The following is a 144,179-nucleotide window of genomic DNA, read 5'->3' on the forward strand; positions in this document are numbered from 1 at the left end:
TCCGGAACAGCATCGGGGCACCGCCTCGGCAATGGCCTCAGGAACGGCATCGGACAAGGACACCGCCTCGGGAACGACCTCGGCATCGGGCACCGCCTCGGGAACGGTCTCGGGAACGGCCTCAGGAATGGCCTCAGGAAACGGCATTGGACAAGGACACCGCCTCGGGAACGGCCTCGGGCTCGGCCTCGGGCACCGCCTCGGGGGAACGGGGCCTCGGGCTCGGCATCGGGCACCCGCCTCGGAAACGGCCTCGGCATCGGGCACAGCCTCGGCATCGGGCACCGCCCGTCCTCGACCTGCGGAACAGCATCGGTCACTGCCTCGACCTCCGGAACGGCATCGGTCACCGCCTCGGCATCGGGCACAGCCTCGGCATCGGGCACAACATCGGGCACCGCCTCGACCTCCGGAACCGCCTCGGCCTCGTCGGGCATTACATCGGGAACCGTCTCTGGCACCGTCTCTGGAACGGCATCGGGCACCGCCTCGGGCACCGCATCGGCATCGGGCACCCGCCTCGGCATCGGGCACCGCCTCGGCATCGGGCACCGCCTCGGGCACTGCCTCGGCATCGGACATTGCATCGGGAACCGCCTCACGGCCACCGCATCAGGCACCGCCTCGGCATCGAGCACCGCCTCGGCATCGGGCATTGCATCGGGGACCCGCCTCGGGGACCGCCTCGGCATCGGGCACCGCCTCGGCATCGGGCACCCGCCTCGGCATCGGGGGCACCGCCTCAGCATCGGGCACCGCCTCGGCCATTGCATCGGTAACCGCCTCGGCCACCGCATCAGGCACCGCCTCGGCACCGCCTCGGCATCGGGCACCGCCTCGGCATCGGGCATTGCATCGGGAACCACCTCGGCCACCGCATCAGGCACCGCCTCGGCATCGGGCACCGCCTCGGACACACCGCCTCGGCATCGGGCACCGCCTCGGCAACGGGCCCCGCCTCGGCAACGGGCCCCGCCTCGGCATCGGACATTGCATCGGGAACCGCCTCGGCCACCGCATCAGGCACCGCCTCGGGCACCGCCTCGGCATCGGGCCCCGCCTCGGCCTCGGATACAGCCTCGGGCACCGCCTCGGCATCGGGCACAGCCTCGGGCACCGCCTCGGCATCCAGAACCAACCTCGAGCCCCGCCTCGGGAACCCTCGGGCACGTCCACCTGGACGGCAGCGGCCCGCTCGGGAACGCCCTCCTGGACGGCAGCGGCCCACTCGGGAACTTCCCCCTGGACGGTAGCGGCCCGCTCGGGAACGTCCCCCTGGACGGCAGCGGTCCGCTCGGGAACGTCCTCCTGGACGGGAGCGGCCCGCTCGGAAACGTCCTCCTGGACGGCAGCGGCCTGCTCGGGAACGTTCTCCAGGCTTCGAGGAACGGCTGACGCCTGTCTCCTCCTCCTGCGGCCTCTATGATGGCGTGCCGGTGGCTCCTTGACGGAAAACTCAGGCGTTGAGTCAACCATCTTGTGCTGTGGTGCTGGGCCGGCGGCCATCCCGTGCTGTGGTGCTGGGCACGCTGAGCTGGCAGCCATCCTGTGCAATGGCGCTGGGCTGGCGGCCATCTTGTGCTGTGGCGCTGGGTTGGCGGCCATCTTGTGCTGTGGTGCTGGGCACGCTGAGCTGGCGGCCATCTTGTGCTGTGGCGCTGGGTTGGCAACCCTCCTGGACTGTGGTGCTGGCTCAGCAGCCGTGATGTGACTACTCCTGGGAAACTCTGGGATCTGGCACATCCTGGAAAAGTAAACTAAAACAAATGTCTCCGCGGCCATCTTGGGCGGTGGCGCTGGGCTGGCGGCCATCTGGCCTCGTGGCGTGGGGCTGACGACCGCCTTGTGCTGTGGCGCTGATCCATCCCACACAAGCCCCGGGTCGAAGGGCCCCGTGGTTGAGAGCGATGTTTGAACTTCCTCTCGCGCCTTCACTCCTCTGCGACCTCCCCGGGTCCCACGAAAAAACGACCAGGCGGTTTCCCTCAAACCCACTCCTTCTCCTCTCCCCGCTCGATGGCCGGGGGAGAAACCTCAAAAACCACTACTGCTGGATCTAGGATTGACGGAGTCCTTCTGTCACGAAACGCACACAGACAGGTAGATCCAATTGCAGTAAGTCTTTATTAGGGGCAATCCAAACTCATAAATCCAGCCAGGCCAGGCAGGGGTCAAAACCAAACATAAACCGTCCAAAACACGAAACACATACACTCACGAGGGAACCAGGGAAAACACAGGGTGACATTCAACAAGTACGCCGTGACAATGAACAGAACAACCGGGGTATTTATACACAGAGAAATGACAATGCTAACGGGGAATTGGCTGAGTGCAATGATTAGTAACAACGGACAGCTGAGTGCAATGAGCAGTGATGAAACAGACAAGACTATGGGAAATGCAGTTCTAAGGTGGGGTGACGATAAGGGGAAGTGAGACCTCTAGTGGCCACCCAGGGAGACACAGAACAGACACCGTGACACTACCTGTCTTCTCATAAGTGGGAGGGTAAAGAAGTAAATGGCGTTTATGGAGAAGAAAAGAAGGATCTTATTATTGCTAGGAATACATAGGATTTGAATCAGTAAACTAATTAGGCAATAATAACATACTTAAGTTGGCTTGAAAAAGCCAACTTTCTGAAATCCGATTCAAATTTCTTTTTCTTCTGAGACCAAATTTTAAAATGTATCTCCTGCTAGACTCTTAAAGTTACAACCACCAAACTTGGGTCAGACCTTCAGACTGGTCTGACTTTGGTTCCTATATCTTTTCTAACTGATCCGGCTTACGGTTTTCGTAAACCAGACTATCAAAACAACCTAAAATCCCATAGACTTTCATTGAGGGGGTGAAAACTTTTATACAATAAGACTTAAGGTGTATGTAAGCTGTCTACTGCTATAGCAAAGCTTAACAACTCCCTACAGAAAAAAAAAAAAACGGAAAAAAAAAAAAGCTAAAACCAGCCGTAGCTGATTGACTTTTTTGGCTGGTCTCCCAAGCTGGTTTTAAAGTGGGTTGGCAAGGCTGGTCTTAGCTGTTTTTTTTTTTTTGTTTGTTTTTTTCTGATTTTAGCTGGATTGGCATAGAAACATGCTAAAAACATGCGAGCAACTTGCTAATCATGCTAGAAACATGCAAGTAACATGCTAATCATGCTAGAAACATGCTAGTAATGTTAATCATGCTAGAAACATGCAACCAAATTGTTAAACATGCTAGAAACATGTTAGCATCATGCTAGTAACATGCTATTCATGCTAGAATCATGCTAGCAGACATGATAGTAACCTGCTAATCATGTTAACAAGCTAGTAACTTGTTAATCATGCTAGAAACATGCCAACAAAATGCTAGTAACTTGCTAATCATGCTGATAACATGCTAGTAACTTATTAGTCATGTTAGAAACATGCTAACGACATGCTAGTTACTTGTTAATCATGCAGACAACATGCTAATCATGTTAGAAACATGCTTACGACATGCTAGTAACGTGTTAATCAAGTTATCGACATACTAGTAACTTACTAGTCATGTTAGCAAACACGCCAGTCACTAGCTAATCATGTTAACAACATGCTAGTCACTTGTTAGTCATGCTAGCAACATGCTAGTCACTTTGCTAATTATGCTAGCGACATACTAGTTACTTGCTTATCATCACGGTGAGGTCAAGCCATCTCTTAGGGGAAGTTGTGGCCTAGTGGTTAGAGAGTTTGACTCCTAACCCTAAGGTTGAGGGTTCCAGTCTCAGGCCGGCAATACCATGACTGAGGTGCCCTTGAGCAAGGCACCGAACCCCCAACTGCTCCCCGGGAGCCTCAGCATAAAATGGCTGCCCACTGCTCCGGGTGTGTGTTCACGGTGTGTGTGTGTTCACTGCTCTGAGTGTGCACTTCACTTATAATAGCAACATACTAGTAACATGCTAATCATGCTAGAATCATGCTAGTAACATGCTAATCATGTTGGAATAATGCTAGTAACGTGCTAATCATGTTAACAACATGTTAATAACATGATAATTATGTTAGAGACATGCTAGTAACATGCTTATCATGCTAGAATCATGCTAACACCATAGCAGTAACATGGTAATCATGTTAACAACATGCTAGTAACATGCTAATCATGTTTGAACATGCTAGTAACATGCTAATCATGCTAGAATCATGCTAGTAACATGCTAATCATGCTAGAATCATGCTAACAACATGCTAGTAACTTGCTAATCATGTTAACAACATGCTAATAACATGATAATCATGTTAGAAACATGCTAGTAACTTGCTAATAATGTTAACATCATCCTAGTAACATGCTAATCATGCTAGAATCATGTTAGTAACATGCTAATCATGTTAGAAAAATGCTAACAACATGTCAGTAACTTGCTAATCATGTTAACTACATGCTAATAACATGATAATCATGTTAGAAACATGCTAGTAACTTACTAATCATGTTAGAAACATCATGCTAGTAACATGTTAATAATCCTAGAAACATGCTAGCAACTTTCTACTCATGCTAACACCATGCTAGTAACATGTTAATCATGTTAACAACATGTTAATCATGTTAACAAAATGTTAGTAACATGCTAATCATGCTAGAATCATGCTAACACCGTGGTAGTAACATGCTAATCATGTTAACAACATTCTAATAACATGCTAATCATGTTAGAAACATGCTAGTAACTTGTTAATTATGCTAACAAAATGTTAACATCATGCTAGTAACATGCTAATCATGGTAGAATCATGCTAGCAACATGTTAATAACTTGCTAATTATGCTAACAACATGCTAGTAACACGTTAATCATGCTAGAAACAAGCTAACTCTGCTATCAACATGCTAGTAGCATGCTAAAAATATGTTTGCAACATGCTAATTATGATAGAAACAGCCTAGCAACCACCTCAGGTACCCTAGCAATGTGTTTTATATCTTGAAAAAAAAGGCTTGAAAAAACCAACTTACTGAAATCTGACTTAAACTTCTTCTTCTTCTTCTGAGACCAAATTTTTATATTTTCTCCTAGACTTTTAAAGCTACAACAACCAAACTTGGGTCAGACCTTCAGACTGGTCTGACTCGGGTTGCTATATCTTTTCTAACTATAGGACAGGAAGAGCTAAATAAACTTATCACTGCATCTAAACCAACAACCTGTTTATTAGATCCTGTACCCACTAAATTACTGAAAGAGTTGTTACCTGTAGCAGAAAAACCGCTTCTCAATATTATTAACTCGTCGTTATCTTTAGGTCACGTCCCAAAACCATTCAAGCTGGCGGTTATTAAGCCTCTTATTAAGAAACCACAACTAGATCCTAGTGAACTGGCAAATTACAGACCCATTTCAAATCTTCCATTTATGTCTAAAATTTTAGAAAAAGTTGTGTCTGCTCAATTGTGCTCCTACCTGCAAAAAAAAATGATCTCTATGAAGAATTTCAGTCGGGTTTCAGGCCCCATCATAGCACAGAAACTGCACTTGTTAAAATTACAAATGACTTGCTTCTTGCATCAGACCAAGGCTGCATCTCATTGCTAGTTTTTACTTGATCTTAGTGCTGCGTTTGACACCATAGATCACGACATACTCATAGATAGATTACAAAACTATACAGGTATCCAAGGGTATGCTTTAAGATGGTTTAGATCCTACCTGTCCGATCGCTACCACTTTGTTTATCTAAATGGGGAGTCATCTCATTTATCACCAGTAAAATATGTAGTGCCACAAGGATCTGTCCTAGGTCCTCTGCTATTTTCAATATACATGTTGCCCCTTGGTAATATCATTAGAAAATACGGGATTAGTTTCCACTGTTATGCTGATGATACTCAACTATATATCTCAACAAGACCAGGTGAAACTTCTAAATTATCTAAGCTAACAGAGTGTGTTAAAAATGTAAAAGATTGGATGACCAATAATTTTCTCCTATTAAATTCAGATAAGACAGAGATATTACTTATTGGACCAGAAAACATTACACAGAATCTCGTAGATTACAATTTGCAACTAGACGGATGTACTGTTACTTCCTCTACTGTAAAAAATCTGGGTGTTATATTAGACAGTAACTTGTCTTTTGAAAATCTTATTTCCCATGTTACAAAAACAGTTTTCTTCCATCTTAGAAACATTGCCAAGCTACGAAACATGTTACCTGTTCCTGATGCAGAAAAGCTAGTTCATGCATTCATGACCTCTAGACTGGACTATTGTAATGCACTGCTAGGTGGTTGTCCTGCATCCTCAATAAACAAGCTACAGGTAGTCCAAAATGCAGCGGCTAGAGTCCTTACCAGGTCAAGAAAATTATGATCATATTACCCCAATACTACAGTCTCTGCACTGGCTACCTATTAAGTTCCGTATCAGTTACAAAATATTATTACTTACTTATAAGGCCCTTAATGGCTTAGCTCCTGCGTACCTAACTAGTCTTCTACCACGCTACAACCCATCACGCTCCCTAAGGTCACAAAACGCTGGACTTTTGATAGTACCTAGGATAGCAAAGTCCGCTAAAAGAGGTAGAGTTTTTTCGCATTTGGCTCCCAAACTCTGGAATAGTCTTCCTGATAATGTTCGGGTTCAGACACACTCTCTCTGTTTAAATCTAGATTAAAAACACACCTCTTTGGCCAAGCATTCAAATAATGCATCTCATAATTTTGGACTGCAGTTATATCTGATCAAATGTGCATTATTATTCTTTAGCTTGGGTTAAACGAATTAATTTTACTTGGCTGGAACAGCAGCTACGCTAATTATGTCTCTATTTGTTTCTCTGCTTTGCCACGGGATTTACATCCCGTGGTAACTAGGATTTACACAAGCTCCAGTCTGGATCCAGAACACCTGAGAAGAGATGATGCCAGCCCCTCAGAGGACCTCAGATGATGCTAACCCAGAGACAACATACAGAACTACCACATTTTGCTATAAGTTTGATTGCATAATTGCTGTTAATAGTGTTAATCGTCTGTTTTACGTCTTTTTATTGATTTTTCTGAACATTTCTGCTATATGCACATGAACTGACAATCACCACTGATAAGCTACTACTAAATATTGTAGAAACTTAATTTTCTGTAAAGTTGCTTTGTAATGATTTGTATCGTAAAAAGCGCTATACAAATAAACTTGAATTGAATTGAATTGAATATTAACGGGCTAATCATGCAAGCATCATGCTATTAACATGATAAGCATGCTAGTAACATGCTAATCATGCTATAAACATGTTAACCAAATGCTAGTAACTTGTTAATCATGCTAGAATCATGCTATAAACATGCCAGTGACTTGCTGATCATACTCAATACATGCTTGCAATTTGTTAAACATGATAGAAACATGTTAGCATAATGCTAGTAACATAGTAACATGCTATTCATGCTAACAATTACTAAACATGCTAGAAACATGCTAACACCATGCTAGAAACATACTAACAAAATGTTAGTAACTTGTTAACCATGCTAACAACATGCTAATAACATGCTAATCATGCTAGAAACATGTTAACAACTAACATTCTAAACATACTAGAAAAAAGGTAACACCATGCTAGTAACATGTTAATAATGCTAAAAACATGCTAGCAATTTAGTAAACCAGTTAACAAAATTCTAGAAATTTACTAAACATGTTAGAAGCATGCAGCATCGTGCTATTAACATTCTAATCATGCTATAATCATGATAAAATAACATGCCATAAACTTGTTAATCATGCTAACAACATGCTAGCAACAAGCGAATCATGTTAGAATCATGGTATTATTTTTTAATGTTAACAACATGTTAATAACTTACTAATTATGATAACAACATGCTAGTAACATGCTAATCATGCTAGAAACATACTAGTAACTTGTTAATTATGCTAGTAATATGATAGCCATGTTAGAAACATGCTAGAAACATGCAAATCATGCTAGAAACGTGCTAGTAACATGCTAATTGTGTTAGCAACATGCTACCAACATACTAGTACCATGCTAATCATGCTAAAAAAATTTTAACAACATGCTAGTCATACTAGAAACAGCTTAACAACCACCCCATGTACCCTAGGAATATATATTATACTTATCTGTATTTCTGATAGACTGTATTGCCTTGAAAACTTTCAAACTGTAATCTTTAAAACTATTTTAAAACTTTCAAACTACTTCAAACCGAAAACTTTCAGACTGCAAGCTTTTTAAAAAAATGCAAACTTTCTAGCTAGGCTTTTTCAAGCTAACTTAAAGTTTGTCTACAATTGTTTTAATTTAGTTATAACATGATTAATCATTGGGAAAATTAACTATTTAACTTGCATATGTTTTAATTTAACAACGTTTTAATCTAGTTATAACTTAAACATGATTAATCATTGGGAAAAGGAACTACTTAACTTGCATATGTCTTAATTTAACAACAAGACACAACATCAAGGAAATACTGATCACAATAAGAATGTCCACATGATTTCAAACACAAATCATTTAACATCATAACCATAATATTAGGAGGTGTGCATACATCACACACTGCTAAATTAAACCCAGATCAATGTCACCACCTGCTGATGAAGGCTGGTTAAGACATGACCTTTGCCATCTAAAAGACAAATACAACTGAGAAAAAAAAATATTTCAGCCTTGTCTGCAAATCTACCCAAGAGTACCATATCCCCCAGATACTTTAAATATTATGTTGAAACTTCATTTCAAATAAAATGTCTTTCCAAAAGTTCACAGACCTCATTAGTTGTGTTTACCCGTCACACTGCACATTTTCAATCAACACAAGTTTTTGTGTTACAGATTTTTCAGGCTTAAAAGTATGCATTTTGTTAGTGTGTAAAAAAATATGTTTTTTGTTGCAAATTGTTTACACTGAGTCACACAACCCGTTTTAAGGATTCTAGGAATCTGTGCTGTTTATGCAAATCAAGCACAGCAGAGAGGTCTCCACAGACATGTTTTATACTATAAAAAATAGCATGTACTAGCGACTCTTGGTTCTTCTAAACCACAGCACATGTAGAGCTAATTCTCTGCACATCTGCACATTATTTGAAGATGAAGTGATGATAATTTCAGATCATATCACAGAAGGTATTTCTGGTAATGCAGTCACATGTATATTGTTTAACTGATTGAATAATTCATACAGTACTTTATATTCACATGATGTATTATTTAAAACATTGTGGTTATCTAAAGTGTGTATTTGTAAGATACATAAAGATCACATTAACTTTTTCTGGTCTCATCCTCAGGTCAATCCATTCTTTGCTTAATGGAAAATGGAAAATGGAACATATTTTTACTTGATGTTGTTTGAAAATATGGGGTACATAAGATATACTTTCTTCTGTTTGGGGTTTATTCTATATTGTGCTATTGTATTCTTTAATGCCCTTATTATTCTTGCAATTTTTCTGGAAAGGACATTGCACCAGCCCATGTACATTCTGATTTCATGTTTATCCGTCAACTCTGTGTTTGGAACAGCTGCTTTTTTCCCAAGGTTACTGACAGACTTGCTGTCTGATACACACTCAGTCTCCCGTGCAGCATGTATCTTACAGGCTATTGTCATTTATTCATATGCATCAAATGAAAACACAATTTTAATGTTAATGGCATTTGACCGGTATGTAGCAATCAGTAAACCATTACAATACAACAACATAATGACCCCCAGGATTTTATCTGTTTTAATATCTATAAGCTGGATTTATTCGATACTTTGTGTTGGAATTGCTGGTATATTAAATGCCAGACTCACAATGTGTGGTAACAAACTGTGGAAGGTTTACTGTCACAACTGGGAAATTATCAAGCTTTCTTGTTCAAACACTATTGTTAACAATGTTTTTGGCTTTTTCATATTGACCACAACTGTTATCATGCCTTTAAGTTTTATATTATACTCTTATGTTAAAATTCTTATCATTTGTAGAAAAACCTCACTAGATTTCAGGAGAAAAGCATATCAAACTTGTATTCCACACATAGTGATCCTCTTAAATTTCTCAGTAGCTCTTTTTTGTGAGATCACTTTGAGTCGGGTTGCAACATTGGAACTCCCTATAGGGCTGTCAATCATTCTTTCATTAGAGTTTCTCATTGTACCACCCATCCTGGACCCTCTTGTTTATGGTTTGAATTTTCCTGAAATTCGCAAAAAAATTATATGGATTATAAAAGCTGGCAAATAGCTATAACAGATGCTGCACCGAATGTTAACAAAGTTCAATGATTGTATGATTGTATGGTATAAATTATGTAATCATGATGAACATTACATTTTATGAACCTGTGAATTTAAAACTTTGTGTTTTACTGTAAATCTTTGCCACAATTATATATTTACTATACATTTTATTTCTAATTTAGCCTGTTACTGGATTCATAACATGGTTCAGACCCTTGGTCACCTCTCACATACCAAATATATCAGATACCAGACATTGCCTGTAAAATTAATACATGCAATATTAGTGGTGTCATATGAATACTCTTGATTAATCGCATCCAAAATAATAATAAAGGTTTTTGTTTACATACTAAATGAGTGTGTACTGTGTATATTTATAATGTATATATAAATACAAGCACATGCATATATATATAAGAAAAATATTTATATATTATATATTGATTATATATTAAATATATTTATATACAATATAAAATACAATAATATAAATATATAAATGTATATACATATAAATATTTTCAAAATATATACTGTATGTGTGTGTGTGTGTGTGTGTGTGTGTGTGTGTGTGTGTATTTATACACTGAACAAAATTATAAACGCATCACTTTTGTTTTTGCTCCCATTTTTCATGAGCTGAACTCAAAGATCTAAGACTTTTCTATGTACACAAAAGGCCTATTTCTCTCAAATATTGTTCACAAATCTGTCTAAATCTGTGTTAGTGAGCACTTCTCCTTTGTCGAGATAATCCATCCACCTCACAGGTGTGACATATCAAGACGCTGATTAGTCAGCATGATTATTGCACAAGTGAGCCTTAAGCTGGCCACAATAAAAGGCCACTCTAAAATGTGCAGTTTTCAATAGATAAGCAGGTATCCATATTAATTTCAGTATTCGTAGCAGAGGGTGATCCTCTCAAAATGGCGGCGGTGCCCCAGCTTGCAATGCGGCGTAAGCTTCACATTCTCTATATGAAATGATGATAGTTTTTCTCAAAAGAAACTCTCAAAAGAATGCTTATGAAGTGACTCTCAGAGCAGTTCTAGAGTATATGTTTATGTGTTTATGTACTCGTATGTTGAGGCGGCAGAGGCTGAAAATGCTGCAAGCATTTTGTGCGCTTCAGTATGTGTAAACAAAACTGCATGTCTGTGCCATCCATTCACACAAAAACATATATACTGTAATATGCAGGATTCATTTTTTTAAATAGTATTTTTACAGCATAATATTCGCAGACACTATTCCATATCACATTTTGATATGGGTACTTGCGTATATGCGTACTTTCCTACTTTTGATATTTTCATCCAAAATTTCACTTTCTGCGTTTACACTAAATTCCACTTTTATGACTGGATTCCACTCACTTTTCAGCACCGCAGAAAGCATAGTGCCCTGCACACAGCCAGTTTGTAATGGGCTGTCTGAAAAGTCAGTGTAATGGGCTGTCTGAAAACTGACAGCTTTTTATTATGCTCAAAAGAGTATTTTTTATTTTTATTTTATTTTTTTATGTTTTATGTAAGAAATAATTGTTGTCTGCTTGGCATCATGGCCACATTTCTACCTCGGGAACCTTAAGCAACAGCTGCTAATGAAACAGCAATGGTGTTCTGGTTTTCTAATGCACTGGTTCTCAGTTCCAGTCCTGGGGACCCACTGCTCTGCACATTTTGTATGTCTCCCTTATTTAAAACACCAGATTCAGATCATCAGCTTGTTAGGAGAGATCCATGAACTGAACTGAGTGTGTCAGTTCAGTGTGTCACAGAAACATGTTGTCAGCGCTACTCTGGCGATATCAGCAAAACTGTTTAGCAACTTAAAAGCTAAATGACGGGTTGGAAAGGTTACTATTAAACCGCTAGTCTGCAGTGTCTACTGACATGTTGCTTCTGTGACCCGCAGTACCACAGCAAAAGCTGAAGAAGAAACAGCTTGTCGGGGAAGCATCAGCCGTGATGCAGCAAATAAATAAGAAAAAACAGATCGTTTATTTAAAACTACAAATAGAGATGACAATGGAACAAGAGAAGCTCTTCACAATGACTTGTACCATGGCAGAACAACATTGTTTTGTCGCAAATAACAAAGTGATGTATATGCTGTTTTATATAACTGATAAGACACGTTTGCACTGATAAGACACTTCAAAGACACTTCTTTGCTTTGTTTTATGTTAAATAAAAACGTGTAAAATATATTCAAGTGCAAAAAACTCAGACACATACAGAGGGAGGGGTACTGGCAGACCAATCAAAGCACTTGTGGTTCGCGTAGAATTGATGTGCTGTAACATTTTTGGAGAGGTGCATGTCAGGCTAAAGTGGCTTAAGGTGCATTATCGCCACCTGCTGTGTTGGAGTGTGGACCAAAGTATGCCCATTTCATAAGAAAATGAAAAAAACAACATTCTCTTTATCAATCCTGTTCTTTTGAGATAGTAAAATAAGCTCTCAATTCCATTCGTGATTATACTTTGAAGCTTGATTTCTCCCACCTTTCCATGTGATGTTATATTTGATCATTAGTTTGAGTTATCAATCGGTTAAATGAAGTTTGAGTGCTGTTAATGGGTGAATAGTATATTGCGTGAAATGGCGGCCTGGTGTGTGCGTCATGAGCATAGACTGTATAAAAACATTGTCGTAGTGTCCGTGACATCACCCGTAGGCTTCCGAAGAGCGTTTTTGAAGCTCAAAGTGGGCAGAGGCGGCCGTCACCATCTTGGCAGCGCGTCACTCCCAGATAATCGAAAAATGGGCAAAGAGGTGGGAGCTGGTTGCTGAAACGGCAGTGTCAGCAGCGGCAATCTACCTGTCACTTAAGTGGCCACGCCCTTAATTATGCAGAACTTTAAGGCTTAATATAATTTAAACGGATTAATTATTTAAAAAATCATCCCCCTCACAGTTGTCATGAAGAGCAAAATTAGCTATAAAGACCAAAATAATTTTTTGAACCAGACTGTAAACATGTTTTTTCTGCTGTAAAGTTGGGCATTTTAACATGGGGAGTCTATGTGATTGACTCCCTTTTGCAGCCAGCCTCTAGCGGCCAGTTGACGAATTACAGTTTAAGTCACTTCATTGTTGGCTTCACAAGAGAGAGCGGGAGGTTGCCGCTTGGTCATGAGTGAGAGATGTGTTAGCGGCTAACATTTTGATTAAATAATATGTGTGTGTATATATATATATATATATATATATATATATATATATATATATATATATATATATATATATATATATATATACGTATGTATAACACCAGGCCAGCAGAGGGAGCTCTCGCCTGAGTTTTGATTGTGAGCTCTTCTTCTGCAGCTATTTCCTGTTTGGCAGCCATATTAACTTGGCCACCACATTGCATCTTTGTGAAGTATTGCCAGTTTACCCTGCCTTACCAAGCATTTGTTTCACTGTCTAGCTCTACTGTGTATGACCGGTTTTCTGTTTCTCTTGACTACTCTTTTGGATTGCACTTTTGCCTGTTTGCCTGATTGGACTGCCTTCTTCTGTATGACTTCACCGCTTGCCTTTGCTGACACTGAGTTTGGAATTGTGGAACTGTTTAATAAACCCTGCATATGGATTCTACTTCGGCTTCCACCTCAACTCCGTTACAGAATACTTTGCCAACAATGAATCCAGCGAAGGTTTCTCAGCTCCAAGCAGCTTTCGCTTATCAGAGCGAGTTGTTCAAAAATTACCAGGAACAACTCAACAAACTGCAATCCGCAAACGACCATTTAACCCACTACATTCAATCACTTCCCTCACCCTCCACCTCAACGGTAAGACTGGCGGTGCCAGATAAGTTTGATGGTTCAGCAGGACAATGTCTTGGGTTTATTCATCAAGTCCGTATCTATGTGGAAAGCCAAAGAGACCAGTTTTCTTCTGAGGGAAATAAGTACACGTTCTAAATGTCTTTGTTATCTTGCAAGGCGATTGATTGGGCTTCAGCAGTTTGGGAGATGGATTCACAAATTCCATCATCTATTGAGTATCTGTTTCAACAATTTAGTGAAGTATTTGAATATCCTGAGGGGGGCAAGGATATTTCTACATAATTGCTTCACATGTCACAAGGGAACCGCACCGCTGCAGATTTCGCCATTGAATTTAGAACTCTTGCTGCTCAAAGCGGATGGAATGATGTGTCATTGAAGGCTGTGTTCAAACAGAGTTTGAATTTGGAGTTACAGGCTGAGTTAGCCTGCAAGGGTGAGGACTTAACATTTTCTGAATTCATCACCATGGCCATCAAGATTGATAATTTGCTGAGAAACACACCCAAGAGAAAGTCCACTCAACAGCCATTGTTTAACTCACTCACTGCACCCTCTGATCACCAAGAGCCCATGCAAATAAATTATGCTCATTTATCTGATGAGGAGAGAACTCGACACTGTCAACAGAATCTGTGCTGTTATTGTGGTGAAACAGGCCATCGTCCCATCATTGTGGTGAAACAGCCCAGAGGTCCATCTCTGCAACCAGCTGGGTAAGTGTTGATCAATTCTCTCTACCCATCTCAAAGTAATTTCTCATTCCTGTTCGGCTAACTACTAATGATGGTCCCATTACTTTGACAGCGTTGATTGATTCCGGCGCCGCCTTGAATCTGGTCAACAAGGATATTGTCAAGGAATACAGTTTAACCACACTACCTTGTCACCAGGCAAACTGCACCTGCTCAGTTACAGATTGGATTGATCCACAGAGAAAGCATTTCTTTCTATATCATTGATTCACCCCAATATGAAATCATCCTAGGATACCCCTGGCTATCCACTCACGATCCTGTATTATCCTGGAATCATAGAGAACTGACTCACTGGTCTTAATATTGTCGAAACCATTCCATGCCTGTCAATTTGCCTCAACCGCGTCTCGCAATATCAATAGCAAGAGCAAAGCTTCACAGCTACTACCTCACTGTGCCTGGGATTGCACCCTCGATCTTCTGCCCAATGCCATGCCACCTAAGCATAAGGTCTACCCACTATCACGTCATGAATCCAAGGCTATGGAAGATTACATTAAAGAGGCTTTGAACCTTGGGTTTACTATTTACCTCTCCAGCAGCAGCGGGGTTCTTCTTCGTTGAGAAGAAGGATGGAGGTCTACGACCTTGCACTGATGCAATTGCACTGATGCAATGTTACTGTAAAATTCCGCTATCCCCTTCCACTTGTTCCTGCCGCACTAGAACACCTTCGAGAGGCTAAGATCTACACCAAGCTAGATTTGAGGAGTGCTTATAATCTCATTCGCATCAAAGAAGGGGATGAGTGGAAGACAGCTTTTCTCAACACGGGAGGTCACTATGAGTACTTGGTGATGCCATTTGGGCTATAAATAAATAAATGAGGTCACATATCAGCTTGAGCTTCCTGCTAACTACCGTATCTCTCCATCTTTTTATGTTATGCTTCTCAAACCGGTCCACCTGAATGCCAACCCCAACACTGAATCCCAAGAGCCACCACCTCCGCTGGACATTGACGGATCGCCAGCTTATAGGGTGAATCTGCTGCTGGACTCAAGGCGTAGAGGGGGTCGGCTTCAATACTTGGTGGACTGGGAGGGCTACGGACCAGAGGAGAGATCATGGATAGCTGCTTCTGATATTCTGGACCCGTCACTCATAGAGGAATTTCATCAAGCCAGTCCCGACTGTCCAGCGCCACGACCACGGGGACATCCACGTTGAGCACCAGGAGGCACTCCTTCGGGGGGGGGGGCTTCTGTAACACTAGGCCAGCAGGGGAGCTCTCGCCTGAGTTTTGACTGTGAGCTCTTCTTCTGCAACTATTTCCTGTTTGGTGCCATATTAATTTGGCCGCCACATTGCATCTTTGCGAAGTATTGCCAGTTTACCCTACCTTACCAAATGTTTGTTTCACTCTCTAGTTCTCCCGTATATGACCGGTTTTCTGTTTCTCTTGACTACTCTTTTGGATTGCACTTTTGCCTGTTTGCCTGATCGGATTGCCTCCTTGTGTATGACTTCACAGCTTGCCTTTGCTGACACTGAGTTTGGAATTGTGGAACTGTTTAATAAACCCTGCATATGGATTCTACTTTGGCTTCTGCCTCAACTCCATTACAGTGTGTGTGTGTGAAAGTGAAAGTGAAAGTGACGTGACATTCAGCCAAGTATGGTGGCCCATACTCAGAATTCGTGCTCTGCATTTAACCCATCCGAAGTGCACACACACACACACACTGTGAACACACACCCGGAGCAGTGGGCAGCCATTTTATGCTGCGGCGCCCGGGGAGCAGTTGGGGGTTTGATGTCTTGCTCAAGGGCACCTAAGTCATGGTATTGAAGGTGGAGAGAGAACTGTACATGCACTCCCCCCACCCACAATTCCTGCAATTCAACTGGGCATGCTCTCAATCAACTTCTGGGCCAAATCCTGACTGATAGCAACCCATTCTTTCATAATAACTTCTTGGAGTTTGTCAGAATTAGTGGGTTTTTGTTTGTCCACCCACCTCTTGAGGATTGACCACAAGTTCTCAATGGGATTAAGATCTGGGGAGTTTCCAGGCCATGGACCCAAAATTTTAACATTCTGGTCCCCGAGCCACTTAGTTATCACTTTTGCCTTATGGCACGGTGCTCCATCGTTCTGGAAAATGCATTGTTCTTCACCAAACTGTTGTTGGGTTGTTGGAAGAAGTTGCTGTTGGAGGGTGTTTTGGTACCATTCTTTATTCATGGCTGTGTTTTTGGGCAGAATTGTGAGTGAGCCCACTCCCTTGGATGAGAAGCAACCCCACACACGAATGGTGTCAGGATGCTTTACTGTTGGCATGACACAGGACTGATGGTAGCGCTCACCTTTTCTTCTCCGGACAAGCCTTTTTCCAGATGCCCCAAACAATCGGAAAGGGGCTTCATTGGAGAATATGACTTTGCCCCAGTCCTCAGCAGTCCATTCACTATACTTTCTGCAGAAAATCAATATGTCCCTGATGTTTTTTTTTTTTTTTTTTGGAGAGAAGTAGCTTCTTTGCTGCCCTTCTTGACACCAGGTCATCTTCCAAAAGTCTTCGCCTCACTGTGCGTGCAGATGCGCTCACACCTGCCTGCTGCCATTCCTGAGCAAGTTCTGCACTGGTGGCACTCCGATCCCGCAGCTGAACAATGATTTCAAGCATCACCCTCCTTTTAACATGTCAAGTCTGCCATTCTAACCCAATCAGCCTGACATAATGATCTCCAGCCTTGTGCTCGTCAACATTCTCACCTGAGTTAACAAGATGATTACTGAAATGATCTCAGCAGGTCCTTTAATGACAGCAATGAAATGCAGTGGAAAGGTTTTTTTGGGATTAAGTTAATTTTCATGGCAAAGAAGGACTATGCAATTCATCTGATCACTCTTCATAACATTCTGGAGTGTATGCAAATTACTATTATAAAAACTTAAGCAGCAACTTTTCCAATTTCCAATATTTATGTAATACTCAAAACTTTTGGCCACGACTTTATATATGAAGAGCTCTTTTCCAAAACGTGATAAACGCCAAATTTAAAAAAAAATGAGTTCGTCATGCCATTGTGCTGTGTACTGAACCTATTCTCTGCTCCATCAATGTTTCATGCCAAATTGCTATATTTCCTTGTTTAAAATGTACTGCAAGATGCAGTTTCTTTCCAAACCGCTATAAGCGGCAAACCTGTTTTTAGCCTAAATGCGATATATCCTCTCAACCAATCAGAATTCGGCGAGCGTTCGACGCAATCTTGGCGGCGCTCTGAAGCGGGATCTTGTTTGTGTTGCTCAGTCTTCAAAATTAGTGCTAATAACACTTTTGATGGCCTGGATGAGCCAGTGAGACCTACACCTGGCAGTAGAAAACGCCGACTGGACAAAGAAAATAACAAACACACACACACACAAAAAAAGGAGCTTCGCCATTCAGGTGGCACGTTAATACCCGCCGTGGGATGTCAACACAAGGCTGGTGCGACCGGTTTCTGCCAGGCCGAGAAGCTATCACCGGACGACCTGATGATGAATTTTTATGAAAGACCAAACAAGGTTGACCAGGACAGGACCATACTTTCATAAACTTTTCTATACTCCTCTGATTATATAATGGTAAATATTACAATAACACAGCACAACACTAGTGATCAGCAATAATGATAAGCCTAATACTCACAATAAAAATAATAAAGTCATATAGATCATAACACAGTCTCGGAGGTAAGAAGTGTCACCTGATTCTTCACCTGAAATGTTTGCAAGGCAAATGTCGGATCACTTTAATTAGGAACCACAGTTTCCACAAATCTTCACTTGATTGATGTTCTCTTTTATTCTGGAGGGGCAAGGGCAGTGACTGTAACATCAAGCCTATTTTGCAGTATTAAACACATATTTATACCGATCATATCAGGCACAGAATATTCATCAAAAAAGAACACAAAGAATGGCCTTCTAAGACGCCATAGTTGCAGCTCTTGGGTCATCAGAACAGGGTGTTCAACACACCATCGTTTCCGTTTAAAAAACCTTTTGCACCGTTTTTGACGGGGCTGAACACAGCCCAGACGTTTAGTCAATGGTCCGTGGGCGTGACGTCTGAGACTAATATTATCTTAATGCAATGTGAGGAAGATAGTTTGAGTGGCCAAAGTCCACAATCCAAGGATCACAACTGGATAACTGCAGAAAAGAGTTGAGTCTTGGGGTCAGAAGCCCTTATAATGGACCGTGGTTGGATCTTCCAACAGAACAATGATCCAAAGGACCATCACAATCAACACACAAAATGGGTGCATTTTGGATATGAAATTTACTTCTGTGAATGTTGTTTTAGAAATCAAGTGACCCAAGTATTGGGAATCCTATGATTGTATTGTTAATATTCATAATTTTATTCATAATAAAATCATTGGCACCAGAATATTGTACAGATTTTAAAGACTGTTGTTCTTTTCTATATTTATTGAGAGGAGTAACAACACATCACAAATACAATTTATTTGTAGAGGAGTGTATATATAATACACATACATAAGGAATGTTACACTGCAAATAAATATTTCACTTGAAACAATAATGCAGAAAGGAAAAAAAAAAGAAAAAAAAAAAAAAAAAAACTTTCTGTATACACATTACACTTATGAAAATGGTTCTTCCTTCCTATCACTCAAAAAAAAAAAAAAAAAAAAAAAAAAAAAAATACATTAATAATAAAATAAAATAATGGCAAATAAATCAGGTACACTCTATTTGACCCTCTCGACCAGTGAGGTCAACTAAAATATCACTTTATTACTCTTTCAAACACTAAAACATTAGTATGGGGGGGTCATAGAACAACCAAATAAAGTTCTATTATAACATTTGGAAAAGCTGAACTCCATAATAAAACCTAAACCAAGAAACAACTGCCTAAATAATTAATTTCTTTTTGCAAAGGAATAAGTGCTTGAGAACCTTGATAGGAAATAAAATTGTCAAACAGTGCAGCCACCAGCATTTCTATTCTGGGGTCTGTTCTTCATACGCTGCTAACTCTGCTAGCTGGATTTGATTGTTGACGATTTGGTATGATCTTGGATTGGTTGGTTCTTCGAAGCTCATCCTGGCATTGCTGTCATAGCAACGGGTCTGTAAGCTTATACCTGCTCGGGTGCAGGCTTGTTCCATGTAAACAGGATTAGATCGCATCTTTTTAAGTGATACTTAAAATCTGTCCCAGCAACCACTACTTTACTATAAGAGTACCCCACTGATCCAGTGTGAATAATTTAAAATAATATTACTTAAAATCTGAAAATAATACAGTGCTGTGTAGTCTATAATACTATAGACACAGCCAGTTTTACTCACTGAAAGATTTATTCGTCATAAAATAATTACCTTATAACTGGAGTCTTACACACATGCTATACAGTTAGTGTGATTAGTGCATTAATTGGAGTGGTGACAGCTATTATGGGAGTGGCTTGATGGAGTGCAGGAGATGGAGATAACTTGATCTTGACCATTAAGAAACTTTAATTAATGCTGTCAAATAACAAATTTGCTTCAAAGATAAAATTAAATGAATTGTTAATTATAACATTGAGATAATCATTAAAAAACAAAAAACAAACAAACTGTTTTTACAATTTCATTTATCTATTATAAAATTTATTTTGTTCGCTTGGCTGTTTTCTTATAAAGGTCCTTAATTTAGTCAAGCTTTTTGTCAGGTGTCTTTTTTTTAACGATATGCTGTCATTATGTTACTGTCTTGCCGTCAGCCAATTGCTACATTACTGATGGTTTTGAGCAGAGATGTTCACAAGTCTTTAACTTGGAGTCTGCATCATGTCTGAAGTCTTTGTCGCTGGAGTCTGAGTCAAGGCTTCGAGTCTTTGGTCACGAGTCCGAGTCGAGTCTCAAGTCATTTAATGGCTCGCTAAAAATCCCATTCAGAATCCTCATGTATTGAAATCTTTCTAATAACGAAGCTGTTTTGTAGGTTATAGACCAAATATATTATATATTATCTATGATCTGCTTTAAAAAAAACATTTAGATACATGCGAGGCCATGTGACAAAAAAAACAAAACAAAAAACAAATTCTGTTTCTGTTCAGGCTTTTCCTCCTGAAATATATACTATTTTAATATTAAAATAAAAATGTCTTCAATAATGAAAACGTTCTCATCTTGAGCAGAAAAGAAAGTTAACCAGCAGTTTCAAAGTTTAAGTTCTATCCAGGCCATCTAACAACATTTTCCCAATTATAATTACATGATTATTTTGAAATATTCTTAGCCTACAGATTAATAATGCTAAATGTAGATCAGAAATGTCTTGCCACATCTGGTTTGAACAAATTCGTTTGAAGAACCAAATTAGCCAGAGATCAGTTATCACGATTAGAAAAACTGGCATCTTTCAAATCATCTCAGGGCCCATACTCACAAAACATTTTATCTTACCACTAAGAGTTCTCCTAAATAGCAGTAAAAGTTTTTAGCTAAGAGTTTTTTTCTTAAAACCTATTCACAAAGCTGCTGAGACAAACTTTTACTAAGGAACAGACAGAAATCTCTATAAGCTCAGAGTAAGGGTGGGGTTGACCTCGTTGCTATGGATGATGTCAGCATGCTTACTAACTATGCCCACAGTGATTAGCTGATAGTCTCTGTCTGAGATTTATTCATAGACATATTTTAGAGTAAAGATAAAGGTTTAAAAATAAAAATAAATAATGATTCAAATAATGATTTTAAAATGCAGGCTAAGTGTCACTAAACAAACAAGTTTATGTTCAGTTAATTGTCAGCTTCTTACATGTATGCTTCTCATAATTAGTGAATATACATATAAAAAGCCTTTTAATAAACAGAGTGGAATAATCATGGCTGACAGTAAGACATGCAAATGTAAAAGAAAACCAAACTGGACACAAGTACAGCTGTTACTTCTTGCCCAACTGGCTAATGAAAACAAGAACATAATCAAAGGAAATTTTGGAGTTGGGATAAACTTCAAAACCGAATGTGATACATTTATAAAAGCTCATTATTGTCCAATATTTCTAAAATGTTTATGTTCAGAGGCATATTGTGGCTTGGTATTAGTGTCTTAGGAGTCCTCTTCAGTACTCCTATTGTTTCACAAATTTAGGAGCTAGTTTTAGCACTAAAATGCTTTGTGAAATACTTTTAGATCATAATTTTATGAGTTGTAATTTTATGAATTGCACACCCATTATTTTTAAGATTTTCTCCTAAATCAGTGAGTTATGAGCTACTTTTAGTCTTAAGATGTTTTGTGAATACGGGCCCAGATCTATTAAGCAAGGTACGAAGAATAGACCCCTGGTGTTTTTTTTCTTGTGGCTGTTTAAGTAACCAAATGGCTAAAGAGTGAATGATTATCTTCCTTCTCCTTATCTCTATCTATTGGTAGAATGCAATGCCTTGCAAATATGCCCATCAAACACAGCGGAAGTCAAAAGCTTCAAAAATAATACATTGATTCTTCCATTCATTACCCTGTGCGTATTCAGTCTGCCTGCCTACTGATTATCAATGCAAATATATATATATATAGCACTATAAAGGGGGTGAGCATCAACAGAGATAGAGATATAAATACAATATGGACACAGGTTTATGAGAGCACAACAAATACACATGCTCATAGAGCTTTAAAAGGTAGCAGCAGCAGCAGCTCTCAGCAAAACCTCGGAGAAAAAAAGAAACAGACCATGTCTACCATATTGTCTACGTAGAGTGAAATTGAAATCTGGACACCAGCAAACATCGAAAGTGGGCCTAATACAGCAGACGTTATAGAAGTAATGTGACACTCTTGAAAAATGTTACACAAATAAAATCAAAGCCTTGAGGATTTCTTTCTGTGAGCAAGACATTCAAATGCAAAAGAACAAAATGATCATGACAATATTTTTTGTCATATATAAACCACTAAAATAAATAAGCAGTCGTTTACTTTTTTGTTGATTATGCTTCAAATCATTTCACAGTGAATAAAACAACACTAACAGAACGGTTCACTGACAGGCCTCTGGGACTGGTTTTACACAAGATGCCCATGAAGACAATGATCTTACCACTATTTAAATTAAGCTACACTGATCTGCGGAGCAGGTTGTTCTTGTCAGGTTCTAGAAATTCTTCAACTAGAGCAGCGGTCACTTTCCTTAAATCCTCCTCCAGACTTGAGATATCACTGCAAAAAAAAGCAAAAAAAAAAAAAAAAAAAAAAAAAATCAAATTTGCTATTATTTGTCTTCTAAATTCAAAAACAGAGAAAATTGAGTAGTGTGCATAAAAATACAGTGACCTCAATAGCCATTTGGACATTTAAGCCACACATAAATAGCTTTCTCAAAACCAGTGTCAATGTTCTGAGCCATTTTTGTAATGATGTTTAATGAACTGAACACAAAAGTAGTGAATGCATGTTCAACAATATCATTCATCTGAAAACTTTAATTGAAGATACGAACCGTTCTCCTGGTGCTGCACAGAATTCTGTGTAACACTTGATCTTTGGCTCAGTCCCGCTGGTCCTAAGTGTTGCAACAATGCCATTCTGAAATGTGAATGTGACCATTTGGCTATTTCTTGACAATGGAAGGACCTAAAGGAGATATTAAAAGAACATTTATTCCAGTCAAACTGTTTGTCATCAATCAAGAAATAAACAAAAGAACTGCTTTGACATACACATTTTTTGTCAGGCTGACTGCTGTCATAACCAGTGGTCACATCTCTGATGTGTGTGATGCAGTAGTCACCACATGATTCTGGGTAAACACTTGGACCCCCAAAATTGCGCAGACGACTAAATATTTTATGAATAGTTGGTGGGTCATTGCAGATGACATAGCATGTTCTGGAAATGTGATAGCCATATCTGGGGTACGACAGTGAAGAGAAATCAACACACTGTAAAATTAATTGAAAATGTAAACACAATGATACAGTATACACATGAACAATTTGGATTGGATTATCATTAGACACTTATAGAGAGAGAGAAAAAAAAAAAAAAAAAAAAAAAAAAAAAAAAAGAGTAACAGAAGAGATACATTTCATAGATGTTGATTAGTTGTTGCTTCAAGGAAAGGTTTTTGGTGTGTAGATAAGCAGCCATCTCAGCCACAACAGCTGCTGTACTGACTCCATCCTTATCAAGAACCATGTTCCCACACAAAAACCCTGGCACCAAAATAAAGACGAACACACAACGTTAGCATTCTTCTACATAGCTTTGTATTTATCAATTTGAGTGTAAAAGCATATTTAAACTTCAACACAACACAAATTGTGTGACGTTTTCTGTATTTTTTTTTTTATCTAAACTATCCCACTATATTTATAGAACAAATGTTAACATAGTTTGAACTTCAGATGTGTCTGCCGAGAAATGCACTTACCAATGGATTCTTCAAAGGAAAAAATGACCTCCTTTCCTGTTTTTTTTAATTCATGGATTCTATTTCCAATCCATTTGAAGCCAGGTAATGTTTCCTAGGATGTAGGGGAGTGAAGTAAAAATGCTAGAGTTCAGTAAGAAGTTTTATTAAGCAGTGGCAAACAATAGTCTATATGTAAGAATAACAAAGCACTCAATGTATTCTGAGTCTTAGTAATAACTTCAAACTGGGACTCGAACTTACCTCAAAATGAAAGCCTTCTATGCATGCAAAGGCTTTAAGTATTTTGGAAGAAACAGTGGTGGCCAGCATGTATACTCTCTCTGTATCTGCTGGGTCAGGGTGAGCTTCCTTCCAGTTAAACAACATCCACCAGCCGAGCAATGCAGCCAACTCGTTTCCGGTGAACACTTTCCAACCACAACTGCCCATAAAACATAGGACACAAGTTATACGCCACATGATTCACTCAAGAGTTCAGTAGAATTGATACTGCTACATTTAACAGCTGAGGATTATAATGAACATGAGATAACCTACTTGTCATTCTGCTCGGCAACAGCCAAGCGATCAGCATCAGGGTCTGTGGCCACAACAATGCGGGCCTCTTCTCTCTCAGCCAAACGAAGGGACAGCTCCTAAAACGAAGTCAGTGCAACACAAGTCAGTGGTTATATCTGCATGATGACTTAGGCCCGATCCCAATTCTATTTTATACCCCTTCTCCTTGTCTCTTGAAACAGACTGTTAAGGGTTAGGGGTGAAAATATTTCCCTAAGAAACGTGACACCACTACTACACCGTTACACGTCATCATACGTCGTCTAGCTCCTACAATACACACCTATATTAATGCGCTGCTTACTGACACACACACACACACACAGGAGATCGCATAGCTCACACATGCAGGAGCAAAGAAACTTGTCAATGATGCCCCACGACCTTTATTAAAAACAGTTTAAATACTGAATCTCTACATTATATTTTCCAGCAACGAGAGGATAAAATCGCTGTTTTTGAAGTAAAATCACTCACTGTAAAGAGACACAACTTCCATCTCTCTCTCTCTCGATTTGTGAATATTTGAGAAAAAGGTTTAGCGATTTCTAACTACTGGGGGGAATAGCCCCCCTCAAAGTCTTTGGTGGTGGTCATCGCCCTGATCAGACATTAAAATATGTTGTGGCACTATCGTGCAGTCAGTAACGTTAATGATTTAATGTTAGCAACTTTTATTTTTTGCAAATAATTATTTGAATAACATGACCGTAATATGAACACATGATTAAATGCAACATAAAACAAATGATTACTTTTTCATTAAAATCTTTATTAATGCTAAAAATGCTTACATTTATGTGTCTTTTTGTTTACCCGGGCAGCCATGTTGCCGCTGAAGCCGGTGTATGCCGAGATAATTCTCATACCCCTTCGTTTGAAGTGTGGTCCTGAAAAATCTTAGTTAAAAGGGCTATCTGGCCATTCCCCCTACCCCTACGGCTCCAACCAAAACACCTCTACCTCTTCACGTGAATGCACAAAACGGAGGGGTGGGGGTAAATGTAGAGTAAGGGGGAGAAATGGGATTGGGCCTTAGTATAGTATTACTTCTTCCCCCACTGCATCGTAACCAAGGGGGTTATATAGATACACTAACACAATCTAAATATCCAGACACGGTCCTCTGTTTGCAGCTATAACAACTTCCACTCTTCTGAGAAGGCTTTCCACAAGATTTTGGAGTTACTAAGGGAATTTTTGCCCATTCATCCATGGAAATGCAGGGCCAGATATTAATGTTGCACAAGAAGGCCAGGCTCACAATATCGGTTCCAATTCATCCAGCACGAAGGTGTTCGATGCCGCTGAGGTCAGGGCCCTGTGCAGGCCAATCAAGTTTTTCCACACTAAAGCCATCCAACCATGTCTTTATGGACCTTGCTGGAATAGAAAAGGGCCTATTCCAAACTCTTCCCACAAAGTTGGAATCATAGCATTGTCCAAAATGTGTTGGTATGCTGAAGCATTTAGACTTCCCTTCACTGGAATTAAGAGGCTGAGCGCAAAAAACAGCCTCAAGCCATTATCCCTCCTCCACCAAACTTTACAGCTGACAAAATGCAGGTAATCGTCTCCTAGCATTTTCCAAACCCAGACTTGCCAATCAGAATGAACAGGTTTCCACTGCTCCAGTGTCCATAAAAGGCCTGCATTACACCACTCCATCTTGCTTGCATGTAGCTGCTCAGCCATAGAAACTCATTTCATGAAGCTCCCACCACATAGTTTTTGTGCAGATATTAGTGGCAGTGGACATTTGGAATTCTTCAGCTGTGGAATCAGTGTTGGCAACTTTTAAGCACCATGCGCCTCAGCACTCAGTGACCCTGCTCTGTGACTTTGTGTGGTCTAAATGCTTCCACTTTCCAATAATATCTCTTACAGTTGACAGTGTAATATCTAGCAGGGATGAAATTTCAGGAATTTACTTGTTGTAAAGGTGACATCCTATCACAGCACCACGTTTGAATTCACTGAGCTCTATAGGACCTCTTATTTTTCTTTCACAAATGTTTGTAAATGTAGATTGCATTGCTATGTGCAGAAATTATATTATGTGTGTGTGTGTGTATATATATATATATATATATAGGGTACAATGGGGCTAAAGGCACACCTTAAGAAAAAATGTGCTTTTCACTGCACCTAAGATGTATAATTGCAAAAAATATATATATACGTTTGTACTGAACATTAATGGAGCAACAGCTTTTGTGTGAAAATAAATCATACAAGTAGTTTATTTTGTTTAAAAATCTGATTAATTTACGGGGTGGCAAGGGGGCCTTTTACACCACACACGGAGTAAAAGGCACACAGTATTAATACAAATACTTCAGCTAAAATCTTTTTTTTTTTTTTTTTTTTTTTTTATAATGTTCAAGTTAATACTTGTTCAAAACAATCTTTTTAGCAAAGTTTATACTATTGTCTGCTTATTTTGAAAAAATAAAAGAATTACAGAAACAAAATCATTTTAAAAAGTAAAGATTCTGAAAGCATTGAAGGAGATCCCATAATAATTGAATATAGATTTACAGTAGTAACAACAGATTATATATTTTTTTTTAAATATGATGGTTTCACTCTAAACATGATGATTATCTCTAATATGGAAACCCAAGATAATATATTTACCATCTGAATCTAACCGTGTCATGTCAACAAATGGAAAGGCAGCCATCTATTAATTATCACGTTAATCACTGTGCCTTTTAGCTCCAGCAGCAGGGGCGCTTTTTACCCCAAATACCATACTTTTACATATTCTTTCGTTTTTTAAAACACGGTTGCTTTAATTATCTTAAACAAAACTGAAAATCGTTAAGAAGACCCTTGTCTTAAAATATATGCATTAATTTTAGCAATTTTCATTTGATACTTAAATCTACAACATTTAAAAAAAAAAAAACATTAAATATTGGATTAAGTAAGCACAGAATCAACTTTGCGCTGCAGCCCGCGATCGCATCTAGGATCAGCAAAGTATGCATGTCTATCTTGAAAAGTGGATGTTTTGGAAAGTGCTATGCCACGTTTTTGTGCCATCTAGTGGTTAAGATGAAAATAATATCAAAAGGCGCCTTTAGCCCCATTGCACACTATATATATTTATACACAGAAAGAGAGAAAGAATCTTACCAAAACTGATTCTCCTTCCTCTGGGTTAGGACAACGGACAGTGGAAAAATCTGGATCTGGATCTTTCTGTTCTGGAACAGGGATGGGAGGTGGAAAGCCAAACTGCTGAAAGGCTCTCTGGACATAGTTGTGGCCAACCCCATGGAAAGATGAGTGCACAAACTTCAGGGGAGACATTGCGTTAAGCTCTCTGCAATGAGGGGAAAAAAAATTGTGTGATGTTGTATTTATTTTTTATATTTAAAAGTTGTATTATGTACATTTTATTTTATAAATATATATATATATATATATATATATATATATATATATATATATATATATATATATATATATATATAAAATTAATCTATATATATATATATATATATATATATATATATGTATATATATATATACACACACACACACACACACACACAAAAGTGCACCTCTTAAAGAAATTATTTTTAAAAACCCAATATACAGTCTTAAAAATAAAAGTTGTTTCTTTTTTTGGTCAGGATGTATGGTTTCAAAAAGAACATTCACAGTGCACAAAAATTCTTTGTAACAGATAAAAGGTTTTCTAGATTATAAAAAGGCTTTTGACACTCAATGTCCTATAATGTTCTTTATGGCACAGAAATGCTGCTTTTAAGAATACTTCATATTTCAAGATAGGGCTGGGGATTTTTCCAATTTTATAGATTAATTCAAATTTAATGTTTTACCACGATTTTATTTTTTATAAGGACCAGAAGTAGAATATATCACTAGGTGCCATTCACACAGAATGCACTTTTGTGTTGACAAAGATGCGACGCGGGCTTTGGAATAGGAAAAAATACAAGAAGATGTGAGTGAACTTCTTATAACTTGAGCTCCGTTTTTATGTAAACACATCCATGTTTACATAAAAAGAAAAAAAAAAAAAAAAACAATGGAAAAGCAGCACAATTGAATAAAAAAAACTTTAAAGAACTACTACTGTATGTCTGCTATTTCACGTTTGCTTCATGGTGACAGGCTGAAAGTTGCTGTCCATTGTTTTTACAGAACATTTATAGTTAATCATAGTCTACTGGTATTATACCTTCTGTCGCTTTGAATTTTAATTACCTTGACTTTTGAGAATTTTTTAAGCATTTTTCTTGTATTATTTCTGAACATATGTGACCCTGGACCACAAAACCAGTCTTAAGTGTCAATTTTTCGAAATTGAGATGTATACATCATCTGAAAGCTGAATAAATAAGCTTTCCATTGATGTATGGTTTGTTAGGATCGACAATATTTGGGCGAGATTCAACTATTTGAAAATCTAGAATCTGGAATGCAAAAAAATCTTAATACTGAGAAAATCATCTTTAAAGCTGTCCAAATTAATTCTTAGCAATGCATATTACTAATCATTTTTTTTTTTTATATATATTTACGATAGGAAATTTACAAAATATCTTAATGGAACATGATCTTTACTTAATATCCTAATGATTTTTGGCATAAAAGAAAAATCGATTTTTTGACCCATACAATGTTTTTTGGCTATTGCTACAAATAAGACTGGTTTTGTGTTCCAGGGTCACATATAATATGTAGAAGTTTGTACAAGATGCAGTTGTAGTTCATGCATCTTTTCTGCAAAGTTATTTAACAAGTGATTTGTTTAACAATTACATCATTTTGACAACTTCATGTGCGGTGCACTTGGAATAGATTTTTCTTTAAATAGAGGGTTAGTAAAGAAAAAGTTACTTGAATCTTGTTGTAATTACATTTTTAAGTTGACTTGCTTAAAATCGTAAAAATCAAGAAATGGTTAAACGTTCAGGTTTAAAAAAAAAATAAAATTGAGATTTTTTTTTTAACCACATCACCCAGTCCTACTTCAAGATTTTTCTTGGGGGGAAAAATGATTTGTTTACATCATTGTTTCTTCCTGGCCCCTTTATTTTTTTTGTGTACAGTTTATAAAGACTAACAGTACTTTCTTTTAGTACAAGTGAGAGACTGCACCTGTGGAAGCAGATAGTGTTTAGCTCTTCCATGTACCAGCGGCTGACGTCCTCCAGTGGGTCTCTCCTTAAGAGGCTGCTTTCAACTAGGTCCTCATTCCAGGACTCGGGCCAGGGTTCACTACTCTCCTCAATGCAACGCAAGATCTCCTTATCATGTGGAGAGGAGATCTGTGCACCATTGTGCCAGTAAACTTCAGAAAGTTGAAAAAGATAAAACAAACATCTTAGACTCACTGCTCTGAGGTACTGTATATGCACCACATACTTTTATTAAGATATTAAGACAATAATAATAATTAATATCATTATTATATTAGAGTGTGCTTGTGTTACTGTTTTTCTCTTAAAATATCAGTGATATTAACCTTCATGTGTTTACAGCTTACAACTTTTTATCATGTAGAATTATTTATAATTCTATATTATTTATTTATAGTGAGGCAGTTGTACTGCCTTTTCTTTTGCATTTAAATCTTTATTACAAGCAATCCTGTGGTTAATAAAGAATTTTTTTTCCTACCTTCATGAGTGAATCTATTATGTTGCCTTGTTTATCTGAAGTGCACTTTCCTTGTTTTAAAACTTAGCCGCAAACCAATATGTGATGACTTATGAAACACAGTAGACTTTAATTGTATGCATTTAAGGTGTAATTACTACATTTTCGTTTCAATCCAAGTTCATTTTTACTGCAAACAATGTGCTGTCCCTTTAATTCAGTGCGTGCAGCACAGCAAATAAACTCAGTGTGGAAAAGATCGCTGATCGTTTTTTGGGAGTTGAATAATTTTAATTGCAACTGTAGGTTCTCCACAGGGATTCATGTACATGGTGTGCAGGTGTGATCAAAATAAAAAAATGGGGTGGGTAAATAAGTTTAGACCCCTCATTTGAGTACCAACATGGTTGCTAGCTGTTAATGCACAACCACCGTTTTAGATCGACTAACTGTAATACTGTACAAGTCAAGATTTCCATTCAAACTGAAAGCATAAATCTAGACTATGCACTGCTGGTCAGAGAAAATGCGAAACTGTGACATTTTATCCACTGACATGCTTCACTCGGCAGAGCTAAAACCGAAAGCGCATATACTTACTTGCCGACAACCTATTTAAATAAGGGCTTGCTGATTTTATGTTTGAAAATGAAGAAAATTCATATAGAAATAAAAAAAGTAAAAAATAAAAGAAAATTAAATTATTCTAAATATAAACACTGTGTTGTATTTTATTTATTTTTTTGCAAAATATAATAGTATTGGACATTATTATTTTGTTTATTGTTTTATAAAGATAATGTTATTAATACTATTATTAATCATTTAGTTTTTTATAGTTATATTTAATCAGTCACACAATGTGCAAAAATCTCCAGATGCTCTCACGAGAACCAGACCGAAAGACTTGCGTGCATCCCTGGTTATCCATCCAGATAATTTTTAATGAGAAGAAATTATGTAGAAAAACTAATCCTGTCATCATTTACTCACCCTTGTGTCATTTCAAACCTGTATGACTTTCGTTCTTCTGCAGAACACAAAAGAAGATCATTTTTAGGAAAGTGGTTTTATGTCCATACAAACGTGGTTTAGTCAGTGGTTGCGACAAAACCACTTACCATTATTCTTGAAAATATGTTCTTTTGTGTTCGTTTTTGACAACTTCAGGGTGACAAAATTATGACAGTATTTAATAATCTTTAGCCCAAGTGTATTTTCTTACTGTGATGCAGCAGGAATGGCTTTGATAACTGAAAACGGATTATAATTTCTGTTTTGTAAATAAATTCATAATAGGATAAGCAGATGCTCACCTTGTATCCATTGTCCTCTTTTCTGTTATGAGATGCAGTGATCATGACTCCAGCTGCAGCTCCATACTTCATCACAGCATATGGCTGGAAGGCAAAAAGATGGAAAAACGATTCCACAGAAATTCCACTTTCATCATTATTACTGTTCTTTAGTATGCTTCCCAAATAACAACTTTGTTGAGAAAGATGTTTAAGTTCTTTTACTACTGTAAATTAAACACAATAATAATAATAGTAACTATTATGATGATCTATCAATAACATTTTCTTACCACAAATGGAGTGGGCACATATGTAGAGAATAGATAGACAGGGACATCTTTACAAAACATAACAGCGGCAGTCAACCTTGCAAGTCTGCAAAGAGGAGAAAAAAAACAACTGCATTTTCATATTATATATATATATATATATATATACAAGCATTAAAAGTCACATACATACACATATATATATATATATATATATATATATATATATATTTATTTATTAGTGGTGGGCCGTTATAAAAAATATCGCCGTTAATCTATTCTCAAAGTTGGGTTGGGAGCTGGGTCTATACTACGCAAGCTATGATGAGTTTCACCATGATATGTTTAGAGCGTATGCGATGCAGAAAGCAGCACAAACTCATTGTGCTTTCACACAGGACGCGTTTGCAGTCTACTGATCCGCGGCTGTTTAGTCCACAAACACAACATTTGTTCATTATTCTATATTTCAAACCATGTAAATAAAAAAAAAAAAAAAAAAAAAAAAAAGTCACTCTTATCACAGACCAGTAACAATCTTTCATAATCATAGACATTAGTTTAAACTTAATAAATATAAACAACATATTATTCATGCATTTGACTTCTAGGTTTGTATAATAAGCTGCTCAAGCAAGCTGCAAAACATTTAAACACAACAATTAGCCTACTTCTTGTTGGAATATCGCAAATAATTTAAAATTAAAGCACCGCTGACAGAAACAGTCGACTCTCGTGCCTTTTGCATTTAAATATTTATTACAAGCAATCGCACGGTTCTTAATGAACTTTGTTTTTCTGCTTCCATAAAAGTGCATATATCATGTTGCCTCGTTTATCTAAAGGTGCTCTTTTTCTTGTTTTAAACCTAGCCAAAAAACCAATGTGTTGCATGTGAAACACAGTAGGCTTTAATTAGTATACATTTATTGTGAAATTACTGCATTTCCGTGTCAATCCATGTAAATTTTTATCGCGAACAATGCGCTGTCATTTTAATTCAGCACAGCTTTAATTGCAGCACAGCTCTATCAGTACTAACAAGTGCATCTTATCATCTAATTGAACATAATTTGAATGCCTTCGGCAGAATTCAAATGAGCCATTTTAATCTAGATTAATCTAGATTAATTCCAAGATTACAGTGAGATTAATCTAGATTAAAAAAATTAATCTATGCCCACCACTAAAATATATATATGCAGTTAAGTTTATGTTAAAAATCAAAAATTACAGCAGAGTGGGTGAGTGAAAGATTTTAACAGCAACCTCTAACGCTATTGTTCTTATGACTCTAAAAATGTGCTTTCAGTGCATAAAGAATAAAACTGATGAATGGCTCAGCACATGCCTGAATACAGCACTATTGTTCAGTGCAGGAAGTGAGAATGTGTTCTCTAACTTCCTCTTACTGCTCTTGTCCACAACAGGCTGTTTTGCTGGTCCATTTTGCATTTTGCTTATTTCACTTGCAAAATGAGATAGATAGCACTTTATTTTACAGTCCTGTTCCACCTGTATACACTATATACTTATTACAATTATACAATACAATAACTGGGAAACAACTAGGTACTAACCCCGAACCTCCCCCCCCCCCCCCCCCAAACCCCCCCACCCACCACCCACCATGTTCAATTCCAATCAAGTTCTCTTCGTAAAAATCCAAAAATATATTAGGGTACAGGTAAGTTTAAAAGTGTTTGTTTACCCCCAAATTAAAACTTATCAACTGCTTAGCCTCATTTTGTTCAAAACCTGTTTCTCCTTTTGTGATCCACAGGGAAAAACAAAAAAACATACAGGTTTCAGGGTAGGAGAGCAAGACAGATACATGTTTTGCAACTACACCTTTAATTAAAACTGAATAAAATTGTTCACCTATTAAACAGGCTAGGCATGATGGTACATATGCCATTTTCTAGTTCTGAAACTCTTGTAAGTGCAACAAACTTGCATGTACAAATCAAAAGATAAAATACTTGCCTACAATAATAATTAAGAAAGAATCTGCTTTTTTGTTGATGTATGTATGAAATAAGGTGTATTTGGAGTGGAGAGTGTTACCGTTCACTGGTGCAGCCACTACTTGTTTGGGCACGAGTGTCAAACCCGACCACCAGCCCTCTTGTTTTCAGGTCAGGGACATATTTGGCTAAGTACTTGTACATTCCCTACAAAAACAATTAAGAAAAAACAGTGTTATCATTGTTATCAAAAGAGAACGGACAATATGTAACAGTCAAAAAATTCAAGATATAAATCAAACAAAACAACAAAGCAAACAAGTTAAAAGCTTGAGGATCTGACTTACAACTACTACACTTTTGTAATGAAAACATCTTGGGCACGTTTCTGTATTAGCCTGATATTTATCTCATCATTCCTCAAATGCATCTCAATTTGATTATACAGTATACCCTGTTTACTTGTGTTGCACAGGGGCAAGCAGGTAAGGGGGTTGGTGCTTGGATAAAGTCTTCATGAATATAATTATCAAAACAATGTCCTATCTTATTGCACAGCATCAAAGCAGTAAATAATAACTTAAAGGGGTTGTCAACATTTACTAGACTTTGGACTAGCTATTTGAACTCAGTTCACTGCTGATGCTTTCCGTTTTAATTGTCTGTTGATGGCCTTTCATTTTTAACCAGAAATGTACATGCAGCTCTTCTGATGTTCACTGATCCTCTCAGTGGATTTTTTTTTTCTAGTTGCCAAATCCAGTCACTTGAAATGTGTCCATTTTGTACTTTTTGCCACCAAATGCCCGGCGGACACATGAAACAAAAACCCTGATCAATGGCGGGACTATATTCAAGCCAGTCCTAAATCGCATACCATTCCTTCCAGAATTTCTTTAACGTCTATTACTAGAAATAAAATTACTGGTTGATGTGGCCCTATCTGAATAAATTTTGCACACATTTTTGGTCAGTGAACTGGATGATATGGAGAGACACAGAGGAGACTGTTGCCAAAGGATTTGTTGAATAAAGTTGTTATTTTTGTTTTCTTCACTTACAAAAAGTGTTCCCGTCGCTTCTTATAACCCAGATTGCACATCTGATGGCAGATGGAGTACTCTCATACCTTTTCTGGACCTTGACACTGTTATTTACTTGGCAGTCTATGGGACAGTCACAGGCCTCCTGGTTTTCATCCAAAATATCTTAAATTGTGTTCCAAAGACAAATGGAGCTTTTACGGGTTTGGAACGACATGGGGGTAAGTGATTAATGACAAAATTTTCATTTTGGGGTGGAGTATCCCTTTAAGGTCAAATAATGAGATTCCATCTGCACACTGTTAACCTGGACCAACCTGTGTAGACTGGATGACAGTTAGGTCATTGATGCAAGCAAACCCTGCACCCATCTCTGCTCTCAATCCAGCTGTTCCAAACGTCATCCTGGAGCACAACCTCCTCCTCAGCTCCACCACACGCCCCTCTCGCACCAGAGACTCCATCTGCTTCCATGTCTGAGGATTCTAAAGAGACAAAAACTAGCGTTGTCAACTTAAATTTTATTTAGAAAAATGTTTTTAAAAATTTAACATAAATAATAATAAAAACAACACCCTTGAACCCGTGCATAAAATGACCCCTAAGTCTATACTCATTTGGGGTCCCAACATACAGTAGTTCCCAAACGGCTTCATTTGGGGACTTTTCCCAGCAAATACTGATATGCAATCATTTGTCTAATTAATCGCCATTTCTTTCTTTCTTTCTTTCTTTTTCTTTCTTTCTTTCATCCATTCATGCAAATCAACTAACAGCCCTAACAAACCCACACATAACAGAAAAGTACAGAAGTCTAATTTAGAGGGATTTTTAAGGACAAACATGATTCTGGGACACCGCAGACCATTGCAAATGGTACGTTATTGATCCGATAAAAAAAAAAAAAAATCAATAATGCTCTCACATCTAAAAAGTGAAAAAAGAGGGCAGCACCAGACACTCTTCCCAGCATTTGCTTTAGTATGCCAGGTGCAGCAATGAGTCAGCTGTAATCATGCATCTAATCATGGATTTTTTTTTTTAACAGGATGGAAAATTAATAATTCCTTTTTTCCGTTGCTGAAAGCTTATCTCTGCACTTCTGATTAATCCAAACATGTAAGCTAGCTGAGCCACCTAAACACGTGAACACAAGAATGTTTAAATAGCATTAAAAGTACATAATCAGTAAAAGTAGGCCTACCACTTAATCATTCCATGAAGGGAAATGCCACTTTCCATCTATTTTTGCTGAGCTAATGGTTTTTTATTACAACTGCCAGCTGCCAGCTGGTTGCTCTAGTGCACTTCTATATACACCAGTCATCCAGTGCTGGTGGAGTCTGACATTTGCAAGATGAGGTCAGCCAGACATATGACTACTAAATTTGCCTGTGCAATAAAAATTGAAAAAGAGCTACAAACTGTACTAATATGCTTACAATACAATGTGTAAATTCTGAAAATAGCTGTTGCAATGTACCAGACAAACCCCTTTTGACATAGCAAAAACATGGTGATGGCATACCATGGTACGTCATCTTTAGTACTGTAAATCTAATAACATCGCTGTTCTGTGCCATGTCCTGTACTAACTAGAAGAGTGGAAATACCATGGATTTTCTAGTTCTGTACTATGGTAGGACCATCCATTACGAAAGAGTACTGGGGTACAGCAATGGAGACGGATGCATTCTTCCTTTCATATATTTCATGATACTAAAATCCATGGACCATGGTATTTACCTGGGTGCTTCCAGGAATACTGTGGCACAACTATGGTACATATCAAATTATAATGGCATCTGATATCATCCCTGCACCACCACAGCCAAAACTCAAGTGAATGACTCAAGTTGGCACTGCAATGCAGTGAAATGCAATGCCATACTGAATGTTTCAGAGAGTTTATATGCTAAACATCGCACTTTATTGTCATGACAACATAAAAAACGAAACGTATTTAGTTTCTCAACAGATGCTGTATTTAAAAATGCATGAGCACAGTCTGATAAAGACAAACAACTGATATGAACAATATGAAAACACTTTATAAAACCACTGACAGAGGCAAGGGTTGCAAACATGGTCACACACACCCACCAGTCATACCGTCAGTGTGAGAAGGTTTAAACCCGGTTCCACTCTCACCTTATCCCAGGCCATCCACTGATTGACTGCCTTGTCCAGGACCGGGTCCCCAGTGCTGCTGAGACATTGTGAGTTTGCGTTGAGGTCTCCATTAGACCCCATTTTAGCGGTAGAGCCAGATGGGTGAGTTTAGACGGGAACTTCTTCTAATCCAGCTGCTCCCAACCGGCGCGACTGAATATTTTTTTGCGCACAGCAGCGTGCTCGGAAATTAAAGATTAACGGCGTGACGTCACCATTCAAATAGGTCACAGACGAAAGGCGAGACACACCGTCAACTCGTCACTCTAAATGCGCATCAAATTAGGTACTGCTGTACCTTGCGTCACATCCCTGCTCACAGACCAAATGACACCTGGATCGTTTTAAACACTACATTTTCTGACGACGACAAAAACCGATTCAAAATTAAATACCCTGCAGCTGGATTAGTTCACTTTAAAGCGAACAACTCCTCGTCAGCCGGTGAGCCACATGCAGTTAGCATCGATGTCTTTAGCCTAAGTGCGTTTGTTGGTGATCAGAAAGCAGTTCCGTTATTTACGCACGTCACGTCACAAAACACGTGTGCAAATGTTTCTCTATAACTGGAAGAGAGTGTTGCAGTGGCTTTTAGTCGCATATGAACCGCTGTGACCATCAAACTCTTTCGCTAAACTGCTGTCACAACTCAGGGGTGGGTCGGGCTCAGATGGGGGATGCTGGGAAATTGAGTTATTTTTTTTCTCTGTATTTTTTCAACCAGGCAGTAGGCCCTCGGTGGGCTTATAGTTCTGTGGTTTGTTATTCTAGAGATCAGGAATATGAAATTACAAATAAAAATGTAACTAAGTATTTGTAAATGTGAGAAGTTTTCTGCACATTAGGCATAAGACTAAATAAGTGCATTGTTGTGTTCACATACTGCCAACACACATGTATATGTCCAAACACCATGTAAAAGTGGATTTTGCATAATAGGTGCCCTTTAAATAAAACAGCCCACCATGTTTATTGTTATATGACCTGGCATATAATGTACTGTATGTATGTATGCATGCATGCCTACTGTATAAACAACAATCGCTTTAGACCAGTTATAGCCACTTACCTTGCAAACACATGAATTAAAGGGAACAAGCACCACTTTAAATTACAGTCCACAAATTGTGTCTTTACCCTGTAAATACATGGAACAAGGGAGGAACAATTTGCACTTAAACACAGAAACGTGTATATTTGCACAGCCAGTATACATCCACTTAAATATAAGTGTTGTATCGTGTATTTTTTTCTGTGAACGGCTGGAAAGAGGTAAGCTTGTTTGAGGCTGCACTGAACCTTGATGGTATATCATGCAAAGTTTTTTGGTGTTAGTGGTGTTGGGAAGTTGCTGGGGTGATGAATAAGCTTTCATAAGATAAGAAGACTGGTGAATTATAAATCATAGCAGAAACTCATGAACTCATTTCACTCGATGTCCAGTTTTGTTGTTCAGTAATCACCATCATGTATCCTTTAATAATAAAATATAGTTCAAAAATACCTAGGCCTACACCGATTTAAAATTATAAAAAAGTATATTGTCTTTCTAAATCACTCCCAAATATAAGCTAGTTGTTTAGCATAGTAGGTCATATCACGTAATATTAGAATAGCTACCCCTTCAAAATACTTAAAGTACAAATGATTTGACAGGTTGTTACTTGTATACCTACACGGAGGTATTGAATAGGTACACTATAATTACAAAAAAAGTTATGCTGTAAATTCTGTTTACATACGCTGTAAATTGCAGACTGTATGCTAATCTAAAGAGTTAGCGATAATATATCACTTATAGTACTTAATGGATGTGTCATTTGAAAAGTGTGTACCGAAAGCAACATATTTTGCAGAAATGTATCCAGAGTCACATATTTCCAGTGAGTCTGGGTTGAATGCAGTATTCTTGTTTTTAACACTTTTGGACTTGGTTCAGCTTTATTCTACTGCTTCTTTCCCTCAATTAGTTTTTTTGTTGTTGTTGTTGTTGTTGTTTTTTTTTTGTTTTTTTACCCTGATTGTCTAACTTCCTCATTTATCCCTCCTAACTTGCTCTGTTCTGATACATGTTCTTCATCCCTTCATTCTTGTTCATTGTCTTTTTTTTTCTAGTATCCCTAGCATGCATGCTTATAGAAGAGAAGTGAGGTGAAAAGAGTAAAAGAGAGAGGCTAGCTCAAAAAAATAAAAATAAAATAATAATAAATAAAATAAAAAAGTGATGCATTCAGATCCATAAAACCGAGCAGACCATAAAGCAAACATAAGCACTTCAGAAACCATTAATCTTTATTATTATATCTAAAATGTAACAATTTGTGTAGCAGAAACATATCGTAGAAGAACATTTCAGATAAATGAAATCATTTTAAAACATTGATTGTCTACAGAAACCTCTTTCATTTTAATTCTAAATTTCATATTGTAAGTACACGATTCAAAGAAGCAAACTAAATAATAAAAACAATATACAATTAACATATATTTAAAAACAAATAAAATATATGCTCTACATTCTATGCAGAAATACCAAAAGAACAGAGGTTATATATTTAGCAAGATTGCATCGATTTCCACGTCAAGGTCCACAGCAAAGGTTTGGTATGATTATAATGGTCATAACACTTGAGTTAAAGCTCAGCATTCACATTGTGGCCTGCAATGTTTATTGAATAATGCTCTGGGGACCTACATCTCAAAGGTCACTAAACATATGGACATTAATACAAAGAACACAGGTAATAAATAACATTCTTATTCTTATTTATGTCTCCATTTTCACTTTTGCATTGACTTTGCAATTAAAGTTATTTTTTGATTGTCCCATAACCAGAAAGCATGAAATCTGTGCATAAATGTCAACAAAGAATAACGCATTAATCAATGGCCCTTTAATGTGAATAAAAAAAATGTTTGGATGATAAATGCCACATGGAGGTGTGTGAGATCCTCTAAGATTACTTATATGACCTTCGAATCAATCCAGGAAAATCAAAGGCATTTAGAAGAGTAAACGCGAAATTGTAAACCAGAAAGACATTTCTGAATGTAGGAAGAGAAATATGTGACTCTGGAGCACAAAAGCAGTCTTAAGTCGCTGGGGTATATTTTTAGTATCAGCCAAAAAACCATTGTATGGGTCAAAATTATAGATTTTTCTTTTATGCCAAAAATCATTCGGATATTAAGTAAAGATCATGTTCCATGAAGATATTTTGTAAATTTCCTACCGTAAATATATCAAAACTTAATTTTTGATTAGTATTATGCATAGCTAAGAATTCATTTGGACAAATTTAAAGGTGATTTTCTCAATATTTAGATTTTTTTTGCACCCTCAGATTCCAGATTTTCAAATAGTTGTATCTCAGCCAAATATTGTCTGATCCTAATAAACCATAAATCGATGGAAAGCTTATTTATTCAGCTTTCAGATGATGTAAATTTCAACTTCGACACATAAGACTGCTTTTGTGCTCCAGGGTCACATATATGGTTTGCCAACTTTGAGTTTGTTAATAGTGATGAAATCCAATAATTGACATTTCAATGAACATATAAAAGGCATGCATTTTGTAAAAGCTGGCAAAATTCTTATTTGCATATGAAGATGGTTAACTGTGCATAATGTGGCCCCATAAACACAGGCAAAAGTCCTTACGCTCTGCTGACCAATTTTCTATACATGCTGTATTGACCTTTAAAGCTGATGCTATTTACTTTTTAATCCTAAAATCAATTCCCAGATTTTTTTTTTCTTTAAGTACACATTTAAAATGTCAGCATGAATTAAATGTCACCACATGCCACATTACCCAGTAAGCCAGTTCCTTTATACAACATCTGTGAGCTGGAGGCGAGACTGCTCAACCAATGGCAGAAGGGGTTCAAGAAACCTTTTTGAAAACTGTCATTATTTTTGCAGTTGTGTTCGGTGACACTAGTGGCACAAAAATCCCAGTTTGTGCATACTACGGTTCATTATATCAGTTTGTGCATACTACGGTTTTCCTCTGATGAGCTTGAAACCCAGTTACAACTGACACACAGGTTTTTTTCAAGAGCAGCAGCCATTACCGACAGAATGAGAGCTTTTCAGTAATGTAGAAGGAATGTCAGGTAGAATTAATAGGAACAATAAATAAATAGAAACAAAAACAATCTACATCTGTGTGCTCAACCTGGGCACCCTTATGAAAAAGAAGCACATTTTCGCATACTTTTAAAAATAGTAAATATTAAAGAAATAATTCAATTTAAAAATATATACTTGTAAACCAATTGTACTGTTTTTGGACACTTAATCACATTTTAACTGAAATAAAATGAAATGGTATTTGTGTCCATTTATATTAAATGTAATAAGCCCGAAATTAAGAGCACTCTTTTTTTAACCCACTTAAGTACACCATTATATGTGATTACTTCTGTTGTCTATGAAATATGGTTAAAGTTTAACGCTGAATGTACTGAAAAACATTTATGGTAAAACAAAATATACTTTAATGTGGTTTTCGATTAAAACTTTACAATATAGCACATTTAAAATATATTACCCTGAAATGTAATATCAAATAACACACTAGAGTTTAAATTATAATCGAGTACTTCATATTAAACTAAGACTTTTGATTTGACATTATTACAAAGTGCACTTTTTAAAAGTGTACTAAAATGTATTAAGAAACACCCATGACAGTGTACTCTCTTAAGTGGTATTTTATTGCATTAATATTATCTTATCTGCAAGTACTTTTTAATAAATGCACTTTTTAAGATTTGAAGAACACTAAAAGTGCACATTTAATAGAATTGAACACACTTCTTTTTCACAAGGCCCAGATTCCAGCTCTCCAATATGATCACGCAAAACAGCATATTACTTTTTCATTCAAAATCCGAACTTCTCCGGTGAAAGTCTTTTATCAGTTTCTACAAGTTTTCTTCAGTGCGCCCATGTTTCTCTCTCTAGCCGTACAGACATTCGGTTGAGCCCCAAAACTGTTGTGTTCTAAGCTCTTTGTCTTCTTATAAAAGCATGCAAAAGCTGGACATCTACATACTGTGACTTCAAGTTGAGCCCAGGTTTCTGGGAAAACATGGCGATGGTCAGTTAGGAGGGAACAAACCCTCTCTGCTTTGGCTTTCTCAGCCTAGTCCTCCCTGGGCAGGAAAGTCTCGACAGTCCATCAGGTCTCCCACAAGTCTACCTCTCAGCACTGATCTTGTATCGCAGGACGAAGTAAGCGATCAGACGAAGCGATACAAAGAAGATGCCCAGTACAATGAAGTCCAGGTAGAGGTTCGCATCTTCAACATCCAGCTCCTTCAAAATGGCTTCAGACTTCTGGAAGTGGCACGTCTCACCTTTGTCGCAGTGCAGGTCTTCACGGTCAAGTCCGTAGATGGACAGAATGACTCCTTCAAAACCATATCTGAAAGCATTTAGAAGAAGACCACTTAAGATATACTGGTATCCTGTTTTGCTGTATTATACAGGTCTCTGGAATACTTGATTCTGATTGGTCAAACACAGCATTGTGCTGCAACTATTGTCAGATATTTCCTATTTTAACCACTATGTACATCTCTCTTACATGGTTTCTACATAGTTTAGTTTCTTTCATCCTACAGCTTTTTTCGACTCACAAAATAAAATAGTTTAAATTTAGATCAATATCTTGATCATTTATCATCATGATAAACCTTTTCTACACTGTACATTATAACTTACATATTAAAGGACAACATAAATCACATTTGTAGCATATTTAATTTCCGCAACGAGTATAATGCACTTGCAGATTATATCATATTAATAAAATAAAAGGCTACTAAGTCACTTTCATGACTGTTTCTTAACACACTTAAGCACACATTAAGAAGTACATTTCAAATAACTGTATTTTAATATAATTTTGCAATGTTTTTAAGAAGTGAACTTTTTGTGTAGATTGACATGGTAAAGAACATGAAAATTATTTGATTATTATTTTAACTGGAGTGTTTTTTTGTTTGTTTTATATTACTTTTAAAGTTGACACATTTTAAATGTACTAAATTGAAAGTTCATCATTACAAATGTGTAATTATAAATATATTTAAATACAAGTTTTAATACAGATTACATTTTTGGTTACCATAAATGCTTGTCAGTGCATTCTTCAGTAACGTTATACTTTAAAGCAACACTGTGTAACTTTTTTCTGTGTTCAGAATTTGCAAAATGTATTTAATGAGCGAGTACATCATAAATAAACTCAATCATAAATTCATCTACCAAACCGACTTTTTGTCTTATCCCAAATCAATACGGTACATTTATAATAAGTATTGTTATAATTATTTTTGTACTATTGTAGTCTGTTCGGGTCGTCACCTCTGCGGAGTAACACATACCTGCGTGAATCACCACGGACATAAACTTGTTTATTAACCACTAGAGCGCCAAAATGCACATAGTGTTGCTTTAAATATAATTCAAAGAAAATAGAATTATAAAATTACATTTATAAAATGGATAGTTCCGGTCCTTGATTCTGATTGGCTGAACCACATTTGAAGCTTTTGTAAGTTACTCTAAAAACATACACCCTTGTTTACGTTTGCGTGTTGCTTGGCAACCACTGTGCTGCAACCACAACTGATTCTAAGGAACTACACTGTTTGGTGGAAGAATACTGTTTTTATTAATATCATTAAACCTTATTTGCTCTGTTTTATTTTATTTTTGATTTATTTTAATTTCAGATGATACATACTTAAGGTAATTGGTGTTCCTAATTTCAAATAAACCAGCAGAATGAATTCGGCGCATACAGTAGCCTATCTATCACAACTCTATACTGAGTCTTAGCTACAATAAACATTTCCTGATGTTGCTTTAACTTACCTGACATAGGAAATGTATGATATCCATTGGAGGTATTTTGGAATGGTGTCAAAACTGACAAAGAAACCTGAAAACAGCAGCACGGGGATGGCTGTCACAGGACCGACAAAAGTTGCTACCTGTCAAAGAAACACAAAGCTGCATCATTATATCAACATTAGGCAAAACATGCATTTTCTATTAATGGCATCGAAATTTATTGATAATGATTTGAGGTATTTACTTGTAATGAGGTGGATGCTGCTCCTATCAACAGTCCCAGTGACTGTGCAACCAGTGACGTGAGTGTCCCTAAAGCCAGGAAGAGTATGAAACGAACTGCATCTGAAGGTTGAGATGTCATCCAGTACACTATACTGCAGTAAGCCACTGGGAACACGATCTGTGAGGAAGAAACGTTTGCTCAGATTGATCCTTTTCTGAAAGTATTTTGAAGTATCTGTTTTAGAGAGAAGACTGACAATCTGAATATTTGTCCATAGCATTCAAAACAATTGGAGAATTTTACTGATTGGAGGACATTTCTGATTTCTGACCAAAGATACCTGAAAAGCAAATCTGCTTCGAGCTCCAATAACACGTTTATGCCATAACCATCTTAGTGTTCCCCCTTTTCTGATTTTTGTTCTATTTTTAACCTGTAATGTTTCCGTACTATGAAGAAACCCTGCTGTAAATCTTATTTTGTGAATCATCATACTGAGCACAACAACCAAGCATGCAACTTTTCAAACCACACGTTTTCTTTTGTTCCCTGTTACCTGAAATGGGACGTCCGCCATTGTTTTGGCCAAGTAGTATGCCTTTAGGCTGTACCAGTAATTTAGATGTTCTCTCAGAAAGACACCCATCTCAAGAGGAACTATAATAACAATCAGAAAGAACAGATGAGCAAGGATAGCATGTTATTATCAAGTTAGTGAACGTGTGTGTCATAAAGAACAAAATGGACATTTGTACACAAACTGTACAGACTCACATGTGAGGACGGTGGGCATCAAAGCTGCGAACATGAGGAACAACATTGAGAAGAACAGGAACCCGGAATTGCTAAGGACCTTCTTGGCCTCGTTGCCGATGCCCAGGTATAAAAGACCAATTAGAATTCCAATGCCCAGATGAGACATGATGCGCAAATGTGTCAACACCTAAATGAAGAAAAATCATGTTCTAATCAAACCTATGTTCCTTCCGTTTTCCGTTATATACCCACATTCATGTGTCAGTCAGCACTGAATGGCTTCTGAAATGCAGCTTAGTTACTGAATTTGAAAATAATACGAATTTAGGGAGCAAACAGGATGCATTTCTTTTCATTCTAAATTGAATTTGAGTGGGATTAAAATATAATTAAATTCTGCTGTAAAATGGTATATGTGCTAGTGTGTATTTTCTAATATGTCATTTCAGTTAAAGTTTCAATATACCGTAATCATTTATTTAAAAAAAAAATAATAATTATATATATATATATATATATATATATATATATATATATATATATATATATATATATAGATATATATATATATATATATACATATATATATATACAGTTTTTAATATTCATGCACACAATATGAGGTATTTTCAAAAACACTGGATTAAATAATCAATGTATGAAAATGCATTTGTATTCCATTTATGCAAAATTCATTATATTTCATAATATTTTTACTCACCATGGTGGAACACTTGACATATATATATATATGTGTGTGTGTGTGTGTGTGTGTGTGTGTGTTTGTCTGTGTGTGAAGTTTATTTTCAAAAACAGATAACAGTTTTTTTTTTTTAATAAAAAAAAATCATGTTTTTCATTATGTTATCATGTTTTTATTGCGTTTTATTGTGTTAGTTAGCTAGTATTTTTTAGTTATAACCTTTTTTTCCCCCCATTTTTACAAAATAACTGCAGTTTGATTGAGATTAATTGAATGCACATTGAAAAAAACATGATTTTTGAAAATTGTTAAACACTGAGTTATCTGTCTTGGCAAATTAATTCTTTAATATATACTGTATATATATATATATATAGATATATATATATATATATATATATATATATATATATATATATATATATATACACACACACACACACACACACAATATCTTTGTACAACAATTCAGTAATTTTCAGTGAAAAACACAAAATTTTAATCCATGACCTCACTACTAATATTAGTTATTATGATTATTATATTACTATATGATAAGCTTAACGTCTGTTTGTGTTGCATAACATCTGATGATCTTTATGTTGTATTTGGTTTTTGTGTTTGTTTTTCTTATCTTCAGGGTGGGGTTGATGTTTTGCTTATCTCTCATGATGCTGAGAAAAGTTCTCTTGAAAAGGATGCGAAACTGCGTCAGGCAGCTGGCAGAGAAACTATGGCAACCCTCTGAAGATGAAGAGTCCTGAAGAAAACAGGTTAAAATATTTAATTTATTGACTGTTAGGAAAAAAATAACACCGTTGTACCTACTTTACCCCTAAAGGGTGCACATTAGTACCTCAGAGCAGTAATATGTATTCATAATAAGGTAGTAATATGTAATCTTTTGGTACTTTTATGAAATGTTTAGGGGTAAAGAAGGTACAAAATTGTCTCTTTAAAGGTCTTGCTCCAGTGACAAGCTGTTGTACCCCTAAAGGCAATTTTGTTTTTTGTTTTTTTTACAAAAAAGTGTTGTATTGTGGTTATTCTGATGTTATTTTATGTGTTGTTTGATGACTTAGTGTATTTCTACATACCTCATCAGAAGGTCTGTGCCACAGGAAGGGATAATGGACCCCATTACCATTCATTTCACTTTTGTAGTCTTTCTCACACTTGCTCTCCTGAACGGCCTTCACCAGCCGAGCCGTCTGGTCACCGTATTCTCCAGAGGCCACCTCCATTACTGAAGAAATGAAGAAAAACACTCTCAGACTCAAAAAGACACCTGTACTGAGAATACAGATGTGGTTAATTTTTTTCACTCTCTCTATTATTCTCACAGTTATTTTAAAATGTGATAAAATTTCAGAATATTATACTGTTTTTATTGCATTTTCAGTCAAATAAATGCAGCCTTGGTGAACATAAGAGATTTTTATCTTTTCCAAAAACATTTAAAAAAATCTTTTAAAAAAAGTATTTTATAACTTCACAGACTGCAAATATTCAAGGGAACATTAGCAAATAATTCTAATAATAATTTATTTCAGTGATTTCCAATTAGATATTCTTAAACTACTGAAAGAGTGTTTTTTTTTTTTTTTTGCAATTTGTGTGTGTGTGTGTGTTTGTTTTTTTGTGTGAATGTGTTTTATTGTGTTTGTTTAAAGAACTGTGTCTGTGTGTGTGTGTGTTTTTGGTATGCGGGGTTGTGATAGGTGGGGCAGTTGAGTCCCAGTTCTCTGAGATATGGGATTAGGCTCGATACTCTTCCTCTGTAAATACACTGGCCTTGACTGAGGACATACAGCTGGGAAAAAAACACCAAGAATGAGGTGTAAGAGACAGCAATTCACATAACAGCATGTATTTAAAAATATTCAAGTATAAATTTTAAAATCGTGATTACCTTATCGAAGAGTTCAAACACTTTAGCACTGGGCTGATGAATTGTGCATATGACAGTTCGACCCCCCTGAGCAAGAGCCTTCATCAGAGACACCACCTGGAAGCAGGATGAACTGTCCAGTCCTTCAGAGAGAGAGAAAAAAACAGAGAAAATGATAGTTAGCACCTTCCTGTGGCTGGAGTCACAGCAGTAACAAACATGATCAAGCTGCGGTGCTCTGTAGTCCTACATTATGTCCCAATTCCCTTCTCCCATCTCTCTTTCCAAAAAATTACGATCTATCATTCCCATTCAGTCAGTCACGTTCGGCGTCACATCGGAACGAACCGACGAATTGGGACGGGATGTCTCCATTCCCTGAAGAAGGGAACGGAGACGTCACGTCCCAATTCGAAGGTTACATACATAACCAAGATGGTACTTTTCATTCTAATAGAAACAGGGGCAAATATAATGTATTTTTTATTATTAAATTATATTATACTATATTATATTGGGTTATTATAGTTAACTAACCCTAAAATCAAAAACGGTCTCAACTATACAAAAAAAAAAAAACTTTTATGGAAAAAAAGTACAATTATTTAATTCCAGCTAGTTGCCATGGCAACATTTCTCATTTTCATTTAGTTTAACTTAATTTAGCTTATTTTTAGATGTACTAAAACAACTAAAACTAAAACTTAAATAAAATATATATATAGACATAAAATATATAAACATAAAAATATTTTAAAAATGACAACAAAACATAACAAAATTATAAAAACTTTAAACTTTCAAAACTTCAAAATTATTTACATTTAAAATAAAAATAGAAAACAGAATAGCAAAATCTAATACAAAATATTAACTATAACAACACGTTTAATGATATATTATATCACATTTATAAAAGGCTAACTCTGTTTTATTTCAGCTAGTACAAAAAATAAGACTAAAATGAAAACAGAAAATATAAAAACTAAATATTGATAAAACTTTAACTGTATGTTATTAAAATATTAAAATAACACTGATATATTATATTATATTATATTATATTATATTATATTATATTATATTATATTATATTATATATTGGGTTATTATAGTTAACTAACCCTTTAATTAAAAGCTGTCTCATCTATAAACAAACAAACTAATTTTTATGGAAAAAAGTACAGTTATTTTATTTCAGCTAGTTGCCAAGGCAACATTTCTCATTTTCATTTAGTTTAACTTAATTCAGCTTATTTTTAAATGTACTAAAACAACTAAAACTAAAACTGAAATAAAAACTATATATAAAAATAAAAATAATTTTGAAAATGACAAAACATAACAAAATTATAAAAACTTTAACTTTAAAATTATTTACAATAAAAATAGAAAATAATAAAAAAACTAATTCAAAATATTAACTATGACAACACGTCAATATTATATTATATTATATTATATTATATTATATTATATTATATTATATTATATTATATTATATTATATTATATTATATTACTTGTAGTATATAACAATACTGCATTAAAACTATGGTGCTGCTCAAGTGTGTTTATTAGTGGGCCAGACAAGGTTAAAGAGATGAGATTAGATTGTAATCTTCACCTCTCTCTGTCAAGGCATATTAATTATCACAGATGACAGAGACACTGCTGGATAAAGTGGAAGATTAAGTGTCTATCTTAAAGTACAGGACAAGGCTGTAGCCTTCAAAACAGCATAACATCACTGCACATGCTGCACACAAGCTTCTGACAGGATGCTCAGCTAATGCATTCCTTTGAGGCATGAATGTGTCCTATTTAACTCGGTGACATCATATTAACGATAACGGTGCTGCTCTTATGCAACCTATAGAAGCTAGCCAAAGCCACATGGCCTTGACTTCCATGAAGGAGAATCTGTTTATCCTTGTATAAGCATGGTTATTGTATAAATGCGATTTATGAAAGTATCGTTTTATGCCAAAATGAATTTAGTTTGCCGCTCTCCAAAGAATCAGGGAATCGTTTTTGTTCTTAGCAGGCAATCCCAGAGAGGAATGAAGAGCTTAACAGAGCCCGTAGAGACCAGGTCTCAACCATCTAACAGTATCCCAACTGGGCACAGCCTGTAAGTGAATATGCAATACTGCATTCACACGTTACAAGGACGTAACAGAGAAACCTCATGGGTAAGAGATATATTTGGATCAGGAACGTCACATATAGTCCGCCTCATAGCCATGCATTTGTGAAAAATAAATAAAACAAAGATTACAATTGCAAAATGCACTAGCAGTTTCTGAGTAAAAATTGTAAACCCTACACTATTTTTCTTAAGTATGGAGGAGGCTCACCTCGTGGGCTCATCAAAGAACATGACGGGTGGGTTGTTGACAAGCTCCAGAGCGACGGCCAAACGTTTCCTCTGACCCCCAGACAGGTTGGATGTGCGTGTTTTGGCACATTCTGACAAACCAAGAGCGGTCAGGATTTCACGAACCTACAACAACAGCACGTATGCATCATCATGCAACGGAGTAAGGACAGCACATGCACACACACATATCTACACTACAATCAAACGTTTGTGGTTGGACTTAAAAAAAAAAAAAAAAGTCTCATGATAATGAAGGCTGCATTTATTTGATATATAAAAAAACAGAAATACATTTAAAAAATGTGAAATATTTCTGGTATTTCAAATAACTGTTTTCAATTTCAATGCATTTTAAAATGTAATTTATTCCTGTAATGCAAAGCTGAATTTTACTCCAGTCTTCAGAGTCACAAACATCATCGTCAATGCTGAAAAAAGTTGTGCTGCTTAACATTTTTGTGGAAACCATGATAATTCAGAAGAACATCATTTATTTGAAACTGAATTTTGACAATGTATTAGTAGTCCTTATTGTCACTTTAGTATAATGCATAATATATTATGTTCTTAAAAAAAAATAATAATAACATTCTGACCCCAAATGTTTGAGCGGCGGTGTACTTGTTTACTGTGATTTCAATAATTAGGACATGCAGGTCAAGTAATGTTTAAGGCACCCACGGCAGACCTTTACCAAAAGTCCCAAAGATTAAGCCGGTCATACATAACTTCACACGCCTCTCACTTACCATTTCACGTCTGCCTTCATCCTTTTCCTGGAGTTTGAGATTAGCTGATACCTGAGCAGGGAGAGTGAGTGATTTAGATCATGATGAGCATTAGCGGTACAACTAAAGCTAACAGAGGGATTTGCATGAACACAACAACTGCAGTTACATGAGATGTATTCCTGTGAATCTAGCAGTGAGAGCTGATTACATGTTTTCTGTTTGTGTATGTTATATTTACCATGAGGTAATGTGCTTGGTATTAATGTGTTTTTTTGGCTAAATATAAAGCTTATACAAAGGCTATATGCAACAAGGGCTGTAAAGTAAATGATTTTAAGCACTTTGGGTGATTTGTACTTTACTACTGAAAGTGTACACTCATACTTTTACACAATAACATTAGCCCCTTTCACACCAGTAAATTACCGTAAAATTACCAGAACGATTTTACTGGGAAATACAAAAATGTGCTGTTTACACTGGCAATGGTATAAACCGTTTTTTTTTTTTTTTTTCTGATAATGCACCATTTACACATCAGTTTCAAATTACCTGTAAATTCTGTGACATTATTAAACGAAAATGACCTCTTAATGGCTGCACCTCCCGGTGGTGTGTTTGTAAACATAGAGGGTTATATGCTTTTGTCCTAGTGACACTGTATTAGACGACTTCAAACCGAACTACAGCGCGGAGTAAATCTGTCATCTGTCAGAATGCTTTGATAAAGATATAGTTCTAAAAATTGTTCTCAATATTAAAGAATAGCAGAGTCCACATCACAACTATATCTATAAAGACAGAGAAACAATATCATTGGAATCACTTTCAAAACGATTTTTTTTCCAGCTCATGAACGATAAAAAATTGACAGCCAATCAGAATCCATCCTGCTGTAATGAGTTTTGAGCAGCAGACGATCATGCACTTAGAATAAAGAGGTGATATCACTCGCTGGTGTGGATGCTAATATCGTTATCTTTATAGTTATCATTCTTGGTGTGAACAGGGCTTTACAACACTTTGATCTGAATTTGTACGTGCTCACACCGGTAATCTTCATTCTGCACGCACAGAGCATCACTCCAGCTATTTACTGGTAATGTTACAACTTCTCATACTGGTAAATTTCCAGAATGAATTTACCAGATTTTTCATGTTCACGCATGATCTCTTAGTGGTAATTTACCAGTAAAGTTTGTATGTGTGAAATAGGATATTTGCAAGGGAAAAAGTTTATTTACAATTTATTTTTATTTATTTTTTTAACCTAAAGGTCCGAAATTCACATCCAAAATTTTCAGACGTTAAAAAATAAATATGACCTCATGTTTTGTCGATCATGTTTACATATTGCCTCCGAAACTTTCATGCATCATGAAAAAAAAAGTAGCATTGGGTTCAAATTTCTTTTTTTTTGGGGGGGTTGGGGGGGGGGTTAGGACTGCAAAGATCTATAGGCTACAGTACCTCCTCTTGAGAAAAGTAGTGTGCTTATTTGTATTGACTGATACACTGGGAGCTACTGTAACGATCTCTGTCTGTTTCATGAAGTTTTGTTTTTCCATTCCCATTTTGCCTGTGTTCCTGGTGATTAGTGGTTCCTACCTAATTATGCACCTGTTTCAGTTCTAGTTGATTACTTCAGTCTGTGTATTTAAGCCCTTGGTTCTCTTGGTTCAGTGTCTGTTCTTGTTAGATTTATATGTGGTCGTGTTTTTTTGTATTTATGTATTAAAAGACTGTTTCCTGGATACTGTTTCCTGGATAGTGTCACTAATGCAGCTCAGTGATATAATTTCAGCAGACACGCACCATCATGGCTTCCTGTACGGTGAGATGTGGCAGTAACATGTCATCCTGCATGATGTAGCAGGACACTTTCCTGAAAGATCGCAGATCTCTGGGCTGCCCGTTAATCAGGATCTCCCCCTTCATGCCTGTTTCCCTGCGTGACAAACACATGTTCAGATATACTGTCTTTTGAAACATTATCAAATCTATGACCACTGTTTCCTGATAAATGATCATGATATCCCAAACATTTCAAGTAATTTCAATAACATTCAACTCTATATCCTCAATGAAAAATACATATACTAAAATGCATTTATTTTATACTAAGTATCCTATAAATATATTTACACATTTATGTACAGTTACTCTTTATTTTAAGGTGTCCTTGTTACAATGTAATTATAGATTAAGGTACTGATTAATACTAATTAACTACATTAAGGTTTGGCTTAGGGTTACTTGGATGTAATTCTGCATAATTTATTGTTATAACAATAGCACATACATATAACATGTGTAACAGCGACACCTTCAAATAAAGTGTTACCTTATGTGCATAATAAATATACCCTGCAATTGTACTTTTGGTATACTAAACTGTTAGTCCGCTAAATTGGAACAACTAATTTTGTGCTTAATGCAATTAAATAGTGCAGAAGTAGTGCTGAAGTCCAAATAAAGATAGAAGATATGATTGTGCAAGTGGAACTATTGCATGAATACTTTACAAATCTTACATTTAAAGATCTTTATTATTCAAAGATCATACAATCCTCATTAATAGTGACATTAAAACACATTTTAGCCTTAATATTAAGAAATGTGCATTGTGCACAAGTAGTACTCCAAATAAAGTTTAATTATAATTTTTATATCAGTAAGTCTCGAGCGATATGTCAGTAAATATGCTAATAGATTTGAATCATACTTCGTAGATAGCAGGCACTACTAGAAGCTTCATATTAAAATCTTCCAGATTGCATTTGTAAACTGATTTGCATAAAAGTGCCCACAAAAAGAATACATTTAAATAAATAATGAAAAGCTTCCAGGAGATGAGACAGATGGAAGCTAAATGTACAATGGCTGTGCTGGATAAGTTGAGCACATAACTGTTAGTGATTGGTGGCAAATTCGGTGCCCCACTGACAGTTGTGATTACAGATGGATCTTCATACAAATTTCACACCGAAATGTAAGATAGTTAGTGTCACATGATTCATGCTTGATGCAGTATGGTATGCTCATACTAACCTATAACCTGCTAGAATGTTCATCAAGGTAGACTTCCCGGCCCCTGAGGGTCCCATGATGGCCACCAAAGCACCGCTGGTGAAGTTCCCAGAGATCCCTTTCAGAAGGGTCTTGTAACCTGACACAAGGTGGAACAGAAAAAGAGGTGGCCCTGTGAGAAACCTTCCACAGTCTGGACAATAAGCACAATGAACAACCTGAGCCGTCCCGCACAATTGTATAATGCCCCTCATTCAGATTCTCCTGATTACATAATGGTCGGTCTGTAATTGGAGGCGAAAAGGGGTATTTATTTGTTCACCATTGGGTTTCTGAAATTTTCCAGGTGAGTGAGATCTTTAGATAAACCCTGTTCTTACCTCTAACTGAACCTTTTGTTTCTAACTTTCAAAGAATAAAGAGCTAATGCTATAACGCGTTCTCCAGTATCCATCAATTTTCTTTTGTCAAGATGTATAATGCATTCTTTACCATCTTACAGCAGCTTTGTGTGCAGATTTGTAAGCAACTGAACATTTTTATCTTCCTGATTCCATGCTTATTGTACACTAGACTGACACTTAAGGTCTACTTAAAATATATGAATTTTATTAGCCCATTGATTCAATTTTGTTGCATTAGACTACAAGATGACTGAATATCAAGATATGTTGTCACATTATATGGCTTTGTCACAATGGGGAAAAAAAAAATTACCTTTAAAACAAATATAATACAGAAAATCATTAATGAAACTGAAATGTGGTAACCCCCCCCCCCCCCCCCCCCCCCCCCCCCAAAAAAAAAATAAATAATAATAATTGTGACAACGTGAGATGTTTCAAACCTGTATAGGAAAATACCTCAATCTAAAAAATAAAAAAAAGAATCTGCTTGCCAAACTCACATTTTAATAAACTATTTGAAATCAGCAATAAAGCTTAACAATGTAGAGTGAATGCTGAGTGCAACTTTTAACAGCAGATGCACTGACGCTGAGAGCAAGAGCAAGAACTGTTGTAAAGATCAGGAATTGACTTTGCCGATTGGTGGCTGGATTTTTAATTTGGAAGTCAAATACTGCAACTGCCATATTGAGTGTTCCAATTTTCCACTTAATTACAGGTAACTTTAAAGCACATTTTCAATGTTTGAATAATCTTCTGTCATGCTTTAAAGAAGTACACTTATTTTGATGTGGTGTCTAACATACATCTAAAGTTAATCTATTTCAAACACTGTACAGAAATTGCAACTTTAAATTTTTTTTTTTTTTTAGCAAGAGCATAATAAAAATTATATTTAAATACATGATACACAAGTTTTAACAGAATAGACACTTGAGTTAATTTTAGTTTACTGTAAATGCTTGTCATCACATTTAGCAGCACACTCATATTTAAAAACACAATAACAGTAATTATGCAAATACATATAAAGATGCACTTAAGTCCTACTTAAGTGGGTCCAATTAGCATGTAAATTATAATACATTTTCAAATTAAAATGCAATTAAGTGTCCAAAAACATTAAGTATATTATTTTAAAGTACTCTTAAGTAATAAGTATATACTTAAGTATATTCTTTTAAAAGTATATGCTAAAATAGCTATTTTTTCCACAGGGTTATATGGCCTCTCTCGTTCAGTACATAAGGTTACAATTTGGAAATGATAACAGTAGCACTATTAACTTAAGAGTTTGCCCTCAATAAACTCCTAATTTGCTGCTTATTGATAGTAGGCAAGATACTGTAGGTAAGCAATTAGTTAATGGTGAATAGTGTTCCCTAATCTAAAAAGCTACCATGATAACTCATGCTATTATGCAGCAAAAACAGGACATCTACAGGATGACCGATTATAACCTGTTATTTATCCAGTAGCTGAAGCTGAGATGTTAATCCATTTGATTGCAGTAGCTGCCAGCTTAATTGGATTGTGCTTAGAATCCGTCAGAGTAATACACAAATACATCTGACCTTCCCTGTCCTCTTTTAGTGCAGGATCCCAGGGCTTCTCTCTCTGATTGTGCACTATAGTAACCCCAAAAATACAGAAAGGTGCATCACATGGTTTCTGAAGTGGTACAAATAACGGCAGGATGATTTTGCCTAGTGCACCTGATGTGCAGCATGTGACAGAAGAGAGAGCTATTCCTGGCCATGAGGGATGCCGAGGTTACTTTGAGGCATGATCAAGTGTGCAAGAAATCGAAATAATATAGAACAATATGCTGTGGCACTGCATTTTGGTTTCTTTTGCACCACCACAGTAGGGGAAAAAAAAAAACAATTCTCTGTTACTCTTATACTCATGTTGCACTGGGTTTAATCAGACGAGGCATATGTTATGCCCCATAACAACATTCAAATCGCTCTGCAAACACAAATTTGTGCCCTGGGGTTAAATGTAAGTTTGGCTAGTAGTCAAATGAAGTGCCTAAACACTTTCACATACTACTCAATCAAATCACCAGCAATGTAATTAATATTCATGTTGATTTTACATAGAGCATGAGAAACAGTTGACCTTCATTATGATTTCAGCTGCTAGAAGCACCTCCTCACAGGCTGGGCTCATATCTTTACTTTTTGTAATGTAGAGCCTGTATTTTATCTAATGACAACTATCCCACAGTAACTTTTAGCTTATATGACTTTGTCTTTTCCAATTATCTATTTTTAACATAACAGCAAGAACATCCTTTTTAACTTGAAAGTGCAAAGCTTCTTCTTTCTTGCATTGCCGCAAAAAAAACAACAACAACAAAACAATCTGTTATGCTGCTTGATGTTGCAAACTGGTATTTGTTTTCATACTATTTTCATTTATTATCATAGTAATAAACACACTGTTAAAGAATGCGACACACACGTCGCGCGGAAATCCTTTAGAATTCAACCAATCTGATGACTTCGACACGCCTGAAGTGTTTCCACTTTTGTGTCCCATATGCATCAGACGTTTAGCTAACGGTCCGTGGGTGTGACCTCTGAGGCTGATACTAGGACCAGAGCCGATGCTCCCTATATGCAAAATATGCAAGCTGCGTAGGGCCCCCAAAACACCAGGGGGCCCCCTTGCTCTCAAAGATGATTTAATTTTAGTTTAGTTTTTGAATTTGTCCAGCGGTTATGGAAACATGAATGATAATTTATTTTAATGCGCTGCGCTGTTGCCCTTGCTCTTGCTTGAGACTAAAAAAATAGTTGAAAGTGTCGTGAAAGAGAAACTGTTTCTCAAGCGCTTTCCGCAAGCACAATTAAAGACGGAGTAAAACACAGACAAATGCGTTTCATTCATTCATTCAAAACCACTCATACCCCACTCATTGGGCCCCCAGAAGTCTAGGATCGGGACTGGCTGGGACTGGGCACACATCACTAACAGCAAAGTAAAAAATGTCAAAATAAAACACCAATGCCACAGAACCAGATTGCATCATGATCGTTCCATGGTATTGCTAGATTTTGCTATGGTTAATTTTAGACATATTTGTGTACACATTTCCCATAATAAAGTCCTATTTGTGGTACTATGCTACGGTAATGTTATCAGATTTTAATTCTATAATATTAAAAAAAAAAATTCTGGGATTGTAAAGGATTTCTACTGTCATAGTCATAGGTACAAGTCTTTGATTGCCTAGTGCGATATGCTTACTGACAGCAAATTAATCGTCTGACTCTGAGTTAAAAGTTCTGACTCTGCCAAATTTGGGTCGCACTCCTACAGTCTGAAACCTTGTCTTGCGTCCACTGAAGAAACAATATGACTGACCAATTTCCTGTGTTGCGCCACGGACCACCGCTCATAGTTTTCCACTAAATCACAATCATACCAATCATGTTAGTCCTTAATAGTTGCTACTGTAAATATTGACTTCACCCCAGGCTACAAGATTGGGTATTGTACATTTTCCAGTAATACATTTATCTTTTTATGCCTTGAATAAAGTCTATGCTTCATATGAATGCCTTAAACTTGAAAAAGCTAGCACAGAATCAAGTGTTTTGTGTGTGGGTTGCTTCTCATGCAACCCGCTTGTCAATGCTGAATCGTGTCTAGATTTCTTGGCTACAATTTATTGTATAGTTATTTACAGTAACTCATTATTTATTTGTTACAGCTCGGTGAGGAAAGCTTCAGTTGGGGTTTGGTGGGAAATAGCTTGGGTACCTCATTCACTGCTTCATTACTATACTGATCAAATGTGCAATTCAAAACAACACTGCTTCCATGCCAATGTTACAGGCAGCTATTTTGGTCTTCCTGACCTATGAAGGAGATCTCATTGGGTAATTGAGCCATCAAGCTATTAGTCCTCCCTGGCACATGCCTCACTTTCTCCCATGCAGCTACTACAACACGAGGGATCAGTCGAGGTAAAAATACCAGAGGAGGAGGAGAGGGACCACAGAGTTCACTTTGCTCTTTTACATGCTTCAGTAGGCTGGGCATAGACATTATTTTCTGTGACATTTTCACCCATACAGGAGGTTACTCAAGGCTTTGCAAGGTTCTTTAAGGGCTTTTAAATGCTATTGAAAGCTCGACCCACATAAACATCGTGGAAAATGTTGTTTTTGGGCATGGCAAAGTACACGCCATAAGAGTTTTAGACTTCAAAATACTGTATATATATGTGACCCTGGAGCACAAAACTTGAGTCTTAAAAAAAAAAGTCTTAAGTCGCTGGGGTATATTTTTAGCAATAGCCAAAAAAAAACATTGTATGGGTCACAATTATCGAATTTTCTTTTATGCCAAAAATCATAAGGATATTAAGTAAAGATCATGTTCCATGAAGATATTTTGTAAATTTCCTACCGTAAATATATCAAAACTTAATTTTTGTTTAGTAATATGCATTGCTAAGAATTCATTTTAAAGTTTTAAGGCAATTTTCTCAGTTTTTTTTTAAAAAATTTTGCACCCTCAGACTCCAGATTTTCAAATAGTTGTATCTCGGCCAAATATAGTCAGATCCTAATAAACCATACATCAATGGAAAGCTTATTTATTCAGATGATGTATAAATCTCAATTTCGATTTCGAAATTGACACTTGAGACTGGTTTAGTGGTCCAGTGTCACTTATATATGAAATTTATATTATAAATTATAGATAATATATTTCGAAAGAAAATATTTAGATGTAAAATGAACGTGTCTTTAAACACTAAATTGCATGTTAATCGCAATTAAATGAAAATGTATTATAACTTAAATCTACATTAAATGCAATTAGCTAAACCTGGACCGAAGTTTTTGATAAATGGCTAAACTTTACTATGAATGTACTGAATGAATGATGATGTAACTCTCATTACTTGTGATGCATTACCCCCAACACTGTACAGTAAATGATGATTGCAATTTAATACATTTAAAATACACAAAATGTAATAATTTAACACATTTAAAATACACATTAAACAAACTTTAAATGCAATACTGAATACATACTAAAGTTAAAATTAAAATCAATGACCTACTTTATATACTTCTAAGTTATAATATTTAAAGTACACTATAAGTGAAGACTCAATAAGTGCTTCAATAACTTCTTTTTTCACAAGGGTATATAGGACACTTTATGTTTGAGTAATGAAGAAAAAATTTAACTGACCCAAATGCCTGTCAAATATGAACTTGACACAAGACTTTGACAGAAGGGTTGTGAGAACTTTTTCAGGTCAGAGAAACAACACCTGAAACAGATTGATCACTCCTGCAGATTGCACTATTAAATTTTCATGACACAATCATCGGCAATAAATCCATAATGTGAGTTCTCAAATTATAACAACACTTTCAAGGAGACCCAAAATTTGGAAGAAATTAGGTCTTCGAAATTTAATGGCAACATCTAGATATAGCGATCAAGATATTTAAACCATAAAATACTCACGGTTATGCCTGATTTAAACTTTGATATTCGGGATCACGCATCTAAACGTGGAAAATAGCAACATACGTCATGTTGCAGAACAGGTACAATAAAGTAAATAATAAATGAGCTCAACTGAATGTTCACTGCAGGTCGACCCTTCCCGGGTATTGTGCACTGGCCTCCAGAGGTATATTATCATTACAATGCAATATATACGGGCAAAGTTCACTAATAATTCATTCTTATACAAAACTAAAATAAAACTTACAAATAAAATGAAAATTATTAAAAAAAAAAATTGGAGTATGAATAAAAATAAAGAAAAAAAATAAAGAGAATAGAATAGAATAGTTCTTAATAAAGCGCCAATTTTTCACTTTAGAAGTTAGTGCATATAGAACCTAGGGTCATGTGATGAAGACAGGAAAATGCACTGTGTAACAGGGATAATTCACTAATGATGGAAAAATGAAGTCATTCTTAAAGTGAACAATCTACATCCAAGATATTCTGACAAGTTACCTAGTGACAGAGCAACATGCCTCCTCCACAAGCATTGCTCATTAGCAGCCTTATCTTCAACGTGCACAGCTGATGGTTTCATCCTGTTCCAGCGCGCCCTCAGCTCTCAGCAGAGGTTACTGGAGTTTATTGACCAATAGTAACCGGCTGTGAGAGCGGAGCTCTAAGCTCAGGCCCGGTTTCTATTGCAGTCAAGTGATAATGAACAAGCTGAAGTTGCCCATCACTCTCTGTACCTTTTTGGTGAAACAAAGCTGTTGATAGCAAGTCAGATAGACTTTCTTAAAGTCATCATGAAAACAAAATTGGTCCTATATATGTATTTTCCTAACGCATTTCCTACGAATGATGCCTCGGTGAACATTATTCCACAGATAAGGTATTAGAACAGCATATTACTAATAATATTATTTCTGCAGTATGGAGTATGTCATGTATATGTGTGAATTTCCTGTATGCATTAAATACCTGATTGTGGCACTATATTTGCCATAATGTGCAGTGCACAGCAAAGCACACTGCATGGGATATTTGTTTACGGCAATGAATGCACTCGACCCAACCTTTCATCTCCAGTGTCTCAGATGATGTCTTTTGTCTAAAATGTCTTTTTCTGAACTCATTCTAAAATTTAAAATGCAAATTAGTATTCATTTCCGAGATGAGAACTGAATGCCATTTGTGTAATTATACATGAACATGAAGTCATGTGACAAACATATTAAGTCAAGGTATAAAAACAATGTAGAAAACAACTGTGAAATGTTAACTGTTGCACAGTTCTTATTTTATAGTATGTAGGACACAGTCTATTGTTTAGTAGGCTACTACTCAATTCCAGGTCTATGGCTTTCTCAAAATATTTCACCAAAAGGTAACTTACTTTTATTTTCTTAAAGACAAGTTTACTACAGAATGTACTATTAAGCATTTATGCTAAATTAAAATATACTACACTCTAAAGATGCTGGGCTGCTTCAACCCAAATTTGGATTAAATATGGACTAACTCAGCTGTTTGAATTTTTGAACTGGGTTTTTTAACCCAAAAGTTGGGTGAGCGCATATTTGACCCCAAGTTGGGTTGAAACAGTGTATATATAGTATTGTGTGTCATATATTACATGCATTTAAATAGATTTGCAATTACACATTTGAAATTATAAACTTGAACTTTTTTGCACATTTAAAATATATTAATTTGAAATGTATTACAATCGAGTACTTTACCAGCCAGTCACTTTGCATGTTAGTACAGTTATCCTATTTTGATGTGATTATTTTGACATTAATAACAAATCTATCTTTTTTCTAAGATAAAACTTTCTTATTTTTTAACCACTCCCCTCAGATAATCTACTACTTCCATCTCAAATGATTCTCAGTGAATAAAATAATGTTCCAGCCTGAACACTTATAGAAGTTTGATGGTTGATGCATGCAGTTTCATGCAACTCGAGGTTAGCTGCATGAACATTTAAACTTCCAGTTGGCTGTGACGCCCTTATAGCATTTGGATTATTTACCATATAAAAAAGCTTATGTTTAATATTCATAATTCTATTTCAATGCATACATTTAATGCATTTCAATCACATATTCATATTCAATAATGAAGTTTTTGTTAACCTAGTTAACTGCATCAAATGACATAGCATAGCACATCAGCTGACAATAACACATCAGCTGCATAAATGCTTCAGTCTCGTTGGTCAGCCTCAGGCTCTGAAAGCTTTGATCGCTGCTCTAGTCAACAGGATCAAATCAGCCCTGTTCTCATCTGCTCCATACTTCCACTATGTGACATCATCATGGTTCTATCCCTGATCATTTCATGACAAGATGATTTTATCCATGCCCGGCTGTTTGCCAGTCCAGAGCATTTGCTGGCTGTTTCCGATGCTATATGCATGATATGAAGGCAGGGCTGTGTGTTGAGCACGCTGTTCTTTTTGGAGAAAGACAAAAAAGCTGATGGCAATATAAGAGGATTGAACCAAAGTCGATGAGTGAGCCATCAGAACGATGAGCCTGTTGACTATGGGAGCTGGACTTATGTATATTTCATGACACGAAGCGACACTGGAGTGTGGCACTGAAGTTTCACTGAAACCTGCTTCTGTACTTCAGGCAAAAGTTTCAAACTGTAATTATTCACAATGCAGTACAATTTGAATGACAAGTTCAAACTGACTTCGAGAGGAATAACTGAACCAGAAATGAAAGATTTTCTTTCATGTCATACACAACCTGCACACTATTATGTATAAGGATTTTTCCAAGGAAAATTATCATTTATGGAGGCCACTATAAAAGCGCCATATGAAAGTAATCCATATGATGATACTTTTTATTAATTATATTTATTACATTTATTAGGAACAAATCTAAAAATAATAATAATCATAACAATAAAAGGTGTTCACATAAAAAACTCTACTCTACTGAAAAAAGAGCTCTAAAAATATATTTACCAAACAGTGCAACATTTCAAGCAGCCAGGTATTCATGTGGCACAATGATGAAGTTACATTTATTAAACATTTGTTTTATTTTGGTTTCTAAAGACTAGTCAGAAATCATTAGATTTATCTGAAAGTTCACATTCATTCATTCAGTTAGTTAGTTATTATTAATTAATTATTTTTATATGTTTATGTTATATTTATTTATTTATTTATGCATGCATGCATGCTTATCAGGATAAACACCTTTCTATGTGTGATAAGAATAAACAAACTAAGTGCCAAACACTAACAGCTATTCATTGTTTTTATTAGAAGGCCTAGGTCACACTGAGCAGTGAATAAACACATCCAAAATAGCTTTAGGGGAAAGATGACAAAATGTGGTAAAAACAACAGATTGCGCATCTTGAAGGATGAAGACAGCCCATCTCTGGAGCTGAACTCTGCCCTCTGCTCAGGCTTGGCAGCTCAGGATTTACTGCCAGCGACAAAGCTGCTGCTGCTGAACATTCGCCTTGTCCAAAAAACTTAAAATCAAATCACAATCCAGATGGTGAGCCTAATGAAGACATCACCGCCCGTCAGTAAAACCCTGCTCCTTAAGGTAAAAGTAAGAAGAGCAAAGCCAAGGCAAAGCGGACAGCTGGGCTGTTATGTCAGCCTTAGTGCTTAACTTATGAATTCCCTTCTGAGTTATGCATGGAGGCTTTCGAAAAGGACTCTTCTGGAGCCAAAGACTAAACACTCTTGGTGAAATGCATACTCTCTATATCACTGGACAATTCATGTGCCCTCGCTTTCTATTCCCACTCAAATCAATCCAATTCCCAGAATTTGTACAACAGAAAACCAACAAATCCCCTAGAAATGAATTAAATTAAAAAGTTTAGCAAGATGATTTTTTTTGTTAGTGCAGATATTTCCTTTAAAATCCATTTGTAGTGTGCTTTTAAAATACATTTTCTAGACATAAATTTGCAGTATGCATATTTGTTTAAAGAAAGCACAATAAATAACTGTTAATTTTGGAAATACAATTCTTAAACACATTATTTACTTGGGTGTGAACAGAATGTGATGTTTTTGGACGTTTTCAGTTTAATTCATATGCTACTACTTGAACTTTAGGGTAGCACTTTATTTTACAGTCCTGTTCCTCATGTGCATACTATGTACTTATTATAGTAATTACAATAACTATGTAATAACTAGGTACTTACCATGAACCTACCCCTAAACCTAACCCTACCCCATGTAGTTACCTTGTATTACCAGTACTTTCTTAGATAAATACACTGTAAGTACACTATAAGTACATGTAAGTACACGTACTGTAAAATAAAGTGCAACCAACTTTAGAGTGCTTTTTTTTACCTAATTACATTTATATGTATTTTAGCTTACTCTTTATTTTAAGGTGTCTTGTTACAGTGTAATTATACATTTATGTACTGAGTAATATTAATTAACTACATGTACTTACTATATGGTTAGGGTTTGGCTCAGGGTTACTTGCATGTAATTATGCATAATTTATAGCTTTTATTATAATAGTAAGTTCATGTAACGTGTAACAAGGACACCTTAAATAAAGTGCTATGGTATGTTTTTTTAAAAATATATGTAGTTAAAAGTGTACTGCTGAATATACTGACAATTATTTATAGTAAACTAAAAAATACTTTAATGTCATTCTATTGAAACTTGTATGTATGTAACATGATAAAGTTTTAATTTATTTAATATTAACTTAAATATTGAATAACACTGCTGGTAAAAACACAATCAAGTACTTACATTTACTTTTTAGTATGCTAGTCAACAAATCAAAATAAGTGTACCTTTTTAAAGCACTCATTTTAACCATGTTTTAAAGTAAAACTTTTAATTTGACATTACTACAAGGTGCAACTTAATTGTGCTTATAGTGTACATAAGTGTGTTAAGAAACAGTCATGAAAGTGTGCTCTTGTAAAGTACACTTAAGTGGCCTTTTATTTCATTAATATTATGTGCAGTATGTTTTTTAAATTTTTTTCAGCACTATTAAGTGCACTACTTATTCACAAGGGTCTCTCTGAACTCATTAGAATTCTGAAGTAAAACCTGAATAGTAATTCTTTACTTTCATGATACATCTGCAGTGCTTCAATGATTGGAGGTCACACCGTACCTTTTTTTCTCCACCACGGTCCTTCAGGAACTGAGTACGAGAGATCTTTGAATTGGATGTTTACTGCAGGTCTGCGGGGGAGATAGGAAAAGCGCTGGGCCTCGGTCAGATTGTTCTCTACTTTCTTCAGGTGTCCGTGTAACAGCGGCGTCTGCTGACTGGACATCAGTTCATCAATGGACACGCACACAGTTCTGGGGTCTAGCATGAGATCGGGAGGTCCATTTGTATTCTGAGGGAGGACAGACAGAGCGCTTATGTAACACACTGCAGCCCAGAGGGAAAAGACCTGAGGAGTTTGTACTGAGGACAACAAACGCTCTGCTGAAAAACTTGAGATGGTCAGAAGACATCAAAGGTTTTTTTTTATTTATTTTTTTCAATCAAAAGTCACACTGAAAAGTGTACAATAAAGAAAGAGATGACACCACAAAAAGATGACTACTGAATACTGAGATAAATAATTGCAGATATCATAAAATGGCATGCTATTACATATACTACTGTGATAATAATAGTAATATTTTAATAAAATATAATTCATTCCTGTAATCAAAGCTGAATTTTCAGCATCATTACTCCAATTTTCAGTGTCACATGATCCTTCAGAAATCATTCTAATATGCTGATTTATTATCAGCACTGGAAACAGTTGTGCTGCTTATTTAATTATTGATTGATTGATTGATTGATTGATTGAACCTGTGATACTTTTTTCATGATTCTTTGAAAAAAATAAAAGTAAAAAATTACAGCATTTATACAAAATATCTTTACTAAAACTATTTACTATCACAAAACAAAAAGAAGAAGAAGAAAATGGTTGATGAAAATACAACAGGAATAAATTATATTTATATTAAAGTATATTAAAATAGAAAACCATTACTTAAAATAGTTATATTTCACAATATTAGTGTTTTTTGATTAAATAAATGAGACTTCTGTATTAAAAAAAAAGGAAAAAAATTCACTGATCCCAAACTTTTAAACAGCAGTGTGTATAATAACATACTATTTTACATCTATAAACTATAAATTATTCATCTTATTATATCACTGTAAGCACAGTGGTTTAACCACGGTATTTCATACCATATCTGTGGTGTTCAACAATATTTCCATGGTATATTTTGAAGTACCATCAAATGACCATGTTATTGCTCTCTAATAACATCACTGTAACATGATGGTACAACTCCATGCAGCAGTTTAACCTGTAAATGCACTTGATTGTTTATTAAAATGCACATTAGGGTTGCAAATTTGAGAAAGGTACAGTAGCCTTTATTAATAGTTCATCAGTGAAACGCATGCTAAATTTAAAGAGAGACGACCTAATCCGTCTCAGGCAGATGAGGTTACTATCGGGCAAAGCTTATTCTAAGCTCTGGGAAAACTGTACTGCCCAAATGTCACTTTAATGCAGTAATGTGTTTTTCATATTAAAACTGGATGATGTAATATAAAAGATATTAAAATCCGCATCATCCTCATCCTCATCATCACGTATGAAATTTTAATCATGTATTCCTTTTGAGCAAATTTAGTCCCGACATTTCATTTTGAAGGGAAATATTTATTTTGCAAACTAAGGATTGTGCATTTGCAATAAGCCTCGCAGTCTATGACAACAGGAAAGTACATTGATATATAAAGTCGTCAGTGCGTGAGGGTTACTCTAGTTCATTTGAAATGCACACATCACTGAAGCATGTTTTAAACATTGAACATTTGAATGCAGCTTATTAAGAATATGTTTAACAAATATTAAATCTGATCATTACATAATAATAAAAAAAAGTGTTTAAAAACAAGATAAAACATAATCTTACCATTATGATGGAGTTGGTCACTGTAGTATTGTTGACTGAAAAGGCTGCCATAAGACATGCCATTCCTGTAGAATGTGCTGCGACAGACTCCGCTTGTGGGCAGTGCAGTGACATGTAGCATCAGTTTGGCGCTGAGCTCCTCTCGCCTCTGTTATTGTTTACACGCGAGCTACCTGCGCTCCGTGTTTAGAGGGTGACGTCACAGCAGCGGAGGGCGAGTTCGATACACACACGGCGCGTTTTTGCGATGAAACCAAACGGAACGCGCCGGAGATGTCTATCAGGCGCGTTGTTTTTTTGTTTTTTTTTTTTAAAACTGAACTGTTTTGATAAAACGTGACGCGAGACGCCACGCACAGAACAAGTGACTAGGCTATAACGCAAATGTCACGTGCAACTATATTTGGTCTATAAACTAGAATTAAAAATGTAGTAACTAGTAGCCTACTCTATGTGCATACATGCATTAAATCAAAATGTTTACCAAAATGAATCCTACATTATTTAGTGCTATAATGTATAATGTAGTGCTGATATATGATATTGTAAATATATTGTAAATTACCCAGAACCTTTAAACAGAAATATAGCTAATACACTGCTCAACTTTTTATTCTATGATGCAGAATGCACAGATAACTGTTTTAATGCACCCACTCCCTCTGGTGGCTGATTACTCAAAATTACATTTTACTGGCAGAGAAGTGAACAGCCATCATCATACTCATATAAATGTACACCCATTTTATTGTCAGAATAAATAAATAAATAAACTGTTACTATTGCTACTACTACTACTACTACTACTACTAATAATAATAATAATAATAATTATTATTATTATTATTTTAAATTAACAAACAAATAAATAAATACATGCATGCATACATAACATGGAAGAATGTTCAGTTAGGTTCTTTACCCAACACTTTTTCTGACTGTGGATGGGTTGGGTTGTGTGTGTGTGTGTGTGTGTGTGTGTGTGTGTCCTGGTCACAAGGTATCGCATGTGAGCTGCTGTTACCGCTGCAGTGGGTCCTGAATAGTGCATTTTTGCTGACAACGTTCCTGGCTGTAAGCAGTTGCACAACTACCTGTTTATCAATGAGTTTCCACTGCAGAAACACACACATATGAGTGTGAAACGAGGTCAGTCTAAACATAATTGTGCAGCCTACTTTTTTTGATTAACAATGATATTCCTATCTGCAGTGATTCTGATCAGGTCTTAGCATAAAATGTCTCATAACTTGTACAAAACAATGGAATATATTAAGTGATATACTGCATTGTTTTGTATAATGTAATACATATTAAGAAGAAATAATGGAATCCTGTTACAAATCTGTTACAAAACCAATTAATCCACATCCATCAGTTATAGTAAAAAATATCTAAAAATATATTAATTTTACCATTTGTACTTTTGTGTAATATTGTGATTGAGACAGGTATAAAATACTTCCTAAAACAATATTTACCATCTAGATTAACAGCTCATGTGTATATAGTACTAAAAAACATGCACAATGCAGCATTACATCACTAAACTGACATGCATGACATAGCAGCCTATAATACTTTTAAAGGCTAAAGTTTTTCAAATTTCAGTTTTTATCAATTTCACACTTATTATCAGATTATTATAAACCAATAAAAGCAGTTTTTATATTTAATACAAATACTATTTCTTTCTTTGCATGCATATTCAACGGGCATAACAAGTTAGGAGACAGCAGACAAGCTTTGCATTATGGTTAAATCAGGTTCTTTTCAAAACATGCTGTGATTAGACAGAAAATACAGACACATATTCATCAGTGGAATGAAAAGTATGTTAAATTGACTGGGCCCACAGCCACCTTCCCTCCCCTCCTCCAGAGCTGCTGTACAATATAAATGTGAGAGCCGTCAGCCGTCTGGCCAGAGATGCTATGAGCTACAACATGAGGGCACTGGGACTGATTATTATAACTCTGCTGCTGCTGACAGCGGGTGAAGGTACAGCTGCATGTAAACAATACAAGTCTTGATCTATGCTGATGTGCATTTGTTGATTAATGACATTATTTACTACTTGCTGGCACACACAACAGTTATGACTGCTGGACAATATTGTGGCTTTGCTTATATATTGAATTTTTCCTGAAAGCTGATGACACAGATGCGCAGGGCTGGACTTGTGGATATCGAGGGCTGTGCAGGAAGCACTGCTATGCGCAGGAGTACATGATTGGCTACCATGGCTGCCCTCGAAGATACAGGTACTCAAATGTTCTTCAGTGGACGTCATTGCTTAGATTGTTTTGTTTTGATGGTTATTGCATGCTGCACATTACATTATACAATGATTTGTACTAGATATTAGCGTAAATTCACTTACAAATAGTGCTGTCAAATGATTAATCGCGATTAATCACATCCATAATAAAAGTTTTAGTTAACATAATATGTGTGTGTGTACTGTGTATAATATGTATATAAAAAGCACACACGTACAGTATATAATTTGAAGATATTTACATGCATATATTTATATTCATATAATTAATATTAAATATAAATATATTTTTTATATAAACAACATTATTTTACATGCATGTGTTTGTATTTATATATACATAATAACTATACACAGTACACACACATATATTATGTGAACAAAAACTTTTACTGTGGATGTGATTAATCGTGATTAATCGTTTGACAGCACTACTTACAATGGAAGACTGCGTCATCAGAAATAAATAATTCAATAATTTATTAAAATGTAAAAGCAAATCTCCCTGCATAAAACAAAATATTTTTCTTAATTTAATGTCATTCAAAACTTTATATTTCTCAATATATTTATTCTTTTTTAGGTGCTGTGCTTTGCGATTTTAACCTTTATGAAGAAGCTCCTGTTTACCAAGATGGCGTGCAGAACCTCTTCTTTCACAGAACATTAGAAATGCTGTGTTGATTTACGAATGTTAGCATAAAGGTGCAGTCATCAGCCAAATTTTGCGTGCAAAATGATCTATTGTCAATAATGTAGATATATATGAAGCCACTTTCAAACTTAGAAGTTTTCTGTTGGTAACTATCAGAAATTGCGTTCATTCACAAGAGTGGAATCTGCTTCGCAAACTTTTTCGCTCTCATGCACAACATTTTGTCCGCAAAATTTTTCCGAGCAACTGTAAATGTGACCGCGCCTCAAGAATGATTCCAGCTGTAAAATGTCACAAAAAGTTTGCACTCTTCTGTCACAGCCTCAGTTAAACCATCACCTGATTTAAGACAAACACAGCAAAAGTTACAGCTAATAAGATATACATTTTGATTGTCAAAAGCATCAGCTAATATGTACTCAAAATAGATTGACCTTCAGTCTATTATTAGACTGGGCACTGTATACATGCAGTTGAGTGTTTGGCATTTGCTCTAATTGGATTAATGGAGAAAGTAGCTCAGCCTTGGTTTTCAGGGTATGACCTGCATTGAGCAACAAGAGTTCACTGACCTACATAGGCCTATCTATTAACAGCAAACAATCCCATCCAACACATAGAGAGCAAATGTAAGTTTAATGTCTTTTAACAGTTCGGTCATGAAGCAGCTGGATTGCTGAATGCTTTGTGTTGTATTTATTTATTTATTTTTTTGTTTGTTTGTTTTGGTATTTCAATTAAATAAAATTAACTGTTAAAGAAGCATATACCGTTTTTTCTTCAGAATGTCAGTTGTGTAATAAAATAAATGTGCAACTTTTTTCTCAGAATTGCAAGTTGTCAGAAGTGTGAGATATGAACTTGGAATTATGAATTAATATGTTGCAATTAAATATCTCGCAACTCTGACTTCTTTACTCAGAATTGTGAGACAAAGGCTTGCAATTGCGAGTTAGAATTGCAAGTCCAATTCTGATGAAAAATAGCTTACAATTATGATATGTTCTTTCTTTTTTTTTTTAACTGCGTGCATGAAGTCTGAATTGCGATACATAATCTCTAAATTCTGAGGAAAAATAATCAGACCTGTTAGTTAATATCTTGCAATTCTGACTTTGTAACTCACAATTACGAGCTTATATCGCACAATTCTGTCAGAACTGCAAGATGTAAACGCTCAGTTGCAAGATAAAAAGTTGCAATTATCTTTTTTTTTTTTTTCATTTGCAGAAATGGACTTCCATAAGCCCTCATGTTATGTTAAGGCATTTAAAAATTATGACCAGCTGAAAAAAATTCTCAAAAGGTAACCTGTTTGCCTGAATATTTCATTTCCAAAATTGCATCATCAAAGTTATTGTAAAAAAAACAAAAAGTTGCGGAGCAGTAAACTAGACATATATGGTATCATTTTAAAGCTTAGAACCTCAGCTTTCATGTCCATCCCATTACTTTTGCATTTATGTTACGTAAAATAACATAAAAGGTCTGAATTCGCCATCCCCCACCGCCCACAAACACGCCCCCCCCCCCCCCCCCCCCCTTGTGAAAATCGACCTAATAATATTCATATCGCTCAAACTCGCCAAAAATAGATGAGTCATATATCAAATGAAAGCTCTCATTCCCCAGAATGTGATTATTTTTTTTATTTCATTGATCTAATACATTACAGAGAATAATTATCAAAAGAATCACAACGATGGAAATTACTTCTGTAAACAAACAAAACCATTCCTGCTCCGATTCCGTCATCGTGTTAGGTGTCATGTGTCTGAAAAGCCCCCAATCAGATCTGTCCAAAGAGACATCTATCAAACTCTTAAGCCAATTCGGTGTCGATTTATGCCTTTCCAAACACGAGGGAGAAGGGCGCGCTGATCGTGAAATGAGCACCGCCCGCTGGAACACTAGCAGCTAGCTCGATGCAGAGTACGGATACTTTGGATTGTAAACAAATACAATAATTATGAATTATTGCACTCATTTATTAAAATTAAAAGTATTTTGTGAAAAAATAGACCATTTTTATCCATTTAGCCCAATGTATGTGGGTTTGGGACGCTTTTAAATTCAGGTATGCCTGATCTCACAGAATGGAGACCCCTAGTGGACATAATGCCTCACTTCAATTAAATATCTATAACGTCAAAAAAAAAAAAAAAAAGATAAAGAGAATCAAAAGAAACTTTATGCAGGGAGATGGACCTAACAGATCTTATTTAACAGACCCTCAGATAAACACTTAAATCACACAAAAAAAAACCACAATTTGATTTTTTATTTGTGTTTATCATAAAATCATGATTTTTTTTTTATTCCACCCATGCGTTAAAATTTTGGATGTTTTCTATTAAATTAGACCATTTTTATCAATTTACTCCAATGTATGTGAGTATGGAGCTCTTTTAAGTCCAGGTATGCCAAAATCAGTAAAAAATTCAAAATATGATATTGAAGTTATGCGTGGGACTTTGAAATCGAAAATGTGGTGTATTGTTTGCAGTGTTTTAGAGGCACGTGCAGGATCACACTCACAGATCCACTTTTTTTGGATGGGGCCAAATGTGAGTCATTCCATCTGTTCATATGCTATTCGGTCAGCGTGTTAGAAGCACAATGGAACAAACCCCCACAGATCTGTTTACACAGCCTCTGCTGTCACAATAATGTCTAGGCTGACTGTGGCAACTTTAACATTTAAAGGATACTATGGCAAAGTTATCACTTTCCTTATTCAAACTGAGATTTTTTTTTTTTCATGAATATATGGTTGACCTGAAGAATGAAAGCTATATCATACACTTGGAAAATTATAAGCTATATCACCACTTATCGACTCTAGGGGTGTAACAATACACTTAGCTCATGAAATGAGACAAAATACAGATACTTGGTTCACTAGAATGAGACAATATTTTAATACTATTTTTAAGAATAGCCGGAGAGCTTTAAGTCATGGTAAATGCATTCATTTCACCTCCGAGCAGCATGAAATACTGTGTAAACACACCCAAAATGCCACTTCAAAAGTGCTCCTGTGACACCTCTGCAGTGTAACTTTACTGTAATTTGTATCCAACTTAAAAAAAAAAAAAAAAAAAAAAAAAAGAAGAAATACCCCGAAAGAAAGAACAGTGGCTTAAACGAAAAGCTGAAACCATTTAAATGATTTACATGGTGCATTCCTATTTCTTTTATAATTATTACTAATATAGCAAAAATCTTTTCATGTAAATATTCAACCTGAATATTAATTTTTGACTGGAAAATGAGTGGCCAAATAAATAAATAAATAAATAAATAAAGATCTGGAAAAGTCATTAACAAAATATTGACATCAGAACAGAAATGTAAAAATGCCTTATCACTTTATTTTGTAATTTTTTCTTGTTTGATAACAGGCACATACAATATTGGTAGCTAAAGCTGAATATCATTAGACAAAAATGCTAGGAATCGTTTGTTGAATTCAGCAAGCCTAATATTTCACAATACAGAGAAACAAACTGCATCCAGATGTACTGTTCTTTCAAAATAAATTATAGATAATCTACTTGAAATTTTTTGTTGACAGAACACAGAAAACCAGGAAATTAAGGTCCATTCACTCCTGAGTGTGAAAACAGGTCAAAACTGATCCAATGCTCAAAAAAAGAAACAAAACGATTATCCCTGGTTTAAGCTTAAATGGCCGAACACAAAAGTATTAAAGCGGCAAGGGACACAACAGATGGACAAAGTCCCTTTTTCTGCTTGTCACTGTCACTCAAAGCCTAAACAATTAAAATTCTGAACAGAAAAAAAAAAAAAAAAAGTGCAGATTGAAGAGACATTTAATAAGGCGCGGGACAAAATATACATATACTCATCTTCACAAGGCGTCATGAAATGTGGGAGAACTAATGTAGGTCACCTCCAAAAACACTCCTAAAGTAAGGAGTGACTTATTCTGCTTTATGAAAATATAAATATCCTCCAAACACCTAAAAACTTTATGGGAAGTGTTCTTAATTATGAGGAAAAACAAACATATAAACCAAATATTCATTTTTGGGTGAACTATTTCTTTAAAGTGATCCTTTAAATTTAACTAAAATCTAATGATATTGTAGACCATTGTTTTTTTTAATCTATTCTTGTTGTAGAAATGTCTGTATTTTTAATAAGAGCATTAAATTGAAACACCAAACTGAAGTTGCATTATAAAAAAAAAAAAAAAAAAACCTGGACCATTTTTTTAACAGAAGCAATAAAAAAACACTTTTGACCTTCTGTGATGTTCCAGCTGTGAGCTGAACTCTGATAACACTCACTAGCCTGAATAACATCTGTTTTGTCCCACTAAAGCCACCGTTACTGCGTGTGCTGCTTCGCTGAAGGCCGGTGCCGTCAGTTTCGACTAAACACTACTTCTTCTTCTTGTCCGTGGCCAGTGTGTCATGAAGTTTTGAGACACATTTCTCATATTGGTCCATCACCAGCGTCCCGTTCTCATCAAAGAACACCCCGACTGACTTCGTAATCTCCATCTCCCTCGACTGCTTGGTTTTCCCATCAGTGAAACAAATTTTAAACGTATACTGGTCATCAAACCTAATGGAAACAAGTCCGTTAGTTGCAACCAATTTAGATTTAGAAAATTTACACTTCAGTATGTTTTTTTCTCTCTCTCTGAAGAATGGCATTGCTATGCAGCAACTTAGGTGCTTTGTACAGTACAGAAGTTAAACATTTATGCTTGGGGTTTGTTCTACCACCAAGTGCTGTGCAATACTGGAAAAAAAAAAAAAAAAAAAAAAAAAAAAAAAAAATTCTTGATATTTTTTATAATTTTAGGCAATATCATGAGTGTGTGTTTTAATGTTGGTACCATGGCTTAGGCCTGCCAGTAGGTGGCAGCACAACCCTGTCTTAAATACTGACTCATTGAATCATTTATTCAAACAATTTGTTCAAAATGTATGATTCATTTAGAAACAAAGGAAAATAATTTTTATGAACGGTTCATTGACTTATTGAGTCAAATTTGCTTAGAAAAAAAAATTATTCAAGTACGATACGTAACAGTTTTGCTCCTTCGTTTTTGGAACTATTTTTATATGAAATTTAGGGCTGCAAAGATTCCTCGATTTTTTTCGAGCATTTGATTTAAAGAAGAAGAAGAAGAAAAAAAAATATATATCAGCTCGATTTAATTTTGCCCATGCCGAGTAAGCGGCAAAATACCAGAAGTGGCCACATTCCAAGGTGGCTGTAGCTTTCCTGTCATAAAGAATTGGCCAAATATTAAGGATTAAGTGGGCATTTGAATTAAATGATCTTTGGCCATTATTAAACAATAAGATTGTGCAGTAAAGTGTAAAAACAGTTCTCAGGCCATTGGCGCCCTCTGCAGGCATTTGTTATAATGCATAATGTACGTTAACTCTATTGTTTATAATACATTATGTATTTTAACAGTTTTGTTGTCATTATATACGCATTATAAGTAAATTCAAGGCCATTTTTCACTTGGGTCTATTTTTATCACTACTTACATATACATACATACATACATACACATATATATATATATATACATATATATATATATATATATATATATATATAGATATATATATATATATATATATATATATATATATATATAATTATAGTAATCATCCTAATTATCGGCCGAGTATTTGATTATCAAAATAATCTTTAGTGACAGCCCTAATGGAATTACTTTTACATTTGTTTTTATTGAATCAAATAAAACTGTGGAGAAGAAGTGTTGTTGAATAAAGTTATTCTTCTTTTCTTTGCACAGAAAAAAAAAGTATTCTCGTAGGTTTGTAAAATTGGGGTTGAACCACCGATGTCCTTGCTATGTTTCTGAGTCTGGGAACATTGCGGCTGTATTGCTGTCTATGGAGGGTCAGAGTGCTCTCGGATTCATCAAAAATAACTTAATTTGTGTTCCAAAGCTGAACGAAGGTCTTACGGGTGTGGAAAGACATTAGGGGGAGTAATAAGTGACAGAATTATCATTTTTGTGTGAACTATCCCTTTAATAAATTAAAGGAGAAAAACCATTAGGGGAAAAAAAAAATCACCTTTTTAGGCTAGAGGAGAGCTGCCAGATGTGATCTGGGTCCATGCCAGCTGGGTCCTTCTGCATGGCCACAAGGAAGATGTTCTTCTCTTTGTAAGAGGTGTAGAGGGTCAAAATCCCCATCATGATGAAGTATGTGTGGATCTGTTAAGGATAAGAACTGAAGCAGTGCTAAGTCTATATTCATTTACAGTGTCAAACCTCCAATGCAAACTGTCATCTCTATTCTGTTTGGAGTTTGCTCAGTGAAGGATATGAAACGACACAGCAGGCCAGCACAGGCTTGGACTCTGGGAATGGGTGCAGGTAATCCCAGATTAAAGCTACAATGGCGAAAAGGCAGGAGATCGTGCAAATGAACAGACGTCCATCGACTAAGTTGAAGTTTTCAACGTAGCCGTATTTTTCAATCAGAACCTACGGTTGAAACAGAAAGGTGATCAATTTAAAACTCATCTAATGCAGTTTGCTACAAAAAATATGCAAATAAACCACATGATAAATATATCCACCCACATACTGTTGAGATCAGAATTAGGGATGCATCAAATTTATATATAATAATATAATATAATATAATTTAATATACAATATAATATATCTCTGAAGGATCATGTGACTGAAGATTGGAGTAAACAGTTTTTTATGATTTCACAATATTATTGTTTTTATTTTTTGATCAAAATAAATGCATTATAATTATTTATTCTACCATAATTTAATATACAGAAAAAACCTCACCTTCTTAGCTGCATCATCTAGAGAGTTCTTCACCGCTGCACCATCCCATTTGTCAATCTTGACTGGCTTTTCATCAATCCTCCACTGAAATCAAGGAATTAATTGAGATACACACGATTGTAGACATCACTGTCAAAATAAATGACTTTTTAAAATTGTCATATTTGCAGGAAATATAGAGATCCAAACTAAACATAGTTTGAGCTGCTGCTAAATTCACATGCATGAAGCAAATTACAGTTATCAGAGTTGTCAGTTTGAATAAAAAAATGCTTGGACAATAACGTTACATCTTTCTATTGCGGTGTCTTCACTGGCTGGTCTCCGAAACACACGGTTCTTTTAATGAATCCCTCAAAAAGACTTTTGTTGTGTTATTAACAAGTTATCAGTTCAGTGAAACCTTCACCAAGTGAGTCAGAGCGGTTTAGTGAACTGACATCAGCCCTCTAACACCAGCAAGTCATTACTTTCAGCCACGTCAGACTCCAAAAGCTACTGTTTTGGGTTTTTGTGAAACTAAAGCCAGTATTACTGACTGGATATTGGAACATATTCACAACTAGTTTAGTTAGAAACCATTTGCAACAAGTGACAGAAAACAAACGAGGGGGAAAACACCTTAAAATAATTACTTTTAAAAACGCAAAGGTATTTTTAATTCATAAAGCATGCATACAAGTGCGTGCAATATAGATTTCCTCTTAAATTATATGATTGGTAACTGTCAGATGGGTTACTGAATTGTTTCCCTTTGCATTATATCCTAAAACGGGTTTCTTTTAAAAGCTTGTGCATTTAAACACACTTCGTGTTTTATTTAAAACACGATAAACCCGCTTCTGACAGAGCGCGAGCTTCAAATCACATAAAAATATACACTAGTAACAGTGCGCATTTTAATATACATTCTGAGTAATGGAAATGAAAGACAAATGGAAATATGTAGATGTCTCAACTGCAAACAAAGCCAGATTTGACATCAGCTTCCTAGTTTCTGACCATATGCTCGCGTCTTCACGCTGAAGATGATACTAATGATGAGCACGACTCAAAATTAACGTGCAATGTTGTGCAATCCTCTGTATCTACACATGTAGACCACATCAAATGGTTTTAATATACATGCTCATTTAATAATATACAAATGCACAATGAATAAAGTGCATCCATTTGTACAAGTTTACGCTTTGGCCCAGAGCGACGGTCGCATCAACAATCCGAGTAACGAGCGCAAAAGATGAAATGTATAACTTCTATAAAATAATGCATGTCCGCTGAGCTCTAAGGATGGCTTCGCACATATAAACGTATCTCTAAAAATGCGGCATACAATAAAGATTTCTTACTTTTTCCAGTAGACCATTCTTTCCGTTCCTCGCCGCCATCTTTTCTTCCTGTTCATTTGCTGTGACCTGGGTGAGTGTGATTGGTTAAAATCGCACAAAAAACGTCCAATAGAAATCGATCAGAAACAGGGCGCTCTGCTGGATACAGTGGCAAGGACGAGCTCTTTGATTGGCTAGACGCGATGACGTTTACCCGATTCCAATCTTTTGAAGAAAAAGCCCATTGCTGCAAGACAGTGATGAACTAAATAGTCCACTAAGAAAATATACATATAGAGAGTTATTTCATTCAGGTAGCCTACATTTAGCACCTTTGTTTGCAGTGTTATATATGCAGAGGTATATTTGCTGAGCTATGAAATAAAGGCCAAGACCTCTAGTTAACATTTGACTTTTATCTTCCTTTATTAATTTTATTATTATTATTATTATTTTATCTTGATTTTATTCAATGAATTCCTTCAAGGTAAACATGACAAACTATGAAAAGAATGATTGGCAAAAGTATCAAGTGGAAAAAGATATATAAACCCTCATGAGCATCTAATTAGTTGTGTAATAAATAAATAAATATATATATCTTTAAATAGTTTTAAAACACAAAAGGCAAAGTTCTGAATGGATGCTACATTATTTCAATTCAGTTACAACGATTGTTGTGTTTTGATGACTGAAAGAAGAAAATCTTTTCTTTTAAATGCAATATTTAAAAAGATGACATTATTACAAAGAACTGTTCAAATAAATATAATGTGTGCTTTACATCTCCACAGAATCCAAACATACACAACATTCTCTTTTCAAATCCAACAATAACTTTAAACAATGGAAGACAATTCAAGTGCTTTGAAAGCCCATCAGAAACAGTTCCTATTCACATCTTTGCATCAGTATCAAGGCAAGTCATATTTCCAAAATAGTACAGTAATACGTAAAAATCTATTTTATCTTCTCCAATAGTACATCTGGTAGCCTACAGAATTGTATATAACTTAAATTACCTACAAACCCAAAAGGAAAGATTGCTGATTTGCAGAAATCAGACATGTTGGCAGATTACAGAGAAGTATACAGTATAGAAATGAATCGGTTTGTAATAATAATAATAGTAAAAAGGTCAAGATCAAAGGTAGACAGGATTAAACGTATGTGCATTTACATGTGGGTCCAACTGAATGTGTCCTTTTTCAGCAAAAGTAACATTAAAGCTTTGTTGGCAGACACAAGCCACAAAATAGATCTCTCTAGTAATCAAAGCTTAATAGATAAAGTTCTGAAATGAAAGTAGCCCTTAAGAGTAGTGTGAACATCAAGCTAAAAGTGAAATATGGATAAAATATCCTGAAGAATATATATATATATATACACATATATATATATATACACATATACATATATATATACATATATATATATACATATACATATATACATATATATATATACATATACATATATTTATATACACATATAAATATATACATATACATATACATATATATACATATACATATATATACATATACATATATACATATATATAAACACACACAACAACAGAAAATCAATGTCTTAAAGCTAATTCTCATACTTGTTTTGCTTGTGTGAGCATGCTAGATTTTTTGTTGCTGTTGATGTTGTGGTGTTATATCTTTTAAGGAAGTGTCCAAATGCAGATTACAGTTTGGAGAGTGTCAAAACACTTAAGTTAGAAAACAAAAAAGTAGGTTTTAAATAATAAAAAAGACAAATAAAACAATCAGATTTCTTAGGAAATATTAACGTGTCAACACTGTTACACAGTGCCTTTTAGCGTTTTTAAAAACATTTTATAGATAGTTCATTTAATAGTGTAAAACATTAGTCAGCCTTAAAACATACTCTACACAAATATGCAAATGCAAACTCTTGCTACTCAAGTTGGATTTTACACGAAGTGTGTAACAAAATTTGTACTGCCTGCGACACAAGTATGTATTGCATTCTTAGCACTGCCACAAGGGGTGCTAGCAAGCACAGGAATAAACCGTTATCTATGATCTTCAATGGATTTTATATGGTGAACTACTTGCCACCTTCTTTGATGTAGGGCTGTGCAATTAATCGCATTCGACTGTTATGCGCATCTCGTCAGTAAAGCCGGTCCCGTGATTAGTAGTAAATCACCATCACCTGCTTTCAGATTGAGTGGCATTTACTACACAGAGTTGTAGTTCACTGACAAAATGCGATTAATCTGCGATTATGAACGCGATTTTGCCTAACTGTCAGTGAACTACGGCTCTGTGTAGTAAATGCCACTCAATCTGAAAGCAGGTGATGGTGATTTACTACTAATCACAGAACCGGCTTAACTGACGAGATGCGCATAACAATCGAATGCGATTAACTGCACAGCCCTACTTTGATGTTTATTTTCCTTTGACTCTTTTGTAAATAGCCTACATCAACGCACACTCCTTAACCATAGATCTTACTGTACAGGGCGAAACCAATCTTCACGGCCAAAAAAATAAGCATAATGGTCAACTTGGATCATGGTGTGCCTCATAAACCAATCAAATTATTGCCTTGATGTAACTAAATGGCTATTGGAGTTAAGTACAATAGTCAATCACTGTTTTCAGATGCCATATAAATACTCAGATAACCAAATGAATGAGAAGAATCTGCCTTAAGTCTAAAGTATACTTTGTTTTTGTACGCATACGCCTTTCAAAGTATACTCCATTTGATAGCATGCACTTCATCTTTGTCCAGCGTCTGCTCCATTTTTCTCCAGAAGTCATGTTAGATAAAAATACTGTACTCTAAATTTGTACTCTTTTAAACTCAAGTTGCTGCTATCTCATATAACCCTCTCACACAGGGAGAGCTAAAAATTCAGGTAAAAAAAAAAAAACACATTTTGGTTAATGGCAGAAACATTTGAAGGTAATTCTATCACTGTCTGGAGTACTGAGGTTTGTTTCCATCCCAGTAAAACAAAAACAAAGTTACAGGTTACGTGCAACAAGACTGCAGTCTTGTGAATTGTTGAGCATGTATTTGCATCTATGTACTTGTGTCGAGTAGTTTTCTGGCCTAAGGCTACAATTTTTACTTGTTTCCAGGTAAATTGTTAACAAAAGAGTTGTCTGATAGTTGGATGTGTCAAGAGAAATCTTTCAAAGACACTGGAAACAGGTAATGCAAAATAAAATGTGCAATGTGACAATTTGGTACAAAACACCTTCAGGTTCAACAAATTTCCTATGATAACCTTAAAACATGCAAACAAACTTCTTGAAGAGCAATTGTGATTGTGATGAGCACAAAGAGATTGTAAGGAGTACTGTCATCATCACTGGATTGAAGTACTAAAAGGTCTTATAAAAAATTCTGTACGTTTTTCTTCCCCCGAACAACATATACATAGTTTTCCTCTCTTTTTGAGTAGTAGAAGCCAGTTAAACAGTAACAGACCTTGAAACAAAACATTGCAGCTTCAAATCCAAATCTCTATAAATGGGAAAGTTACTGAGAGTCCAAACTTGTCCTACCACCATTTTACCCCAAGCTAAGGTACTTAACCCCAGCTTGCTCTAGGTCAGGGGTGCCCAATCCCGTTCCTGGAGATCAACCTGCAGAGTTCAGATCCAACACAACTGTCTGTAATTACCAAGCACTCCTGAAGATCTTAATAAGCTGGTTCAGTTGTGTTTAATCAGGGTTTAAGCTGAACTTTTTAAGATCTCCAGGAACAGGATTGGCCACCTCTGATAAAGGTGGACTCGATTAATGCAAGTTGCTTTGGATGAAAAATCAAAAAAAAGTAAATACCTTATCTTGCAATACTAATCCAGATGTTAGAAAGCCCCTGTAGTGCCTCAACAAAGAAAATGTTTGTGAATGCAACAAATCATTACAATAAAACACTACCATAACCGGAGGTCACTTTAACAGCTGTAGTTAAAGTGCTCATTTCGTTTGGAGATTCTTCCTGATCTGCGTGTATTGTGTCCTACCATCCCATCATTTGTAGCCCAGGACCGGAGTTCGTATTTGTTACGACTCGTTTTGTGCCTGTCCACTTTTTGGCATTCTCTGTCAAACTGTCTTTGTAGCTTTAGTGCCAGTTCTCGGTCCTCCTTTTCCCGATTAATTCGCTGGACAATCATATGATCAAGCCTGTCATAGGCACCTTTCCGGGACATTTTTGTCTGTAGGGTGTCTTCCAAATGTTTGGTTTTGTGGCTTCTCTTCTTGCCCCTTCTTGAGGTAGGTCTGTTATGTACACAGCTCCTGGTGGTAGGCTCATTTACGAAGTTCTCCGGGTCTTTCGTACCCTGATTACAGTGTCCACTGAGTTTATCAAGCATTGCTTTACTAATTTCTGTGGGTTTACAGAGTTGTTCACACCTGCTACGCCTTTTTGCGGATGAAGCATCTGAAATGATTTGAGTTGCCGAACTGATGTGAGCGCTAGCTTCCTCTTGGGTACACTGATCAAATACAAGCCGTCGTTTATTACAGACTACAGGTTTATCCTTCCGATCCTTAGCACTTGAATCACAAATGCACTGATGGTCTTGCGAGCTGTCCTTGGCTACAGCACAGCTGCAGATTTGGCTGTCCTGTTCTTCAACGGAACTCAGTTTAAGGCTTAGATCCTCTGCGATCGGACTCGTGACTGTACCTTTTGAGGTCACCTTGATGCAGTGACGATCAACTTCAATCTGCTTCCACTTCTGCAAGATAGTCGGACTGGCCTCGTAGCTTGTGGACTTGTGCAGAGAGCGTGTCAAGTTCCTTGGGGTTGACTTCACGATAGTAGGCTCCAAAAGTCGCCCATCGGGCAGCCTTTTGGGTGGAGTGCACGGCGAACAGACAATAGGCTTGAAATGGTTGAGTTCTTCCGATATGCTATCGTTGCTCTCGGGGCTAATGGACCTCTCTGGTTTTGTTTGAAGTATGAGTGAAGCGGATGAGGTGTGGATGCCCCGCCAGTGGTGTCTCTTATCTAGGCTCAGCACCGGGGCTGAGAAAGAGCGACTGTTTTCCGAGGAAAGAAGGATTCCAGCGTTGTAACTATGAGTGATGATAGCCTAGAGTGGGGAAAGAGTGGTAGACTATAAAAATGACTAATTAGCCTACTGCCAATCCTGCCACAACATTTGCCATTTCCTACTATAGAGGAATACAGTCCTACTCCTAAAGGGTCAACATCCTGCAGAGTTTTACGCCAACTTGCCCCAACACACTTGCCTGGAAGTTTCCAGTGATCCTGAAGATTTTGATTAGCTGGTTCAGTGGTGTTTAGCCAGGATTGGAGCTAAACTTCAGAAGCAGGATATAGGTGTTTTGGCCTAGTGGGTAATGTTTAAGGGTGATTATACACTAAAGCTCTGGCTGTGCATTTGAGAAATAGGAATGCACAAGATCCATTGGAGTGGAACAAATAAAGTCGGTTGTAAAACCAAATGTGAATATCACAGATTTCACTTCTGAAGGCACAACTTGACCTTCCTGAAATTTTCATTTTGGCGTGGTGCAGATGTTAAAATTTGGTTGAATGACAAAGTGTCACTTTTCAAAATGAAATGTGTTAGCCAGTTTTTGTGTATATTAAACAAAGTAAGGCTGGCCTGAAGAATCATCACTGTGTACCATTCCATACGTGTGATTTGAACATACCTGGACCTATAGTTTAGGTTTCTTTAGGGCAGTGTTTTTGTTTCTGTACTATGATAAGCCTTATTGATATACTGTTCTGACCACTACACCAGATTCAGATCATCAGCTCATTAGTAGAGACTCCAGGATCTGAAATAGGTGTTTCATACAAAGAAAATACTCCAGGGACAGGGTTAAAAAACACTTCTCTGGGTCAGGGTTCTTCAAATCTGACCCTGGAGGTTTTTCAAACTCCTTGGAAAACACTGATTAGTTTTTTGTTTTGTTTTGTTTTTTTTTACTTAGAGTTGGAGGTAAACTCTGCAGAACAGTGGACCTCTAGTGTCGTATATGAAGAACCTGCTCTAGCAAAAAGTATGAAAACTTGCTTTGGATAAATACGTCTTCTATATAGTTTTACTTACTACAAAATTTTATATTCAGCATCTAAAGATGAGAGAAAAATAAATTTTTTGAGCCATACATTTTTTTTTTCAACAAATCACCCTAAATAACAAATAAAACTGCTAATTATATTAACATATTCATCATTAAAAGCATTAACTATAATTTTATACCTTGTCAGGAACGACGTGATGTGTGTGACCTCTGGTTTTTCCTCTTCCATCCTCAGAATCTGTACAGCTCCTGCTCCTCTGAACAGCACTGCTATGAAGACAACTGTAACACAGCACAATGACAGTATGGATGTGTATCTCTTTTTAACACAATCAGAACACTATTTATTAAGAGAAGCATCAAAATTTAAGTCACAATTTCCTTCTTACTGCTATTAGTATTTATTTTTTATTTTTTTTACTAGTTGTGGTAGTTCCTGTTTGTGGCAGTTATAACACTATAAAGGCATTTAATTTTAAAATAACTGCCTTGTTTTTTTGTGAATTGTGAGTGAATATTGTTAATATGTTTAATAAGTGCATGGCTGCGGTTTAGAGAAATGGCATCTCTGAATAACTTCTAACATATTATAATTTTGATTTGCTTGACACTTTACATAATTTCTATTCCTCTATGTGTAATAGTTTTGATGACTGTGACCCTAAAATGCCATAATAAACAAGATGTGTGTGTTTTTTTTTTTTGCATAGTAGTGTATCCCATTATTTCAGGCCCTCCACTCTAGAGACAATAAAAAGTATAATATTAATATAATACTAATATTAAGTATATTTAAAAATAAATCAGAATATGATCATGTCAAATTATGAAGTAAATATAAATTCAATACCCTCTACTGAAAGCAGGGGAGCATCTTGTTTTTCGCACAAATGCCGAGACATGTCTGGTCCTCTTTCCCACCGGCTTTTCATTCTCCGAGTCTGACACCCCACAGAACTGAAACACAGTAAACTAGCACGTGAAATTGATGATCATACATAATTGAGCAGAAACTAAATAGTTAAAGGGATAGTTCACCCCAAAAATGAGCATTCTGTCATCATTAACTTTATCCTCATGTCGTTACTTCCGTATGTTGAACATAAAAGATATTTAGAAGAATGCTAGTATTCAAACATTGATGCTTCCCGTCAACTTCCACAATATGTCTTTCCCTACTATAGAAGTCAATGGGGACCAACAACTGTTTGGTTCTTGAAATATCTTTTTTTGTGTTCAACGTAAGAAAGAAACTTGGGAGGTTTGGAATGACACGAGGGTGAGTAAACGACGACAAACGTGTCATTTTTGGGTAAACTACTCCTTTAATAAAAGAAATATCCCAAATGATGAAGTATGTGAATTAACTGAATGTGTGCGTGTTTAAACCCTGCTTAGAGCTTAAGTGGGTAACAACGATAGAAAGAAGAGTTTTGAACGTACGGGGTATTGACAAAGTTTCAGCATCCCACACTCTTCTTTTCTGTGGATTTTTTTCTTCCTCTCTTCGGTTTCTTCACTGCTTCCACCCTAAAGAGAGAACACTGAGCTTTATATATGACTATTACTGTATTTCAGGCTATAACGAGAAAATATAAAAACACAAGCTTATTAGAAATCAGAAGTGCTTTGCATTTTACCAAATGTCAAATAAGTGCAGGCTAAACTTTACAGATGGTACAAAAGAGATTTGTGTTGGAATAGTTCAGGAATTGTATTAAATGTTAATATCACAGCACATAGTACCAATAAGATCGTAAAACTGTATGTTTATTTGTTTGTAAGTTTTTAAATAAGTTAATGTGAGGAAGAGTGTACTGACTACTCGGTAGCTTACCTTCATCTTTTGTTTCTCGTACTCTTGACGCATTTCTCCAGATTTATGAATTGGTACAGGTGCACGAAAAATTTCTAAGAAATGAAAGCATAAACAGCTATATCAGCAAAACCAGCCAGCCGGCTCACTAGATGGACCAGACCACAAACACACTGGATTCTCTCTACAGTCTGAGTTCTGTCACTAGCTCCACCCACTGGACACACACATGCCTGGACAAGACACCACAGCTGATCGAGTTTACAAACATCCAGGATACCACACTACTATATACAAAAAATAATAATAATACTGACAAATGTCTTGTAAGTCTTTAAAGTATAGCAAGTCAGATGTGAGCAGGAAACTTACAGAAAACTTATAGAAGTCAAAAAAACACGAACGCTGAACAAATTGACAACACTTATTTTAATTTAAGTTTTTTTTTTTTTTTTTTGCAAAATAAGCCTTTACATTTTTCAACATTTTCAAAATTGTGTTTAGTAGCCAGTGAAATACAACAGAGTACTCAAGACATGGCATTTGCGCACTATCCATCCTAAATTCTATGTGATATTAGTAATTTTCAATACTATTTAGGGCAGAAAGGGTGGATAGTATGCATATTGGGACGCAGGGATGTTTTTGAAGTTTTGAAGACGCACCTGGGCGTTTATACCGGTACAGACCAAACATAAAAACAGCGCGGACGGAACGCGTGTGAACGCCCCCCAACAAAACAGCGCTGCTTTCCTTCCAGAGTCCGGTTTAAAAATAAATAAAACCTACTTACTTGTTTTTTAACCTTTACGTTGTTACGTTGTCCAGTGCAAAATATTCCATTTATAAAATAAATAAAATGTTTTGGTTTTATTTCTAACAATTCAATTATCAACTGAACCGAAATCAGTGAAGCTGCAAAACTGTCGTGCCGCGATTCGTCGAAGCGTCACTAACGACTTCGAACTCATGATTATGTTCTCTGTCGAGCCCCACGAACCTCCGTCGGCGGTCTGTCCGTCCCTCTGCTCCATCCTCCGCTTGCATCTCTCCGGGTGGCTGAGGCGGATCAGCTCCCAGAGCTCGGCGTTCACCAGGCTCTTCTCCCGGGACTGTTTCCGGGCCCAGCTGGACACCCGCAGCCGGCACAGCGGACAGCACAGGCTGGTCAGCTTCACCGTGCGCTGGAAGCAGTGCAGGCACACCGAGTGTCCACAGGGCATCGTCACCGGCTCCAGCAGGATCTCGGAGCACACCGGGCACCGCGCCTCCTCCAGACTCAGAGGAGCGCTTCTCTGTCCCAGTCCAGCGGATTTGGCGGACCCCAGCGCCGCCATCTTCATTGCTGTGAGCCTGCGTCTGGGTTTGAAAACAAGCCCCGCCCAGCCATGGCGTCACATGCAGCGGTGGAACGTCAAATTTACAGTATTTACAATAACTACTTCTTCTGTTATTATTATTGTTATTTTATACAGTGGCCACAAAGTATTGGGGCATTTAAATAACTTCTAAAAAATCATTTTAAACAAATAAATATTATAACAAACTAAAATTAACATTCTGAATATTCTGCAATTTCTAGGTGACCAATGAAATGTAAACAAATTGTGACAATGAAAATGCTCATGAGAAAACTACCATTCAAAAGTTTAGGGTATATATATTTAATATCACAATATATATATATATATATATGTGTGTGTGTGTGTGTGTGTGTGTGTGTGTGTGTGTGTGTGTATATATATATATATATATATATATATATAATTGTATTCAAAAATATGTGTAAAATTGAGCAAAAGTTACTGTACAGGCCTTTATATTGTTATATTGCATATATATAAAACTTATTATTTATATTTTTTATTCTTGTTTGTTTGTTTATTTATTTAAAACATCCTGAAACACAGCAGGGCTTCAACAAATATATAAACATTGATATTAAGAGATATTTTGTCAGCACCAAATCAGCATATAGAGTGATTTGTGAAGAAATATTTTTGTGACACTGAACTACATTTTACAATTTATTAAGATAGAAAGAAAGTTATACTGTGTTTTTTTAATCAAATAAATGCAGTTTTGGTGAGCCTTGGTAAAATTTTCATAATAATAATAATAATAATAATAATAATAATATAATAATATACTTAGATACTAATAAACATATACATTGGAGTTATTTTAAATAACTGCTTTGAAACTATCTATTGTATAAAGCACTATATAAATAAATTTGAATAAAAAAATCTAATAGTTCAAATATTGTATTTCATGAAATGCTACAGTGGCAAAAAAAACAATTTATTTATTTATTTATGTTTTTTCTTTTTTAAGAAATTAATCCACTTAAAAGAATATGTCTTTTATTAGTTGTGATAGAAATGTTTTACATTACTTTTGTAAACAAATATAAAAATAATTCCACACCTGTATTTTATTTGATACTATTATTCAAAATGGGCAAATTATTAATAATAAATAACACACAGAGGTGTCCAAACTTTCAACCAGTAGTCAGGTTTCAACAAAACGTAAGAGCTTCATTTCTTATTTTCATTTCATACAGTGGTCACAAAGTACACTTAAATTCCTCTTTTATATTTTATATATTGCAATTCAAAATACCAAAGTAAGTGACACTTCATTGAAAAAGATATATATTCCATTGCATACATGACAGAGAGAAATGCTAGTGAAGGAAGTTAGTTCTAGGATCTTTTGTTTGTGTGATGTTTGGCATTTTATTAATAATCCCAATTTAGTAACCCCAAAACTATACATGTGCAAGGCTGAACATATATCAGAAGTTCTCAGGTTTAAAAATGCTATCTATTAATATTTATTTGTTTATTTTATTTTATTTTTTATTTTTTGTAATGATGACGTGCATTTTTTGTAAACTGTCTTTTTAAAAGTAGGTAGCACAAAAAAAAAAAAAAAAAAAAGTAGGTAGCGCATCAAGCCAGTAGATGGCAGTGAGATCTGCACTGGCAGTATGGCAGCGTACAGTAAGAAATGACTCTCCTGTGCATCAGTTTATGGCTGTACTTGTTGTTATCGTTCGGTGGATCTGGTATTAAAGCTGCTGGGAAATGAGGACATTACAGTTAGTGTTGGATTCCTCTTGAAATGTTGTAGGTCAGTTGCAGTTTTTGTTGTTGTTTTTTGTCTACTGATTTTTCTTGATATTTTTATATTTTTGTGTTTTTGTGTTTTTGCAGGGTTTTTGTTTTTGTGTAGTTTTTGTGATATAATTAATTAGTTAGTTTGTTTGCAGCACTTTCTTTTTCTTCACTACACCTTTTCAAACTGTTATTTGTATTGTAACCTGGGCATAATGTAGCCTACACATAACATGATTCCATAAAACTGCGTTCCTCTTTATAAAATAATAATAATAAATAGATTTTTTAAAACTAATGATTATATTTAATTTTATTTCAGTCTTATTTTTATCAACAAAAATGTTTTAATAGTTTTAGATGCAGTATATCTATTAGTGACTCACATTGTGATTCCAGCATCTAATGGATGAATACAAATAGAATACAGGAAGTAATCGTGACCTTGTTTTCTGTCTCTTTAGCTGAAGCACAAGCCCAAGAGAGGACACGATGCCAGTCGCTAGGGCAGCTGCAACTTCGTCCATACCAGCCGAGGAGGTCTAATAACGTTTCACGGTCCTGGTCAGCTGGTGTGTTATCCCGTCCTCAACCTGGGCTGCTTTAGGAAGAGTGTGAGATGGTATGTGTGTGAACTGGAAAGGACGGTGATCAAGACCTGCGGTCAGTTTGGGATCGAAGCCTCCACTTCTCCGGATACAGGAGTCTGGGCGGGCGACAACAAAATTTGTGCAATTGGTAAGTACATTTTTAATTAGTTTTTTGTTTTTCCTTCATATGCGTTGATTACTGGTCAAGTGTTTGGACACCTCTGTTATTTATTACTATTATTAATTTGCCCACTTAGAATAATAATCTGAAATCTGGGGGAAAATACATGTATTGGAATTATTTTATATTGGTTTACAAAAGTTTTTTAAAACATATCACAACTAAAATAAGAAATTTTGGATGAATTTCTTTCCAAAAAAAAAAAAAAGAGTTGTAATTTTTGAGTAGTTGTTCACCGCTGTAGCATTTCATGAAGTACAATATTTGAACTGTTTGTTGTTGTTTTTAATTCACATTTATTTATTAAGTGCTTTATAAAGTGGAGATAGTTTCAAAGCAGTTATTTTAAAATTTCTTCAAAGTATATGTAAATGTTGTTATTATTATTATTATCATTATTGTTGTTGTTGTATTATGTTTTTGAAAGAAGTTTTACCAAGGCACACCAAGACTGCATTCATACGATTTCATAAAAAATACAGTACATCTTTCTTTTTATGACTTTTCTTTGTTGTTGTTGTTGCTGTGTTTTTGTTTGTTTGTTTGTTTGTTTGTTTGTTTGTTTGATTTTGTTGTTGTTGTTGTTTACAATTTACCTTTACTTCTTAATTCTTAATTTTAATAAACTGCAAAATGTAGTTCAGTGTCACATATTTCTTCAGAAATCAATCAATATACTGATTTAGTGCTCACAAAACATTTCTTATTATTAACAATGTTTATATATTTGTGGGAGCCATGATTTTTTTAGGATTTGTTCAGGATTTTTTAATGAATATAATGTTCAAAACAACGTTGTTTATTTATTTATTTTTTTAATATATTTTTTTGTAACAATGTAAAAGCCTTTACAGTCATTTTGATCAATTTAATGCATCCTTGTTGAATAAAATATTAATTTCTCCAAAAAAAAAAAGAAAAGAAAATCCTACTTTGACCTTAAACTTTTGAATGAATTCAGAATATTAACTTTAATTTGTTATAACATTTATTTGTTTAAAATGATAAAACAGGTTTATTTTCAATTTCCAAAAAAAAAACAAAAAAACAATATAAAGTTCAAGAGAAGACTGAGATAAAGTATTATTATTTTGTTTTGCAGGTATTCATTGTGGAAGATACATCACCTCCCATGGACTGGCTCTTAACTGCAACACAGACATGAGTTGGTTTGATAACATTGTGCCATGTGGGATTATGGGTAAAGGTGTGACGTCACTGAGCTGAGAGCTGGGACGGGACGTCCCAACTGAGGAAGCCGTACCAAAACTGCTGGAAGCCTTTACTGAACAGTTTAACTGCACTTTAATATATAATTAATACATAAATGATATAAATAAAGTGTTTGAATTTCAAGTGTTTGAAATGATTTGCTATGTATGTGCAACATCGTTTTACCTCTCTGAGAAAATACTGCGATGGTACCATGTCATATAATAATATATCTTAATAATTATTTTTTGTGGTTGGTTGAACGGATTTACTTTTTGTTCATTTTGTTTTGTTGATTTTTTTTGATTGAGTGAGTGATTTGTATGGTGAGTGAAGGGAGTGGGGTTTCAAAGGCAGAAGTGATACGATACAGCAATACGTTTTAGGATCTAGCCCCAAACTAATGTAAAATATGAAAACACTAATAATAAATATAGGCATATGCAAAATTAATTGGATAAAACACTAAGATCCTAACTGATCATGAAAGAAAATAATTATTGTGTTCCACAGAATAAAAGTAGTTATTAATAGCAGTATCGTTGATTATCTTTCAACACACTTATGTTGATTTCTAAGCAATATGTCTGCAAAGAGGATGCATTTTCTTTTTATTTTATTATTAGACTGTATGTACAATACATGGGTAAGACATTTATATATAATTCAATTCATTCAAGAATCCTGGACAATAATAATAATAATAATAATAATAACAGCAACTATTATTATAATAATTATTAGTGTCCAAGAAAGAAATGGAGCCGCACAACTCTTTTTAACATTGATAATAATTAGAAATGTTTCTTGAGCCTCATATCATCAAATAAGAATGATTTCTGAAGAGTCCTGTGACACTGAAGACTGGAGTAATGATGATGAAAATTCAGTTTTACATTAGAGGTTTATTATCAAAAAATATTTTCAATATTTTCAAAAAATATTTAAAACAAACAAACAAATGAAAAAACTTCGCACACACACACACACAAGATTTATGACTTCTGAAGAAAAAAAGTGAAGCAAAGTGAGACTTCTGCATGAATCTATCAGTCTCTCATCTTCCAAAATTCTTGGTTCCAATTTTTCTGCCCAGCCTTTGGTTGATGTGAAAACAGTGGCAAATTTTACAAGCTGTAATTATGTTTTGGAGCAGCTCACTGTAAAGACATGATTTATGTTCTGTCAGGCTTGTGGTGGAGCAGCGGTGATTTATAGGTGTTTTTCCTCTGATCATTGCAGTGAACAGACGCTAGATTCAATTACACGTCCTGTCCTCTACAGATGTGTGTCCTTGAGGCCAAAATCTTGTGAACACATTTGTCACTGCTGAAATGTCACCTTTTGAAGCAGAGAATGATTTTATAGCGGATATAGGATATGGCATTTCTGCATTTGCTTGATAACAAAAATACTGTGTGTATAGTGTGTTTGGAAGAATCACACCATTTCAAGCTCCGACAATGAAAAAAAAAGAAAAAAAAAAAACTTGTTCATGTAGTCAATACTTGTGTTTATTTCAAATCATGTTATCACTTGCTTCATAGGTGTCATATTTGATATTTAAGGGCTGTGGTGGAGTTTTCCAGTGAATTTCGGTCTGTTTAGTGTGAATTCATGAGACCTGCATATATTGGTGCTTTCTGGAGATTGACAGATTGAAATACCTTTTTCTTTTCTTATCTTTTTTTTTTTCACAAGGATGCATTTATCTGACCAAAAGTGTCAGTAAAGATATTTCTGAAAGAAACACTATATGGTTTTCATGTTTTCTTAGGCAGCACAGACATGTTTAACTGTGAAATTTTTCTTGAGCACCAGGATATTAGAATGATTTCTGAAGGATCATGTGACACTGAAGACTGGAGTAATGATGCAGAAAATTCAAATGTGCATAACAGGAAAAAAATCAATCAAAATAGAAAGTTTTTAATTTGTTATTAAAATTGTTAATAACAAATTTAACAATATAGTGGTTTACTGTATTTTGAACACGGAAAAGTTGCATTTACGCCAGAATTGTAATTGGTAGTGTACATTTATTTTACAGTACGTTTAAGTTTCCTTTTGGCACACTGTTCCTTTAAAAGAGAGGTACTTACAAACTTCACCCAACAGATGGCAGCGCTTCAATGCGTATCTGCTTTTGAAAAAGGACTTTGTGAGGATAGATTTGCAGTGAATAGTTCTGTTGCATTTGTAGGGGCCGGTGCTAGCCATTTGGGTGCCCTAAGCACAAATGCTTGGCGGTGCCCCCCCCCCCTTGGGTGCCCCAACCAACCACCCACCCACCCACCAACCAACCAAAGAAATAACTACCATTCAGAATTTCTTAGTTAGGTTCTCTTTACTTCCAAAATAACTGCTGCAAATGAATAATTGGAACTGAACAATGTAAACACAGAAAGTTAAAAGTTCAAAAAAAGTTTAGTGCAAATAACAGTATAAGTGTATGAATTTTATGAAGTATGAATTTTTAAAGTGCACATTTTTAAACTGCAAATAATCATGCATAACTGCACAGTAGAAAATTACTCAACAGAGGGAATACATCTCTATAAAGAGACCATTCTGCTATTCTATAGAACTATATTAAACATTTTCACTACCATCAGTTGTCAGAGGCCCTACAGAGGCACACGCCTACATTTCCTAGCTGCAAAATCAGCTATCAGGTCATCATATGACAGTTTCTGAGCCACGTCCCCATTGATGCTGATGACAGCCAGACCACTTAAACGTTCCTGCCCCACTGATGAACGCAGGTACGTTTTGATGAGTTTGAGCTTTGAAATATATATAATTTATATATACAAAATAATTATACACAGTACACACACATACTTATTGTAGGTACAAACTTTTATTTTGGATGTGATTTGTGTATATTTGTCTTTTACCAGCCCTAATAATTTGACAACTCTGTGAATATGAAAATATACAAACACTGAGATTGTGGGGTTTTTTTTTCTAATTGCATTTTCACCAACAGATGTCGCCCTTGGCCGAACCTCTTGAAAATGACCGCATGCCATAGTACAACAACGAAAAATCTTTATCTAAGCGGTCTAATTTGGCAAAATCACATCACGTTCAGTTGCAGGGTTTTTCTAAAGTTCAGACTGAGGCAGATAGACATTGTATTGAAGCGAAGAAATTACAATAGAAAAATTTATTTTTCTGCACTAATAGCTATATGCACACGTGACACATCTGTAACGTACGGGGAAAATTAGCTTTATTTGTCATTCAAATATGACGATGAGGACCCCAACAATTGGCCTTCCTTTCCTGCTCAAACAAACTGCATCTTTAACAGCCCAAGTTTCACAATTTCCCCGGACCCCCGTTAAAATAAAAGACACAGTTGGGGGTTTTTTAGATCTTAAAAAAGCATTCGACACTGTTAACCATGATATCCTACTAGAGGAACTGAAAAAAAAAATATGGTGTAAGAGGTAGTAGCTCATTCTTGGATAAGTAGTTACTTAGAAAAAAGGTATCAATATGTCCAAATAGATAATTGCAAGTCACAATTGTTGCAAGTGACATGTGGGGTTCCCCAAGGCTCTGTGCTGGGCCCATTGCTTTTTTCTGTTGTACATCAACGACATATGTGAGGCTTCCAAAGGTATTAAAACTGATATTATTTGCGGATGATACAAACTTATTTTGTTCTGGTGACAATCTGAAACAACTTTTGGATACAATGGGAAAATGAAATGGTACTGCTAAAAAATTGGTTTGATTTGAATAAACTAACATTAAATATAAGTAAAACAAAATTTATTGTGTTTGGTAATCGTTTTACCGAACACAATAGGTAAATTAATGATTAATGAAATTGAAATAGAAAGGGTGTCGGCAATTAAATTTCTTGGGGTGATAATTGACAATGACTTAAATTGGAAGCCCCATATATCCTATACTAAGAACAAGATTTCAAAGTCAATTGCAATATTATATAAAGTTTAAAGACTTATTAAATGAAAAATCATTATATACCTTGTATTGCTCCCTAGTGCTTCCATACATTACTTATTGTGTGGAAGTATGGGGAAATACATATAAAACAAATACCAATTCAATATTTATGCTACAAAAGAGAGCCATACGAATAGTAAAGAAAACCAACTATAGGGAGCCAACAAACTCCCTATTTATTGAACTAAAGGCCCTAAAGTTTAAAGAATTAGTAGAACTAAAAACATTACAAATTATGTACAAAGCAAACAATCATCAATTGCCAGAAAGTATCCAAGGGTTGTTTACAGAAAGAGAATGTCAACATGATTTAAGGGGAACTTGTATGTTTAAAAAGAACCAAGTGAGGACCAATGCAAAATACTATTGTATTTCAGTTAAAGGTGTAATTCTATGGAACAGCTGTCAAGAGGAATTAAAAATATGTGGGTCACTTAGCAAATTAAAGAAGCTATTTAAGAATAAAACACTGAAACTATATGAAAACTATTTAAAGAGTGATAAATGAAAGCGGCTTTTTGTTGTATTTTGGATTGTGGAACTGTATTGATTGGCAAAAAATAATGTTATTGTAGTCTAGTTATACTAGTTTGTCAACAGTATATTGATGTAAAATAACAGTTTTTTTTTTTTTTGTTTTTATTTGTTTATTTATTAAAAGATGAGATGTTTTAAAAAGGGGTAGGCATTATAAGCAAGAGCTTCAGCCTACACCTGTTCAGACTAATGTAAATATGTTGTTTGTACATTAGCTCAGTTGTGTTGAACCTAAGTTGTCCGTCTGAAATAAACTAAAACTAAACATTCAAACTCAACACAACATGCAGGGCTAAAAGCCCCGGATCTTTTGCACTACTAGCGACGCGGACGCGCCGACGCCCCTGGACATGCATACTACACGCAAGGGCTACAAAACTAACATTTTTATTTAAAACATTGTCTTACCTGCAAGCGACGCGCGAGCATCATCCCGCTGTCTCTTCTTTTTTCTTTTTTCCGCCCCCGACTCTTGGTTCCTTTTCGAGGCCATGTCTGAGGTCGGTGTCTGCCAAATTTGACGTTGTTTGTGGAGTAGTAGGAAAGTCCACTGGGAGGTGGGGAAGGGGGGGCACCAGAGGGAGACTGGCACAGAGATTCACCTTTTTCTCGACTAATTTGGTCTAGGCCTATATTACTTTTGTATTGCTTTTGTATATTAACATGCTTTTAGAAATATTTTATTTGTTATTTATACTAGTAGCCTATTGTGGTGATTTTTTTCACGACCCAGATTTTTTGGTGCCCCCTCCAAGCACTTGGTGCCCTACGCGCAGTGCGTGATGTGCGTGTGCGGAGCGCCGGCCCTGTGCATTTGTAATGTGGAGCCAAAGCCTTGAAATATCTGCATGCTTTGGATTAGAGGCAACCTTTTGTGACACTTCATGTTTATGAATCAAGTGAGCTTCAACACATACATACATACAGTGAAATGGAATCCTATTAGGAAAAGGTATTCATTGTTCCATTTATTGATTGTGGCAATTGATCACTAATAACAAAGTCATATGCAAGTCAGAACAGTCCACTGAAGTGGAATCAGACAGAGCAATAAATCTATTGTCACCCCAGGAACGTGTGTAAAAAGAAACCATCCATTGATCACAATAATAAGGATTGAAAAAAAAAAAAAAAAAAAAGTAGCCTGAAAGCATGACACTATTACAGCCCAACAAAACTGACCAGCTGGAATACGTACAGTATTTATAGGCCAATAAAGATGAAAGTTTGACATTAAAAACAGACACAAAAGAAATGCAACCCTAATAGAGTCTGTCCTCAGGATTTTAATGGCTCTCTAGAGGATTTCAACACAGCAGTCAACAAACAAGAACACTGCTATCCTTCACAGTGTGCGATGGTCACACGGTTCCCTCTGCTCAAACGCTCTCATTGATGGCCAGTTGTTACAAGGCGAGCACGGAGTTTGGATCACACAGCAGCGGCGCAAGGATGCCCTTTTCCTCCTGGAGAGCGCTAAAGGAAGCTTGAGTGAGAAACAGACAAAGAGTATGTTCTGCCACCCCAGCTCTCTGGATTAGACCATGTGGATGACAATTGTTCAGTGATTTGCTGTAATTGAAGAAAAACTTAACCATATATATATATATATATATATATATATATATATATATATATATATATATTTTTTTTTTTTTTTTTTTTTTTAGATTATGGTTCATTTTAACTAACGCACAACAAAATCTTTCAGAGCCCATTAATACTTTTACCAAAGCTGCAGCTCCACTCAAAGTCAGAAACGGAATATTCCTCGGCAATCCACTGCTTGACAATCAGAAACTGTGTGTAAGGAAACACAATGGCTATCGTTAGGATTTGATAATTAAAGGTGCCATTGACTGCATTGATAAACTATTTTAAATTGTTCTCTGATATCTTCATAGAAGGTATGTGGCTTAGGTAAGAGCAAAAAATCTCCAGAAATGGTTTTACATGTCCATTTACAACCCTAGGATTTGTCCCTAGAATTAAATGGTCTGTTTTTACCTTATTTGTAAGGGTCATGAATAATGTTGAGTTCTGCTCTGATTGGCTGATTCACAGTGCGGCTCTTTTCAGTTGCTCACACAGCATGAAGGAAACACAGAGAAATTATATATTTCAGTACTGTCTCTTGCAGTTATATCATTGGGTAAATATAATTTATTTAAAATGCGGGCATCAGGGAGCCGCTATTAAAATATTCGAATGCACGATCGCGTTTTACTTTCATTTTTGAGATTTGCGATCGCACGTGCTCTAGGTAAACTACAGTGGCAGTACTTACCACATTGTGTTACCTTCTGGTGGACCAACTAATTAGTGTGTAGAAACACTTTATAAAAATAAGTGTAATTTTAACTGTAAAATTTTGTAAAAATGCTAGAAAAAAAACCTGTTAATAGGTTAACAGTAAGTTCCTGTACTATAAACAGGGAAAAACTGTAAAAGATCTAACCAGGCATTTCATGTAATTTTACAGTAAAATGCTGTTAATTGTACAGTTTTCAGAAGTAAAAAACAACAAATCAATGTATTATTTACAGTCAAAAACTGTAAACTGATATTCCCAGAATTCCCTGCGTGACACTCCACATTTGAAAGTATTTTGTTTAAATAATCATGTTTTTTAAATAGTTTTTGTTATCAGTTATGTGCATTTGGGCTTTATGTCCCATCTTCTGTTGTTTAATGAAAGTTTATTGCATTATTTAAGCATCGTGTGTTACCATGATGGTGTTTTGTGTTTGCATGAATGTGCACCTTTTATATATTATTATACTTCTGCTTGTGGCAAAGCTACTTGTGATGAGCTTTGATTTTTCATGTGGCTTACTCTTTTACAAGCTGCATTATTATGGTGGTTGTCAATATGTTAAAGGCACAAAATAAATTTTAATAGCAGTGTGTGTTGTTGAATTTACTGGTTTACATTCAAATGTTCTTGTTTGCAAATTAAAGTTTTATACTGTAACATTTACAGGTTTTTTGGCCGTAAATGTGTTTACAGTTTTTCTGTATTTTAAAAAAAATCATTCTGGCAACCACAGCTGTTCAAATTATTTTGTAAAAACTACAGCATTTAGTATTCTCGTTTAGAAAAACCTAACTGCACGCATACTATGCTGACATCATTTATGCATACTGTACACATACCCTAGCATATACACAAAAGTATGCTTTGGCTTTTACACAAATGCTAGGATGTATTGCATCATCAGTATTGTATTTGCATAATGTACAGCCTGACATTTCTTGCACAGGCACCTTGAGTTTTTTTTTTTTTTTTTTTTTTTTTGCTGGAATTAATTATTCCAGAAGATGGCAATACTAGACCGGTTTCACAACTGAAAAAGAAAGAGAACATTCTGAAATTACAAACTGTAGATACAAGTTCTGAGAACATGAATGATTTCTTGTGACTACATTTTGCATATGGTAATTCTGCAATTGACGGGAATGCATGGAATCCTTGACCTACCAATGCATTTTACAATTTAAGTTTGACTTAAAATGTCATTCAGTTGCATTTTTCCAAGTAGGAAGTTCAAACCTTCTGAGTTTAATGTAACACATTGTATGTCTACCGATCACTCACTGTAATAGTAGAAGTTGCTGTGAGTCACATCACTGGTGTATGTGTGAAAACTCTCTTCAAATCAGCCATCATGAGAAGCAGGAGGATGTGATAAAGATGCTGCTGCCACAGCTGCAGGCATAAGCTGTAGTGTGGAAACACTGTTATCCTTATTCTACTCTGGGATCTCGAGCAGCAGGGTTTGAGATGATGCCCGGGGGGAAGAAGTTAGTGTCAGGAGAGTTTAATAAAGAAGAAGCTGGAAAGTGGTGCTTGTCATCGATCTTTACACATGTGTTATGCCAAAATAGACCCCAGCTAGCCCACTTACAGTCAAAACCCCAGACTCTGTTGCAGGCAAACATAGCATAAATGTGATGTTGCAAAGTATGACATGTTCCTGGATCAGCATCATTTGCTGAGGATTGGTATTACCATTCTGGCAGGCTGGCTTTAGAGGGGTTTGACCACTTCTTTAACTGGTCGTGGGAGACAAGCTGAACATCCAGCTACAACCAGCTAAACACCAGTTTGTGGTGTTTGAAATGAAAACGTTTTTCAGGAGTTGCGCCAGTAGAGGCAGTGCAACTATAACGACATGAATAATCCCGGCCACTCTAAAGCGATACTTAACTGCAGTGGAAAAGCAAAACGTGCCAGGCCGTGTCGTACTGAGCCATACCGAGCTGAGTCGTACCACGCAGTGGAAAAGTGACATTAGGGCTGCCAGCTCAGGGCCCCTGAGAATTTGCTCATTGGCAAAACGTTGGCCCCTTAGCACTGGCCCTGAATGGGCAGCCCTCACTTAGCCTCCAGGAAGCCTTAGCGCTATTTTATTGAAAATAATACAGTTGGTCCATTATGTCAAAAGTCACCATTATGGAAGTAAGTGCTTGCTTTAGTTGGGTTCCTGACCCTTGACTTTTTAACTTAGGTTTTTCTCTGGCTGCTGTAACTGTGTGTTTCTGAAGCACATTTGTTATAGCAAAAGTTGCAAGAAGACAAACTGATCAGAAGATGATGGTTACTTATTAACTACTACTTTACTCATGTCTGGCAGGTCAGGATGCTCAAAAAAGAAAAAGAAAAAAAGGTACTATTATGGTAGTAAAAAGAGTACTATTATGGTAGTGTACAGACTTAACTTGAGTCATCCAACAATTGAACTAAATGGAAAGATTCTGCCAGTTCTAAAACCCAAAGAATACATGAGTTTTGATGTGAATGTTTAGCATGTGTATAGCCACCATATTAATATACTCTATTTAATAGCATGTACAAACACAGGTGGTTGACACATGCGTGCTTCAAAGTTTCATCTAGCACATACCCCAAAATATACTCTGGTATATTGCATGTTGCAAATGTAGTCAGCAGCATAGTACATAGTACAGTCTGACTTTTTTTCATGCAGTTTGTTTGTTTGTTTATGTATTCATTCATTCATTCATACAATAATTAGTTAATCCACAAGGTGCCAATGGAAGAGATGGAACAACAAGAACAAAATATTACAAACCACAACAAAATAGTGCCGCCAGCAAAATAGTGTGAGGCAGTTAAGCAGTACCCATAAATCTAGTTATAAAAAGTACAAATACATTTTTATTGGCCATAACTTTTGAAAACTAGCACAGATGGAGAAAGATGAATATTTTTAGTGTGCATATGTTGACCACCTGTGTTTGTGCATGCTTTAAAATGAAAGATGAAGGCATTCTTTTTTTTTTAAATTCTTCGCATAGATAACTTTACATAAATAATTTTATAATACTGTTTTTTTTTTTCAATGCGGAAGTAAGGTGTTTTCTGTGGATGTGCGAGACTTCTGGTACATTAGCTGCTATAGGGAAATATGGTAAAACTGTTCGTGCTACAAACCAGTATGTCCATAATTAAAGTGTCCCTATTATGGATTTTTGAAAATTACCTTTTTATGCAGTGTGTAACAAAGCTCTAAGTGAATGAAAACATCATGCAAAGTTTTAAATCTGAATGTGCACCGTGTGTAAAGTTGTTGTCTCTCAAAAGAAAGAGTTGAATCTGAATCATTGAAACAAGCCTTTTTTAAAACAAATCCCATCCATTTCATGTTGATGTCAACATGAAACATTAGCATATTGCCTGCCCAATGGTTGGTCTTTTCACATTGGTCATGATGAAAATGCAAATTAATTTTTTGCCACTAGGTGCCACTGTTGTAGCGGTAAAAATAACGGTTTCCCCGGTAACGCTGTACACAAAGCAGCACTGCCCTAACAAACCCTGTTTTATCAGGCATTACAGGCATGATGAAATGGAAATGAGACCATTTGGACCAATCACCGCAGATTAGCGTCACACATAGGAGGGGTTAGGAAAAATAAATAGTTGAGCAAGGTAAAAATAAATGCACAGTGAAAGTGTTTTTTGACCTTTCATGCCACATAACCTATTGTTGGGCACTCCCAAAACCAAAATATGAACCTTTTATTACCCATAATAGGGGCACTTTAAGATAATACATTTAAATAATATGGTAAGACACAGCAATTTGTAATATCAAGCAGCAAAACGAGCTGTTTTGTACAGCTAAAAAAATAGCTGAATGCAAATGACAACAGAAGCCAGACCAATAAAATTTACAAATGGCGGGTGCCCATTCTTACAGGTAAACAAGGTTCATTTGGAGTTTATTTGGGGATTTTGAAACAGCTTGCCATAGCAAACAATCCGGAATCTATCCAGAAAGTTTGCTCTGCCAGTTAAACACCTTTAAACTACCATTGGAGTTTGAAGGTGTTTAACTGGTGGAGCAAACTTTTCCAGATAGTTTGCTATGGCAAGCTGTTTCAAAATCCCAAGCAGATGACACCAGAAGCCAGACACATTAAATTTACAAATGGCCGTGCCCTTATGTGAAAAATACTGTGGATATAGGGGTCTTAATGCCCGAGGTATACTTCAGCCCTCCGCATCCCCAGATGGTCCACTAACTGTCCTTGTGATGCAAATTTCATCATCATATTTGTCTGTGGACATCCATGCATACCGTCCACATGCAGCCCAATATTTTGTGAATGTTGTCCATGTACGACAGGCATGAGGTGAATGTTGAGGCTGTGCACCAGATGGAACAGAACAAAGAAAGTGAAGTATACCCAGGCCTTTATCCTTACCCTAAAATCTGATTGGTCCACAGGAATGTTGCTCCAGGACCAACAAGGCTGTTGATCCAGGAACACACTACTTGGTGAAATTACAGTCGTCTGAGGGGGAAATGATTTTAAAAGACAACCCCCCCCCCCCCCACACCCACAAACTCCCTCCTTTCAAAATAATAGCAGATGAATGGTGAAAATTGAGGCCAGTTCCAAACAGGGTTGACCACTCTGTGTGGCTTATAGCATAGAGACACAGAGGAATACAAAGAGTGGCTGAAGGAGAGATTTTATTTTTCCCAACTGCTGTGGCGATGCAGCAGTGCATGCAACATGCTGTTAGAACAGGAGTGCTACTATTTTGGGCTGTTGAGCTGTCGCTGGCTAGTTTGACGGGAAAGCTGAAGGGGTGGAGTGGATGAGGGAGTGAGGGCAAATGTGAAAGTGAGCAGTGTTTTGAATGTACTTGTACTTGTATACTCTCTCCTGGAGGCCCATTAGCCATAGCGGAGGAGCTGTTATTGATCTGTGCACCTCCAGACTCCTTGTTGTCTGAGTACAACATTACTGCAGTGAATTATTGACATTGTAAACCATGAATTCTGTTATGTTTCACAGTGAATCAAACATGCTGTCCTTATGGCCAGTTACGCCCTCATCTGCATTACAGCTTACTCAGGAAATTAAATGTATGTAAAGAAATAAATATAAACCTAAAGCCATTTGGAACATGTTCACTTAGAAATGATGTGTTTATGAAAGATAAACAGCCTTTGATTAATGTCTGGAAAACAATCTAAATGAAATGTGAAGTTTTATTTGTTTTATGTTGTAAAATGGAAATGTAAAAATGTAAAAATTGTTGTTCTTTGAAATTAGTTTGAGCCAAGAAGGTCAGTATAGGATAATACATGGAGAAAGCTAACTGTTAGCATTCCCATGCATCAAGTGGCTTGGCTGGTGCAAGGCTGAATAATTTAATTTAAATTCAGCCATTTTTGCTCATGGTTAGCATTCAGTTCTAGACACATAAAAGGGCAACACTGTAATTATCATGATGTGACCAATCACTCTGGAGCCACTCCACTTTGCTGACCTTTTAAATTTGTTGCAAATTTTAGGTTAATTCAAAAGGAAATGGACTTTGCAAGCTATTCCAGATTTTAAAGTAATGCATTTGCCTGCATTCTACATAGACCCACATGGAATCTGCATTCACACAACAACACAGTTTAAATCCAAATCTGAGTTCCAAAGATTTTCCTCCAAAATCAGTAAAGAGAGAGAGAGAGAGAGAGAGAGAGAGAAGATTATTTAAAAGATAATGTATTTTGTGATTTATTTGCAAGTTGCAAGCTCATTTGTAAGAGAACCAAGTTACTCTGCAGCTTGGCTTAGAGCAAATTTTATTTTATTTTTTTGCTGTAGCATGCAATTAATTCTCCTCTTGATGTTAATTTCACTGCCTGATACCTTATTTGCATTTACCAAGGGATCCTGCTTAATTTTATTTGCCACACCAATTGATTGCATTACGCATACCTTAATGCTATGGTGATCATAACAGCGTCAGCAATATTAATAGTAATTGGACACACCATGTACTAACTGATCATGTAATGTTTTTGACTAACCTCACATTATGTTCCTTTCTCTTCCTTGCATTTCTTTTGTTTTCCCATAGAAAAAGTAAATACTATCAACATGTCAATGCTGAAAAGAAAAGGAAATGCATCTATTCAAAGTTCAGTTGCAATTTTGCTTAAAAAAATTATTTAGTGATTAGGTAAATGACATGACATGATGGTTATTTTTCTATTATCTGTTAATTAATAAATTAATTTAAAAATACATTACAAATGATATTTATCTTACAGTGACTAAACCATAAACACCTTCTATGATGAGCATGTTTTTAATTTCTTAATTAAATTAAGTTTTAAACATTTTTAGGGGACATAAACTAAAACTCATAGATAGATAGATAGATAGATAGATAGATAGATAGATAGAGGACTATTTTAATTTATATAAATTCTGTCATGTGGGTCATGTGCAGATATCACAACAAAACAAAACAAAACAAAACCAACAAGTGCTTACAGATTTGTGTTCATTCTTCATTGTCTTTCAAGGACAGTGCTTCAAGACTTTCCACATCATTCCACATTTATCCGCAGTCCGTAGAGGTGTCCCTCCATCCTGACACACCCACTCAAAGGAAGTGCTATTTCTGCTTGGTTTTCTCCATGTCTTCAGGTGATCGCAGTGCTGTATAGAAGAAGCCCTTCCTGCCATGGAGTGCTGTTATTCAGCATGTCAGTACAAAGGCAGCCAACCATGGGATTGGGGGTTCTGGTCGGGCTGGATCCTGTAATTGGACTGGTGCATACCGGCCCATCACTGATGGTCAGGGTCGAACGGCCTGTCAGTCAAAGTGTTGGCCTGCTGCGTTAGTATTCAAGCGCAGTGCTCGTGGGTGAATGAAAAGGAGGAAAGGGGGCAGGACTTGGACTGCAGTGGCAAAATGGAAGACACCTCAGCATGCAGTGTGAAATGAAGGTTTAAATGAGGCCGAATGGAGGACGACGAGTCCTGATGAGAAATAACTCTCCCAAGCTGCTGCTTTTGTCAGATGAAAATGAAATGCAATGTTCCCTAACCTACAAAACATTCCCAGCCTCCATAAACAACACTACAATCGGCCATATTGATTAGAGGCACCCATACTCAAAAGTGTCACATGGAGAGAGACTCATATAAAACCCTTCAGCCTGTCAAATTAAAGCGAGATATGACTCTCCGGCGAGGGTGCAAAAGTGCACCAGAATGAACGCTTTTCTGCAGAGAGCTTCTTGCCCCTCTTTTGTGTCTGTGAATCAGGATGGGCTTATTATCTCTGCAGGGCAATCAGTTATCGATCTGGTCTTAAACAGGCATTAAGGGGGTGGGAGAACGCTTGGGCTGGTGCTTTTGCCCCTTGAGACTTCAGGGTGTACAGGAGTTCCAGAGGAATGATTTCTGCCATTAAGAGTTTCCTGTGAGTGCGGCTCTCATAGTCAAAAAAACAGACTTTTGACTATCGGCATAATATCTGGTCTACTTTGCAACAGAACCGCTCATTTAGACAGAAGAGTCATATGAATGTGAGCACACACACAATTTATTTTACTATTATGTGCCATTTAGGGGCAGATACTTTACATCTGAAATTGATGATAGAACACTGATAGATTAAATTCATTCAAATAATGGAATGGCAGTCTCGATTCAGAAAAATGAGAAACAAAATGAACTGGTCTAAAACATTGCAGAATAAATAACTCATTCATAATCTTTCTTAAGCTGATAAATTAATAATTACTTAATGTACATAATTAACTATCACATCTCCCTCATATCACACACTTTTGTGGGACATAAAATGATCCAATTTATCAAACAACAAAAATATGTGGTGGTCACTGCCCGTCAAGGTCAGTAAATTTATTTTATTTTATTTTGTTTTAGCTAAGCATTGGAAAAACAAGAGCACTTAATTGTAATTGTAAATGTGCACTTGTACTGTCCTACCCTAGAAGAAAAAGAAACTTGTTAAAATACTGTACTTGCAGCTAAAACAATATTAATGAAATCAAACACCACTTAAGTGTATTGGAAGAGAGTTCACTTTCACGACTGTTTCTAAAGACACTTAAGTACAATTACAAATGGGCAGTTTGTAATAATGTCAAATGACATTACATATAAAGATGTACTTAATTCCTATTTAAGTAGGTCATAAGTTTAAATCATAAGTTTAAATTACTGCATTTAATAACATTTTAATTTAATTGCAATTAACATGCAATGAAGTGTCTGAAAACATTTCATTCAGTCACACTTAAGTATAGTCTTTTAACATATTAATGTCTTAAGTATTTTTTTAAGTATTTTAATGTGTATTTCTTTTTCACAAAGGGTTGATTGGTAGACAAAAATAATGTTGTTGTCAAGAGTTTTTTTTTTTTTTTTTTTTTTTTTTTTTTTTTTTTTTTTTATTATTCATTGGTCATGCTTTATTTAAGACATCAAATGAGCCAGAAGAGACCTTCAGAAAAAAAAAAGAAAAAAAGTGTAGTATTTTTTTCCAATTTCTGTAATTTTATAAGACAGGATGGAATAAGGAAGACAAACCGTCTAGTACCACAAAACATCACATAATCAAATCCATTACTGTTTGTGCTGTTGATTTCCCATCAAAATGATGTCACTTCCTGGATAATGACATCAAGAAACCGGCCTATGTTAACTTTTTCTGTCATAGCAGCCCAGTATCTATCTGGTAGTAGACCAGCAAAAACCTCCAGGAAACTTCAGGGGAAAAAAAGAAAATTGCATAAAGCCACCCAATAAGATTAAACCTTGCCATTATGAGAAAGCTATAGGCTTTCTCAAAAATAATCCGAATGGACTGTGGGCTGTGTGACAACCTTCTCTGATGTTGTAAAGAGGCTGAAAAGAGTTATTGCTGTGAATTAACGAGGTGACCCCTATTTTTTACCATCTTTCTTTAATCTATCTTGGATGCTCAGTTCCCACTTTTATGTGATTGCATTTAGTAGGATCTATTATTAGTATACAGTTTAGCTGCAGAGGCGCTTAGCTTTAGCACTTGCTCTGCCATCAAACAGACTCAAGGTTTGATTAAATGGGCAACAGTGGAGAAAGGGGAGTGAAAGTAAATACACTGAGACTGAATGGACTTGAAATGGCTTGCTGTCATTGTTTGAAGTGCGTGACACAGTGATGCACAACACCAGCCTTCCTCCTTCAGGCAGCAGTTTTTCATTTCCCATCTCCCAAACCAAACAGACTTGACTGGGTTTTTTGTGTCAGAGCATCTTTAAAAGCATTCTTTTTTATATATAATCCAAGCAAATAGATTTTTCCTCCCCTTTGTACCCTTTATGGCACCAGTAAAGGCCATTTGTGGCTGATTTTGAAGCTTTTGAGAGGAAATGTTCCACCTCCCCAGAGGACATTTACATATATCATCTGTAAATAACTCATCAAACCTTCATCTGTACATAGGACACATGCACATTCACAGTTCTCTCTATGGATATTTTCTTTTCTGTATATTTTTATTACTATTGTTAGTTATAATGTATTGTCTATTTTCTTTACTATTAGTGTTTTTATTACCTTAATGATATGTTTGTCTGCACTATGTTTGTACTTTCTGTACTGGAAGCTCCTAACACCAAGACAAATTCCTTGTGTGTGTAAATACACTTGGCAATAAAGCTCTTTCTGATTCTGATATACTGTGCAAAAACACTTTCTTATTACCTTTATATTCAACATAAAACAGCATTAAAAAAGCCATTGTACCTTATTAATGTGACACATTACCAAGAAAAACAGGAATTTCAAAGAGACATTACAACCCTATATATAATCATACACTAACATGTAAATGTGTACTGTATATGCGTTTATGCAGTGTGAATCTATTTTCAGACTACGTTTGCGTATTTGAAGTGTTATGTGTGTCCGAACAGTCCAGCATTTTCTTCACCAATTACACTATAGTTGTTATGGATACCAGTAGAAAAAAAAAACAAAAAAACAAGCTGTGAACTGAAATAAAGCTCATGGCAATGCTGAGGCTTGTGTTGGTAGCGGCAAAGTGATGCATTTCCCTCATCAGTCTAATTAAGCTAAGTGGCAGTCCTTTGAATACGGCTGTCTAGTGACATTGCTATGAAGGTCTTTGCTTTCTGGTGGGGATTGATAGAGCGGATTCCAGTAAAAGGTTGTGTGGAAGCCAGTCAAGAGAGCAGCAGAGGACATGGTGCACCTGGGAGACATTTCTGTGACATGGTGTCCTCTATATGGAGTTTGCTATAAAATCACCCAGACTGCAGCTGCTCTCTATTGAATTATTATGGGAAGAAACAACACAATAGATTTTCCTCATGGGAATGAAATAATAATAAAAAAAAGGTCTACCATGATATTGCCATGTTTCACTGGTGATAATACCATATTTCTTTTCCAAGAGGCTGCAATTGAGGCAGTGCAGTACATAAAATGGGAAATAAAGTTCATTATAAAATTAAAAAATTTGAAATTAATGTAAAACATTAAAGCACAAAAAACGTCTTTTTTGCCTTTCTTGAGCTCATTGCATTTTAAATGAAAACTCAGTGCCTCCATATTGCTAAGACTTGCTGATTACCCTAACAATGGGAAAATTCATAGTCATATTGCAATCTGTTACATAAAACAACATGATTTTACAGAATAAAACAATACATTGAAATTTAATTTGCTGTATTGACCAACAGAAAGCTGCTTGATTTAAAAGTGACTTAACACTACACTTTCTACACTACTGACAATAGTCAATGGGCTTTTTTTTTTTTTTTTTGCTCTGTGAAATTTTTCAGAAACATTGCCTTTTGTAAACTGTGAATTGCATGCAAACTTTTCTAACTTTTCATACACAATATTTCCAGTAACTTTGTATATTTTAACTCCACCAATGAAAATATATGCATATAGATCCAAAAAGTTAACTCTGTGTTAGGTGGTGTTTTGTTCCTTTGTGAGTGCATGATTGATGTTAGATGCAGTAGACAATGGAGGTTCTTGAGTTCTTTAGGAAGTAAGCTGGAGATTTTCCTCTGGTTCTTCTGAAGATAGGAAACTCCAAAGCGGTTCGACAAAGTTATTTTGAAGATAAAAACTGCCGGAAAATCAAACTCAAGAGGAGAGTTTTGAGGAGTCTTGGAGAGTGTTCGTCTCGAAAAGCAAGAGTTTCTGAGCACAGATTATCCGAAGATAATGACTTTTAACAGTTTCTATTCACACCCACCTTTTGGGTGGAATGCCCAATCAGAGCCGTGAATTTTGAGCGGGAGAAACTATCTTTGTCTCCGTTTTATGGCCCATTTGCATGTTTATTGCTGGTCTGTAGGATTGGTGCAGTTTTACCCAAACTATGGTACAAATAATATGATGCATTTGACGATCACATAGTGTATGTAATTGTTTGAGGAATAAAGAGCAGATCATTTTGATACCAAGAACAACATATAGAAGATCTTAAAGCAGAGATACACTCTTTTACCTGAATATAAGCATTGAGAGTCTAACTAATACAAATAAAGAATTATAACTAGGCTAACTATAATAGGGAAACATGCAAACAACACATACATATACCAGATACATTTGTAACTGATTAACTATAGTCTAAGTAAAGAAAAAGTTTTTATGTGTGTGTGTTGTGTATTGTGAGAATGTGAGTTTGCTGGTCAGCCAGGCCCTTGGTGCCTGGCAGTGAGGACCATTTGGTTATCTTGGAATGTGTTTGAAGTCATTTGTGGAGACCAGAGAGTTGATCTCTTCAGCATCTTCCGGATAATGGGGGTAAACATTGGCCATTTAGCACCCATATAACTGTAGACTCTGGGGCCAGATTCTGTAATTTATATGCAAATGTCAAAAAGCTAAAGGAATCTCTAAGACATAAAGCCCAAACGATCATACATGATCCTAAGAAGATGCTACAGCAGAATAACTGGCTGTGGCATTGTTTTTCTGACAAACAAGTATGTAAACTTAGCATGTTTCCTAAATATCTGCAAACATATTATGGAATTGTTATGTTTTAGTACAGTGTAAAACAAATTACATATGATACCTTTAAGCACCAAATTTTTCAAATACTATGTCATGTGCAAGATGCTACAAATGATATAAGAAGCACGCATAGTGGTCAAAGATGTCTGTCTAGTGCGTTTACATAAAAAAACAATGGAAAAGTAGTGGAATGGAAAAACGTATTCTGTGCGAACAGCCCCTTACTGCCTAACCATTAGATCCTTTACAGTTATAATACATCACTACACCACATAAGGAAAGTTTCTTAGTCTTATAAACTTCCTTCAGGCCAGTGCTTACCAGGCTTGGATGCATTATTTGTCTTCATCATGTTGACTCTTGTGGCTGCATTTAATCCATTTCATTTGCATTTGGTTAAGACTGCATGAGCTTTTCGCAGATAATGGTCAACAACTCATCCCTAGCTCTGTTTGTGCCCTTATCCTGCACCTCTGCTTGTCATTTACAGATAAAGCAAATGGCAGCATTTCAGGTGCAAATGTCGAGTCAATGCACAGGAGTGATGAAGATGTAACACCTCCACCTAATATAACACATCTCCCATAATTTCAAGGCAATGTTCTTTTGATTGAGGCACATCACATGCGGACAGATGAGATGAAAAATGTTAGACAAATGAAATGGCGTTACTGATGTGGCGAGATGTGGGGAAAGCTAATGCAATTTCTCCATTTATTGCTCTGCAGAGAGCTGCCATGGGAAATCATAACACCTCTCGTCTGCCATGCTTGAGGCGAGATCTATCATTTGAGTGATTCAATTGTTCCATAGTTTTAAAGGAATTGTTCACCCAAGTATTTGCTGAAAATTGATTCACCCTCAGGCCATCTAAGATGTAGATGAGTTTGTTTCTTCATGGGAACAGATCTGGAGAAATGTAGCATTGCATCACTTGCTCACCAATGGATGCTCTGCAGTGAATGGGTGCCGTCAGAATGAGAGTCCACACAGCTGATAAAATTCACACCACTCCAGTCCATCAATGAACATTTTATGAAATACATTTGTGCTACATTCTTATTTTTTATGGTGATAAATAAAATTGTAAAAGTAATACACTATAAATACAATAACTGAACGTATATATCAACTTCAGTAGTACTTCAGTGCAATTGCAAAATTATACTATATATCACTGATATTAAACTGTTTTTTAAGTATACTACTGCACTACTACTATACAAAGGGCTTTTATAAGTGTATTTCTCAAAAGTGTGCTTTGAATGATTTAAAATTAGTTCAATGTTAGTACACTTTTAAATAGTTATCCTAAGTTTAAATTTAATCAATTTTATTTAAAATTATATACTAGCAATGTAATAGTTATCACTGCATTTTCCCAACTGTGCTACTTAAGTACACTTAATCTAAATACACTAATTAGTGCTATCACTTAAAATTATTTTTAAGTGTAGTCAGATAATGTTACAGAAGTGTTTTATAATTATACTTATATATGCTTAAAAGTGTGTTACGATTACGTTAAATAAAAATTTAGTGGATTTTTATATATACTATCACTAAGTTCTATCTGGATTTTCATGAAAAATACAGTAGAAATGTATTACTTGTATTACTTAAATAAAACCATATAGGTTACTGTGCTTAGGTTACTATAAATGCACTAATAGCACATGATTGGATTATTCATTCATGTTAAGATGTGTACCAAATTTGGAACTGTGATACAGGCTAACCCATGTCCCAGCGGGAGAGCCAAAAATCCTGTCAAGCCTTACTGCTTCTCTATCAGGCTACTGTCAACTGTGAATATCATATTCATATTCATATTCAAGATATTATAACAATTCATTAAAAAAATTAGTTAGGTTAATGTCATGATACGCTGAGCAATCAAATGAATTGCAGTAAAATTTTATTCAATATTACTAATTGGTGAAAAAATTCTATATTGTTATATTTTAAATATTTGATTATTGTGGCTGATCAGTAAATCATCCAAAAGACAAAAATTAGCATTAGAAGTCAATCTAAAGTCATATAAACCTCCAGGCAACTGCACTATTTTTAAATGGTTTAATTTGTCTTTGGCTATAGCATTGCCCCCCACCCCAGAAAAATGTATTTGAAAAACATGTCTTCCTATCTTTGTGTTCTGCATTTCTAATTAAATGTGTTTATTGCTGACCGCCTCTTATATTAATCTCCTTCAGTCTAATGAGCCTGAAGAACAACCTAGTTGAAAAGACTTGTCGACAGTTTGGCCTTGTTTGATGCTGACCCTCCTCGATAGTTTATTAAGAACATTAAAGTTTCTAAAATATAATTTTTTTTTTTCCTTTTTTCTCCACAAAGAGAGAAAAATACTGCTAATACTTCAGCACCCATTTTAGTCAGCTGTGAGGGAAGTATTGACTAATTGACATCAAAAAATCTTTTGTAGTGTATTATGGTTTCCACTAAAATATTATGTAGCAAAAATATTTCAACGTTAATAATAATAAGAAATGTTTCTTGAGCAGCAAATCAGGATATCAGAATGATTTCTGAAGGATTATGTGACACTGAAGACTGAAGTAATAATGCTGAAAATTCAGCTTTGATCACAGCAATAAATATATTTTACAATACATTTATATAGAAACGTTATTTTAAATGGTAATAATATTTCACAGTATTGCTATTTTTACTCTCTCTCTCTCTTTCTCTCTCTGTCTATATATAAGTGTGTGTGTATTAAATATTTAATCACATTCAATCACAATAAATTAAACTTACATGGCACATACTACTTAGCCCCAATAAATACCTTCACATATATCAGTAAATGCACATGATTACCTTACATGTACTTGAGGGGCAGGCTAATGAAAAACAAGTGGTTCTGTGAACCTGGCTGATGTAGGCCTGCCTGCCTGCCTGTCCTGATGAATTATGTAGAGGACCATGCTGGCCGAGGTCTGCCTGAGAGATAGCTGCCCTCAGTGGACTTGACAGCCGAGATCCAGCACAAGCACTAAACATTCGAGTCCCTCCACCAGGATGTTTCATCGAACCGGGGAGGCTCTGTGATCCCCTGAGACAGGCCAGAAGCCAAGCACAGGCATGATACAAGAGAAAAATTGTCAGGAGACCACACAGACAGACTCGGGGGAGAATGAAAGAGCCATATCTTACAAAGCAATGGTCTAGTGTAGGTACATTACTCAAATGATGCCATATTATCTATGAGAGAGGCTTGTTGGCTCTTCACTTCTGTTGGCTGTTTTACAGACCCCATGAAAACACCAGGGGGCTTCAACAAATTGCTTTGGGTTATTAAGCTAAGCACTTTTCTGAAGATGTCCTCTTAATTTCTATCCTAAATTATCCTGGTCCCTCAATTTAAATTTTTAAGTTCAACCCTAAGTCATTTTTGCCTCTGTATTATGTTCTGTCACATAGTCTTATATAAGGAGCCATTGACTTCCACAGTGCAATTGAAGTCAATGGCTACCAGTAGCTGTTGTAACCAACATTCTTCAAAATATCTTCTTTTGTGCTCAACAGAAGAAAAAAATTCATACAGGGTTGGAAAAGTAAGTGATGAGTAAATGTTGACAGGGGCAAGTATTCCTTCAAGGGGCCTCCAGACCATCTGTCTTTTACCGTCTAAAAATTCTATGATGTTGCATCACATTTGCTGAAAACAGTACCTGCAGTCATCTATCTGAGGTTATGTCACTCTGAATCCTCCCTGTCCTATGATATCAAATAAGCGTTAAATATTATCCTTCCCTCTAGTCAAGTGACAGGGCTCACAATGTTCAGCCTGAAGCGTTGTCCCACACACAAATCCAAATACGCCAACGTTGCTGATATACTGACAAAAAGCAGAATTGTGATTGGTTTATTTTTAAATTGTCAGTCAGGCAAGAGTCACGACCTGTCGCTCATAGAGCCAAAAATATTTCTCTGAGCCACAACATGCTGAAATCCTGGAATCAAGAAGGTGACACAGTCCAAGAAGATTTATTATTATTAATTATTTAATAATTGCATTTCTTTCAGTAATTTCAAAGTGGGACTTCTCTTGTATCTAACTGCACTTTCAGAAATTTATTTTAAACAAGCAACATCATACCGTTTTTACAATGCATATGTACTATTATGTTCATAGTACACCTATCTGTATATCATGCTGATAGTATTTTAAATCTATAAATTATGTCCATAATACTTATCTGTATAGTTATTGTACATATTGTAGACCTTGTATATTCTGTACTTACTGCTTATTGCACTTCTGGTTAGATGCTAACTTCATTTCGTTGCCTTCTACCTTACATGTGCAGTGACAATAAAGTTGAATCTAATCTAAATCTAATCTACTATGAAGTATGCCCTAGAATGTCAAGTATTGATGTCACATCTTTCAAAGATGTATCTCAGCAGTTGCTTCAATGTTGTGAAAGATTCATCCACAATCAGTTATGAATATGAAATAAGTTATTGATTAATCCTTTTGATAAATAAAGCTAAAACAAAATATTCATGTTCATGCTAAGATTATATATATATATATATATATATATATATATATATATATATATATATATATATATATATATATATATATATATATATATATATATGAATATACAAGGTCCAAGATCTCAAACAAATGCTAATTACTAATCACCATTATGGTGACTTCAAAACAATTACAGTAGTAAACAACAAAATTTCTCTTAAAGACAACTTTATGATGTGAATTCACAGTAAAACAAGAGCAGTAAATCACTGTGATGTTAGCATCATTCTGCTGTTAATTTACAGTCATTTGTAAGAAAATTAACCAGCATGGATTGAATACACAGTAAACGTCTGACTACAGTAATTTATTGTAAAATAATACTTTACATTTAATCCTGTACATTCCTGGCAATTTTTTACAGTGGACATCAGGGCCCCACTGGATCCCATAAGAGTACTATAGTAGTACTTATGCTTTTTTTTAGCATGTTTTCTCACAATGTTAGTTTGTTATAGCAAGATTTATCACATTGCTATGATGTTTTTTTTTTGAGTGGATAATAGATAGATAGATAGATAGATAGATAGATAGATAGATAGATAGATAGATAGATAGATAGATAGATAGATAGATAGATAGATAGATCCTTCAAGCATCACTGATAATTACCATCTACATTAACAACCTTACACAGTTATATATGTGTTAAAGCAGCCTCTATTAATGTGTTTCGTGAAGCACTTATAGGCTTTGAGTGATATTTCTGAAGTGCTCAGCAAGCAGTACAAGAACAATGACCTCATCCGTCAACTCAGCCACTGCTCCATTACAATGTTTAATTAAGGTCATTAATCCTGCTTATTTTTCATGAATTTCTCATTCATTCCTTTACATTCCCAGCCTAAACTCAACTTGCTGCGGGCACACACAGTTGTCTAGGGCAACATCCCAGTTAATTACAGCGAGCACTGTTTCATTATTAAAAAATGCTGTAGATGAAGTCTTGGACATCACAGGAACTCCTTGAGGTACCCTTGTGGCTCAGTGTTGAAATGTCCTAATTGCGAACAGGGTTGCAAATAAAAGAGAGCTTTATTCTGTCGAGAGCTCCTGGGTTCGCTCTGCGGCTCTCTGTCGGCTTTTTGTATGCGAGTGGTAGCGTTTGCAGACGTCACTGCAGGGTCTTGTGTGCCACTCAGCCTGGCCTCAAGATGTAAAGGCTTCTCTAATTATTGATCAAAAGTCTGTCTCCAAGCCTGCAGCCGCTTGATAAGTCTTCTTGACGTTTGCAGGGTTTGAGTCAAGTATTCTGTGGCAACACCTTAGAGACCTTCAATCAAAAGAAGAATAAATTATGGATATTTCAATTGTGCCTTTGTTGAATTGTTCTTTTGTTAAGTCTTTGACGTGGAGATTACTTATTTTCGCATTTCAGATTCACATTAAAATGTCTGTCAGTGGTTAATTAAATCAGGGTCAGACTGACTAAATGTGTCTTTAATGGCACATTTAAATAAACTAAACTTAAACATGGTGTAGGGCATAAAGCTACAGATGTGAAAAGAAAGTCTGTTTCTTGTGAGTATGAATACACATTACGGTAAATTACATTCAGCCTAGTTTCGCATATACAGGTATTTACATAACATACAGGAACAGAAGCATACTTTTTTATGTTTGTTTGGATAATGCTAAAACATACAATATAGACAACATCTACAATATAAGGAATATTACTACATATTTATGAATACATATAGTATGTTTACTACAGAGACATAAATATTTATGAATCTTTTTTATCACAAATATATTTATATTGTTAAATGGTGAACCCTATTCTTAAACCTAAACAAAACATACTTTTGACAACATGTTGCATTCAAAGTACTCTCTGATTTAAAATGATGTAATCTTTTGAATCATGTTGGCAGAAGTCTACTTACCTGGTCTGCATCCTAAACGGAACACGACATCTGTTTGGTCAGGTTTTGAATCTTCCAAGTCAGACTTCCAAACAAGGCTTGATCACAAATGAAAACTCAGCTTTGACTTTGGAAACTCTCCAGTACCCAGTGAGTGGAAAGAGAGGATAACTGGAAGATTGAACTCCATACCAGAAGTGTTTGTACAGAATGAATTTGATTTTGGTTGCACAGACAAAATTAAATACTGTATAAACCTCAGAGATGAAACACTGTTTAAATGTAGAGTGAGGTCCATACACCCTCCAGACACAGGAGCTGTGTGTAATCATCTCCAGTAACTTCTAGATGCAGAAGTCATCCATGAATCTGAATCCCCTTTCTCCTCACCAATTGTAGTCATAAGGAAAAAGAATGGTGATTTCAGACTGTGTGGATTACAGGAAACTGAACCTCCAGATGATAAAGGACTCCTATGCCCTAGACAATTTGGAAGAATATTTTATCTGCAATGAGTTCAGATGGTTTTAGGTGCTAGACCTCAAATCTGGTTATTATCAAATTGAATTGGGGAAAGCAGATGAACATAAAACTGCCTTTGTTTGCCCACTATGATTCTTCAAGTTCAGTAGGATGCCTCAGAAGATCACAAATGATCCAAGTATATTCCAGAGGCTTATGGAGCTATGTATAGGAGAGCTAAACTTGAAGCAAGCCCTAGTCTTTCTGGATGATCTTATTGTTTTCTCCCCAACACAGGAAGAATATGAGGAGAGGCTAGTGCTAGTACTCAACCAACTAAAAGAGTATGGCCTAAAGCTCTCACCAGAAAAATGCCAGATCTTTAAGATGTTTGTTAAGTACTTGGGACACATTGTGTATTAGAAGGGCATCGGAACAGACCCAGAGACGATAGGAGCATTAAAAACCTGGCCAAAACCCACTTTGAAAGCATTGAGAACCTTCTTGGTTTTGTGGCTACTATGCAGATTCATCAAAGATTGCTCAAAGATTGTTCAATTCAAGTTTATTTGTATAGCGCTTTTTACGATACAAATCATTGCAAAGCAACTTTACAGAAAATTAAGTTTCTACAATATTTAGTAGTAGCTTATCAGTGGTGACTGTCAGTTCATGTGCATATGGCAGAAATGTTCAGAAAAATCAATAAAAGACGTAAACAAACAGACGATTAACACTATTAACAGCAATTATGCAATCAAACTTATAGCAATATATGTGGTGGTTCTGTAAGTTGTCTCTGGGTTAGCATCATCTGAGGTCCTCTGAGGGGTTGGCATCATCTCTTCTCAGGTGTTCTGGATCCAGACTGGAGCTTGTGTAAATCCTAGTTACCACGGGATGTAAATCCCGTGGCAAAGCAGAGAAACAAATAGAAACATAATTAGCGTAGCTGCTGTTCCAGCCAAGTAAAATTAATTAGTTTAACCCAAGCTAAAGAATAATAATGCACATTTGATCAGATATAACTGCAGTCCAAAATTATGAGATGCATTATTTGAATGCTTGGCCAAAAAGGTGTGTTTTTAATCTAGATTTAAACAGAGAGAGTGTGTCTGAACCCCGAACATTATCAGGAAGGCTATTCCAGAGTTTGGGAGACAAATGCGAAAAAGCTCTACCTCCTTTAGTGGACTTTGCTATCCTAGGTACTATCAAAAGTCCAGCGTTTTGTGACCTTAGGGACCGTGATGGGTTGTAGCGTGGTATAAGGCTAGTTAGGTACGCAGGAGCTAAGCCATTAAGGGCCTTATAAGTAAGTAATAATATTTTGTAACTGATACGGGACTTAATAAGTAGCCAGTGCAGAGACTGTAGTATTGGGGTAATATGATCATATTTTCTTGACTTGGTAAGGACTCTAGCCACCGCATTTTGGACTACCTGTAGCTTGTTTATTGAGGATGCAGGACAACCACCTAGCAGTGCATTACAATAGTCCAGTCTAGAGGTCATGAATGCATGAACTAGCTTTTCTGCATCAGTAACAGTTAACATGTTTAGTAGCTTGGCAATGTTTCTAAGATGGAAGAATGCTGTTTTTGTAACATGGGAAATATGATTTTCAAAAGACAAGTTACTGTCTAATATAACACCCAGATTTTTGACAGTTGAGGAAGTAACAGTACATCCGTCTAATTGCAAATTGTAATCTACGAGATTCTGTGTAATGTTTTCTGGTCCAATAAGTAATATCTCTGTCTTATCTGAATTTAATAGGAGAAAATTATTGGTCATCCAATCTTTTACATTTTTAACACACTCTGTTAGCTTAGATAATTTTGAAGTTTCACCTGGTCTTGTTGAGATATATAGTTGAGTATCATCAGCATAACAGTGGAAACTAATCCCGTATTTTCTAATGATATTACCAAGGGGCAACATGTATATTGAAAATAGCAGAGGACCTAGGACAGATCCTTGTGGCACTCCATATTTTACTGGTGATACATGAGATGACTCCCCATTTAAATAAACAAAGTGGTAGCGATCGGACAGGTAGGATCTTAACCATCTTAAGGCCTGCCCTTGGATACCTGTATAGTTTTTGTAATCTATCTATGAGTATGTCGTGATCTATGGTGTCGAACGCAGCACTAAGATCAAGTAAAACTAGCAATGAGATGCAGCCTTGATCTGAAGCAAGAAGCAAGTCATTTGTGATTTTAACAAGTGCAGTTTCTGTGCTATGATGGGGCCTGAAACCTGACTGAAATTCTTCATAGAGATCATTTTTTTGCAGGTAGGAGCACAATTGAGCAGACACAACTTTTTCTAAAATTTTAGACATAAATGGAAGATTTGAAATGGGTCTGTAATTTGCCAGTTCACTAGGATCTAGTTGTGGTTTCTTAATAAGAGGCTTAATAACCGCCAGCTTGAATGGTTTTGGGACGTGACCTAAAGATAACGACGAGTTAATAATATTGAGAAGCGTTTTTTTGCTACAGGTAACAACTCTTTCAGTAATTTAGTGGGTACAGGATCTAATAAACATGTTGTTGGTTTAGATGCAGTGATAAGTTTATTTAGCTCTTCCTGTCCTAGGGTTGTAAAGCACTGCAGTTTATCTTTGGGTGCGATGGATAAAACTAAAGTATTACACGCTGTAGAATCTACATTTGTTATTGTATTTCTGATGTTATCTATTTTATCAGTGAAGAAATTCATAAAGTCATTACTATTTAACTGTGAGGGAATATTTAGATCGGGTGGCGTCTGGATATTTGTTAATCTAGCCACTGTGCTAAATAAAAACCGTGGATTGTTTTGGTTGTTTTCTATGAGTTTGTGGATATGCTCGGCCCTGGCAGTTTTTAGAGCCTGTCTATAGCTGGACATACTGTTTTTCCACGCAATTCTGAAAACTTCCAAGTTCGTTTTTCTCCATTTGCGCTCAAGACTACGAGTTTCTTTCTTGAGAGAGTGGGTATTACTGTTTTTCTGTTTTTCCACGCATTCTCTATTTCAATTTGATGGGGGCAACAGCTTCTAAGGTATTAGAGAAGATAGTGCCCATGTTGCAAGTCATTTTGTCTAGTTCATGTGTATTTATGGGTATACAGAGCAGTTGAGATAAATCAGGCAGGTTATTTGCGAATCTGTCTTTGGTGGCTGGAACAATAGTTCTGCCCGGACGATAACGCGAAGCTATATAGTTGTTATCATCAATACGCAAAATGCACGATACAAGGAAATGGTCAGTAACATCATCACTTTGAGGTACGATATCTATGTCAGTAAGATCGATTCCATGCGATATAATTAAATCTAGCGTATGATTAAAACGATGAGTGGGCCCGGTGACATTTTGCTTTACTCCAAAACAGTTTAATAAGTTAGTAAACGCAAGTCCTAATGCATCATTTGTATTATCAATATGAATGTTAAAATCTCCGAAAATTAGCGCTTTATCAGCAGTAACCAACAGGTCTGAAAGGAAATCTCCAAATTATTTTAGGAATTCTGTATATGGCCCTGGTGGTCTATACACAGTAGCCAGAGCAAGAGATATGATAGATTTCTTTTGCATATCTGACAGTGTAACATTAAGCATAAGTATTTCAAATGATTTAAACCTGTATCCTGTTTTCTGGGTAACACTGAGAATATCACTATATATTGTTGCAACACCTCCACCTCGACCAGTCTGACGGGGCTCATGTTTATAACAGTAATTTGGTGGAGTAGACTCATTTAGACCAATATAATCATTTGGTTTTAGCCAGGTTTCAGTCAAGCAGAGTACATCAAAACTATTTTCTGTGATCATTTCATTTACAATAACTGCTTTGGGTGTGAGTGATCTAATGTTTATGAGCCCTAACTTTAAAAATTGTTTTTGTTCATTTATTTTACGTTTTTCTGGTTTAATCACGATAAGATTTTTTCTAGATCCTACATTAAATTTATATTTTGACCTCATTATTCGGGGAACAGACACAGTCTTAATAGACTGGACAGCGCAAGTACTTCTAACATTTAAGCGGGTAGAACAAACAAACAAACAGGATGATCGTCGCCACGGGCGTCGTGCTGAGAACCGTCTCGATCAGGATCCTGAAGTCCCTCTTCAGCGTCTCCGTCTGCCGCTGCGTGGTGTCGTTAACCCAGGCGTGAAGCACGACCGCTCTGGGGCTCTCGTCGACCTTCAGGATCGCGGGTATCTGCGCAGAAACATCGAGAACACGGGCACCAGGGAAACAGTGAGTGTGCACTTTACCTTCGGTTAACGTAGCACGGATGTGTCGGACGATGGAGTCTCCGACGATCACAGCGTCGCGTTCCGTCTCGCGGAGGGGGGAGAGAAGCGGTTCCGTGTGGAGATCTCGAAGACCGGAGGGGGAGAAGTCGTCGCCCGGGGCCTGGCTCGCGTCCTCCGCTGCGGATGCACCCAGGGTCCGTGGTGTCCCGGCGCCGGCGTGAAGGACATCTGGGCAGATCGCGTCCTGGGTGCACCGGGCCTGTGCAGAGAAACACACGGGGTGGAGGTGGTGGGACTGTTAGCAGCACGCTGTATACTTACCCTGGACTTGTGAGTGTCAGCCCGGGAGGTTTCCAGCGCGGCTCTCCGCTCTCTCAGCTGGGCCTGCCTCTGCTCCAGGACCCGAATCTGCTTCTCCACGGCCTCCAGCTCGAGCTGCACCGAATGCAGCTTGAACGTGTCGTCACCTGCACTCTAAGGTAGACAAACATCCGCCATTAAAGCAAGTAACAGTGAGTAAAGCAATTGTATGTGTGTGAATAGAGTATTAGCGATGCACGCGGGTTTAGCGACAACCACGCTGGTGATGCTAATGGGCTATAAGCTACTAGCGGACTCGGGAAATCAAAATAAAACTAGTGATAACAAGGCGCTCTGATTGTTTTTGTTGTAGAATACGATAGAGGATATATTCACACATTGTTAAGTCACTAAACAAGCTCACTGTTGTATACTCACTACTGAGAAAGTGTCTCAATGCCTGAGTGGGAGTTGGCAAGTTTAAAAAACCAAAAGACCTCTTCATTGATCAATGAACCACTAGTTGGCAGGTTACCCTGCCCATAAACTAGAGTCCTTCACACTTAAATGGGCCGTAAATTCCAGGATTACCTGTATGGGAGCCCATTCCTTGTTGTCACAGACAGTAATCCACTAACATATTTCTTCATCTCCACTAAGCTTGATGCCACAAGCTACAGATGGTTCTATGCTCTGTTGATGGTTGACTTCAGGCTGCAGTATAGACAATACCAGGATGCAGACGGAGAGTACAGGCATCCACACTGCAGATTATCTGAAGAGAACACCATTAAATCCCTTTGCCATAAACACTTAGTTCATCTAGTGGTCAATAATCCACCTGGAGAGATATCACCCAAAACTGTTTTTGTTGTTTCCCTTGCCCACCATCCGAAGGCTTGGTAAGCTCAGTGGCTTACCTGTCATAGCCCCATTTGCACTGGATAAGCTAAGAGAATAACAAAAATCAGATGCCATCTCTCAGAAAAAGAATTCCCTGAACTCTGTCTTCTGTTGAGAGAATAGAACAAACATGAGATTCTGCATGGCATTCTGTACCGGAAGTGGCAGGAGGGTATGCAAACCTAACACCAACTTGTGCTGCCTGGTAGTTTGAGACCCTATATTCTGAAAAGACTGTATTTGACCTTGTTTGGAAATGTTTTTATCGGCTTAAAATGGCTTGTGTGGTGATATCAGTGCTGAATAGCCTAACACGGGGCACCAATAAATGCAGTGATTTTAGATTTAAGTAGCACCACAAGTGTAATGGCCTTGGGCTTATGTATTAATATTTAGTTTTGGTCATACTATCTTACGGGGCACCAGCCAGGAATTTCACCTTGACAGTAAAGAATAATCATGGAAGATTGTTGAATAAATAAGAATGACATAAATCATAGAAAGTTGCCTCTTACTGTATTATTAACACAATGAAGATGTGTAATAAAAGGGGTTTTATTACCAAAGGTATAAACAAGAGTGACTAATAACTACTAAATGGATACAATGAATGGATAAAATTCAAAAGAATGATAAATGCAGTTATATTTAATGCAAATTAGTTAATCATGAACTGACAATACACACTGATGACAACGGTCTCTGGAAAGAAGCTTGGAAAGAGGGATATTTATGTTCACTTGGTCATGTGTTGAGTCTGAGTGGCGACGTTTTCCACTTGTTGACCTGGGCCACATTGCAGTGGGAAGAAAGGAGTTGGATCTATTTCCCAGTCTTGAACATAAAGCACTGGTGAACAATGGTCTCCTGAGAACTGAGAAAGTCCTTGGTCTGGAAACATGGTAATTGATGTGGATTTAATGTTTGGTTTCTGAAATCTGTGCAGAAGATCCAGACAACCTGGATCTTGGAGAAAATCCTAGCAGTTTGGAACTCGGAAATGGTGGTGGGCACTAAGCTTGTGGTCATTGTTGCTGTGGCAGTTTCCAAACTCCCCAAATTCACTTCTTGCAGAACTTCTTTATTTCTCAGTAGTACAACAACAGCAGCTTAGCATATCTTGGGCTAGCACATATTTCTTAGCAATGCAGTAGACAGCAACAGCTTACTTAGCACAGCATAACTTAGCAGAACTTCTTTGTCTTGAAGAGGACCTTTTAATCTTTCCTGACAAGGAGGGATTTGCAAGTTTGCACCTTCTAGGTCCAGCATTTTGATTGGCCAATGCTATTGGAGGTGGCCATACGATGACCCCTCTCTGACATGAGGTCTATTTGTCCACTATGGCATACCTAAGAAGCTCCATAGTGAGCAAGGGACTGACTTTGAGTCCAGAATTTAAAGAGAGTTGTTTGAGCTCATTGGTACGCAGAAAGTAAGAGCCACACCATATCATCCAAGGGGGAACCCTGCTGAGAGTTTGAACAGGACTCTACTTAACCTGTAAACCTGCACATGGATGCCGGCACACTGAACGCTCTTTGTTTGCGTGTGTCAATGTTAATGAATGGATTAAATGAAAAGGGACATAATCAATCTTGACAAACTATATATAATTCTAAAGGTTTAAGCCTCAGGCATCGATGATAGATCACTGTTTTTCAATGGAAAGCTTATAAAGAATGTATTTGCTAAATTTGTATAAGCAGTTCACATTCAAAACATGCATAACCAAAAAGCAGTATGTACCAGATTCATCGTAATAACGAGTCATAAACGCATCCACAGCTGTAAATCCTGGTTTAGTAAGAAAGGTAAGGGTCCACTGAACAACATCCCATAGAGCACTTTTAGTTCAATCAAACAAAAACGTCATAATATGGATGGTAATTATTTTGTTTACGTCTCATTTTTTTCAGGGACAATTATTGTTTGTATCCGTTATGGAATAACTTCATCTGGGTAGTGAAAAGCAACATGGTTTTGTAGCACACAGTGTCACAAACAGAATGAGACCATCCACTAAAAAAAACAAGTTACATGAAATATTGTTTATTTGAATTCTGGTGCTCTCTTGTAATGGCTCGTGACACACACTGTGACACACCTGTCATCTGTTGGGGGCTTAACTTAGCAATCAGCTTTTTGGACAAATATATATATTTTTTTCTTTAACATTTTTCATATATGTGTGTGTATTTTGTGGGGAATGTGGCTGTGACTAAATGATTACCATCTGTATGGCCACACATCAGCATGTGATTACTGTCTGTATGACAGCTATCAGTGTGAATGCGGTCTATATGAATGGCCATAGAGTGCGATTATGGCCGGCCATCTGTATGATTACAATCTGTATGACCGGCCATCAGCACGTGATTACTTACTATATGAGCAGCAATCAGTGTGAATACTGTATGTCTAACAATCACAGTATGTACTTGGCATACATAGTTAATTGTTTTTTTTCTTATTTCTTTTTATTACTCAACAATTATTCTTATTGCATTTTTCTAGTGCTCAAACAAATCACTTATACAGTACGATGTCTAAGATTCTGTCTATTGTTTTATAATTCAACCCATTACTATTCTGCATTGCTCCAGGACTGATTTCATTTATTTTTAATAAACAATAAACATAAAATTTCTCAAGAGCAATTTTTGAAGGGGACACAAATAATACAGCTAAAATTGTACTTGTAAGGAAAAGTATACACAACCTTACTACTATTAGTGCAGCAGGGAGACCGTGCCAAATTAGACAATTTAAAGCTGTTGTGGTCGTGCCGCGACAGCGCTCTTGTCCGTTGTATAAATTACCATCTGTCAAGCAGGTAACGTTATAATTGCTTAAATAGCTGACTCATCGAAAAATACATTGGCATCATCTGTATTAAAGAGAAATTAATTATTTTGTCTGATGTTTAAGTGAATAAAATCTGCCTTGACAGTCGAGTGCCACAACTGTTGACTTTGTTCTCGCTCACTGGACTACAATGAGAAAAAATACAATGAGTCAATATTTACAGTGTTGACCCTTGTTCTTCATAACCTCTGCAATTTGCTCTGGCATGCTGGATATTATCTTCTGGGCCAAATCCTGATTGATGGCATTCCATTCTTGCCTTATTAATCCTCAGAGTTGATCACAATTTGTGGGTTTCTGCTTGTCCACTCGCATTTTGAGGACTGACCACAGGTCCTCTATGGGATTGAGATCTGGGGAGTTGCCTGGCCATGGATCCAAAGATTCAATTTAATGATCTTCGAGCCACTTCTTTATCACTCTTGCTTTGTGACATTGTCTCCATCATGCTATAAAAAACACAGATCATCATTAAATTGCTCATGGACTGTTGGAAGAAGTCGTTCCTGCAGGACATTTTGATACCATTCTTTATTCATGTCAGTGTTTTTGGGCAGAATTTTGAGAGAGCCCACTCCTTTATTTGAAAAGCCACCCCACAGATGGATGGTCTCCAGATGCTTCACTGCTGCCACGTCACAGGACTCATGGAAGTGTTCACCTTTTCTTCTCCAAACAATCAATTTTCCAGATTTCCCATAAGTCGGAAGTGAGCTTCATCAGAGAAAATACTTTTGCATCAGTCTTCTGCTGTCCAATTCTTGTACTTCCTGCAGAATTTCAGTCCGTCCCTGACGTTTTTATTGTTTTTATTTGGGTTATTTGGCTTCTTTGCTTGACTACTTGATGTTGTGCTGTTGTTTTGGTATTCTTTGTGGCTTCACTGTGCATGCAGAATCTCTCACACCAACCTGCTGCTATTCCTGAGAAAGCTCTGCACTGCTGGTGACATGATTCTATAGCTGACTCCTCAGGAGGAGACGGTCCTGGCACTTGTTGGACACTCTGGGATGTCGTGAAGACTTCTTCACTGCAGTTGAACCTCTTTCCTTGAAGTTCTTGATGATCCACCAAATGGTTCTTTCAGGTGCAATATAATTTGTAGCAATTTCCTTGCATGTGAGACCATTTTTGATCCAAATTTTCTGTGGTGTTCCTCTGGTTGCTTCAACCCGCAGCAACAGTGTTAAAGTAGCCCAGTTCCAAGGGAAAACCACGGACTCGCCAACTGAGGTGATGTAAAAGAAGAAAGCAGGCATTTGGACCAAAGCACTGTGGCAAGGGATGGGGAGACTCAAAATGTTTCTAAACTTAAAATGCATTTTTGCCCCGTTTAATCCTCTGAGGTCTAAGGGGGTTTTGGGGGCCTGGAGAAGTTTTTTTTTGCATTGACTTTTTTTTGTTTTTTTTTGTTTTTTTTATATAAACATATACATGGGTAAAGTCCAAAAACACTGTATATAGTAGAAACTGGGCTACAATAATATGTAAACAGCATGTATGATTGTGTTTTTGAGAAAACAACGTTTATGCATGGTTAGTGAAAAACTACAAGTTTGAAGTCACTGAAATAAGGTCATACTGAACTTTTGTTCACAAGACTGTCAAACCTGGAGCATGTAGCCTGTAATTTTTGCTTCAAATGATGTAAAAAATCATCTTGTTTACTCACTCACAGAAAAAAAAACAATAGATTGATTTAAAAATTTTCTAAGACACTTTTTTGTTTTTTTGTTTCGAAAGGGCATATGCGAGTAGGCGTGATTGACCATGAATATTAGTGTGATTTACACCTGAGAAGACAAAGGCCTGCATAATGAGCTGCATAATGAGCCTTTCAGCCAGGTGTGTTACCGAGAGGGAAGAGTTACAAGAAAGAATGTGAGGGCAAAATTAAAATGTATATATTTTTTATGTTTGTAGTTTTTTTAATTTTAATATATTTAATTATCCCACAAAATAACTTGAGGTTCACTTGCGAGTGCAGTTAAACAGTTTATTAGGAACAATCAAAGCTGACTTTTTAGCATCATTAATCCAGTCACATGATCCTTCAGAAATCATTCTAATATTCTGATTCGCTACTCAAAAAAAAAAAAAAAAAAACCTTTTTTTTTTCTATTATTATTATTATTATTATCAATGTTGAAAAGAGCTAAGAATAATGTATTCCATTTTTTTGATGAATTGAAAGAACAGCATCGTTTATAACATGATTATTGTATTTATCATCACGTGTGCTAAATAAAAGTTTTAATTTCTATATATACTGACTCTAAGCTGTTGAATGGTATAGTGTATATTGTTACACTTGGAGTAAGACTGGAGTAATGATGCTGAAAATTTAACTTTGATCACAGGAATAAATTACATTTGAAAATATATTCAAATAGAAAGCAGCTATTTTTTTTAGTAGTAATATTTTTTAATATTATTGCTTTTATTTAGTGAATGTATGTATTTTTTTTGGATTAAATATGTGGGGTTTTTTTTTGTGTGAGTTGCTTAATGAATGAAGAAAATGAAGATCACGCAAAACCAAGGCAGCAGACAACACACCCTGTTTGTTTTCTTTATTTTATAAATGCACAAAATGTTGTTGTTATTGTGTGTATACAAATAAAAGTAGACCCTTTACAGATTCGATTGATGTATTGCTCTTATCTGTATGATCAAAACTGAAAGTGTAAGTTCTTTTGGGGGTTATCAGGAGAAAATGCCACAAAATGCGTATCCGCATTGATCGACTCCAGAGGGTTAAAACATTGTTATTTACAATACACAGTGTGGTTTTTAATCATATTTTTAGGGGGGACAACCCTCAGATGGGGTGGGTCCTGTCCCCTCCAACCCCCCTGGGATTTCCACCTATGCTTGAGGGATATTATTGCGATGGTCTCAGAAGCCTAAGAGTGGAAGCCTTGGGTATGGATAACACCTTAGCCATTGTGAAGTATTTACCAGGGAGAATATAACCATATCATTTTAATGTGTTGACCGCTGCTGAGCAAACCCCTTCAGGTGCAGCTATAGCTTACCCTGAAGACGTTTCAGTAGAGGTTCATGACCCAAACCTACCTGATTCTCAAGAGAGAAACCGATCTGATCCCCAAGAGACAAACCTAGATACGTGATCCTGAAGAGAGAAAAATACCTGATGCTAAGGAAAAAACGAACTGATCCCGAGGAAAGGAACTTACCTGATCCAGAGGAGAGGAGCCTATGAGCCTAGTCATGCAGAGGTTACTTACCTGTCAGGCAGAAATCTGACATACCTGAAAGAGAATTGAGCAGTGTTGTTTATTGTCCAAATTACTCCAGAGAGGAAAGAAAGCAGTGTCAGACTAAACAGAACCTGAAAATGAAGGCAGATGTTTTAGAAGATCTACCACAGATAGGTAAGCAACTAGGCATCTAACTTACCCTTAACTGGGTAACGTGTTAGTTACAGTGGTCCAATCCTTTTTCCAGAGTCTGAGTGAAGTACTTTCAGATTGACAGCTCAGTCAAGACAGTGTAGATTCCTAAGACAATGCACAAGGACGTGCATTGGATAAGTAGGGGAGGATATAACCCACAATAAAAATGCAGCTTATATGGGCACACATATGAATATAAACACTGAAATTCACAATATTGCAATAAGACCAGGGGCGTTGGACTGGGGGTAAAACCAGTACTGATTACCAGGGCCCAAAAGGAAGAGAGGGCCCTTGGAAAGTCTGGAATACATTTTATTTTACCTGGAAATTTTCAAGGAAGGGGGGGCATGGGGGCCCATCAGGACTGCCTATGCATAGGGCCCGGGACCTTGTGCAACGCCCCTGAATAAGACAAAGATAATAAATATTTCATAATGTATGAATAAATTAGACTGTATTACATTTAACTTGGATCATCTGATCCAGATCCCAGGAGCCCTCACTGGAGCGTGTTCTGGGGTTGGAGCCGACACTGGAGCAGGCTTGAATCCGGAGCAACCGGTGGGCTTGACATCGGTGTGGCCAGCAGGCTGGAGAGAGTCACAGCTGGCAGGCTTGACATCAGCATGACCAGCGAGCCCGTCTTCTGAGCAACTGGCGACTTTGACATGGGGATGGCCAGCGGGCTTGACATCGGCGCAGCTGGCAGGCTGGAGAAAGCCACAGCAGGCGCGCTTGACATCGGAGCAACTGGCGGGCTTGAGTGAGCCGCGGCCAGTGAACTTGACAGTGATGCGGCCAGCAAGCTTATCTTCTGAGCGGTCGGCGGGTTTGTCTTCGGCACAGCTAGCAGGCTGAAGTGAGCCGGGGCTGTTTGGCATGACAATGACATGGGCGGCATGCTTGACTTCTGAGCGTCTGGTGGGCTTGTCTTTGGCAAAGCCAGTGGGCTAGAGTGAGCCGAAACTGGCGGGCATGACAATGGCACGGCCGGCATGCTTCGGTTTCTCACACCACAGGGAACACAGGAAGAACAAAAGAAAACAAGACTACTCAAAAACAAAAACAAAACACTGGAGAAGGGGCGCCACTTACTGTCTAGGTCAGGTCTTCAGTCACAACACACACGCACGAGGATAACTGAAACTAAGGAGCAAGGAGACAAGGGATATACAAACAGTCTTTAATCCAGTGAAAATTAACACTTGAAACAGCAGGGAGCACATCAACGTAATGACAAGTAGACCCGACAGCAACAGAACGCAAAAGCACAGATTTATATACCAGGGATAATTAATAAACACAGGTGACAGAAATCATAATCAAACTAAACAAGAAAAGGAACATGACCAAATAAGGAAACACAGGAAGGCACATGAGAAGCAAAACACACACAAAACACCAACCAGTCTGACAGTGTTACAGAAAAGTGATTTTTTTTTAATTATTTTAGTTTTACCTCCGGTATCCTGCACAGGTTTTTTATATCTGTCTTTTCCAGTCTAGAACTGGTCCAGTTTATGTTTAATTCATTTTAACTTGTCATAATACCTAACATCCTTAAGATACAGAAGCTACTGATTTAATCTAAATAATTAACTCATCCCTCTCCACTTCCACACTTTCTTTTACAGTTTAAACTTTCATTCCACACTAAATGAAAAATCTGGGATATAGAAGAAGGTGTATTTCAGCTACTTCATCATAAATTGCTGGATAAGCAGCTCCACATACAGTGAGTGACATCCAACCCAAAATGACAGCAGTTTCATTTTGAAAGTTCTTCTTTCTTCTACAGTCAAATTTTCTCTGACAACGATATATCTCGCAGAGCAGTTATCCATTTATAATGCTTCAGCTGAGAGAATGATCTGATGACTGTAACCTTGGAGTTCTCCTCGGCCTTGAGTCGCTGAGACATTACAAGTACTCTACCATTTCTTACACTGTGCTTTATTTTCACTGCATGCCTTCATTGTGTTCAGAAGAGATTCAGAGGATAATGCAGGTCATTTTCTGGCTGTGAGTGAGAATGCTTTAATAGAAGGGAGCACCATTCTCTAAAAATAATTTCTGTACTGTCTGAAAGGCCAAAGTTTGCAAAAGAGATAAATAGCAATATACTTTACCTAAGTAAAGATTGACTTCTCTAAGCTGTGTTCCAAAAACTTCTTCAAAATCTTTGTCATTCTATCACACAAAGCACACAAGAAACACAACTACCTAGACAATAGGGAACAATCTCAGAACTTTGGCAAATTGAGAGTTCATAATTTAGTTTATTGTAATTTAGTTTATTGTTGATCTAAGGAAAATTATGAGAATATTCTGACAAGGTTTTCTCAAAGTTATGGGGGAAAAACAAATGGTTGCATATGTAAGCAGATGTGTATGTAAAGTAAAGCGATGATCAAGCATTAAACAGCATGTAAGTCAAAACTATCCAATGTTAGTTGGCGCCAGTAACCTCGTGGACAGCACACGACATATAGCAGCATTGTGCTTTGGGCATCCCGAGTTTGAGTCCTGTCTCATGGACCTTTCCTGACCCCACCCCTTCTCTCTCTCCCGCTTCACTTCCTGTCTAAAATACTGTCCTATCCTAATAAAGGCAAAAACTCCAAAAATAAATCTTAGGAAAAAATATCCAACATTACAGAATGAAATGTCTGTGCAGAACCTGTGGATGATTATCTATGATTTGATCATGATTCTGAATCCTGTTTGGATGAAGTCTTTGACCAAAATGCTTTTTGTTCAAAATGTGGCTTATTCATGAAATTTACCCACATTCAAGTGTTGATAAAAAAGAAAGCATGACGTTAGAGTAGAATGTTTTTCCTGTTGTTTGTTTAAAAGCAGAGCCTCTGCTCTTTCTTTTGACATAGACCTATTGCATGTTCAGATATCCATACAACAAATGTTTTCTTTCTTTTTTTATTATTTTTTTATTTATTTAGATATTTGTATTATTTTTTTATTTTTTTATTAACCCTAACCCAAATACTGACGGGGAAACAATTAACAATGTTCTCAAAATGTATGCACAAAAAAACAATATTTACACATTGCTCATGAAATTTTTTCTAAAAAGTTTTAGTTAAAACTTTTTAAAAAACTCAATGTTTTGAACATTAAGTTAACGTTCCAAAATAATGTTTTCATAACTTGATGGTTAAATCATCAAAACTCTCTTAGAACATTTTAGTTAACTGGGTACACTGATTTTAATTTTTTTTTGGTGAGCAAAACTTCACCATATGACAGCTATAATGTCTACATTAATTTAGTTTAGGGAAGAATAAAAAAAATGTAAATTCTTTATTAGTACTCAATTTAAGCTTGCAGAAAATAAAGTTTGAACTTATAAGTATATTTTACTTGGAATTGTTTGTTATGTTTACAAGGATTCTTTAAGTAAATATCAAAGTTATGATCCTGTATTTCCCATCATGCACTGGGGCATGAATAATTAAAAAGGTTTCATTTTTTACTGTTTTTGAGTTGTATTTACACTGTTTTATGGTTGCTTTTGTTGTTAGGTTTAGTAACTTACTGTTTTGTGACATCTGGAGTTCATTTTCTACTCGAAATTATCCATTTATACTCAGACACTAGCCACTGATTGTTACCGTCCTTGTGTATGGTGTTCCAAGTATCAAGGTCTCTGTGTTCAGTTGGGTAATAATTATTTTGAGTGGAAATATTATCTTTAAAAGATAATAAGCTGTGTACTTGTTAACTTGCATGTATTTGGTTCAATTCTTAAATTTTACTTAACATTTATGTGTGTAAAAGCTTGCAAAATAAAAATTAAATAAATCTTATTGTTGTTTTTTTCAGTGTATAATAAAATGCATAAATATAAACATTAAATTTACTTAACTTAGGTGAGTAGATTTTGCTTAATTCAGTGAATTTCTATATAGTAATGTAATATTTACTCTATTACTTTAAGAATGTTAAGTACAATAGGAAGTAGATTGTACAGAGCAGAAGCAGTAAAATGTACTTAAAATGTGTAAGTGCGAATTGTTACGAAGATTTTTTAAAGTTAATCCTACAAGTTATTTTTTTCAGTGTAGTTTCATGTTTTCCCTGTTTGTTGACTTATGTTATTTCCTGTCTTGTGCCATGTTTTGTAGTTCTTTATAGTTTTCCCTGTTAATTAGGTCCCCAGGTGTTTCTCATTAACCACACCCCCTTGTTATCTTGTTGAGCTTGTTTTCCATGAATATAAATAGTGCTTACATTTGATTTGTGGTTCGTCAGTCGTTGTTTGCTATCCCTTGTTCCAGTGTTTCCTTGTTGCTTTGTTGAAGTTTACCTGTGTTTAGCTACCTTCCCCTGCCTGCTCTTTGCCATAGTGATGGAAAAATTAAGCTTTGTGGAGCACTGAGGCTTTCCACCAACTGTATTGTAAAAAGGTTCATTACTCAAAGTTTTTCAAGACGGTGCATACTAACGACATCTTGTGGTCAAAAGGTGGAAAAAGCTGCCTTTGCATCCCAAATGACCTGGCCATTTTTGGACTGTTTCAGTTAACAAATTAGTTTGTGCTATGAAACTCTGTATAAAGCAAAGAAAATATGAAATCTATATAAATAAGTCTTCATGTCAGTCACTGTATTACACAATATGAATAAATGCGTCTGTGAATAAATTTTTGGAAAAAATAGGCAAAGCTGCAGGCATATATAAGCTATGATCAAAGTAACTGAAGATTATCATAGAATGGTCAGTTAAAGCATCTGTGAACCAGGAATTAATACAAAATGAACATGCACAAAACTACAATGCAAATATTTATTTGTATTATGATCTATTCTTTTCAAAGACGTGAGTGACATTTGAAACTGTGCAAGTGGTTTGTGTTATTTGAATCAGAATACGAAGCAGTCACGTGGTTGTGTGCGAAACTGAAGCTTCAGACGTCACAGATCACGTGGTTTTGGCAATATGAATCAAGCTCTGGTACAGTGCTTCACTGTGAGATGTTTCGTTTTTTGATACAAGCTTCAAAGCACATCACTACTTTGTCACATGCTTGACAAATAGTACATATTTAAAGGGGTCATATGATGCAATTTTTTTAATTTTTCCTTTCTCTTTGGAGTGTTACAAACTCTTTGTGCATAAAGAAGATCTGTAAAGTTGCAAAGATTAAAGTCTCAAACCCAAAGAGATATTCTTTATAAAAGTTAAGACTTGTCCACGCCCCCTAAAATGGCTCGTTCTAACACGCCCCACATGTCTACGTCAATGTGTGGGAAGATTTGCATAACACCGCCCAGATGTTCATGCAAAGAAAGAAGACATAACTTTTATACTCACTGTTGCCGCTGCCGCCATGTTGTTAAAACACTGTGTTTCATGTGAAAGTGAAACTACTTTGTTCCTCACTCAAGCCCACTGTGTGACGCATTTTATGGAGGACTGTTTCCTGAACCTGCAGAATAGCCTTCAATGGGTCTGTGATCAAAAGCTGTTTCTATAAAGTGTGGCAGTTCCAACTTTGCAAGGACAGTCTGGTGCTTATGACTCACAGCCTGTAAGTACATTTTTTATACTTAAAGAATTTCCCACTGATGATTCAAACACGGGTTTTAAGCAGTGTAGAGTAGAGCTTGTTGTTTGTCGTTTCTCCGATCATAAATGAAGACATGGTTTTATGTTTACGCAGCGCGATACGCAACATGTAAAACCACAGTATAAGTCATTATAATGAGTAATTATGTCTCCACTGGATGCAACAAATGCCTCGTTTGTAATGGGTTTTATTGGTTTTGTCTGGTCGTGCCGGGAGACAGCATCACAGTATGTTAAGGGGCTAACATTTCCTTCACACGCTTGAGGTATTCAGCCAATCACAACGCGCTGGTTTTCAGAAAGGTGGGGCATAGAGGAGCAACAATAATGTACATTATATGGAAAATAATGTGTTTTTTTAACCTTACCCTGTTGAAAAAACCAGCATATGCTGGTTAGGCATGTTTTGACGCTGGGATGCTGGTCCTTTTATGGTTTATGCTGGTCCTTTGCTGGTTTGAGCTGGTCCTTTGCTGGTTTGAGCTGGTCCTTTGCTGGTTTATGCTGGTCCTTTGCTGGTTTATGCTGGTCATGTGCTGGCAAAGGACCAGCATAAACCAATTCGGGAATTGCCTTGTCTGAGAAAAATTCATGCAATGCTGGCACATAATGAGGCCCAAACAATGTATTGTAGCATAATTATTTTGCTGTCTACTCTTTGGAGCATTCTTTTGTCATCACCCATGATATGAATGCTGTCTAGGTAGGCAGCACTACATGTGTCAAAACAGATCTGAGTTTAAGTCATTATCAGTTTGACACAGAAGCTAAAGTTTCATTAATTGGGTGCTGTATGTTCCTACAATTGACACAAAATTTACATTCTAACAGGTTCTTGCATATACTCTCAGAGGTGACAAAAGCAGTGTGTGAATTCTGGCAAGCTTTTCATTAGCTAATGCTAATTTGAGCTAACATTTTCCGTTGCTAGGTGACAGCATGTAAATGGCAGGCTGGTCTGACACCAAGAGATGAGGTAACACTATCAAATTTTCACATCTGAGGTAAAATAATATTAATAGATACACCTCTGCATTTAAAATACCTGGACTATTTGACTGCAGTCATATTCAAATACCTCTGTCAAGTCTATATTGTTCATTTATGAAGACCAAGTAGTATCTCCAATTATGTTGTAAAATAAAATAAAATAAAATAAAATAAAATCTTGAATATAACAGTTGCATTGCCAGTTGGTGAAAATATTTTTGATGCTGCCTTGGCGTGGGGACATGCAAATTGTTGACTCTAGCACTATAAAAAAATATCTAATAAAACACTCAGTTCTTGCAAAAGAAGAGAATATTCTGAGCTACTAGAGAGAGGAGGAACAGCCGCTCCATTTACAAGAGGTCACAAATGGTGAAACACAGTCCATAAATAAAGATTTGTTACAAAGTGTCATTTAAAGAATTGTATAAATATATATATATATATATATATATATATATATATATATATATATATATATATATATATATATATATATATATATAGCAAAGTAGGATAGAGCTGACATTAAATTTTTTTTTGGGACTGATTGATTAATTAATTGATTAAATGATTTAACTGGTATATTGATTTTTTTATGGATTTAAATTGGAAATATATATTTTTAATGATTTATTGATTTTTTTTTTATTATTATTTGTTTTGTCTTATTCATTTATTTAATTTAATGTGCCACAAAACAGCATATACATGTATTTATATACAATCACATTGTAACCGTAAATTGCAAGGCATATTTTTCTCACTTACTTTACAGTACTTACTTTATAGTACTTTATAGTCAATACAGAACTACGCTACACCTTGTGAATGGTACTGTGACAAGCCAATACTACCTGAATAACATCATTAATCCATTTATTGTTCCCTCTGCATGAGCAACACAAGCCTGATTTCATCTTCACGAACGACAATGCCCCAGCTCATCAAGGTTGCATCATCAGGGAATGATGATGCTAGAGGCTGGGGTACCTCAAATGGAATGGCCTGCACTTTCTCCAGACCGGAATCCCATTGAAAACCTATGGGATCAGCTGAGTCGTTGTGTAGAGGGTCGTGACCCTGCACCCCAGAACCTCAGTGACCTGAGGGCAGCCCTGGAAGAAGAATGGAAAGCCATGCCTCAGCAGACAATAAGTCGACTTGTGAACAGCATGAGACGATGTTGTCAAGCTGTACTTGATATTTAAGGGATGCAAGTTATTGAGACATTGACATTTTTTTTGATGTGGTATACCCACCACTGTTGTTAGCTTTTGTTTCAATAAATATTGTTTGAGATGAAGAAATTGACATTGCATGCTTCTACTTAAATGCCCTACTTTCATGATATAATATCACTGCAGCATGAACTTTTTTCATTTTTCATAAATTTCACCAGAAAGTCAAATATTCCTAACTTTTTGTGAGTAGTGTGTGTGTATGTATATGTATGTATATATATATATATATATATATATATATATATATATATATATATATATATATATATATATATATATATATATACACATATATACATTTAGTCATATAGCAGATGCTTTTATCCAAAGCGACTTACAAATGAGGACAATGAGGAGGAACAGCTGCTTATATATCAGATGTCTTTACCATTGTAATTTATCTTGTGATTTCCTCTTTGTTCTGATACAGTTAATGGATATACAGTTTCCTGCAGCCTGACATGCAAAAATATTCCATAAATAGCAGAACCATTTCTGGCTTCTGAACAATGCTATTGTGCTGCAAATGGATCGAGGATCTATTTGAAAAACAGCCGTAATGGTACCTGCGCTTGCTGGCAACAAATAATGCTCATTTTGTTTGAAGTTAGTAAATAGCCCTGGGTTTGGATAAGAAAACAGGGCCAGTTATAATACATTACCATGGTGCATTATGACAGTGTGCCTCACAGCATTTGAGTTGTGCCAATGCACATACCATATGTCGCTTCTCAATGATTATAAATCTTGTTTAAGCTCACAACCATGAGCAATCCACTTGGGTGAAAAAATGAATTAAGAATCCCATGTCCAATCAACATTATCCTTGTTTTTTATGACAGCAAAAAATGATTAATCCTCATTTCAGTCCCTTTGGTTGATGCGAAAAGGCTAATAATAACTAATAATAAATTAAGGCTCTCAAGTTCATGATTATTTAGTGTAAATGAATGATTTCAGGTTAAGAACACTAAAAAAGTATTAAATCCATTTGTATTTCTTTTTTGCATTTTATTGTTTATATATTTCAGTTTTTCTTTTCTGTATATTTGCTTTTTATCTTTCATACTTTCAGGTCTGGCTTAGTAATAAATATGTTAAAAAAATGACTTCATTAGCTTTCATTTATGAAGTTATAATATAAGTTATAAATTATTATACTGACCTAACATTTTTGCTTATGTAAATATAATAATTAATTATGGTCTTTATAATAAATAATATTTCGACTTTTGATTTCAGTTTGTTTTGCAATTTGTTTATGGAAAAATATTATTTTATTCATTTTTATGATGGTTAATTATATCATTTTATGATTCATTTTTTATTTTTATTTTTTTATTTCTTTATCATTTTCATTAACAAACTCACAGAAATACCTGCAGACTAATCAGACATTGTGTATTCTTCTTTTTCCATCTGATTTATTTATTTATTTATTTTCTGCCTATCTAACAAAAAAAAAAGCTCTCAAATCTCAAACTTTAAAAACTATTTTATACTTATAGGCCCGGCTTTGTGAAGTTTGTTTCTCCCACAAAGTTGTTCAGCTTTTGTGATACATTTAAGCTATTTTCCTTTCTTTTTTGAGATTGATCAGAAATTCTTCTTTTGTTTTCCCCAGAATTAAATAACAGCATATATGTTTAGAACATTGAGAAAGGGGGTAAATAATGATAGCTGCAGTCATGTGTGCGTGGCCAGTCAGTCAACCACCTCCTTTTTCAATTGATTTGGGCTCTGCTTTGGTAAACTCCGTTCTGCTGGCTTGTCCTTATCTCTCTCCACCATGCTAAATCCTTTGGTTTTGTCTGTGAGGTTATCTATCCATTGTCCAACTGTTCCTCTAAACACTATAGGAGATGAATCCACTAAACAACTGTGCCAGTTGTGTTTACAGTATTACTTCTGTGCTGCATTTTTTCCACTAAACCACACATGGTCCAGGTGATATTTACACTGGTATAGCACCAGATGACTTCAGGTGGTAAACCAGGGACATTTTCTAGTTCAGTGGTCAAAAGTCTAACATGTTATCTATAAATAAAAAGATCAACACAGTATTAAATTATAGCAAAGTAGTGAATATACTGTGAATGTATATAGCAATTATAAGTGTTTTTATGTCTGTGCTTTTGGCAGTGGATCTTCACTATCCCTAATTATGTATATGTATAGTTCAATGATTAGTATAGTTTAGGTGTTTCTGAATCCATAGTTTCAACAAATATTCACAAACAGCATCACAAAGTTGTCACTAGTAAGTATGCACTATGTACTCAACAGTCTGAATTATATAAGGTTATTTTATTATCCAACATCGGAGTCTGATAGCCCCTCACCCTCCACAATGTAAAGGTGTGACAGTTCCATGTTCCTTTTTCACACTAATAATCTGACATTAATTTGATCTCTCAATGATTGTTTAAAGTGGTCATCTGACGCCCATTTTCCACAAGTTGATATGATTCTTTAGGGTCTTAATGAAAAGTTGGTCCCACTTTATATTAAGTGGCCTTAACTTCTATGTACTTACATCAGAAAATAAGTACAGTGTACTTCTTGTGTTGATATTGTATTGCAAAACACTTTTGCTGCTATTTAGGTGGGAAACGGGTAAGGTTAGGGACAGGTTTGGTGGTATGGGTAGGTTTAAGGGTGGGTTAAGGTGTAAGGGATGGGTCAACACTGTAATTATAAACGTAATTAGAGAAAATAATTATAGATGTAATTACACGCAGGTATTTTTTTTAATATAAGTACAATGTAAAAACATGTAGGTACATAGTAAGTGTATTGCACCAAATGATTAATTAAAATGTAAGTACATAGTAGTTAAGGCCATTTAATATAAAGTGGGACCGAAAATTGTATAAGATACTTTGGTAATACAGTATACAGTAGATCTGATGATCTATTGTTGACAATAGGTGGGAAGCTGTACATTTATGACAACAGAGCAACAAACTCATAATTACTACTGCAGAAGTGGGAAGCAGGAAATTTTCAATCCCACTTGAACTGAATTGAAAGATTTGAATTAAATAGAAGCGATTTATATTGTTTGTGAATCGCACACTAGGTTCTTCATGGCTAAAGTCTGGGACACACTGCACAATTCCTGGCTGTCCTAGATGAAAGATTGGCATCGTGAAACAATCATGGAGATTAATTGGTGGTCCTATAGTGAGAGAGGTTCAAAGATGGCCGTTGTCACAGTCTTGCGGCCAAAGATAGCCTATGATAATTTTCTGACAATGTCATAAATTCAGCATGATCAGCACAGTGTGTTTGCTGCTACGACCAACGTCTACTGACCAGCCCATAAAAATGCAACATGAAAAGACATGTTGATCAATGCGACATGGCGCTAAAACCTACAACTGCTTACCTCAAACTATTTTCCCTTCCTCTTTCGCAGCTTCTACTTTTTTTTCACCACACATAAAAAATACAATAACCAAACTGTGATTTGTCATGCTCTTTTTGTTTACCACTAGTTCATGCTGATGATGTTTTATTCTTCAATAGTAACTTGCATCATAGTTTATGATTCACTAGGTCTCATCATCATACAGTCTGCATACATGTCGTACCAAAGTTTATTAGATCCATGTGGCACAGTGTGATTAGTAATGATCTTATAAGATCTCTGCAATCGCACAGTCTGTAAAAGGCTTAAAATATCACAGTACAGCTATGTAAGTAATCAGTGTAATTTACAGCCTTCTCTGTTGGTGAAAATAATCTGTTTGTGCTACCATTGTGTTGGTAACCACCATTTTTTATTGTTTGTTTTTCATTGTATTTGCATGGTGTTTTAATGTGCCATAATACACAGGTGACAGGACACCAAAAAATGGACTGTCCCAGAAAACGGCAACGTCTGGTCACTCTGGTAGTGTTACTCCATGCATATGTAAATTCAAGATGGTCAGTAGTGTTTTGTGATGTGTTTGAGTTGTTACCTAATTTGCATGATGGGTGTAATTATTGGGGTGCATGCTAATTAATGTAAACATCACATGCAAATAAATGACAGTATTAGTGGATGCAATTAATTCTTAGTGAATACTCCCTATATACGTTTCATCTGTTTTATTATAAATTAACTCATTTTTACCACATTAAATCCTGCCTCCAGAAAGTATTTATGCCTCAAATTTACTTTGGGCTAATTTGTGGACGATGATGATTTAGCAAAGCAGTCTGCTCATACATCTGTTTACCCAAACATGCTCTCAGACAGCCAAACGGCCCATCAGCGGGGAAGTGTAAGGATATGAATTTTCTTGCCTGTTGACTGGACATCTAGTTAAGCACCCTGGGAGCAGCCATCATTGTTATTGTGTGGTGTGATTTCTCAGATGAGAGCCTCAGCTATCACCGTGGTCCTGCCGACATGCATTAGTCATGCATCACTTATAAGGGATTGTGCCTGGTTATGGTGGCTGTCAGTCATGCCTAATTAAGAAATCTACTAATAAATTGGATTTTGTAATATTAGACGTTTAAGTCCAATTACATAACAGATGGCTCATTTAAAGGTTTTACAGTTTAACAGTCCAATGAGAAAGACTATACAACAGGTATGTAACTGTGGGTCAGTATGGAGATTCTACCAATGACTTATGTTTGTTGTCTTTGTATATCAAAGGAATAGTAACCCCAGAAATGAAAATGTAATCACCCTCAGGCCATTCATGATGTAGTTGAGTTTGTTTCTTCATAGGAACAGATTTGGAGAAATACAGCATTCCATCACTAGCTCATGAATGGATTCTCTGCAGTCAATGGGTGCCATCAGAATGAGAGTCCAAACAGCTTATAAGAACATCACAATAACCCACAAATAAACCTCACCTCTCCAGTCCATCAGTTAATTTATTGTGAAGCCAAAATCTATATGTTTCTAAGAAACAAATCCATCAAGACATTTTTAACATCAAACTGTTGCTTCCCCTTTGTAAGCAAAACAGGTCAATTTAGCTCAAAGGGAATTATTTTTGATTTTATAGGGAGTTTTACGGCTGATCACTGAGTCAGCCAGTGATTCAATGGACTCTGCAATGGATGTTAAAATCCAAAATATAGTGAAACGAGTTAAAATTGGCACAGTAACAAGATCGGCATTTGTAAGCACAAAACACAAGACACTTCTCTGTTTTGATATAAATAAGACTTTATTGAATAAATCTAAGACAGAAACTAATCTAACACAAACACATGCACTCACACATTCACACAAGTTGCAGAAAGAGATAAAGTAAGGAAAGAATGAGAAACAGTGGGATAGGGCCAGCCCACACCAAACCTAACAGGCCTAGTGTGGGCTTGCCTAGGCGTGGCCCACAGCTTTGGGCTCACCGCAGGCTCTCTGTGAGCAGGACTGTCCACATTAATCCAATGATGGCTCAGTGTGGGCCAGCCCGTTTGGGCCCAGAGCAACTTTTTTATCCTTTGGGCCCATGCAGGTTTTGTGTAGGCAGCCCTGTAATGCAACTAGGAGAATATAAACAACATTTACTGGTCGTTCTTTAGCCACTCAATTGAACTGGAATGGCTTTAACCAAAAGAGACCTTTTCAGAACCTTTTGTTTCATATAGGCCAGGAATCCTCAAAACTGGCTCAAGTGCAGGCTTGTTTGCAAGGATTGCTTAGACCTGAATAACCATCAATCATTTAATTAACCCTCACACTGAGTTTCTCAATGAGGCTGTTAAACTTTATATTAAATGCACCAGAGGGGTTCCCTTTGATGTCCTCATTGCAGAAAGGGGTTTCCCAAGGTTGCTGATTGTCTGGAAGTTCAGTAGTTGCTCAAAGTGATGTCTTGGGAAGCAAATGGTTGGGCATTGGCTGAAGATGAAGAGTTGTCAGCTGGTTGAAGTTTTGATGTGAGCACAGTCGGAGATGGACTCTGAGACACGGCTTTGTGACAAAACATAACTCAGAATGCAAAACTCTAGAAAATATTATTTTCTTGGCTAAGAAAGAATAACTTTCCTACTTCATACAGTACTAGCATTAACCTAGCATGTAGCAAGATTAACATTCAGTGACTCCGAATTGTGAGCAGCACACAGAGGCAATAAATTGTGAATATAATGAATTTAATAATTTAAACTACAGCTAACATACAGCTAGACTAAGCAATACACATATATACAGAATGAAGGAAAGTAAGGAAAGAGAGAGAGAGAGAGAGAGAGAAGAACAAAGAATTTCAGTATTTAGCATTAATTAACCACAACCTAATGAGAATCATCAGAGAATCAAAAATCACTTTAAAAAGGGGCCCAAACTTAGACATGCATCTAACTAGTTGGAAACGGTTACTTGCATTGGCTTTGTTTCTGAACAAGAGTCTGTATGCGGTAGACAATAGAGGTTCTTGATGAGTTCAGTAGGAGTGAGCTGGAGGCTTTCATCAGGTTCTTCTGAAGATCGGAGAGTCCACAGCAAATCGACAAAGTTACTTTAAGTTAAAAAGTGCTGGAAGGTCAGACTCAGAGCTGAGTCTTGGAGAGTGTGTCTCAAAGAGAATGAGCTGGGATTGGTTTGAATTAGGGATTTTTAAAGGTTCTACCAGTCACACCCATCTTTGGCAGATTGACCAATGTAGAGGTGTGAATTTTGAGCGGAAGAGGTTCCTTTGTCTCACACACACCTTATTTGCATGGTTTATGGTGGTCTGGAGGATTTGGCCAATATTAAGTCAAAGTATGGTAAAAAAAAAGAGCATGGTACAAATTATGGTGACATAATATACACCATTAATCCAGGAATCAGAAGACAGTCATTTTGATAGCTTACATCCCAGGGTTTGGAAAACATTAAGACAGTGATACATTCATATGTCTAGATCCAAGTAATTAGTGCTTCACTACAGTACTACAGAGTTACTACTAAGCTACTATAACCTAGGAACATGCATACAACACAGGAATACACTATATACATTTTAGAACAGCTTGATTGTGAATAAATGGAGTTAATGTCCTTTTCTGTGTGTATTGTTGCTTTTGAGTATGTCTGGGCCACGGTTATTGGCTCCTTGTGGGGATGGGGGAATCGTTCCTCCCCCCGGAACCTTTTTGAAGCTCAAAGAGAAAGTTGACGACTGTCCCTGCTAGCATTGGAAAAGATAGCAGAGTTGATAACGCTATTTGAACCAGATGTGGATGTTAGACATGCATCTGTTATTGCATCTGTAATTTAGTTATAACAAGGGAGGAGGGAAAGTTTAAAATGCCTAAAACCTGATCGAACATCTTGATTGCATTCAAATACTACATACTTTTCAGCTACTATAACTTAAGTCTTTGGGAAAATCAGTTATTATACATATGAAATGGATGTAGTCACCACATAACTAAAAAATGAAAGTCGATGTGTGTGAAAGTCTCATCTTCAGTACATCAATGTCCAAACACTGTCCATAGCTGAAGTTGGTTGATAGCAAATGAATAATCCAACCTCTTGTAATGAAAACAAGCCACAGCTCTCAAACACCAGACTCTTCCTAACCAGGAACAATCAAAACATAGTCCAGACTATGGTCTCATGTCGAAAAAATTGTTAAATCCATATTCAAACTGGACCATGATGTCGTAACCTCACATATAAAGAGTCCTCCTAAACTGCATACAAATACACTGTCTCTTAGCATCAATCCAAACATAGGCCATACATACATTTAACATCTCTGTATAAAAAATAAATAAATAAATAAATCAGCAATGTGCACCGCAAAAAAACAACAACCAAAAAACCCCCTCCTTTCTTTAAACTGGCCTTGAAATGATACATTTCCCAACCAGGACACAGCACAATGTTTTCAGCAGGTGAGCCATGCTGACTACTGCTGCTTGCTATTGCTAACCCTTTCTACCACATAGCTTTACTTAAGGAAACCTAAAACACTCTAGCAACCCTAGTGGTAAGGAAGAAAACTGCCCACAAGCAGTGGGCAAACTGCCCCAGCATGGGCCCCACAAGGACATGTTTGCAGGTGTATTTGATGGTGTCATGGTTTTTTTTTGTCTTGGGTTTTTTAA

General features: G+C 36.3%; 5 protein-coding genes and 1 long non-coding RNA gene across 6 annotated transcripts; 2 read left to right on the forward strand and 4 right to left on the reverse strand.

Annotated features, from left to right (window-relative positions):
• The first annotated feature begins 9,336 nt into the window (after positions 1-9,336).
• LOC109076114 (putative gustatory receptor clone PTE03) lies at positions 9,337-10,566 on the forward strand. The gene has a single exon (XM_042740254.1). It carries the CDS (start codon positions 9,337-9,339, stop codon positions 10,252-10,254), a length of 918 nt encoding a protein of 305 aa, XP_042596188.1. The 3' UTR covers positions 10,255-10,566.
• An 11,836-nt stretch (positions 10,567-22,402) lies between these two features.
• pgm2l1 (phosphoglucomutase 2-like 1) lies at positions 22,403-37,820 on the reverse strand. The gene is made up of 14 exons (XM_042738892.1): positions 37,148-37,820; positions 35,314-35,481; positions 34,054-34,160; positions 32,008-32,092; positions 31,736-31,819; positions 29,919-30,112; positions 27,921-28,110; positions 24,756-24,853; positions 24,459-24,639; positions 24,216-24,309; positions 23,868-23,997; positions 23,503-23,692; positions 23,283-23,416; positions 22,403-23,002 (listed from the first exon to the last, which is right to left on the reverse strand). Exons 1-14 carry the CDS (start codon positions 37,247-37,249, stop codon positions 22,900-22,902), a joined length of 1,860 nt encoding a protein of 619 aa, XP_042594826.1. The 5' UTR covers positions 37,250-37,820; the 3' UTR covers positions 22,403-22,899.
• Positions 37,821-40,929: 3,109 nt separating this feature from the next.
• LOC109075575 (ATP-binding cassette sub-family G member 1-like) lies at positions 40,930-66,958 on the reverse strand. Its single transcript, XM_042738893.1, has 15 exons — positions 66,656-66,958; positions 64,821-65,052; positions 53,783-53,900; positions 52,547-52,679; positions 50,750-50,800; positions 49,978-50,123; positions 47,640-47,763; positions 47,434-47,540; positions 46,825-46,981; positions 46,388-46,487; positions 45,043-45,213; positions 44,825-44,925; positions 44,287-44,445; positions 44,064-44,182; positions 40,930-42,606 (listed from the first exon to the last, which is right to left on the reverse strand). The coding sequence occupies exons 1-15, from the start codon at positions 66,767-66,769 to the stop codon at positions 42,378-42,380; spliced, it is 2,061 nt and encodes a 686-aa protein (XP_042594827.1). The 5' UTR covers positions 66,770-66,958; the 3' UTR covers positions 40,930-42,377.
• A 5,987-nt stretch (positions 66,959-72,945) lies between these two features.
• LOC109075573 (probable signal peptidase complex subunit 2) lies at positions 72,946-77,925 on the reverse strand. The gene is made up of 5 exons (XM_019091465.2): positions 77,782-77,925; positions 76,433-76,516; positions 75,948-76,108; positions 75,693-75,827; positions 72,946-74,187 (listed from the first exon to the last, which is right to left on the reverse strand). The coding sequence occupies exons 1-5, from the start codon at positions 77,818-77,820 to the stop codon at positions 74,001-74,003; spliced, it is 606 nt and encodes a 201-aa protein (XP_018947010.1). The 5' UTR covers positions 77,821-77,925; the 3' UTR covers positions 72,946-74,000.
• A 3,342-nt stretch (positions 77,926-81,267) lies between these two features.
• On the reverse strand, positions 81,268-87,055 carry LOC109075571 (E3 ubiquitin-protein ligase RNF169). The gene is made up of 6 exons (XM_019091463.2): positions 86,652-87,055; positions 85,673-85,746; positions 85,279-85,365; positions 84,686-84,792; positions 84,015-84,117; positions 81,268-82,868 (listed from the first exon to the last, which is right to left on the reverse strand). Exons 1-6 carry the CDS (start codon positions 86,992-86,994, stop codon positions 81,720-81,722), a joined length of 1,863 nt encoding a protein of 620 aa, XP_018947008.2. The 5' UTR covers positions 86,995-87,055; the 3' UTR covers positions 81,268-81,719.
• Positions 87,056-88,398: 1,343 nt separating this feature from the next.
• On the forward strand, positions 88,399-90,904 carry LOC122139758. The gene is made up of 3 exons (XR_006156514.1): positions 88,399-88,792; positions 89,241-89,514; positions 90,650-90,904. It is a non-coding gene; the product is annotated as an uncharacterized LOC122139758 (long non-coding RNA).
• Positions 90,905-144,179: the final 53,275 nt, after the last annotated feature.

This window comes from Cyprinus carpio, chromosome B15 (assembly GCF_018340385.1).
Source record: "Cyprinus carpio isolate SPL01 chromosome B15, ASM1834038v1, whole genome shotgun sequence".
Lineage (NCBI taxonomy): Eukaryota > Metazoa > Chordata > Actinopteri > Cypriniformes > Cyprinidae > Cyprinus > Cyprinus carpio.

Excerpts from the sequence above, each read along its gene's own strand:
- LOC109076114 (XM_042740254.1), top strand. The coding sequence starts at position 9,337 with ATGGAAAATGGAACATATTTTTACTTGATGTTGTTTGAAAATATGGGG.
- LOC109075573 (XM_019091465.2), bottom strand. The coding sequence starts at position 77,820 with ATGGCGGCGAGGAACGGAAAGAATGGTCTACTGGAAAAA. Across the intron at positions 76,517-77,781 it reads AGAATGGTCTACTGGAAAAA|TGGAGGATTGATGAAAAGCC; the intron begins GTAAGAAATCTT and ends CCTTGATTTCAG. Across the intron at positions 76,109-76,432 it reads TAGATGATGCAGCTAAGAAG|GTTCTGATTGAAAAATACGG; the intron begins GTGAGGTTTTTT and ends TTTCAACCGTAG.
- LOC109075575 (XM_042738893.1), bottom strand. The coding sequence starts at position 66,769 with ATGTCACTGCACTGCCCACAAGCGGAGTCTGTCGCAGCACATTCTACA. Across the intron at positions 50,801-52,546 it reads CCGTACAGGAAGCCATGATG|GTATCAGCTAATCTCAAACT; the intron begins GTGCGTGTCTGC and ends CTCCCTGCTCAG. Across the intron at positions 44,183-44,286 it reads CAGCATCCACCTCATTACAA|GTAGCAACTTTTGTCGGTCC; the intron begins GTAAATACCTCA and ends TTTCTTTGACAG.
- pgm2l1 (XM_042738892.1), bottom strand. The coding sequence starts at position 37,249 with ATGGGGTCTAATGGAGACCTCAACGCAAACTCACAATGTCTCAGCAGC. Across the intron at positions 30,113-31,735 it reads AAGAGGACAATGGATACAAG|GTTTACTGGCACAATGGTGC; the intron begins GTGAGCATCTGC and ends CAACTTTCTGAA. Across the intron at positions 24,854-27,920 it reads AGGAAGGAGAATCAGTTTTG|GAGCTGTCCCTTCGTTTGGC; the intron begins GTAAGATTCTTT and ends ACTTCGTTTTAG.
- LOC109075571 (XM_019091463.2), bottom strand. The coding sequence starts at position 86,994 with ATGAAGATGGCGGCGCTGGGGTCCGCCAAATCCGCTGGACTGGGACAG. Across the intron at positions 85,747-86,651 it reads CGGACAGACCGCCGACGGAG|AAATTTTTCGTGCACCTGTA; the intron begins GTTCGTGGGGCT and ends TTCATTTCTTAG. Across the intron at positions 82,869-84,014 it reads ATCACGTCGTTCCTGACAAG|GCTATCATCACTCATAGTTA; the intron begins GTATAAAATTAT and ends TCCCCACTCTAG.